Consider the following 141,839-nt stretch of genomic DNA (forward strand, 5'->3'; position numbering starts at 1 on the left):
GAGGAGGAGGAGGAAGTGGAGAAAGGAGGGAGCCCCATCAGAAAAAAAACCTCCCCAACTTGGGGACTACAAAGCCCATCTTCCGCACCCTACAATTGTCCATCCCAGGATGACCCCCCCTCCTTCCCGCAAGGAAGTGGAGGAGGAGGAAGAGGAGAAAGGAGGGAGCCCCATCAGAAAAAAAACCTTCCCAACTCGGGGACCACAAAGCCCATCTTGCACGCAATGCCGAGCGTGGGAAAGCGGAGAAACTTGGAAAAGTGGGGGGACCTCCCCCAAGCCGGGCTGGGGGTCTTCATGGGTGGGGGCGATTGAGCGCCCTAAACCCCCCTCCCCACGAGGACGAAGAGAAGGGAGGGAGCCCCATCAGAGAAATCTCCCCCACTCGGGGACCACAAAGCCCATCTTCCGCGCCCTACAATTGCCCATCTCAGGACGACCCCCCCTCCTCCCCGCGAGGAAGAGGAGGAGGAGGAAGAGGAGAAAGGAGGGAGCCCCATCAGAAAAAAACCCTCCCCAACTCAGGGACCACAAAGCCCATCTGCCACGGCCCTGCCCCCCCACCCCCCCAAAAGGATGCAGCGGGCGGTTCGGGGACACACCCCAGCCAGGGTGCCGCGGCCCGCAAGGTGCGGTCCCGCATCAGGACCAGGAGGGGGAACTCACCTGGGTTGGAGTGGCAGGCGGAGGGGTCGGGGATGATGGGCTCTTGGGAGACCCTCCTGGGCTCGGCTTGGTCCTCCTCTAGGTCCGCTTGGTCCTCTGGAGACACCCCCCCTCCCCAAAATATAAAAGCCCAGCCCAGCAACCGCTCGGCCCGCAACCCTGCTCAGCTGTCCCGCGCGTCTCTCCTCCTGCTGGTCCAAAGGATGCTCTGAGCCTCGGTTGGGTCTTCTCTCCCCCACCCCCTCCCCATTATTCCCCCTCTAGGCCCCGCCCCCAACCCCAGGCTCCTCCCCCTCGCCAGACTCCGCAGTGTACTGGGCGGGAGGGAGGAGGGGGGGAGGAGGAGAGAGGGAGGGGGAAAGAGGAGGGAGGGAGGGAGGGGAGAGTCTCCCCCATCCTTCCTCCCCCAATCCTGGGAGCCCACCGGGAGCCCCCAAGGATGGATGGGTACCACTCCGGGCAGGATGCTTCCTGCACGGGAGATGCAGGCGACGGGGAAGGGGGGGAAGCGCGAGGGGGGCTTGGGGATGCTGGGGGTGGGGGGGTGGGGGAGTCTCCAAGCGGGGTCTCCGCGACGCCCCGAACCCCCCCAAACTCTGCCAGGGAGGGAGGCTGGTTGGTAGAGTAAGCCAGAGATGGTTTCTCGGCTTTGCCCTTCAAGGTTTCTGCATTCCTTTCTTTCTTTCTTTTTTTCCTTCCCTCCTTTCGCCCTCTCCTCTTCCTTTCCTTCCTACCTCACTTACTTGCTCTCTCCCTCCCCCTTTTTCTTTCTTTCTTTCTTTCTTTCTTTTCTTTCTTTCCTTCCCTCCTTCCTTCCTCTTGTGTTCTTTTATTTCCTTCGTCCTTCCTTCCTTCCTCTCTCCCTTCCTCTCTCCTTCCTTCCTCTTCTGGTCCTTTATTTCCTTCTTCCCTTCTTCCCTTCTTCCTTCCTTCTTTCCTCTCTCCCTCCTTCCTCCCTCTTCTGTTCCTTTATTTCCTTCTTCCTTCCTTCCTTCTTTCCTCTCTCCTCCCACCCTCCCTCCCTTCCCTTCTTCCTTCCTCTTATCTTTCTTTCTTTCTTTTCTTTCTTTCTTTCTTTCCCCCCTCCCTCCCTCCTTCCTTCCTCTTGCGTTCCTTTATTTCCTTCTTCCCTCCTTCTTCCCTTCTTCCTTCTTTCCTCTCTCCTTCCTTCCTTCCTTCCCTCCTTCTTCCCTCTTCTGTTCCTTTATTTCCTTCTTCCTTCCTTCCTTTCCTCTCTCCTCCCACCTTCCCTCCCTTCCCTTCTTCCTTCCTCTTATCTTTCTTTCTTTCTTTCCTTCCTTCCTTCCCTCCCGCCTTCCTTTCTCTCTTTCTTTCCTTCCTTCCCTCCTTCCTTTATTTCCTTCTTCCCTCCTTTCTTCCTTCTTCCCTCCCTTCCTTCCCTTCTTCCTTCCTCTTCTGTTCCTTCCTTTCCTTCCTACCTCAGTTACTCTCCCTCCCTTCTTTTCTTTCTTTCTTTCTTTCCTTCCCACCCTCCTTCCTGCCTCTTCTGTTCCTTCATTTCCTTCTTCCCTCCTTCCTTCTTTCCTTCCTCTCCCCCTTCCTCTCTCCTTCCTTCCTTCCTTCCTTCCTTCCTTCCTTCCTTCCTTCCTTCCTTCCTTCCTTCCTTCCCTTCCTTCCTATTCTGTTACTTTATTTCCTTCCTTCCTTCCTTCTTTCCTTCCTTCCTTCCCTGCTGATTGGAGTCAGCATTGGCTTCACAATACTAGAGAAGTCTTGAAAATAATACTTAAATAAAATAAAAAATACTTAAATATTTTTAAATATTTAAATACTTTAAAAATACTTGAAGAGAGTTTCAGTCTGGGGGGACCCAAAACCTTTTTGCCCCTGCCAAAAAAGTTTTCCAAAGGGGACTTTTAAACTCACCTGGATGGATATAATTCGTCCTGTTGACAAATCCCGAGGACCACCCTCTGGATTTTGGGGCCACCCCAGCAAATATTTCCTCAATCACCTGCAACTTTTAAGACCGGCGGACTTCAACTCCCAGAATCCCCTAGCCCAGGGGTCTGCCACCTTAAATACTCAAAAGAGCCATTTGGACCCGTTTCCCACAGAAAAGAAAACACCGGGAGCCACAAAACCTGGCTGGGCCTGGCCAGCTCAATGTCACTCACTTCCACCAGTCACATGACTCCCCCCAGCCATGCCAGCTGGTCATTAGGGCAGAGAACCAGTTGTTAAAAAACACCGGGAACCACAAAATACTTTTGACATCTCTCTCTCCCTCCCTCCCTCCCTCCCTCCCTCTCTCTCTGTATCTCTCTCTGTCTCTGTCTCTCCCCCTCTCTCTGTATCTCTCTCTCTCCCTCTCTCTGTATCTCTCTATGTCTCTCTCTCTCTCTCCCCCTCTGTATCTCTCTGTCTCTCTCTCTCTCCCTCTCTCTCTCTGTATCTCTCTATGTCTCCCTCTCTCTCCCTCTCTCTCTCTGTATCTCTCTATGTCTCTTTCTCTCTCCCTCTCTCTCTGTATCTGTCTCTCTCTCTCCCTCTCTCTCTGTATCTATGTCTCTCTCTCTCCCCCTCTCTGTATCTATGTCTCTTTCTCTCTCCCTCTCGCTCTCTGTATCTCTGTCTCTCTCTCCCTCTCTCTCTGTATCTATGTCTCTCTCTCTCTCCCCCTCTCTGTATCTATGTCTCTTTCTCTCTCCCTCTCGCTCTCTGTATCTCTCTGTCTCTCTCTCCCTCTCTCTGTATCTCTCTCTGTCTCTCTCTCTCCCTCTCTCTCTGTATCTATGTCTCTTTCTCTCTCCCGCTCTCTCTGTATCTCTCTGTCTCTCTCTCTCCCTCTCTGTATCTGTCTCTCTCCCTCTCTCTCTCTGTATCTATGTCTCTCTCTCCCTCTCTCTGTATCTCTCTATGTCTTTCTCTCTCCCTCTCTCTCTGTATCTCTCTGTCTTTCTCTCTCTCCCGCTCTCTCTGTATCTCTGTCTCTCTCTTTCCCCCCTCTGTATCTATGTCTCTCTCTCTTCCTCTCTCTCTGTATCTCTCTATGTCTCTCTCTCTCTCCCCCTCTGTATCTCTCTATGTCTCTCTCTCCCTCTCTCTGTATCTATGTCTCTCTCCCGCTCTCTGTATCGCTCTATGTCTCTCTCTCTCTCTTTCCCCCTCTCTGTATCTCTCTATGTCTCTCTCTCTCTCCCTCTCTCTGTATCTATGTCTTTTTCTCTCTCCCTCTCTCTGTATCTCTCTATGTCTCTCTCTCTCTCCCCCTCTCTCTGTATCTCTCTATGTCTCTCTCTCTCTCCCTCTCTCTGTATCTCTCTATGTCTCTCTCTCTCTCCCCCTCTCTCTGTATCTCTCTGTCTCTGTCCTGGCCGCTTCTCCATCCCCCGCCGTCACCCTTACCTTCTCAGGCCAGGCGAGGAGTGACTGGGAGGGGAGGGCCAGCCCGTGGTGGGATCATCTGACAGGGAGCCACAGCAGAGGGCCCAAAGAGCCGCATACAGCTCCGGAGCCACAGGTTGCTGACCCCTGCCCTAGCCGGCCAGTAAGCAGAATGGGTAAATTTGCACTGGAGGAATTCCAACGCTTTACAGATTCTAGCTGAATTTGGGCTCCTTTTTTTTTTATTTTTTTTTTTAAATATGCTTCTCCTGGGACCAGCCAGATATTTTAATATTCCGCCCTATTTTGCAGGTCAGCCCAGCTCTATTAATCTCTCTTAATCCCATTTATCCAAATATGATCCGTTCATTCAAAGGCTGGCGAGCATCCTTTTTTTTTTTTCTGGCATCCTCCTCAATTCCCAGATCCCACAAAATGAGGGACTGAAAATTCTCGTGGGAATTTTCCGCTTGAAAAAAAAAATGCACACGCGGCACGGGAGAATGGCTGGAAGCCGCGACATTTTTTTTCTCTCTCTCCTGGTTTTATTTCTATTTTGGGAGGAGCCGGATTCGCGCATTCCTCACGCGTGCAAATTTCTCCTCATGCAAATTCTGGGAATCTTATTCCTCATTTATTCTCGGAATTACATCGGGAGTCCTCGACTTACGGCCACAAGGGAGCCCAAAATGCAGGTTGCTAAGCGGGGACACGTGTTACGCGAGTTTTGCCCCGTTTTACGACCTTCCCTGCCTCAGTTGCTAAGCGAATGCCTGCCAATAGTTCAGTGAGTCATACGGTTGTTAAGTGAATCTGGCCTTCCTCGTGGACTTTGCTTGTCAGAAGATCGCAAAACGGGATCACGTGACCCTGGGATGCTTCAACCGTCGTAAATAGGAGCCAGTGGCCAAGCGCCTGATCACGTGGCCATGAGGATGCTACAACGGTCGTTAAGTGTGAACAATGGTCATAAGTCACTTTTTTCCAGTGCTGTTGTACGGTAGCTTCGAACGGTCACTAAATGGACTGTTGTTAAATCAAGGATTACCTGTATTCCCAGCCTATTGAAGGATCATAGGAATCGTATTCTTAATCTATCAGGGATCCTGGAAATAGTATCCCTAGCCCACTGAGGGATCTGGGAATCCTGTTCCTAACCTACTGAGGGATCTGGGAATTGTACCTCTAACCCACTGAGGGATTTGGGAATCTTATTCCTAACCCATTGAGGGATCTGGGAATCTTATCCCTAACTCACTGAGGGATCCATGTTCCTAACCTACTGAGGGATCTGAAAATCGTGTTCCTAACCTACTGAGGGATCTGGAAATCGTGTTCCTAACCTGAGGGATCTGGGAATCGTATCCCTAACCCACTGAGGGATCTGGGAATCTTATCCCTAACTCACTGAGGGATCTGGGAATCATATCCCTAACCCACTGAGGGATCCATGCTCCTAACCTACTGAGGGATCTGAAAATCGTGTTCCTAACCTACTGAGGGATCTGGGAATCGTATCCCTAACCCACTGAGGGATCTGGGAATCCTGTTCCTAACCTACTGAGGGATCTGGGAATCTTATCCCTAACCCACGGAGGGATCTGGGAATCGTATGCCTAAACCCACTGAGGGATCTGGGAATCCTGTTCCTAAGCTACTGAGGGATCTGGAAATTGTGTTCCTAACCTACTGAGGGATTTGGGAATCGTATCCCTAAACCACTGAGGGATTTGGGAATCGTATCCCTAATCCACTGAGGGATCTGGGAATCGTATCCCTAATCCACTGAGGGATCTGGAAATCGTGTTCCTAACCCATTGAAAGATCCGAGAAATGACTTTCTAGCCTACTGAGGGAATCTGGGGACCGTATTCCCAACCTACCAGGGAATCCATTGGATTCCCACCCCATCCAGAGCCGTAAGCCACAGCTGCAGAGGGGGAAAAAAAGCTGATTTTTTTTTCCGCGAGGACACGCTTGGCATCTTGCCCCCCTCTCTGCCTTAGGGCGTCCCTGGTGGGGGGGGCCTGGCGTGGGCATGGGACAGCTGCCTCTACGCAGGCTGGCATCCCACTGGCGCGCGCCACACGGGGCCCGGCCTGCCATTTCACGCCGAGCAGCTGCCAGAGGCCTCTTTTGAAAAGGGCGGATCGTCTCCCGCGGCTCAAATTATGGCCTTCCTAGCCGGTCTTTATCTGGCTAAAGGATGCCCCTCCCGGCATTGCCATCAGCCGGAGGAGGGGGAGGAATCGAATGCAGGGCCTGAAGGGAGGAGGAGGGGGGGGGCGTTTGGCACGGGCTGCTGGTTTTGGGGGCGGACATCTTCCGCTTGTACATCCAGTCCCATTTCTGTTCGGGAGGCGAAGCGGAGAATCTTCCAGAAAGCTTTTGTCTCCGCAACTGTTTTCAATGACTGAGCTCAGGCAGGTTTTTGGTCAGGAGAGACTATTTCTGAGCATGTGCAGAGGGCTTTTCCTTCCCCGGCGAGGGACTGCAACTCTCCCTCATGTCGGCTCAGGATTGCCAACGTTGAAAATTTTTTTTCCTCCCCCAACTTTTATTTCATCATCATCATCATGTTCCATATTCCACGAATAAATACAGGCTTATAAACAGCTCGTTTAGTGACAACGGCACTGTTAAAAGTGACGCGAGGGCCGTTTTTCACACTTAACGACCGTTGCAGCATTCCCCGTGGTCACGGGATCAAAATTCAGACGCTGGGCCGCCGACTCGTATTTATGATGGTTGCCTTCGCCCAGGCCGAGTCATCCGATTCCCCTTTTGTTGATCTTACAAACAAGCGAAGTCAATGGGGAAGACAGATTCACTCAGCGACCATGTTCCTAACTTAACCACTGTGGTGATTGACTTAACAACTGTGGCAAGGAAGGTCGAAAGAAGGAAGGAAGGAAGGAAGGAAGGAAGGAGAGAGAGAGATAAGGCAGGAAAGATGGGGAAGGAAGGAAAGAAGGGAGAAAGGGAGGGAGGCAGGGAAGAAGGAGATGGGAGGGAGGGAAAGAGGGAAGGGAGGGAGGAGAGAAAGAAGGAAAAGGGAAGAAGTGGAGGGAGGGAAAGAGGGAGGGAAGAAAGGAAAAGGAAGGAAGGAAGGAGATGTGAGGGAGAGAGGGAAGGAAGGAAGGAAAGGGAGGGAGGAAGGGAGGAAGAAGGGGAGGGAGAGAGTAAGTGAGGTAGGAAGGAAAGGAAAGGAAGAAAGGAGGGGGGAAGGAAGGAAAGAAAGGAAGGAAGGAGATGGGTGTAGGGAGGAAGGAAGGAGATGGGAGGGAGAGAGGGAAGGAAGGAAGGGAGGGAGGAAAGGGAGGGAGGAAGGAAGGAAGGAAGAAGGGGAGGGAGAGAGTAAGTGAGGTAGGAAGGAAAGGAAGAGGAAGAAAGGAGGGAGGGAAGAAAAGGAAGGAAGGAAGGAGATGGGTGTAGGGAGGAAGGAAGGAGATGTGAGGGAGAGAGGGAAGGAAGGAAGGAAAGGAAGGGAGGAAGGAAGGAAGAAGGGGAGGGAGAGAGTAAGTGAGGTAGGAAGGAAAGGAAGAGGAAGAAAGGAGGGAGGGAAGAAAGGGAAGGAAGGAAGGAAGGAGATGGGTGTAGGGAGGAAGGAAGGAGATGTGAGGGAGAGAGGGAAGGAAGGAAGGGAGGGAGGAAAGGGAGGAAGGAAGGAAGGAAGAAGGGGAGGGAGAGAGTAAGTGAGGTAGGAAGGAAAGGAAGAGGAAGAAAGAAGGGAAGGAAGGAAGGAAGGAAAGAAAGGAAAGAAGGAGATGGGTGTAGGGAGGAAAGAAGGAGATGAGAGGGAGGGAAGGAAGGAAGGAAAGGAAGGAAAGGAAACAAGCTTGAAGGGCAAACGAGTTAAGGTGCCGGAAAGCAGAGATTTGAGAGAGAAGAAAACAAGAATGGGAAAAGCCAGAATAAAATTCTCAACTTGATGGTCTCAGCCAGATCTTTCTGCAGCACCACTGCTGCCATCTGCTGGCTAACTAGGAATATCACAGATCCGTTTATCCATTTCTCCCTTCCTTCCAGGTCATGGAGCCTGGAAACCCACTCATCCCCCCCCATCTCTCCCTCTCTCTCTCCCTCTCTCTCCCTCTCTCTCTCTCTCTCTCACACACACACACAAACAAACATTTTTCATCTTTTTTCCTTGATGAAGTGTCCACCATCTGAAAGCTTCCTTCTCAATCCAGATGAAAAAAAAAGGAGTTTTGCAAGATATTGATCTGGATGTATCGAAGTTGAAAGTCGTTAAGTGAGTTTTCCCTCATTTTATGGCCTTTCTTGCCAGACTTCCTTCCTTCATTCCTTCCCTCCATTTTCTTCCCTATTTTTTTCTTCTTTCCCTCCCCTCCCTCCATTTTCTTCCCTTTCTTTTCCTTCCTTCCTTCCCTCCCACTCCTCCTCTTCCTTCCTTCCTTCCCTCCATTTTCTTCCCTTTTTCTTCTTTCCCTTCCTTTCTTCCTTCCCTCCCCTCCCTCCATTTTCTTCTTTTTTTTCTTTTCTTCCTTCCCTCTCCTCCCCTTCCTTCCTTCCTCCCTTCCCTCCACTTTCTTCCCTTTCTTTTCTCTTTCCCTTTCTTCCTTCTCTCCTGCCTCCATTTTCTTCCCTTTTTCTTTTTTTCCTTCCCTCTCCTCCCTTTCCTTCCTTCCCTCCACTTTCTTCCCTTTCTTTTCTTTCCCTTTCTTCCTTCCTCCCCTGCCTCCCTTTTCTTCCCTTTCTTTTCCTTTCTTCCTTCCCTCCCACTCCTCCTCTTCCTTCCTTCCCTCCATTTTCTTCCCTTTCTTTTCTCTCTTTCCCTTTCTTCCTCCCTCCCCTTTCTCCATTTTCTTCCCTTTTTTCTTCTTTCCTTCCTTCTCTCTCCTCCCCTTCCTTCCTTCCTTCCTCTTCCCTCCATTTTCTTTCCTTTCTTTTCTCTCTTTCCCTTTCTTCCTCCCTTCCCTTTCTCCATTTTCTTCCCTTTTTTCTTCTTTCCTTCCTTCTCTCTCCTCCCCTTCCTTCCTTCCTCTTCCCTCCACTTTCTTCCCTTTCTTTTCTTTTTCCCTTTCTTCCTTCCTCCCCTGCCTCCATTTTCTTCCCTTTCTTTTCCTTTCTTCCTTCCCTCCCACTCCTTCTCTTCCTCCCTTCCCTCCACTTTCTTCCCTTTCTTTTCCTTCTTACCCTTTCTTCCTTCCCTCCATTTTCTTCCCTTTCTTTTCCTTTCCGTTCCTTCCTTCCTTCCTTCCCCATCTTTCCTTTCTCCCTTCCCTATCTCTCTCCTTCCTTCTTTCCTTCCTTCCACCTTTTCTGGCCACAAGTTGTTAAGTGAATCACCACCATGGTTAAGCTAGGAACACGGTTGTTAAGTGAACCTGTCTTCCCCCGTTGACTTTGCTTCTCCGAAGGTCGCAAAAGGGGATCACGTAACACCCCACCCCCCGGGACACTGAAACCGTCATAAATACGAGTCAGTCGCCAAGTGGCTGAATTTTGATCCCGTGACTGTCGGGATTTTTACAATGGTCATTAAGCGTGTAAAACGGTCCTACGTCACTTTTTTCCAGGGTTTCCGTTGTAACTTCGAACTTCGTCCCCAAATGCATGGGCGTAAGTCGAGGACTATCTGTATCGCTCTACGACCTCTGAGTCAGGTGGGAATCGCCCCAAAAATGCGAGGGCCGAAGGTCGTATTTTCCTAGGAGAAAACAGCCCAGGACTCAAGGTATTTTTTTTTTAAACGTCCATATATAATTTATTACGGTTCTCTTTTCTTTTATACAAGCTGAAAATAAACGGCGGAGGGACCAAGGATGGCGGGTGGGGGTGAGGTGGGGGGGACAGGTTTGAAATTCGGGACCACCAGGATGGGGGGGGGGACACAGGATGGGGGGGGAGAAGGAAATCGGGGTCCAGAAAAAAGAGATTCGGGGAAGCGGGCGGACTAAGAGAAGGGGGGGCTTGTCCATCCGTCCGTCCCCCCCCCTCGGGACAGGTGGGAAGGGAGAATATTTTGTGGTTTTGTTGTTTTTATCGGGGGGTGGGATGAGATTTCCCCCCCCGCCCCCCCCAGGCATGAAAGGGGGTGGGCTTTTGACCAAAAACGTCAAGAGAAGAAAGAGGCACAAATGGAAGGAAGGAACAAATGAAAGAATTCCATTTTTTGGAGCCCGGACACCTCTATATTTTGGGGGGGAGGGGCAGCTTGGAGGAGACCCTCCCCAAGGTTTGCCCCTCCCCCTCGGTCTTCCTGCCAGACGGTGGGAAGTTTTCGGAGATTCGTCTCGATATCAAACCCCCCCCCCGGGAAGGAGTCTCTCTCGGTCACTCTGCCCCAGTTCTGGGACCTCCTGCGGGAAAGAAAAGACGATCAAAGGAGAGAAATATCGGAGCGATCCCCCCCACCTTGGGGGTCTCCCCCCCGAAGGTCATCTATACCTACCCCCATGCCGGTCTGCTGGAAAGAGATGAGGAGGAGGAGGAGGAAGAGCGGGGCGAGATTTCCAGCCAGGCGGGTCGAGTAGAGGGGGAGGAGGAGGTGGGTCAGGCAGAGGGAAATCACTGGCACCTGGGGGGGAAATTGAGGCAGGGGAGAAAAGGAGAGAGAGATGGAGTTAACCGGGGGACGGGGGGGGGGAAACCGGGTTCGAGGGGAGGGTCACGACACCGAAAAGCTCGCCTCTTCAATCGCTGTGGGATTCCCCGCGTGAGCCGGTGGCTTCCCTGGTGAGCCTCATCTTTCCGACTTCCCGGGGAATAAGTGATACAAAGTTTTACGAAATTTTCGCCAAGTTTCACGGAGATTCACAAATATTCGCAATATACGTAGGCGTACCGGCAGTCCTCGACCTACGACCACAATGGAGCTCCAAATTTTCGAGACAGTGGAGTGAACGTGGCTCAGTTGACGACCTTGCTTAGCACGCTCGTTAAGTGAATCACTGCCGTTCAGTTGATAACTTGGTTATTAAGCGAATCTGGCTTAATAAGTCACAAACTGGAATCAGCACACCAACCGTCATAAATATATGCCAGTGGCCAAGCGGCCGGATTTTGGTCATGTGACCCTGGGGATGCTGCAACGGACGTTAAGTGTGAACAGAGGTCATCGGTCCCTTTTTTTCCAGTGTTGTTGTAATATCGAATGGTCACTAAACGAATGGCTATAAGTCGAGGACTACCTATACAAACAAAAGCATGCACCGAGGGCTTTTCCCTTCACCAAGCAAACCAGTACCGCTCATCCCAGTTCAACCCAGTTTGTTTCCTACAAAAAGCTTTTGTCAGGTGCCAATAGTCACACCCAATGCGAAGGTTCAATTTAACTGCTTCATTGCTGAAAGTCCATGCGCAGGAATCTTCCCCACTAACCATGAAGTTCATTTGCGGCTACGTAGAGATTCTAGGCCAGTGATGGCTAACCTTTTTGCCATCGCATGCCAGGAGGGGGGGGGGGGGCGGGGGAGGGTCACTTGCGCATGTGCCCACACGCATGCGTGCGCAACCCTCTCCCCCGTCCCGCTCCTGGCACATGATGGACTGGTAGGCCCGTTTTTTCTTTCTTACCTGGTTCCAGATCCTCTCTGTGTATCTGGGAAGGGCGAAAACAGCCTTTCCCACTCCCTTGGAGGCCCTAAGGAGGCTGAAAGGGCCCATTTCCCAACTCGCGGTGGGACAGGAAGTGACATTTTTTGCTGTCCCCAGCCTCCAGAACCTCTCTAGGAGTCTCTAGGAGCCTCTCTAGGAGTCTCTGGAGGCTGGGGACAGGAAGAAACGTCACTTCCTGTCCCACCGGGAGTCGGGAAATGGGCCCTTTCGGCCTCCGTAGGGCCTCCAAGGGAGTGGGAAAGGCTGTTTTCGCCCTTCCCAGATACACAGAGAGGATCTGGAGCCAGGTAAGAAAGAAAAACGGGCCTTCCCCACCCCGCCCCCAGGCCCTCCAGAGGCAGGAAACAGCCTGTTTCCCTACTTCTGGTGGGCCCAGAAGGCCCGAAAATTAGCTGGCCGGCGCGCGCATGCACCCTAGAGCTGAGCTGGCATGCCCACTACTATGGCTCCGCGTGCCATCTGTGGCACGCGTGCCATAGGTTCGCCATCACAGTTCTAGGCTAATTCCTCTTTTGACTCCGCCCCCGGTTTTCTGTCACTCCTTCCCTACAGCTTCGCTGCTCCTCGCTCCGAATGTTTCCCCCCCCCACACACTTTCTGGATCCCACGAGCGTGGGAATGCCAACCCTACCTTACCTCCAGATCCCAGGTTCCGTCCCCGATCAGACTCCAGCTTGTCGCAGGACTGTGCCCTCCGTGTTCTCTTTGGTTTGAGAGGCGCCGTCTTCCGTCCCACCTCGGGTTCCCCTGGAATGGAAAGAGGAGCATCAGAGAGTCCTGAGCCCCAGAGAGAACTTGTTGGTTAAGGTGACCCTCTCTGGGATGTGGGGAAAAAAAAACACAAACAATTCCAGGGGCCACTAGAGGGCAGCAGAGCATTCATAATTTTTCCTTTGTAGCTCTTTGCTGCCTCCTGCTGGAAAAGGTTTAAATAATTGTTTAATAAATAATATGGGTAGTCCTCGACTTACAAGTTTGTTTAGTGATCGTTTGAAGTTACAACGGCTCTGAAAAATGTGACTTATGTCCATTTTTCACAGTTATGATCTTTGCAGCACCCTCATGATCATGTGATCAAAATTAAGATGCTTGGCAAATGACTCGTATTTATGATGGTTGCAGTGTCCCGGAGTCATGTGATCCTCTTATGTGACCTTCTCACAAGCAAAGTCCATGGGGAAGCCAGATTCACTTAACAACCTTGTTACTCCCTTATCAACTGCCGTGATTCACTTAACAAGTGTAGCAAGACAGGTCGTAAAATGGGGCAAAACTCACTTAACAAATGTTTCACTTCACGGCAGAAATTTGGGGCTCAATTGTGGTCGTAAGTTGAGGACTGTCAGTATTGTATCTCTCCATCTCTCTCTCTCCTATACGGGTATCCTCGACTTGCAACAATTTGTCTAGTGACCATTCAAATTTACAACATCACTGAAACAAAGTCCTTATGACAATTCTTCACACTTGCAACCATTGTCGTGTCCCTGTGTTCACGCGAACAAAATTTGAATGCTTGGCAATCGGCTTGTCTTTATGACGGATTCCGTATCCCCGGGGTCACGTGATTGTCTTTTGCGACCTTCTGGCAAGCAAAATCAACGGGGGAAGCCCGATTCACCTAACAACCATCTTACTAACCTAACAAGCGCAGTGACTCGCTTAACAACTGTGGCGAGAACAGTCATAAAAATGGGGCCCAGCTCACTTAACAACAGTCTCGCTTAGCAAGTGGAAATTTCGTAAGTCGAGGGCTAACTGTACCACAGAGAAAATGCTATTATTCCAACTCCTGCCTTTTGGAATTCTTCTATCGGTTAATCCAGGATCTTAGTCATATAAATCGAGACCTTGTCTTTAAGACCTCGGCGTCTCTTCACCTTCGTTTTCCTGCTCCTTGGGTCTACGCCGGGGTTGAGCGACGGGAGGGAAGGTGCAGGAATCTTCTAGAATGACTCCGCTTCCTTCTTCGTTGCTGCGACTTCTCTCTGGTTGGCTGGGGGTCTTCCGGCCCCTGGGGAGGGCAACCGGCTTGGGAGGACGTGGCGTGGAAGAGAGATCCCTGAATTGCTGAGAAGTGAAAGTGGAAGATATGGATATATGAAAGGACGGGAAAAAAAATAGAAATTTCTCAGCCGTTTGGCAAAAAAAAGCTTCCGGACTACTGGACTACAATTCCCAGAAAACCTAGCCAGCAATGCCGGGAATAGTAGTTTTCAACCTCCAGAGCAAGGTCTTTTAACCTTGGCAACTTGAGGACTTCAACTCCCAGAATCCCCAAGCCCACCATAAACCATTCATTTAGTGATTGCTCGAAGTGATGACGGCACTGGAAAAAAGCAAGTTATGACCTGTTCCTCACACTTCCAACCATCATCCCTGTGGTCGCACGTTCAAAATTTGGGTGCTTGGTTAACCAGCTTGTATTTATGACCGTCGTAGAACCTTGGGGTCATGTGATTGCCATTTGTGACCTCCCCAAGTGGCAAAGGCAATAAGGGAAGCTGGATTCGCTTAATGACCGCATGAGTCACCTACTGGGATGATTCACTGAACAACTATGGCGGAAAAGTACAGGTAGTCCTCGACTTACGATCACAATTGAGCCCCAAATTTCTGTTAAGCGAAAACATTTGTTGAGCAGGTTTTGCTCCATTTTATGACCTTCCTCGCCACAGTTGTTAAGTCAATCACCGCAGTTGATAAGTTGGTAACCCAATTGTTAAGTGAATCTGGCTTTCCCCGTTGACGTTGTGCGTCCGAAGCTCGCAAAAAGGGATCACGTGAACCCCTCCCTCGGGACACTGTGACCGTCATAAATACGAGTCAGTGGCCCAGTGTCTGAATTTTGATCACAAATTTTGAATTTTGAATTGAATTGAAATTTGAATTTTGAATGGTCATTAAAATGAACTGTTGTACGGCAAGGATTACAGTACCTGTAGTAAAATTGGGCATGACTGTCTTAAAAACCGACTTGCTTAGTTAGCAATGGTTGTTCCATTCTCAATTGTGGTCCTTCACGCCAATGGTGGGATTCTACCAGTTTAACAACCGGTTTGGCGATGGCGTGCTTTGCGTGCAATCGCACCAGATGCACAGTACGCGTGCGTGCGCAATTGAACGAAAAATCACCTTCCGCGTTAGTGCTAGGGAATTAGAACAAATGAGGGGCGGCAATCCGCTCTGCAGCGCTAATCAGCTGCGAAGATATAGGTAAATAAAGCGCAGGGGCGGGTGGGCAGGCCCAGCTGATTATCGGAGGGAACCAGTTCGCTCCCAGCTGATTGTCAGAGGGAACCAGTTCGCTCCCAGCTGATTGTCGGAGGGAACCGGTTTGCTCCCAGCTGATTGTCGGAGGGAACCAGTTCGCTCCCAGCTGATTGTCGGAGGGAACCGGTTTGCTCCCAGCTGATTGTCGGAGGGAACCAGTTTGCTCCCAGCTGATTGTCGGAGGGAACCGGTTTGCTCCCAGCTGATTGTCGGAGGGAACCAGTTCGCTCCCAGCTGATTGTCGGAGGGAACCGGTTTGCTCCCAGCTGATTGTCGGAGGGAACCAGTTTGCTCCCAGCTGATTGTCGGAGGGAACCGGTTTGCTCCCAGCTGATTGTCGGAGGGAACCAGTTTGCTCCCAGCTGATTGTCGGAGGGAACCGGTTTGCTCCCAGCTGATTGTCGGAGGGAACCAGTTCGCTCCCAGCTGATTATTGGAGTGAACCTGTTTGTTCCCAGCTGATCGTTAGAGCAAACAGGTTTGCTCCCAGCTGATCATTGGAGCAAACCGGTTCACTCCCAGCTGATTGTCAGAGCGAACCGGTTGGCCTGAACTGGTCTGAACTGGTAGAATCCCACCCCTGCTTCACACCCCTCAAGCCCCGAGCCCCAAGATAATTCTCTCCAGCCCCTTGAATTCAAAAATACCTGTTGCTTTGCACCGGCTGGTGTCGTCAGTCGGTCCTTCTCGGAATTTGGTGTGCCCATCATGCCCCTCTCGTCAGCCCCCATCTGCTTTTCTTCAAGGGGGTGGTCTCTCAGGGGGTCTTTGCCCCCACATTCCCGGGTTGAGCTCTCTTCAGCTGCAGATTTGGGAGAAGACAAACAAAGAATCCATTAGCTACCAAGAATTCATTCAACTAATTTGGACTACAGATAGTCCTTGACTTACGACCGTTCGAGGTGACGACGGTACTGAAGAAAGCAGTTTAGGATCCTGTTGCACACCTATGGCCGTTGCAGCATCCCCAGAGTCAGGTGATTTGCATTCGGATGCTTGACCACCGACTCGTCTTTACGACGGTGGCATAGTTCATGTTGTGACCTAGGCTTACTGAGTCATTACAATACACAATTAGTCCCAGACAAACCTATTTTATTGTAACAGCTGAGAATTACGTTCATTCCCAGCTGAGACCCAATTAGTTGCAAAACAAGTCCTTTGGGATGATCACCAGCCTTTATCTTCTTTGACACCCTGCCAAAGGCCTTACTTGGCAAAGCCCCATGAAGTTCAGAACAAACAAGAGATGCCGACTGGAAACAGAGTTAGCAACTGCAAAAGGCCAAAACGCCTTTGTTTCTCTTTTAAGCCTTATGAGAGGGGCCAATCATCTCCTGGCCTTACTCCTGAGTCGTCCCTTTTGCTTTAGCTGCTCTTGCCTTCTGGCAGCTCTGCGCATGCGTGCACTAGGAACAGGCTCCCCCTGTTCCTCTGCCTCTCTGCTGTCCGACTCTGTGGGCTCCGGAGTCCGTGCATCACTCCCAGACAGCCCTGGGCCCCATCTCTGCCTCCGACGTAGAGCCCTCATCCGAGCCTTCCCCAGGCTCCAGGACTGGCCCATGGTCCTCCCCAGCCTCCTCACTGTCCGACTCAGCTGCCAGCTCCGCAGGCTGCTGGCGGACCACAACAGTTCAGGAGTCATTTGGCAACCTTCCGACAAGCCAAATCAATGGGGAAGCCAGATTCACTTAACGACCCTGTTACTCCTTTAACAACAGTAGTGATTCACTTCAGAAAGGTGGCGAGAAAAGTTTGTAAAACGGCACAGATACGCTTCACATTTTTCCCCCCGCTTAGCAACATCGATTTTGGGCTCAGTTGTGGTCGTTAAGTAGAGGACTACCTGTAATTCTGCAGATAGTCCTCGACTTAAGATTGTTCATTTAATGACCGTTCAAAGATACAACGGCACCGGAAAAAAGGATTTATGACAATTTTCGCACTTATGATTGTTGCATCATCCTCGTGGTCATGTAGTAAAAATTCTTATCCTTGGCAACTGACTCGTATTTATGACGGTTGCAGGGTCCCAGGGTGACGTGATCCCCTTTTGCAAGCCCCAAATTTTATGTTGTAAAACAAGACAGGTGTTAAGTGACTTTTGTCTCATTTTACAACTTTTCTTGCTGCAGTTGTTAAGTGAATCACTGCAGTTGCTAAGTTAGTAACATGGTTATTAAGTGAATCGGACTTCCCTGTTGACTTGGCTTGTCAGCAGGAGCCCGGGGCACCGCAACCGTCATAAATACGAGTCAGTTGCCAAATGTCCAAATTTTAATCACGCGACCCAATGGTCGTAAGTGTGAAAAACGGTCATACGTCCCTTTTTCCAGTGCTGTTGCAACTTCGAACGGTCACTAAATGAACGGTCGTAAGCCAAGGACTGTCTATAGTATGCTCTGAATACGGGTAGTCCTTGACATATGACCACAATCGAGCCCAACATTTCTGCTGTTAAGCGAGACAGTTGTGAGGTGAGTTTTGCCCCATTTTACAACCTTTCTTGCCACAGTTGTTAAGTGAATCGCTGCCGTTGTTAAATTAGGAACAACATGAATCCGGCTTCCGCCTTGATTTTGCTTGTCAGAAGGTTGCAAAAGGGGATTACGGGATCCCGGGACGGTGCGACCGTCATAAATACAAGTCAGTTGCCAAGCATCTGAATTTCATCACCTGACAGCGGGGATGCTTCAAAGGTGTTAACCAGCGATGGTATTCAGCCAGTTCGGAATGGTTTGGGAGAACCGGTAGTAGAAATCACAAGTTATAACTGTTTAAAATGGTCGTAAGTCACTTTTTTCAGTGCCATTGTAACTTCGAACGGTCACTAAATGAACTGCTGTAAGTCGAGGACTACCTGCGATGTAGGTCCGCACGATGCAACCCGAGATCTCCCACCATTTTGAGCTGTGCAACTCCTTTGAAAGGGAGAAATCATCCTTGCTGGATAATTAAAGCAGCCGCATCATTTACCAGATTTCCCGCCCCCCTAAACTTATCCAGGGGGTGGGATTCAAAAATTTTAGCAAGGGGGTCTCTGCCCAGTTGCTGGGTGGGCGTGGCATAGTCAGCCTCCTGTACCACGGCGGGACGGGGGGCGTTCCTCGAGCCTCTGTTTGTGTTGGCAGGGGGGCAGAGGTCGACCTCGAGGCGCCTCGCTTGGGGGGATGCCGCAAGGGTCGGTCCTCTCGCCCCTTCTGTTCAACATTTATGTGAAGCCGCTGGGTGAGATCATCCGTGGTTTTGGGGGTGAGGGTACATCAGCTGTACATCTCCACCCCAGGCCACCCCAATGATGCCCTTGACGTGATGTCCCGCTGCCTGGAGGCCGTACGGGTCTGGATGGGTAGAAATAGGCTCCGACTCAACCCTTCCAAGACCGAGTGGCTGTGGCTACCCGCGTCCCGGTATAGTCAGCTGACGCCATCGCTGTCTATAGGGGGTGAATCTCTACCCCCCGCCCTCAGAGAGGGCTCGCAATCTGGGTGTCCTCCTGGACGCACGGCTGTCTTTAGAAGAGCGTATGACGGCCGTGGCCAGGGGGGCTTTTTATCAGGTTTGCCTGATTCGCCAGTTGCGTCCCTTTCTGGACCGGGACACCTTGCGCACAGTCACTCACGCCCTTGTTACCTCCCGGCTGGACTACTGTAATGCTCTCTACATGGGGCTCCCCCTGAAGAGCACTTGGAGGCTCCAACTGGTCCAGAATGCGGCCGCGCGGGTAATTATGGGTGTAACCCGTTGCGCCCACGTGACACCCCTCCTGCGCGAGCTGCACTGGCTCCCAGTGGTCTTCCGGGTGCGATTCAAGTGTTGGTTACCACCTTTAAAGCGCTCCATGGCTCAGGACATGGGTACCTTTGAGACCGCCTTCTGCCACCGATAGCCTCCCACCGTCCAGTTCGCTCCCACAGAGAGGGTCTCCTCAGGGTGCCGTCGGCCAAATTATGTCGGCTGGCGACACCCAGGGGGAGGGCCTTCTCTGTGGGAGCCCCTGCCCTTTGGAATGAACTGCCCCCGGACATACGCAAGATCTCTGACCTCCGAGTTTTCCGCTGTGCTCTGACGACCCTGCTCTTCCGACAGGCAGGGCTAGCTTCATAAATTGAGTTTTCAATTTGGAATTCTTCAATTTCTGGGTTTTTTAGTTCATTGGCCTTAAATGTAATACTTTTAACGATTTTTTTAAAATTTAAATTGTGATATTTGTATTGTGTTTTTATCTGGCTGTACACCGCCCCGAGTCCTTTGGGAGAGGGGGGGTATAGAAATAAAATTATCCTTATCCTTATCCTCTGGGAAGGTGATAACGGCCTCCCCAGGCTCCGGAGGCCCTCTGGAGGCGAGCTTCCGGTAGGCCCGTTTTTTGTCCTCCCTGAGCCTCTGCCTGCACTTACCTGCATCCAAAACGGGCCGCGTGGGGACTCCGGGGAGGGGCAGGACCAGCCAGGCGTGGGATTTGGGGGTTCTCCGAACTGCACAGAATCTTAGCTAGGGGTTCTCCCGAACCCCTTTGAACCCCCAGCAGTCCACCCCTGAATTTATCCCATTTCTATAGTACAAGGGTTTTTCAACCTTGGCCATTCGAAGGCCAGTGGACTTCAATTCCCAGCGTTCCCGGCTGGGGAATTCTGGGAGTTGAAGTTCACTGGTCTTAAAATGGCTGAGGTTGAAAAATACCGGTTTAACTGGGCCTCAAGATGTCATTTTGGGCCCAGACTTGCTCAAACGTCAGCCAAAACTTGGCCAATTCTAGGAATGTCTACCCACCGATATCCCAGCTGGCTTCTGCCCGCCGAATGGTGGCAAAGCTTGGCTTGGTGCTCTGCAGGGGAGGGTGAGGCCTCCATCCTCTTTGCCCTGTGTGGATTTAATAACAACAACAAATATCAAACAATATCACAAGCTGTCCTAGAAATCAAGAGACTGGGAGTTCTAGTCCTGCCTTAGGCATGAAAGCCGACTGGGTGACTTTGGCCCAATCAACCAGGAGACTGGGAGTTCTAGTCCTGCCTTAGGCATGAAAGCTGACTGGGTGACTTTGGGCCAATCAACCAGGAGACTGGGAGTTCTAGTCCTGCCTTAGGCATGAAAGCCGGCTGGGTGACTTTGGGCCAATCAACCAGGAGACTGGGAGTTCTAGTCCTGCCTTAGGCATGAAAGGCGGCTGGGTGACTTTGAGCCAATCAACCAGGAGACTGGGAGTTCTAGTCCTGCCTTAGGCATGAAAGCCAGCTGGGTGACTTTGGGCCAATCAACCAGGAGACTGGGAGTTCTAGTCCTACCTTAGGCATGAAAGCCAGCTGGGTGACTTTGGGCCAATTAACCAGGAGACTGGGAGTTCTAGTCCTGCCTTAGGCATGAAAGCCAACTGGGTGACTTTGGGCCAATCACCAGGAGACTGGGAGTTCTAGTCCTGCCTTAGGCATGAAAGCCAACTGGGTGACTTTGGGCCAATTAACCAGGAGACTGGGAGTTCTAGTCCTGCCTTAGTCATGAAAGCCAGCTGGGTGACTTTGGGCCAATCAACCAGGAGACTGGGAGTTCTAGTCCTGCCTTAGGCATGAAAGCCGACTGGGTGACTTTGGGCCAATCAACCAGGAGACTGGGAGTTCTAGTCCTGCCTTAGTCATGAAAGCCAGCTGGGTGACTTTGAGCCAATCAAGCAGGAGACTGGGAGTTCTAGTCCTGCCTTAGGCATGAAAGCCAGCTGGGTGACTTTGGGCCAATCAACCAGGAGACTGGGAGTTCTAGTCCTGCCTTAGGCATGAAAGCCAGCTGGGTGACTTTGGGCCAATTAACCAGGAGACTGGGAGTTCTAGTCCTGCCTTAGTCATGAAAGCCAGCTGGGTGACTTTGAGCCAATCAAGCAGGAGACTGGGAGTTCTAGTCCTGCCTTAGGCATGAAAGCCAGCTGGGTGACTTTGGGCCAATCAAGCAGGAGACTGGGAGTTCTAGTCCTGCCTTAGGCATGAAAGCCAGCTGGGTGACTTTGGGCCAATTAACCAGGAGACTGGGAATTCTAGTCCTGCCTTAGGCATGAAAGCCAACTGGGTGACTTTGGGCCAATTAACCAGGAGACTGGGAGTTCTAGTCCTGCCTTAGGCATGAAAGCCAACTGGGTGACTTTGGGCCAATCAACCAGGAGACTGGGAGTTCTAGTCCTGCCTTAGTCATGAAAGCCAGCTGGGTGACTTTGGGCCAATCACCAGGAGACTGGGAGTTCTAGTCCTGCCTTAGGCATGAAAGCCAACTGGGTGACTTTGGGCCAATTAACCAGGAGACTGGGAGTTCTAGTCCTGCCTTAGGCATGAAAGCCGACTGGGTGACTTTGGGCCAATCAAGCAGGAGACTGGGAGTTCTAGTCCTGCCTTAGGCATGAAAGCCAGCTGGGTGACTTTGGGCCAATCAACCAGGAGACTGGGAGTTCTAGTCCTGCCTTAGTCATGAAAGCCAGCTGGGTGACTTTGGGCCAATCACCAGGAGACTGGGAGTTCTAGTCCTGCCTTAGGCATGAAAACCAGCTGGGTGACTTTGGGCCAATCAACCAGGCGACAGTGAATTCTAGTCCCAAATTAGGCATGAAGTCAAGTGAGTGATTTGGGGCCAATTATCAGGAGATGGTGAGTTCTAGTCTAGTCCTGTTTTAGGCATAAAAGCCCACTGAGCAACTTTGCGCCAATCGCCAGGTGACAAGTGAGTTCTAGTTCCACCTTAGGCATGAAGCCGACTGGGTGATTTGGGGCCAATTATCAGGAGACGGTGAATTCTAATCTAATCCTGTTTCAGGCCTAAAAGTCCGCTGGCTGATGTTGGGCCAATCACCAGGCGACCGTGAGTTCTAGCCCCGCCTTAGCCGTGAAAGTCAGCTGGGTGACGTTAGGCCAATCGCCAGGAGACAGTGAGTTCTGGTCCCGCCTTAGGCACAAAAGCCAGCTGGGTGGCTTTGGTCCAGTCCAGTCCCTCGCTCTCTCTCTAAGTCAACCCACCTCGCAAGGTTGTTGTGGGGAAAACAGGCGCGGGAAAGCGTATTAAGTACATTCGCCACTTGAATTACTCAGAAAGTAAAAAAAAAAGGGAGGACAAATAAATAGAACATTCATTTTAGAAAAGAACCCCTCAGGAGAGCACTTCCTTCTTTTCACATCCCCGATTTTAAGCCGCAGACCCCTTGAAGTCACCTGTGCTTCGAAAAGAGCTTCCTTTGGCCACACGATGCCCCCAGACTCATATTCGTAAGGGGAAGGGGGAGATGTGTGGAAACGAGCTGGGAAGCTTGGATAATTCTGCCTACCTGTGTCATCCGAAGATCGTCTTCTTTGCTGCTCCCGTAAGCTTCCCATCCTCTGCTCCATTTCGACGCTCTACCCAAGGAGGAAAGCTGATGAGTGACGTGCCGCGGACAAGAATAACAGGATCATGGAATGCCACATTCCAAGTGTGGCCTTATCAAGTGGCATTAACACGTCACACGATCTTGATCCTATCCCTCTGTTAATGCAGTTTAGGATTGCTGCAATGGCCCTCCGTGTTTCCCCCCCGTTCCCAGAATCAGACGGACGAGTTACCTCCAGTTTAGCATCCAAACTCCAACCTTTAGCCCGTTCCATTCCCGGCAGCGCTACTCCTTGGACGCGTGACGGCTGTAGCAACTCGGTCCTCCGGGCGTCCGTTGGGGCCCTCTCGGAATCGGGAGTGGAAATCTTGTTTCGGAAGGAAAGGAAATTCAATTCCCTTAGTGTATAACTGTCAGAAAATGTCTCCTTAGTTCTAAGTTGCTTCTCTCCTTGATTAGTTTCCACCCGTTGCTTCCTCTCTTGCCCTCGGGTGCTTTGGAGAATAGGTTGACCCCCTCTTCTTTGGGGCAGCCCCTCAAATATTGGAAGACTGCTATCGTATCACCCCCAATCCTTCTTTTCATCAAAATTGACATAAGCGGTTACCACCTTTAAGCTCCATGGCTTAGGACCTGGTTATTTACGGGACCGCCTACTACCACAAACAGCCTCCCACCGGCCGGTACGCTCTCATAGAGAGGGGCTCCTCTCTATATTAGTGTGCCATATTAATGGGCACACCAGCTCAGCTCTGGGGCGCATGCGCGTGCCGGCCAGCTGATTTTCGGGCCTTCTGGGCCCACCAGAAGTAGGGAAACAGGCTGTTTCCTGCCTCTGGAGGGCCTGGGGGAGTGGGGAAGGCCCGTTTTTTCTTTCTTACCTGGCTCCAGATCCTCTCTGTGCATCTGGGAAGGGCGAAAACAGCCTTTCCCATTCCCTTGAAGGCCCTACGGAGGCTGAAAGGGCCCATTTTCTGACTCCCGGTGGGACAGGAAGTGAAGTTTTTTGCTGTCCCCAGCCTCCAGAGACTCCTAGAGAGGCTCCTAGAGATTCCTAGAGAGGTTCTGGAGGCTGGGGACAGCAAAAAATGTCACTTCCTGTCCCACCGAGAGTTGGGCAATGGGCCCTTTCAGCCTCCGTAGGGCCTCCAAGGGAGTGGGAAAGGCTGTTTTGTCCCTTCCCAGATGCATAGAGAGGATCTGGAACCAGGTAAGAAAGAAAAACGGGCCTACGAGGCCATCATGTGCCAGGAGCGGGGGTGGGTGGGGTTGCGTGTGCATGCATGTGGGCACATGCGCGCGCGACCCTACTCCGCCCTCCCCTCTCCTGGCACGCGATGGCAAAAAGGTTCGCCATCACTGACCTATACTGTACCTGTGCATTTGGTTTTTCTTGCCTAAATGTAGAACATTCCTTTTTTTCACTGTCGAATTTCATTTTTGTTAGATAACACCCAATGTTCAAGTCTGTCAAGATTCTTCGGTATCTTAAGCCTATCTTCCGGAGTGTTGGCCATTCCTGCCTGGGTGTAACCTTCCACGTCCCAACCCTTCCCCCCCCCGGAAGTAAATTTCCTTACCTGTTTGGAACGGCCCGGGAGGCCTCTCACCCCGCTACCGGGCGCTCCCACGACCGCCATTCCTGGAAGGGGCATGGATCCCCCCGTGTTATCCTGGTCCAATTTCCATTCTTTCTCGTGGGCGACCGAGTACATCAGGGGTTTCGGATCCTCCCCACCTAGGGGCGGTGGCGGGGGATTGGGGGGCAGGTCATCGGGATCCCGCTCTCCCTTGATGCTGCGGTATCGGCGAAAATGGAAGAGCCCCTTTTTCCTCTTCCTTTGAAGTGGTGGGAGGGAATCGGACAGGCCCGGCCGTACCCCACAGCTCTCCGAGATCCGTGGATAGCTGCGCGGGAGAGAAACGGCGGAACTAAGATAGCGGGAAGTGGTTGGGGAAGACAGAAGGGAGAGAAATGTTAAGGTGTATATAGGCGGTCCTCGACTTACGACCGCAAACGGAGCCCGACATTTCTAACGCTAAGCGGGACAGGGGTTCAGTGAGTTTTTGCCCCATTTCACGACCTTTCCTGCCACGGTCGTTCAGAGAACGATTGCTGTTGTTAAAGTTAGCTTGCTAAGAGAATCTGGCTCCCCGTTGACGTTGCTTGTTAGAAGGTCGCAAAAAGGGATCACGTTTACAACCGTCGTTAAGTAGGAGTCAATCAGCAAGCATTTGAATTTTGATCACGTGCCCCTGGGGATGCTGCAACGGTCGTTAAGTGTGAAAAGCGGGGATAAGTCACTTTTTTCAGCGACGTCGTCACTCCAAACGGTCGCTAAACGAACTATTTGTAAGTCCGGGACTACTTGCAAACCCTGCATGAGGGATATAGCCAAAGAAAAACCCTGAAGACTAAATTGGAAGCTGCTTTTCTTCCAGGCTGATGTCAGCAAAGACAGAATCGCAGAGTTGCAGGGAACCTTAGAGGTCGTCTAGTCCAACCTCCTGCTCAAAAGCAGGCAACCCCTATGCTACTTCAGACAAATGGTCGCCCAATCTCTTCTTAAAAACCTCCAGTGACGTAGCCTCTACAACTTCTGGTGGCAAGCTGTTCCACTGGTTAATTGTCTTCCCTGTTAGGAAATTCCTCATTAGTTCTAGGTTGCTTCTCTCCTTGATGAGTTTCCATCCAGTGCTTCTTCTCCTGCCTTCTGGTGCTTTGGAGAATAGCTTGACTCCCTCTTCTTTGTGGGCCCCCCCTCAAATACTGGAATACATTTATCATGTCCCCCCCTAGACTTTCTCTTCTGTACTTATCATTATCTTCTTTTAATGACTTCATAATCCCTTGCGGGGTGGAGTCTGGGCAACTGAATGGAGCTGAGTGTTTTAATGGCCAGATGCCCTTCCTGTCACCAGTGCGGAGTTACATTCAGCGGATATATATTCTCAATGTGCGCAGAGAGAGAAATCTCTCTCTCTAGGATCGAACTCACAGCCTCCTGATTGTGAGGCGAGAGCTCCACCTCTAGGCAGGGATGAAATTAAAAAATTTCCCCTACCGGTTCTTGTTGGGGGGAGGTCACGTGACTGGGTGGGCGTGGCCAACTCAACATCACTCACATCGAGGGGCTCCTTACCGGCCCCTCCCCTCCCAGCCTCTCCTTGTCGCGAATGGCAGGAAAATGGGGAGGGGAATATTCCTGCCTACCATCCTTCCCTCAGTCTGTGCTGAGATTGAGGAATGGATGACAGGCAGGAAAATCCCCTTCCCCATTTTCCTGTCTCCATTCCAGCTGCTCCCCCACCCCACCGTCCCACTCCCTCCTGGGGACAACCTTAAAAGGGACAGGCTGCAGCAGGGCGTGGGTGGGGCCAAGGAGCGGTAATTACTACCGGTTCGGCGAACTGATGCCCATAATCCCTAGCGGTTCGCTCGAACCGGTCCGAACCGGTAAGATTTCACCCCTGCTTCTAGGCCACCACACCACTCAATGAATGAACTAACGAACAAACAAATCATTATCTTCTTTTAACGACTCCATAATCCCTTGCGGGGTGGAGTCTGGGCAACTGAATGGAGCTGAGTGTTTACTGCCCGGATGCCCTTCCTGTCGCCAATGCGGAGTTTTATTTAGCAGATATAATTTCATTGTGCCCAGAGAGAGAAATATCTGCCTCTACCTAGGGATTGAAGATCCCTCTCGCCGTTCCTGCGATTGAATCAGGTACCACCTATTCCGTACCTGTACGTTTGGTTTTTCCTTGCCTAATTGAATGACGTCAACCCTGCCCGATGGAGAACCTCCCTCGGCTCACCTGATGGTGTTGCTCAGAACTCTCCGGTTAAAAAATTCTTCGAGACCCTCATCCAGTCTGGGCCCCAACCCGTTCTCCTGTTCTCTGGATTCCAGGGAGCGAAAAATTCGGTTCTGAAAGAGAAGAAAAGCACTTGGATCGGTTAATTCTTCTCATAGACGAGGGATGACAAACTCAATTTCATTGATTTCCTCAGGGTTGTGTTTGAGCTGCTGGGGGGAGGGGCGCGTGGTGTGGCCAGGGTGGGCATGGCCAGCATGATGTCACTTGTGTTGGGGGGGCGCCTGTGGAGGCCCGAGCGCTCTGCCAGCAAAAACAGGCTCTTAAAGCTCTGTTTTCAGCTGTGACGGCCTCCTATAACCCTTTGCCAGAGAAAATGGAGCTCGAGGGGGTGGGGGGAGGGGGCACACGGCCCTTGCGAGGTCTGTTTTTGCTGGCAGAGGCACCATGAGCCGCTCCTTATATCAACTCACAAAGCATCTTTGCCCTGCTCTTGAGTTGTCATAGACAAGGGGAATGGGAAACCGACGAAGCAGTACAGCAGCCAAAGACAGGAGCACATTCCAGACATATCTTTCTCAAGGCTGTCTCCCAGGGTTACCCACAGTGGCTGGAGGGGAATGATGTCTACAACCCACGAAATTGTTCCGTTGGTGAATGTGATTGATGACACACCCTGGGGGGAGGCGGGAAGCAGGGTGATGATTGGGGCCGTGAATTATGTGGGGTCAGAGTTGGCTTCATTTGGGAACTGGCTCGAGGCTCATGATTTAAGTAGGGCATCCGTCGGAACCCTGACAGCAAGCCAACTCTTTCCAGGGCAGCCCTACGATGTAGGTCTAAGCACTCCACTGGCCAGATCCGGCCCCCGGACCTTAAATTTGACAGCCCTGCCATAGATAGAGTGGGGCAGGTGGGTGGGGAGACGGAAATGGAATTAAGAAGAACCTGTAAATAAAAGAGAAGGAAAACAGTTGGATTGAGAAACTGTTCAGGTTGTCCTTGACATATGACCAAAACTGAGCCCCAAATTTCTGCTGCTCAGCGAGACCGTTGTGAAGTGAGTTTTTTGTCCCATTTTACAACCTTTCTTGCCGCCGTTGTTAAGCGAATCACTGGAATTGTTCAGAGGAAAATGGTTGTTAAGTGATTCTTGCTTGTCAGAAGGTCGCAAAAGGGGATCCCGTCACCCCGGGATATGGCGGCCATCATGAATACACGCCGGTCGCCAAGGGTCTGAATTTAAATCACATGATCACGGGGACGCTGCAGTGGTTGTAAGTCTGAGAACCGGTCAGAAGTCACTTTTTTCAGGGCTGTTGTAACTTTGAAGGGTCACTAAACAAACTGTTGTAAGTCGAGGATTACCTGTCATGGTATGTGGAAGATGGGGGAAGAGATCCTTCCTAGGGAACAATCAGATAAGACAGGGGTCCCCAACTGCGGGCGGTGGATCGGCACCGGGTTGCGGCATGCCAAAAACCGGGCCGCGCAAAGAAGCGAAGCCCCATCCGCGGGATACAGGCAACATGTGAAACCACGTCCCCTCCGGTCCACAAAAAAACCCCTCTCCATGTAACTGGTTCCCGGTGCCCCAAAAGTTAAGGATGGCTGAGATAAGGGGAAGCCTAGCCCTGAGCTGTATAACGGACAGAGAACAAAAGCTCAGGAAAGCATCTAAGTTTCTCAGGCTTTAAAAACAACTGTTGTGGCCTGTCGCCCGCTGGCCCCTCCACCGGCTGAATCAGAGGAGGAGGAGGAGGAGGCGTGGGAGTCGGGGTCAGCATCAAGGCAACCTGAGAGCTCCGAGGGGGAAGCGGGAATGGAGCTGTCAGAGAGAGAAAAACAGAGGCGCAGCCTGGGCCGGCCGTCAGCCCTCAGATGGAAAGTCAACAGCCCCCAGGTTTGGAGACGGCTGATGAGGAAGAGGAGGAACAGCTGGGTCCTGTGCCTGACGTGCAGATGAGCAAAAGGCAGAGGAGAGGAGAGCAATGGAAATCTATGGGCCGGTCCTCGGGACGGAATAGTCACCGCTGCTCGCGAAGCCCCACCCTAGCTCTGCGGATAAAAGGCAGGGGGCGGAGAAAATAGGTGTGGCAGACAACTATTCATCTTCCGGACGGACAGACGGACTTGTTAGCCTGCGGTGAGAGCGCAACATTTTATCGGGGCTGCCGGCGCTCCAAATGAAAGGAATCTTTTGAGTTCACGTCAGAGGGTTTGTCGTGTTCGGGGAGCTGTTTCAGAATAGTGACGGTGATCGATTCAAAAAAAAAAAAAAAAGGACCGGGAAAGAGATCTTTTGGACAAGCTACTCACGCTGGAGCGGAACCGAGTCGAGCGAGGCGGCCGGGGTCTGCCGCACGTCCGGTGTTCGAGCCGACTCCCTTCCGTGGGCAGATCGAAAAGCCCGTCGAAGGAGGCACTGTGCGAATAGGAATACGGTGGGTTGCCAACCAGAGAGATCCACCCCAGTGGAGAGTTCAGATTAGCAGCTGTCAAGTCACTGTCCTGCTCCGATCCACCTACAAATGGAGAGACGTCGTTAAGTCATTGCAGTCAAGGCACCCCCATGACCGGATTCGATTTTACGACGGTCGTTCGGGGAATCGCATTGAAAGGATATCCAACAGGCGGTTTTTGTTGGGGTTTTTTTTTGCCCAAAAGAAAACTTTTTGGGATGCGGGCAGCTGCTTTGCCCTCAAAATAAAGCCAGTTTTAAGGTTGAAACCCCTTTTTCATTGCCTGGATAGAGGCAGTCCTCGACTTATGACTGCAATGGAGCCCCCAAGTTTATGTTGCTAAGTGAAACACGTGTTTTTGTCCCGTTTTACGACCTTTCATGCCACCGTTGTTAAGTGAATCACAGTAGTTGTTACACTATTGTTAAGTGAATTTGGCTTTTCCGTTGACTTTGCTTGTCAGGAAGGTCGCAAAAGGGGATCACGTGACCCTGGGACCGTCATAAATATGAACCAGTTGTCGTAAGTGTGAATAAACGGTCCAAAGTCACTGTTTTCAGTGCCATTGTAACTTCGGTCACTAAACAAATGGTCGTAAGTCGAGGACTACCTGTATGGATTTAAGAACAGTGGCTGGGAAACTCGTTGTTGCACTCACTAATAAAGGCAGAAGCGGGCCGGATCCTGCGGCAGTTCTTCTGTCTTTTGATAGCCATGGTGTCCTGCAGGAGAGAACATAGAATAACAGAATCGGAAGGGACCTTAGAGGTCTTCTAGTCCAGCCCACTGCTTGAGCAGGGGATCCTATACCATTTCAGACAAATGGTTATCCAACATCTTCTTAAAAACTTCCAGTGTTGGAGCATTCACAACTTCTGGTGGCAAGTTGTTCCACTGGTTAATTGTTTTAACCGTCAGGAAATTTCTCCTTAGTTCTAAGTTGCTTCTCCCCTTGATTAGTTTCTACCCGTTGCTTCTCGTCCTGCCCTCAGGTGCTTTCAGGGGTGAAATGCTACTGGTTCGGACCGGTTTGGGCGTACCGGTAAGAAAAAAATGCTACCAGTTCGGGCAAACCAGTATTTCCGATGATCAGCTGGGCGAAGATCAGCTGCGAAGCACGATTTCGATTAGCTAGAATCGTCGGATTTTCTGCTTTCTAGCTAATCTAAACTGCGTGGCACAGCGGATTCCCCTCCCCCCACTGGTCTACTTACCTTTGCAGACTCAGAAGGCTTCAAAATGTTCCTTTTTTAGGTGTGGGGGTGGGTGCGGCGTGGCCTCCCCCCGTGGCCTGTTTTCACTCCCAGAAGGCTGCAGGGAGGCCTCGTAGGCCCAAAACGGGGTGCAGGGGGGGAGATGGCGTGTCCCCCCACGCGGCCCATTTTTGCTCCCAGGGGGGTGCAGGAGGCCGAGTGCTGCCTGTCACACTTCATGGCCACGCCCACCATGGCCACGCCCACCATGGCCACGCCCACCCAGCCTGTCATTAGGACAGAGAACCGGTTGTTAAAATTATTAGAATCCCACCACTGCATGGTGGTGACCAAAACTGAATGCATTACTCAACACGTGGTCTTAGTAAGACATTATAAAGTGATATTAACACGTCACGTGATCATGATTCTATCCCTCTGTTAATGTAGCCTAGGTGTCAGCACTTCAAGCTGCATTTACTCTAGTGCTGACATAAGAAGGAGAAGCGGAGGCATCTGGAAAGAAACGTTTGACTTTTCACCAACTTATTTTCCCTGGAGATAATATCCCCTAGGAGATGGGATGGGAGGGGGGAAATTCCTTTGAGCTGGAGCAGTAGATTAGGGGTAGAGTGACTTGGAAGATGGGCAATGAGTGCAGGGGAGTGGGGAACGGAAAGGGAGGGTTTTGGGTCTGGAAGTCAGTGTTGGCTGCGATGGAGTCGGAGTTAGAATGTCGTTTTTCATCAAAGACTTTGTTTGAAATGCAATTTATTTGAGACCACCTCCAAACCTGACACTAGGATTGTGTTGGCTTTTTTAGCTGCCGCCGCACGCCACTCTCCCCTATTTAAACAACTGTTCATTTTAAATAGGAGCCAACGGAGAGCTAATGTCGGTCCCACCGTCACTCAAAATCTACACAAGGCAGGACTTGCTAAAATGAGGGTCTTCGCCGGAATCAGCCTGGGACCACTTACGATGTTGGAATCGAGTTCGTGATCGGTGAAATCTTTCGGGGCCTGGAGTTGGGGTTTCCCCAGATGTTCGGGAAGGATGAGGTTGTCCTGACTCTCCGAAAGCCGGTGGAGATGGGTTATGTGCTGGGCCTGGGGTTGGAAACAGGTAAGGGACGGAAGACGAAAGCGGTTAGCTTCGATCCTAGGTAGAGGCAGATATTCCTCTCTCTGGGCACAATGGGAATTTATCTGCTCAACAAAACTCAGGATCGGCAACAAGAAGGGCATCCGGCCAGTAAAAAACACTCTGCTGGCTCCATTCAGTTGCCCAGACTCCACTCCGTAAGGGATTATGAGGTCATTAAATGAAGAAGATGATGATGAGTACTTGTTGGTTAAGGTGACCCTCTCTGGGTTGTAAAAAATTTTTTTTTAAAAAATATTCCAGTGGCCACTAGAGGGCAGCAGAGCATTCATATTTTTTCTTCGGTAGCTCTTTGCTGTCTCCTGCTGGAAAAGGTTTAAATAAGCATTTAATAAATAATACAACATAGTCCTCGACTTTTGTTTGGTGACCATTTGAAGTGACAACCGAAAAAAAAAAGTGACTTGTGACCGCATTTCGCACTTATGACCGTGGCAGCATCCTTGCGGTTATGTAATTTACGTTCGGATGATTGAAAAACTGGTTCGCACTTATGACGCTCGCAGCGTCCACCTTTTGCGACCTTCTGACAAGCAAAGTCAATGGGGAAGCCCGATTCGCTTAACAACCGTGTTACTTACCAAACAACGGCAGTGCTTCACTTAACAACTGTGTGAAGGAAGGTCGTAAAACGGGGCAAAACAAATTTCTTTAACAACACACATTTTGGGCTCCATTGTGGTCGTTAAGTACAGGTAGTCCTTGAGTTACAACCATAATGGAGCCCAAAACTGGCTGCTAAGTGAAACATTTGTGAAGCGAATCTGCCCCATTTTACAACTTTTCTTGCCACCGTTAAGTGAAATCATTGTGGTTGTTAAGTTAGTCACACGGTTACTAAGTGAATCTGGATTCCCCGTTGTCAGAAGGTTGCAAAAGGGGAATCACATGACCCTGGGACACTGCGACCGTCGTAAATACGAGCCAATGGCCAAGCGCCTCAATTTGGATCACATGTCCACAGAGGTGCTACAACGGTCGTTAAGTGTGAAAACTGGTTATAAGTGTCTTTTTTTTCAGCGCCGTTGTAACTTCGAACGGTCACTCCACAAAGGGTTGTATGTCGAGGCCTACCTGCATCGAGGGGTTCAACTGCCAATACTAGGACTTCCGGATGTCTCCCATCCAATTTACCAGCCAAGTCCAACCCTGCTTAGCTTCCCAGTCCAAACAAAGTCAACTGGGTGTTCTGATCAGCTGAGATACCAGGCTGCAAATCGGAATGAAATTATGACATGGAAAGAAGGGATGTGAGTCATTGGGACACCCTAGAGATCATCCTTACTTACCAGGTTCTTGTGAGCGTAATACAACTCTTCCAGAAGTTCCTCCACAATGGTGTTGGTGAGATACGTCACGACCGAGAGTTTCACCTCGCTAGTGGAGAATCCAGGTTGAAGAACATCAGAAGATGAATAACAAAATAACACAACCACAGAGTTGGAAGTGGCATGTGTAGCCATATCGGTGGACACGCGAGCTCAGCTCCGGCCAGTTGATTTTCGGGCCTTCTGGGCCCACCAGAAGTAGGGAAACAGGCTATTTCCTGCCTCTGGAGGGCCTCGGGGGTGGTGGGGAAGGCCCATTTTTCTCTCTGCCATCACTGTCCTGTGCCATTCTGGACAAATGGCTGTCCAATCTCTTCTTAAAAAGGAGGAGGAGTGAGAGAGGAACAGGAGGTGGGACCGGAAGTTGGCAAACGGGCCGTTTCCGCCCTCCTGAGGGCCTCCGGGGTGGGTGGGTGGGTGGGTAAGGCCGTTTTTGCCCTCCCCCGACTCCTAGAAAGGCTCTGGAGCCTGGGGAGAGCATAAAACGGGACTTCCAGTCCCACCGGAAGTTGGCAAATGGGCCGTTTCCACCCTCCTGAGGGCCTCCAGGCCGGGCGGGTGGGGAAGGCCGTTTTTGCCCTCCCCAGACTCCTAGAAAGGCTCTGGAGCCTGGGGAGAGCATAAAACGGGACTTCCGGTCCCACCGGAAGTTGGCAAATGGGCCGTTTCCGGCTTCCAGAGGGCCTCCATGGGGGGTGGGGAAGGCCGTTTTTGCCCTCCCCAGACTCCTAGAAAGGCTCTGGAGCCTGGGGAGAGCATAAAACAGGCCCACAGGGCCATCGTGGGCCAGGAGCGGGGGGAACGGGGTGGTTTGCGCGCACATGTGCAGGGGTGGGGCGCATAGAATTATGGGTGTGGGCACATGCACGCGCGACCCCACCCCACCCCCGTGCTTCCCCCGCTCTGGCACGCGATGGCAAAAAGGTTAGCCATCACTGCCCTACGCCATTCTGGACAAATGGCTCTCCAATCTCTTTGTCAGCACGTCAAGATGCATGCCCTCGTCACCTCTCGTCTGGACTATTGTAATGCTCTCTACATGGGGCTCCCCTTGAGGTGCACCCGGAGGCCCCAACTGGCGCAGAGTGCGGCCGCGCGGGTGGTTATGGGAGCAACATGGAGCTCCCATGTAACACCTCTCCTGCGCGAGCTGCACTGGCTCCCGGTGGTCTTCCGGGTGCGCTTCAAGGTTCTGGTTACCACCTTTAAAGCGCTCCATGGCTTGGGACCTGGTTACTTACGGGACCGCCTACTACCATCAATAGCTTCCCACCGACCAGTACGCTCCCACAGAGAGGGGCTCCTCCAGGTGCCGTCGGCCAAACAATGTCGGCTGTCGGCCCCTAGGGGGAGAGCCTTCTCTGTGGGGGCACCGACGATCTGGAATGAGCTCCCCCCAGAGATACGGAGGATTCCGGATCTGCGCACCTTCCGCCGCGAGTTGAAGACGCTTTTATTTCATCAAGCTGGCCTCGCCTAAATCTTCTCCCTTTTAAATGTAAATTCTAAATTTTAATGGATTTTAAAATATGGGTATTTTTAAATGGATATTAATTCAGCCAAATTTATTTAATCCGTTTTATTCGATTTTAAATTTTGTATATTTATGTGTTTTACTTCATGGCTGTGCACCGCCCTGAGTCCTTCGGGAGTAGGGCGGTATAGAAATTCAATAAAATAAATAAATAAATAAATAAATAAATAAAATAATTTATCCTAGTGCTGACATGAGAAGGAGAACGCAAGTGTCTGCCACGGGACGGTTGCCTTTCACCTACTTATTTCCTCTGGAGATAATGTCCCCTAGGAGATGGATGGGAGGGGGGAAATTCTTTGAATTGGAGCAGTAGATTAGGGGTGAATGATTGGGAAGATGGCCAATGAATGCAGAGGAGCGGGGGAAGGAAGAGGAGGGATTTTGGGCCAGCACGGCAGTGCTGGCTGCATGGAGTCAGTGAAAAAGTTGCCGTGCTAAATAAAATGGAAGCTTGTTTCAAAAAAGACTTTGTTTGAGACGCAATTTATTTGAAGACGGCCTGAAAACCTGACGCTCTTCTTAAAAAGGAGGAGTGAGAGAGGAACAGGAAGAGGAGGAGGAGGAAGAAAGGAGGAGGAGGGGGGAAAAAGAAGGGAAGGAGGAAGAGGAGGAGGAGGGGAAGGGGAAGGGAAAGGAGGAGGAAGAGAAGGGGGAAGTAGAAAGTGAAGGGAAGGAAGAGGAGGAGGAATAACAGAATAACCAAGTTGGAAGGGACCTTAGAGGTCTTCTAGTCCAACCCCCTGCTCAAGCAGGAGATCCCATACCATTCCAGACAAATGGTTATCCAATCTCTTCTTAAAAAACTCCCCTGATGGAGCACCCATAACTTCTGAATGAAGGAAGGTCCCAGACTCCAGAACTGGCCCACATTCCTCCCCATCTTCCTCATCGTCCGAGTCTGCTGCCAGTGGAGCTGGCAACTGGCGGGCCACAATAGGGGCTGCTTCCTTGGCTTGGGAGGAAAATGGGGAGGGCCTTTCAGGATTGGGATGGTTTGTAGGCAGGGAGGTCATCCTGCCCCCGAGAGGCTAAGTAGTGAACGTGAGAGACAGAGCTCAGGCGACGAGCAAGGACTATCCCCTCCTGATCCCCGATCATGGAGAGTAGAGAGAAGGTGGGAACTGAGCAGGCTACTCGGGAGGAGAGCGCCCCGCCCCTCTTCACAAGGCACACCTGGGGACGGAGCCTTAAGGAGACACTGTGGGGAGAGGCATTTTGTCAGGAACAAATGCTGAATTCCTGGAATGTTGATTTCGGACGTTTGAACTTTCCTGGATTCCTGGCGTTCTTGCTGGATTTCTGAATTACTTGCCGTGATCCTTTGCTTCCTGGACTCTTTGACTTGCCCTGCTGGATTTCTTGCTTTGCAGCTGTTGTGCTCACAGCGTTGGGCTGGACTATTTGTCAGCCAAAGGCTGCTTGAGGTATATGCGTGTATGTGTCATCACTTTGCTCTGGGACTTGCCAAAAACGTGGAACGTTTGGAGAAATTTGGAGCAATAAAGGGACGGTTTGAACTGCCAACTGCTTGTGTTATCTCTGTGTCGTGCCCCGGGCCATCACAATAACCTTGATCTGGAACTCACCTCCACCACTGAGACAAGCCCTCCCTACACCACCCCCCTTTTTCAAAATATCTACACCCCAATTCTTACTTGAGTTTGTTCTGAATATCCTGGCCAGCCTGTTCCAGCAGAGCGCCTCGGATAAAGTTTCGGGGAACGGTGATATGTTCCGAAACAGCTGCCAACATCTTGTGATGTTCTTCAGCGGCCTGGACGGCGTGCGGACACAACTCCTGGGTTAGAGCCACCATGGATTCCAAGATCATCTGGCAGAGAGAGGAAAACCAGGAATCAGGGGTTATCCAAAGAGGGCGAGCTGCAGGGGTGAAATGCTCCCGGTTCGGATTGGATCACCCGATCCGGTAGTGATGGCAGCGGGTGATTCGGAGAACCAGTAGCAAAAATTCCTGTGCCCCCCCCATGCCCAGCTAAGCCGCACGATCATCAGAGGCTTTTTTTTTTTTACTTTTAAAAGCATTTTTTCTACAGCCTCTTCCGACGAAAAAAATGCTTTTAAAAGTAAAAAAAAAAAAGCCTCTGATGATCGCGCAGCTCAGCTGGGATCGTCAGAGGCTTTTCAAAGCATTTTTTTCTGCAACCTTTTGGCTGAAGAGATGGTAAAAAAAATGCTTTGAAAAGCCTCTGACGATCCCAGCTGAGTTGCCTGATCGTCAGAGAGGCTTTTCAAAGCATTTTTTAAAAAGCCTTTCTGACGATCCCAGCTGAGTTGCCTGATTGGCAGAGAGGCATTTTTTAAAAAGCCTCTCTGACGATCCCAGCTGAGTTGCCTGATCGGCAGAGAGGCTTTTCAAAGCATTTTTTAAAAAGCCTCTCTGACGATCCCAGCTGAGTTGCCTGATTGGCAGAGAGGCATTTTTTAAAAAGCCTCTCTGACGATCCCAGCTGAGTTGCCTGATCGGCAGAGAGGCTTTTCAAAGCATTTTTTAAAAAGCCTCTCTGACGATCCCAGCTGAGTTGCCTGATCGGCAGAGGCATTTTTTAAAAAACCTCTCTGATGATCCCAGCTGAGTTGCCTGATCGGCAGAGAGGCTTTTCAAAGCATTTTTTAAAAAGCCTCTCTGACGATCCCAGCTGAGTTGCCTGATCGGCAGAGAGGCATTTTTTAAAAAAACTTCTCTGACGATCCCAGCTGAGTTGCATGATCGGCAGAGAGGCTTTTCAAAGCATTTTTTAAAAAGCCTCTCTGACGATCCCAGCTGAGTTGCCTGATCGGCAGAGGGGCATTTTTTAAAAAGCCTCTCTGCCGATCCCAGCTGAGTTGCCTGATCAGCAGAGAGGCTTTTCAAAGCATTTTTTAAAAAGCCTCTCCGACGATCCCAGCTGAGTTGCCTGATCGGCAGAGAGGCATTTTTTAAAAAGCCTCTCTGACGATCCCAGCTGAGTTGCCTGATCAGCAGAGGCTTTTCAAAGCATTAGAAAAAATGCTTTGAAAAGTTTTAAAAAAAAAAAATTGGCCACGCTCACCCAGTCACATTACCCACCACCACCAAGCCACGCCCACAGAACCGGTAGTAACAAATTTTACATTTCACCCCTGGCGAGCTGATCAATCAAGATGGTCATCTTGAGTTCTTCACAACCACCAAAGGCACCCTCGTCTCGGACACTCAGATTCCCAAGACCTACGACCTGGGACGTCCCATCGGGAGGATTTGCCACCGTCAATAGCGTGAACGTGTGAAAGGTGATTGTGATGTTTTCTTCACCTGCAGTTCTTTGTCGACCGCTTTCGCCACTTCGTTGGCCATGGACTCCAGGCGGTGCCGCACGGGCCCATCGCTGGCCAACAGGTGCCCAAGTTCATACAGGCTGGGAAAGAGCTGTAGGAAGGAAATGATGAAGAACCTCAACCTTAGCATCTTTAAAAGAAGGGTGAACCTCAACTCCAAGAAGTCCCCAGCCAGCTCTTAAATTTCAACTTTTTAAACTTGGGGTTCACCCTTCTTAAACTTGAAGTTCACCCTTCTTAAACTTGAACCCCACCCCTCTTAAACGAACTCCACAAATTTGAAGTCCATCCTTCTTAAACGTGGTCCATCCTTCTTAAACCTGAACTCCACAAATTTGAAGTCCATCCCTCTTAAATTTCATCCACCCTTCTTAAACTTGGGGTTCACCCTTCTTAAACTTGAGCACCACAAATTTGAGGTCCATCCTTCTTAAACTTGAAGTCCACCCTTCTTAAACTTGAACTCCACAAATTTGATGTCCATCCTTCTTAAATTTGGTCCATCCTTCTTAAACTTGAACTCCACAAATTTGAAGTCCATCCTTCTTAAACTTGAAGTCCACCCTTCTTAAACTTGAACTCCATAAATTTGAGGTCCATCCTTCTTAAACTTGAAGTCCATCCTTCTTAAATTTGGTCCATCCTTCTTAAACTTGAAGTCCACCCTTCTTAAACTTGAACTCCACAAATTTGAAGTCCATCTTTCTTAAACTTGAAGTCCATCCTTCTTAAACTTGAACTCCACAAATTTGAAGTCCATCCTTCTTAAACTTGAAGTCCACCCTTCTTAAACTTGAACTCCACAAATTTGAAGTCCATCCTTCTTAAACTTGAAGTCCATCCTTCTTAAACTTGGTCCAGCCTTCTTAAACTTGAAGTCCACCCTTCTTAAACTTGAACTCCACAATTGTGAAGTCCATTCCTCTTAAACTTTGTCCATCCTTCTTAAACTTGGTCCATCCTTCTTAAACTTGGTCCATCCTTCTTAAACCTGAACTCCACAAATTTGAAGTCCATCCCTCTTAAACTTCATCCACCCTTCTTAAACTTGGGGTTCACCCTTCTTAAACTTGAACTCCATAAATTTGAGGTCCATCCTTCTTAAACTTGAAGTCCATCCTTCTTAAATTTGGTCCATCCTTCTTAAACTTGAAGTCCACCCTTCTTAAACTTGAACTCCATAAATTTGAAGTCCATCCTTCTTAAACTTGAAGTCCATCCTTCTTAAACTTGGTCCAGCCTTCTTAAACTTGAAGTCCACCCTTCTTAAACTTGAACTCCACAATTGTGAAGTCCATTCCTCTTAAACTTTGTCCATCCTTCTTAAACTTTGTCCATCCTTCTTAAACTTGGTCCATCCTTCTTAAACTTGGTCCATCCTTCTTAAACCTGAACTCCACAAATTTGAAGTCCATCCCTCTTAAACTTCATCCACCCTTCTTAAACTTGGGGTTCACCCTTCTTAAACTTGAGCACCACAAATTTGAGGTCCATCCTTCTTAAACTTGAAGTCCACCCTTCTTAAACTTGGTCCATCCTTCTTAAACTTGGTCCATCCTTCTTAAACTTGAAGTGTATCTTTCTTAACATTGGTCTATCCTTCTTAAACTTGAATTCCACAAATTTGAAGTCCATCCTTCTTAAACTTAGTTCATCCTTCTTAAACTTGGTCCATCCTTCATAAATTGGAACTCTATCCTTCTTAAACTTGAAGTCTACCCTTCTTAAACTTGGTCCACCCTTCTTAAAATTATAGTCTACTTTTCTTAAACTTGAAGTCTACCCTTCTTAAAGTTGTTGAGGTAGAGAATCGCCCCTTGAAAAGGGGCCTCGGAGGTCATCTAATCTGACCCTCTATTCAAGGGGGAGACCCTAGGCTATTTTGGACAAAACGGCTGTCCAATCTCTTCTTTAAAACGGTCGTAGGTGCAAGGACCAGGTTTAAGTCATTTTTTTCCCCCAGTGCCGTTGTGACTTTGAACGGTCACTAAACGAGCGGTTGTGAAGTTGTAAGTTGAGGACTATCCATGTCAGCGGTAGTTCCTTACCGCTCTTGAATTCTTGGCTTCTTTCATCAACTTCCGGGCATACAGGACTTCCTCCTGGACAGAATCAGCTGAGCACGTTCTCAAGACCCGTAATTCCTCCTGAACTCGCACACAAAGCCGGCTCATCATCTAAAGGGGGGTGGGGGGGCAGGAGAGGAGAATGTTAATTCAGACTGCCCCCCCTTGACCTGAAAACCCTCCAATGTGCCTCAGAGGTGGGATTCGCTTACCTTCCCTACCGGTTCGCAAATGTGAGCTCTGTGTAGTGCTCGTGCATTACATCTGGGTGGGAGAACGGAGCCTCCCACAGTCGCTGCTACCGGTTCGCTCAATCCGGAGCGAACCGGCTGAATCCCACCTCTGATGTGCCTCTCCCCACGAGCCCATCAGAGACCCTGGAGGCATTTCAGGTCACCCCCAAATCCCACCCAGTCTTGCGGGTGTCCCCCTTGGTCACGTCGGCAAGCCCCCTCCCTTCCTCCCGGACGTTAAGGATGGACGGGAGAAGGACGTCCAGGGAGATGGGAACGTTTACTTGCTCGGCGCTATGGGTGACGATTCCTTGGTGGAGGCGGAAAGCTTGGTCCTGGGAGATCTTGGAAGAGTGGTTGTTCCGCAGGAGACACCACTGGATCTGAAGAGGGCGAGAAGATGGAGATAGCGGTGAAGACAGAACAGCTGAATTGCAGAAGGGATGAAAAAATGGAGATAGTGGTGAAGACAGAACAGCTGAATTGCAGAAGGGATGAAAAAATGGAGATAGTGGTGAAGACAGAACAGCTGAATTGCAGAAGGGACAAGAAGACAGAGATAGCGGTGAAGTCAGAACAGCTGAATTGCAGAAGGGACAAGAAGACAGAGATAACAGTGAAGACAGAACAGCTGAATTGCAGAAGAGATGAAAAATGGAGGTATCGGTGAAGACAGAACAGCTGAATTGCAGAAGGGATGAAAAAATGGAGGTATCGGTGAAGACAGAACAGCTGAATTGCAGAAGAGATGAAAAAATGGAGATAGCGGTGAAGACAGAACAGCTGAATTGCAGAAGGGACAAGAAGACAGAGATAATGGTGAAGACAGAACAGCTGAATTGCAGAAGGGATGAAAAAATGGAGATACTAGTGAAGACAGAACAGCTGAATTGTAGAAGGGATGAAAAAATGGAGATACTGGTGAAGACAGAACAGCTGAATTGCAGAAGGGACGAGAAGACGGAGATAGCTGTGAAGACAGAACATGTTCTGACCTAGGCTTCCCAAGAGCATGAAGCAAACTCCTTGTCCCAACAAAAAACAACCTTTTTATTAAGTTACTGTGAATTCCTCTCATTCACATCCAGCAAAGTCTTTCAAGGGAGAATTTACAGTCACAGACCTTATCTGGCTTGGAGAGCTGCCAGGCCACGAACTGGAGGCCTCCTGCAAACTCCACTCCCCTTTCGCTCCTCTTTATTCCCTATGGAAGGGGCCATTCACCGTCCACCTGTGGCTTTACTCCTGAGTTGACCCTTGTTCTTTAGCTGTTCCCTTCTCCTGGCAGCTCTACGCATGCTCACACTGGGAACAGGCTCCAGCTATTCTTCTGCCCCACTGATGTCCGACTCCGAAGGCAGCTGATAACTCGGATGGCCCTGGCCCCTCTCTGCCTCCAACGCAGAGCATTCATCAGAGCCTTCCCCAGACTCCAGGACTGGCCCATGTTCCTCCCCAACCTCCTCACTGTCTGAGTCTGCCACCAGCTCTGGCAGGCCACAACAGAACAACTAAATTGCAGAAGGGACGAAAAAAGACTGTACTTCGGACATTAACATGATTGAGCGGGTTCAGAGGTATTTCACGTGAAGAGTCCTCCACTTCTTTACTCACAACAGAATCTCTTATGCCACCAGGCTTAAAATTTTGGGCTTGGACAATCTGGAACTGCGCCGCCTACGGTCCGATCTAAGCATAATACATAAAATTGCCTGCTACAACATCTTGCCTGTCAAAGGACTTCTTCAGTTTTAACCGCAATAGTACACGGGCGAACGATCGATACAAACTCAAGGTAAATCCCTCCAAACTCGACTGCGGAAAATACGACTTCAGCAACAGAGTCTCTTCTTAAAAGCCTCCTTCTCGTGGCAAGTCGTTCCACTGGTTAATTAATTAATTAAGTAATAATACCAGATCGCTGGGACGGGGGGGGGGCTCACCTTTTGCCAAACCTCGTCCGTCCGGTCGGGGGCATTGCGGTACGCCGTGTTGATGTCGCTCATGGGCAACGCCATAAACTTGAGTGTGTAGTTGCTGAAGAAGAAGACAATTTGGAAAAAAAACCCCTGTTTTTAATCAGGCCCGAGCGACATGCGAGGTGTCAATGGCGTACAGCTAATCCTGGATTTATGACCATAATGAAGTCCAACATTTCCTAATTTTTGCTAAGCGAGACAGTTGTTAATAGCAATAGCACTTAGACTTATATACCGCTTCACGGTGCTTTTACAGCCCTCTCTAAGAGGTTTACAGAGTCTGCCTTATGGCCCCACAACGATCTGGGTCTTCATTTTACCCACCTCGGAAGGACGGAAGGCTGAGTCAACCTTGAGCCGGTCAGGATCGAACTGCTGGCAGAGCGGCAGAATTCGCCTGCAATACGATATTCTAACCACTGTGCCACCATGGCCCTTCCTTCCTTCCTTCCTCTCTCTCTCCTTCTCTCCTTTCCTTCCTTCTTTCCTTCTCCTCCATTTTCCTTCTTTCCTTCCACCCACCCTCCCTCCAGCCCTCCGTCTTCCTTCCTTCCTTCCTTCCCCTCCCTCCCTCTCTCATCCTTCCTTCCTTCCTCCCTCCCTCCATCTTCCTTTTGTCCTACCTTCCTATCCTCTGTCTCCTTCCTTCCTTCCCTCCCTCCATCTTCCTTCCAACTTCCACCATCTTCTTTCCCCTCCCTCCCTCCATCTTCCTCCCTCCCTTCTCTCCATCCCTCTTTCTTCTTCTCTTCCTCCCTCCCTCTTTCCTTCCTTCTTTCCTTCCCCCTCTTCTCCTTCCCCTCCTCTCCTCCTCCATATCTTCTCTTCCTCCATCCCTTCCTCTTCTATTCCTTCTCCTCCTCCTCCATCTCCTTTCTTCTCTATCCCTTCTTCTTCTTTTCCTCCTTCTTCTTCTCCATCTATTGCTATTTCTCTTCTCCTTCTCCATCCCTCTCCATCTCCATCTTCTTCTCCACCTCCTCTGTCCTAGTCCTATTAGACCTCTCGGCGGCTTTTGATACCATCGACCATGGTATCATGCTGCAGCGGTTGAGGGGGTTAGGAATAGGGGGCACCGTTTTGCGGTGGTTCTCCTCCTTCCTCTCCGACCGCTCGCAGTTTGTGTTGGCAGGGGGACAGAGGTCGACCTCGAGGCATCTCGCATGGGGAGTGTCGCAAGGGTCGGTCCTCTCGCCTCTCCTGTTCAACATTTATGTGAAGCCGCTGGGTGAGATCATCCGTGGTTTCGGGGTGAAGTGTCATCTGTACGCTGACGATACTCAGCTGTACATCTCCACCCCAGACCACCCCAACGATGCCCTTGATGTGATGTCCCGCTGCCTGGAGGCCGTGCGGGCCTGGATGGGGAGGAACAGGCTCAGACTCAACCCCTCCAAGACCGAGTGGCTGTGGCTTCCGGCGCCCCGATATAGTCAGCAAGTGCCATCGCTGACTATTGGGGGTGAATCTTTGCCCCCCACAGAGAGGGCTCGCAATCTGGGTGTCCTCCTGGACGCACGGCTGTCTTTAGAAGAGCACATGACGGCCGTGGCCAGGGGGGCCTTTTATCAGGTTCGCCTGATTCGCCAGTTGCAGCCCTTTCTGGATCGGGACGCCTTGCGCACGGTCACTCACGCCCTTGTCACCTCCCGGTTGGACTATTGTAATGCTCTCTACATGGGGCTCCCCTTGAAGAGCACTCGGAGGCTCCAACTGGTCCAGAATGCGGCCGCGCGGGTGGTTATGGGTGCAACACGTTGCGCCCACGTGACACCCCTCCTGCGCGAGCTGCACTGGCTCCCAGTGGTCTTCCGGGTGCGATTCAAGGTGTTGGTTACCACCTTTAAAGCGCTCCATGGCATAGGACCCGGGTACCTTCGAGACCGACTTCTGCCACCAATAGCCTCCCACCGACCAGTCCGCTCCCACAGAGAGGGTCTCCTCCGGGTGCCATCAGCCAAGTTATGTCGGCTGGCGACACCCAGGGGGAGGGCCTTCTCTGTGGGAGCTCCAGCCCTGTGGAATGAACTGCCCCCCGAAATACGAAAGATTTCCAACCTCCGGGTGTTTTGCTGCGCTCTGAAGACCCTGTTGTTCCGCCAGGCAGGGCTATTAACATAACGTTTTAAATTGGGGTATTTTAAATTTCTGGGATTTTAATTGGAGCCTAATTATTTAATGATTTTAAATTTTAAATTGTTGTTGTGTTTTTTGTGTTTTTAAATAGGCTGTACACCGCCCTGAGTCCTTCGGGAGAAGGGCGGTATAGAAATAAAATTATTATTATTATTATTATTATTATTCTCCTCCTCTCTGTCTTCCTCTCTGCCCAGCTGAACTACGGGTCCTTCCCAACTGATGTTTTAAGAAGGACTCCGGCACCCTCATCCAGAGAAGGTTCATCCTTCTCTTTTCAGATGGACATCCCTGCTCACTCACTTCTCCAAGGCCCTGGCGATGTCCTGGAAGCCTTGGGCAGTGGTCCCATTCCTGTCCCAGGAAATGCTTCTAAAAAAGAGGAAGACAGTCGAGTTTAGAGTGAGTTTTCTCCCCGTGGATGCATCCGTTGAGTCTTCTCATAGCCAGACTCCATCTTGGAAGCTTCTGCTGCCGTCAGACGTGTCCTTTAGGCAGAGATGGGATTCTCATAATTTACCTCCCAGTTTGCCCAGCACTGAAAATGTGGGCCCGGCCTTTCGCGCACGCCCTTTGCTCACACGCATGCCTTCTGTGTATGCGCCGGGCCTCAAATATGTGCCTAAATAGGACAGCATAGACCTGGGGTTTCCGCAACCGGTTCGCCTGAACCGATCCGAACCGGCTGATTACCACCTCTGCCTTCAGGCCTACTTACCTGAGTGTGCTGTTGATCTGCAGAGCTTTGGACAACATCTTGGCGCCGAGATCTTCCATGTTGTTCCCACTCAGGTCCACTTTGGTCAAGCAAGTGTTGCTCCCTAGAGCGTTGATCAGGATGCTACAACGGGTTTTCAGACGGGAATCGGCCACTGAGAAGGACTGTAAGGACTTTGTTGTGGGGGGTGGAGGGGAGAGAGAGAAGGAGGAGAGAAAGGGGAGAGGGGCTGAGCAGCCATTTTGAATCCCCTAAAAAAAAATCAGCTTCTACCCCTTTCTCGTCGCCCCAGAACCACCTTCAACTTAACACTTAAATTGGTTTTAAACAGTTCGGGGTTTTAAATTTGTCGGAGCCAAAACTATTTAATTTGATTTGATTCTACTTTTAAATTTTGTATGGATGTGTTTTTATTGTCTGGCTGTACACCGCCCTGAGTCCTTCGGGAGTAGGGCGGTATAGAAATCGAAATAATAAATAAATAAATAAAATAAATAAACACATTTTGCTAGGAACAACTCATAAGCCCTGTGGTGCGGTGGCCTAGAGGTGGAGCTCTTGCCTCACAATCAGGAGGCTGTGAGTTCGATCCTAAGTAGAGGCTAATATTTCTCTCTCTGGGAACAATGAGAATATATATCTGCTGAACAAAACTCCGCACTGGCAAAAGGAAGGGCATCCGGCCAGTAAAACACTCAGCTCCATTCAGTTGTGCAGACTCTACCCCGCAAGGGATTACAAGGTCATTAATGCATTGTAAGCCGCCCTGAGTCTCCGGAGAAGGGCGGCATATAAATCAAATTAAAAAAAAAATGAAAAACAACTCAAAAGCCCTGTAAATAATATTAATAATAATTCTAGTGAATTATGTTTTGCACCGGCCAAGAACTTACACACTCTTCTTCTTGGATAAATTGCACTAACTTCTGGAGAATTTCTTCCAGGGTCCTGAGGTAAAAAGATTAAAAATGGCTCCTGTCAACATTACATCGTCCTCAATATCCCCATCCTTTTCTCCTCCTCGAAACTAGGAAGGAATTGCACTCATTACAAGGCTGTCCTCAACTTAGGACCACAATTGAAACCCGACGTTTCTGTGGCTAAGTGGGAGCCTACGGGGGGTGGTGGGGGTGGGGAAGGCCGTTTTTGCCCTCCCCAGACTCCTAGAAAGGCTCTGGAGGCTGAGGAGAGCAAAAAACGGGCCTACTGTGCCATTGCGTGTCAGGAGAGGGGGTCGCGGGGGGGGTGTCGTACATACATGCGCGGGGACAGGACACATAGAATTATGGGTGTGGGCACCCCCCCCCACTCCTGGCATGCCATGGCAAAAAGGTTAGCCACCACTGGTTTAAGCATTTCTCCCAGTACAAACTTATGCTGGCGATTCTCCCCAATTCCTGCCCATGTCCCAATCTCCTTATCAAAGATGTCTTCCTGTTTAGCCAATTGATTGATTGTTCTTCCTTTATCGGCTGGTTTGTCAGTCCCATTTTTTTGCTCCAGTCCTTGATTTATTTGTCGATGTCGCCACTTCGCCTGTTCTTTTCTTCTTTGAGCTTTTGCTTCATTTGCTGGTTTTTCCGATCCCTCTGTTTTTTTTCCCCCTGTTCGTAGTCAATTTGCTGGTTTAAGTAGTCCATTTCATCCAGCGGTGGGTTTCACATTTTGTTACTACCGGTTCACCGTGCGCGGGCATGCTCTGTTTGTGCACGGACACCCCCGGTTCACGCACGGGCCCCGTTTACGCGCAGTCCTGCCTTCCGCGCATGCGCCCGGCCTCAAATACGTGCCTAAATAGGACGGCATAGAGCCGGGGCAGTGGGGTGGACCCATCTGCGATTTCCACAACCGGTTTGCCTGAACCAGTCCGAACCGGCTGAATCCCACCTCTGATTTCATCCAATCTTTCTATCCTTTCTACCAATTCCTGGGCCGTTTGGTCTTTATTCGTTGTTCTTTGCAGAATATTTTCCGTTTTCTCCTCTATACCATCCATTGATATTTTTATATTTTGGAACAATGAGGTCATCATTAGATTGTGGTCCAACCCGAAAAACTCTTAGCCTCACTGGGTGCAGGAAAATGGCGCCTGTTTCCCCGCAAACACTCACCGGGATTTGACGTTGAAATTCTTTCCGAGCCAGAGATGTTTCAAAGATTTGTTCTTACTCAACGCCGGAAGCAAAGTGATCAAATCTGCATCGAAGCCTGTTGGGATGAGAAAACAGTAATCGATCGTGTTTATATCCTTGTACAGGTAATCCTCGTCTTATGAACAGTTCACTTAGTGACTGCTCGAAGTTACAATAATGGCATTGAAAAAATTCACAGGGCCATTTTTCACACTTAGCACCGTGATAGCATGCCCCGTGGTCATGTGATCCAAATTCAGTTGCTTGGCAACAACTCATATTTATGACGGTCGCAGATGGAGTCATCTGATCAGTTTTTGCGACCTGACAAGCCAAGTCGATGGGGAAAGCCAGATTCACTTAACAACCGTGTTACTTATTTAAGAACTGCAGTGATTCACTTAACAACCGTGTTACTCATTTAAAAACTGCAGTGATTCACTTAACAACCGTGATAAAAAAGGTTGTAACTAACTTCACAACTGTGGTGATTCACTTAACAACCAGGGCAAAAAATGTCGTAAAAAGGGGGCAAATTCATTTAACAAATGTTTCACTTAGCAACATAAATGTTGCGCTCTGTTGTGGACATAACTCAAGGACGACCTGTCGTTTATTTCTATTTCCAAGTAGTCCCCGATGTACGACCACAACGGAGCCCCACATTTCTGTTGTTTTTACGACCTTTCTTGCCACGGATGTTAAGAGAATTGTTGCAATTGTTAACTTAGCAACATGGTTGTTAAGAGAATCTGGCTTCAGTTCACGACGGTGGCAAGAGAGATCGTAAAACGGGTCAAAACTCACTTCACAACTGTCTCGCTTAGTCACAGAAACCTGGGGCTCGGTTACGGTCATAAATTGAGGGCTACCGGGCATGAACTTGCCAATTCGGAATGTGGTTGTTAAGTCAGGGACTTCCAGCAATTTCCCTGCATATGGCAAAGTGTTGGACCAGACAAAGCCACGATTCTCCGATTCTACCTTTGCATCCAAACCGGATTTTTGAGACTCACCGTTATCCGAAATATCGAGACCGCTCAGGGCGTTTATTCCAGGCATCTGTTCTTGAAGGACTTGAGCTCCCGGAGAACGGAGCTAACATAGAAAGGCAAAAAGAAATTGGTATTTATTTAGAATAGAATAGAATAGAACAGAACAGAACAGAATTAGAATACAATATAATAGAATTAGAATAGAATAGAATAAGAATAGAATAGATTTAGATTTAGAATACAATATAATAGAATTAGAATAGAATAGAATAGAATAGAATAGAATAGAATAGAATAGAATAGAATAGAACAGAACAGAATTAGAATACAATATAATAGAATTAGAATAGAATAGAACAGAACAGATTTAGAATAGAATAGAATACAATACAATACAATATAATAGAATTAGAATAGAATAGAATAGAATAGAATAGAATAGAATAGAATAGATTTAGATTTAGAATACAACATAATAGAATTAAAATAGAATAGAATAAGAATAGATTTAGATTTAGAATACAATATAATAGAATTAGAATAGAATAGAATAGAATAGAATTAGAATAGAATAGAATTAGAATAGAATAGATTTAGATTTAGAATACAATATAATAGAATTAGAATAGAATAGAATAGAATAGAATTAGAATAGAATAGATTTAGATTTAGAATACAATATAATAGAATTAGAATAGAATAAGAATAGAATAGGTTTAGATTTAGATTTAGAACAGAATGGAATGGAATGGAATGGAATGGAATGGAATGGAATAGAATAGAATAGAATAGAATAGAATAGAATAGAATAGAATAGAATAGAATAGAATAGAATAATAACTTTATTGCCACTTTGAATGTACACTAATCGGCATACACGAAAATGAAATTTCATTGCAGACAGCTCTCAAAGGGTCACCGCCTCCGATATACACGACACGAACATGACAAAATATATAAATAAATACAAAATTATGTGTATATATACCCCCGTCTATTCTATGACACAGAGAAACATCACACAGCCTAGTTCGGAGGTCTACATGCACAGAGCGAGGAAAAAACGATTCTTGTGAGTTTACCGGACGGATGGCCTAGGGAACAAAGCTGTTACAGAATGAGTAGTCATACGGTGAATGAATACATTTTATTTATTTATTTATGATTACCACACTTCACTTAGTGACCGTTCACAGTTACAACGGTAGTGAAAAAAAGTGACTTATGGTTGTTTTTCCTACTTATGTCCATCGCAGCATCCCCGTGGCTACATGATTTACATCTGGATGCTTGACAACTGCTTCACATTTATGACGATTGCAGTGTCCCGGGATCCCCCGATTCTCTTTTGCGAACTTCTGACCAGCCAAGTCCCTGGGGCATCCAGATTCACTTAACAACCGGGTTCCTAACTTAAGAACCGTAACAATTCACTTAACTGTCAGCACTTCAAACTACATTCATTCTAGGGCTGACATAAGGAGGAGAAGACGGGGCAGCTGGCAAGAGGACGCTTGACTTTTCACCTCCTTATTTTCCCTGAAGATAATATCCCCTAGGAGATGGGTTGGGAGGGGGGACATTCCTGGGAGCTGAAGTAGTAGATATGGGGAGATTGATTTGGAAGATGGCCAATGAGACGCAGAGAATTGGGGAACGGAAAGGGAAGGTTTGGGGTCAGGAAGTCAAGTGTTGGCTTCGACATAATCGGGGACAGATTGTCGTGCTTAATAAATGAAAGATTTCATCAAAGACCATCTGTTTGGAAATGCAATTTATATGAGACAACATCGAAACCTGACATTAACCAACGTGGCAAGACCAGAAAAGTGGGTAAAATGGGATAAACTCACTTCACAAATGTTTCACTTAGCGACATAAATTTTGGGCTCACTTGTGGCCGTAATCCAAGGACCAGCAGTATAAAGTTTAAACTTTATGTAAAGTTTGAGTATGGAAGTTCTCAGAGTCTCCTGCTTAGGCGGGGGGTTGTAGCTGGATACCGTGCTTCGCTACAAAACTATGTGATCGGTCTTGATAAATTGACAGTTAAAGCTTGAATTAATGAGTAGTTACGATCAGCCTCTCCCCTTCTCTCCCTCAGGCTTGCCCCACAGAAGTCTCTCCTGTCCTATCCTCCTTCTCTCTCTCAGGCTGGCCCCACTGATCCTCTCCTCTCCCCTTCTCTCCCTCAGGCTTGCCCCACAGAAGTCTCTCCTGTCCTATCCTCCTTCTCTCTCTCAGGCTGGCCCCACTGATCCTCTCCTCTCCCCTTCTCTCCCTCAGGCTTGCCCCACAGAAGTCTCTCCTGTCCTATCCCCTTCTCTCCCTTTCAGGTGGGGAGGGGGAGTAAAATGTCTAAACTCCCAGCCCGCAGGCCGGATGAGTCACACCCTGGCCACGCCCATGCCCAAGTGGCAGTTGGAACAGAGTTCTTTTCAGGTCGGGAGGGGGAGTAGAACGTCTAACTCCTTAGCATCAGACCGTAAATATAAGAAATACTAATGATCTGATGGTCATTTCGAAAAATCCTTTCTTAGCAAGCACCTAGAAGCCAAGAGGAACATACGTGCCAAATTTCAAGTTTGTAGGCTTTACGGTTCTGGAGATTTCGTGATGATGCGCGAGTGGTATTTTGCATATATATAGAGAGATTTCATCCCCATATCCCGATTTTACCTCACATCCGCTCAAATCCAGGTGCAGGTCACTGAGGTGGGTATTGGCAGACAAACCTTGCATAAGAGACCTGCGTGAAGGGTGAAAACACGGATTATTGCTTTTCAATGTTTTGGCATGTATATTTTCCCTAGTCTCTTAAGCCTTTAAAGAGGGAAGTTTAATTTAATTTAACAGGGTGGCCGATCAAACCACCAAATGTTTATAAACAAAATGAAGTTAAAAGACTAAACCACAAAAAAATGTACAAAGTCAGGAATGGGGTGAAATTGTTATCCCGTTAGTGCCTCTGTTGTCCCAACAAACACTCACAACACACGTGCAAATAACATGTATTTGAGAGACAGTTTGGTCTAGTGGTTAAGGTACCACTCTAGAAAGCAGGAGATGTGAATTCTAGTTCCACCTTAGGTATGAAAGCCAGCTGTGTGACTTTGGGCCAATCACCAGGAGACGGTGAGTTCTAGTCCTGCCTTAGGTATGAAATGTGACTGGGTGACTTTGGACCAATCACCAGAGACGGTGAGTTCTAGTCCTGCCTTAGGTATGAAATATGGCTGGGTCACTTTGAGCCAATCACTAGGAGATGGTGAGTTCTAGTCCCACCTAAGGTACAAAAGCCAGCTGGGTGACTTTAGGGCAATCACCAGGAGACAGTGAGTTCTAGTCCCGCCTTAGACACGAAAGCCGGATGGGTGATTTTGGCCCAATCACCAGGTGACTGTGAGTTCTAGTCCTGCCTTAGGTATGAAATATAGCTGGGTCACTTTGGGCCAATCACCAGGTGACTGTGAGTTCTAGTCCTGCCTAGGTATGAAATGTGACTGGGTGACTTTGGGCCAATCACCAGGAGACAGTGAGTTCTAGTCCTGCCTTAGGTATGAAATATGGCTGGGTGACTTCGTACGAATCACCAAGTGACTGTGAGTTCTAGTCCCACCTTAGACACAAAAGCCAGATGGGTGATTTTGGCCCAATCATCAGGTGACTGTGAGTTCTAGTCCTGCCTTAGGTATGAAATATAGCTGGGTCACTTTGGGCCAATCACCAGGAGAGGGTGAGTTCTAGTCTCGCCTTACGCGTGGAAGCCAACTGGCTAACTTTGGACCAGTCCCCCCCTCCCTCTCTCTCTCAACCCACCCACCTCGCAGGGTCGTGGGCTCCTTTTTGTGACTCGACACCGCCCCCCCCAGTGAAATTCCACAGAAGACAATCATACCCCCGGTTTTGTAACATGCGCAGCCCAACGTGGGGCCCCGAGACCGTGCTTGAGACTCACCGCAAGGCTTCTACGGGGACCCTGATGCCGGATAGGTTCACATAGTTGAGTGAGTAGGCACTGCAGAAAAACTGCTTCAGAGAGGGTGGGAATTCTTTTCCCTTCCTGGCCGGGGGCGGTGATGGTGAGTGGGGGGGGGGAAGAGAGGATTCCTCTTATTTCTTAGCCAGAAAAAGACACACGCATCCCTCCGCTCTCCCTTTGCAGGTGTTAAAAACAATATTATCCTTACCGGTGGGAAAAGGTGTTTCGCGAAAGATTGAGGTAGCAGAGACGAGGGCAGCAGCCGTGCAGCAACGCACTAAAAAGCTACAAAAAAAAAAAAAAAAGCCGCAGAATTGTTTGGCTTTGGGACACGACCACCACATGTGGTAGTATGTCCCTTTTTGTGCTTTGCATTTCCAGCAGAGTGAAGATGTATTGGGGAACATTTTGGAGATCCGTGCCGGTGGGAGATGCCATCTTTAAAACATCTTGTAGATATTTTCTTTGTACGGTACTGATAGTATCAGTTTGCTGTTAATTTTCCATAGTTTTTCCCATTTGTTTAGTTCTATAGGGTATCCGAAATTCATCGCCCACGTAATCATATTTTCCTTGACTATCTCCTCCTCTAATTTATATGCCAGTAAGAAGTTATAGATTTTTGTTATTAGTTTCTCAAAAAATGCTTTGAAAAGCCTCTGCCGATCAGGCAACACAGCTGGGATCGTCAGAGGCTTTTCAAAGCATTTTGTTTTACCACCTCTTTGGCCGAAGAGGTTGCAGAAAAAAAATGCTTTGAAAAGCCTCTCTGACGATCCCAGCTGAGCCGCGCGATCTTCAGAGGCTTTTTAAATTTTTTTTTTACTTTTAAAAGCATTTTTTTGGCAGAAGAGGTTGTAGAAAAAATGCTTTTAAAAGTAAAAAAAAAAAGCCTCTGATGATCGTGCGGCTCAGCTGGGCATGGTGGAGGGGGGGGGGGCGCAGGGATTTTTGCTACCGGTTCTCCGAACCACCCGCCGCCGTTGCTACCAGATCAGGCGATCCGGTCTGAACCGGGAGCATTTCACCTCTGCCAGGATACCATCCAAAGTTGGCAACCCGCAATGCCATAGGTCAGAGAGGGGTGTCAAACTCGATTTCATTGAGGGCCGCATCAGGGTTGTGTTTGACCTCAGGGGTGGAAGGCGTGGCCGGGGGGGGGGTCGTGGCCAGCTCGACGTCATTCGTGTCGGAGAGGCGCCTGTGGCGGCCCGAGCACTCTGCCAGCAAAAACGGGCTCCCGAGCTCCGTTTCCAGCCGCCACGGCCTCCTGCAACCTTCCGCTAGTGAAAATGGAGTTTGGGGGGGGCGCGTGTGTTCCCTCCCACCCGTGCCCCATTTACTGCTGTGACGGCCTCCTGCAGCCCTCTGGGAGCTCCGTTTTCGCCGGTCCGAGCGCTTTGCCAGCGAAAACGGTTTTCAGCTGGAACGGCCTCCTGCAACTCTCTGTCAGCGAAAATAGAGTTTGGGGAGGGCTGCTCCATTTTCACTGGCAGAGGCACCACGGGCTGGTTCTTCGCTGTTTCCAGGGTAGCTCCGCGGGCTAGATCTAAACATCCTGCGCGCCGGATCCGGCCCCCTCCCCCCCTTGAGTTGGACACCTCTGCCATAGCTACACCGTAGTCTGCGGTCCCTAACTTTTCTGGCTTGGCAGATTGTTCTGTGTGAGTGGCAGGCGCCTGTCAGCTCCATTTGACCAAGAACGGAGCTGCCAGCATGCGCAGCTGGTGAAGCCCGATTCCGAATGGTTCACGGCCCGGTAAAGGGCCGGGGGCCCTGGGGATTGGGGATCCCTGCCGTAGCCAGCCTGTCCCCATATCCGTTCGCTGAAATCCTTACTGCGTCTACAGCACAATCCGTGGAGGATACGTCCAGGTGAATCAGTGCATTAGGCTGTGCCAGGAATGAGTAGAAACTCTGTAAGGAGACCAAGATGGAAAGGCGTAAACAAACCAGTTTATGCAGGTAGACATAGAACAGTTCATTTAGTGTCCTTTCAACGTTACAACGGCAAAAAAGTGAATTATGATTGTTTTTCACACTTACGACCGTTGCAGGATCCGTCCCTTCCCGGTTAAAATTCAGACGCTTGGCACCTGTCTCATATTTATGACGGTTGCCGTGTCCCCACTGTCACAGTGCTCAGGGAAACGTTTGGGAAGTGAATTTTGCTTCATTTTACGACGGGTTTTTTTGCCACCGTGGTGGAGTGAACCCCTGCCGTTTTTTAAGTGAGCAAAACGGTTGTTAAGTGAATCTGGCTCCCCCCCCCACGATTGACTTGGCTTGTCAGAAGGTCGCAAAAGGGGATCGTGCGACCCAAGGACGCTGCGACCGTCGTAAGTATGAATCGATTGGCAAGCGTCTGAATTTTGATCCCGTGATGGCGAGAAGGCTGGGATGCTGGTCGTAAGTGTGAGAACAAGTCATGGTACTTTTTTTTCAGTGCCGTTGTAACTTTGAACCGTCCCTTAACGAATGGTTGTAAGTCGAGGACTCTTTGTACTTGTACCGTTGTTGTTCTTGTTTTTTTTACTTGTCTAATTTTGGGTTTTCCCCTGTTGGAACATTCCAGATTCTGGAGATATGAGGAGATTATAATGTTGTGTCTCCCTCCGTCCAAAGTTGGAATTTACATCCAGAAAGAGATTTTTCTGGACAATGGTGTGATCTGGCTCCGATTGCAGCTGGATGACAGAATCACAGAGGTGAAAGTCCAATTCCTTAGTTCAGAAACCTTTTACCATTTCAGACAAATGGTTGTCCGATCTCTTCTCAAAAAGGAGGAGGAGGAAGAGAAGGAAGAAAGGAGGAGAAGGAAGAAGAAAAGAGGAGGAGGAGCAGGAAGAAAGGAGGAGGAGGAAGAAAGGAGGAGGAGGAGGAAGAGGAGGGGAAAGAGGAGGAGAGAAAGAAGAAAGGAGGAGGAGGAAGAGAAGGAAGAAAGGAGGAGAGAAAGAAGAAAGGAGGAGGAGGAAGAGAAGGAAGAAAGGAGGAGAGAAAGAAGAAAGGAGGAGGAGGAAGAGAAGGAAGAAAGGAGGAGAAGGAAGAAGAAAAGAGGAGGAGGAAGAAAGGAGGAGGAGGAGGAGGAGGAAGAGGAGGGGAAAGAGGAGGAGAGAAAGAAGAAAAGAGGAGGAGGAAGAGAAGGAAGAAAGGAGAAGGAAGAAGAAAAGAGGAGGAGGAGGAGGAAGAAAGGAGGAGGAGGAGGAAGAAAGGAGGAGGAGGAGGAGGAAGAGGAAGGGAAAGAGGAGGAAAAAAAGAAGAAAGGAGGAGGAGGAAGATAAGGAAGAAAGGAGGATAAGGAAGAAGAAAAGAGGAGGAGGAGGAGGAAGAAGAAAGGAGGAGGAGGAGGAAGAGGAGGGGGGAAAGGAGGAGCAAGAAGAAGAAAGGAGGAGGAGGAAGAGAAGGAAGAAAGGAGGAGAAGGAAGAAGAAAGGAGGAGGAGGAGAAGGAAGAAAGGAGGAGGAAGAGGAGGGGAAAGAGGAGGAGCAAGAAGAAGAAAGGAGGAGGGGAAAGAGAAGGAAGAAAGGAGGAGGAAGAAAGGAGGAGGAGGAGGAAGTGGAGGGGAAAGTGGAGGGGAAAGAGGAGGAGCAAGAAGAAGAAAAGAGGAGAAGAAAGAAGAAAGGAGAAGAAAGAAGAAAGGAGGAGGAAGAGAAGGAAGAAAGGAGGAGAAGGAAGAAGAAAAGAGGAGGAGGAGGAAGAAAGGAGGAGGAGGAGGAAGAGGAGGGGAAAGAGGAGGAGCAAGAAGAAGAAAGGAGGAGAAGAAAGAAGAAAGGAGGAGGAGGAAGAGAAGGAAGAAAGGAGAAGGAAGAAGAAAGGAGGAGGAGGAAGAAGAAAGGAGAAGAGAAGGAAGAAAGGAGAAGAAGGAAGAAGAAAGAAGAAAGGAGGAGGAGGAGGACGTGGAGGGGAAGAGGAGGGGAAGAGGAGGAGGAATAAGAGAGTTGGAAGGGACCTTGGAGGTCTTCTAGTCCAACCCGCTGCACAGGCAGGAAGCCCTCTACCATTTCAGACCAAGGGATGAGATGCCAATCACTCACGTTTGCCTCGTCAGTGCCCAGAAGGCCGGGATTTTTGCTTAAATCAAGATGGCGGAGAGAACTGGTGAAGGCTGGGTTGGCACTGAAGGTCTGGCACAAAACGGCAAGTCCTGAGCAAAAGGAAGCAGAGAACAATTTTGGGGTCTCGAGCGTTCAAAGCCCACCTCCCCAATTGGGATGGGAAGACTTCCATTCCCAGAATTCCCTGCAAATGGCTAGGCTGACTGAGGAATCCTGGGAGTTGAAGTCCAGGAGACATTCTGGGAAACGGAGGCCTCACTATCTGGAGGAGGCCCAGTTAGCCTGAAGTAGTATTTCTCAGCCTTGGCGGCTTGACGATGTGTGGACTTCAACTCCCAGAAATCCCTGGCCAACATGGGAATTCTGGGAGTTGAAATTTACCTGTCATCAATTTACCTAGGTTGAGAAATACTGGTCTGGAGTAGAAGATTGGTTGAATTCCCCAATCTGCCAGGAAACCATGTTTGATCCATTTATATTTGGTGCCTTTATTCCGATTTTAACTGTTAGCCACTTAGAGTCATCCAAATATAAATGTATAAATAAAAGTAGTGAATTAATTCCTTTCTTCCTTCTTTCTTCCTTTTTTTCCTTCTCTACTTCTTTCCTTACTTTCTTCTCATTCCCATCTCCTTCCTTCCTTCCTTCCCTCTTTTCCTTTTTTCTTCTTTCCCTCCTTCCTCCATCCCTTCCTTCCTTCCTTTCCTCCACCCCATTCACTTATTCATTCTTCTGTTTCTTCTTTTCTTTGTTCCTTCCTCTTCTCTTCCTTTCCTTCCTTCTCTACTTCTTTCCTTACTTTCTTCTCATTCCCATCTCCTTCCTTCCTTCACTCCCTCTTTTCCTTTTTTCTTCTTTCCTTCCTTCCTCCGTCCCTTCCTTCCTTCCTTTTCCTTCCTTCATCCCATTCCTTTATTCATTCATTCTTCTTTGTTCCTTCTCTTCCTTTCCTTCCTTCTCTACTTCTTTCCTTCCTTTCTTCTTCCTTTCCTCCCTCCCTTCCTCTTTTCCTTCTTTCCCTTCCTCCCTCTTCCTTCCTTTGTTCCTTCTTCCTTCCATTGTTCCTTCTTCTCTTCCTTTCTTTCCTTCTTTCCTTCCTTTCTTCTCATTCCCATCTCTTTCCATCCCTCCCTCCCTCCCTTCTTCTTTTCCTTTTTTCCTTTTCTTTCCCTCCTTCTTCCATCCCTCCTTCCTCCTTCCTTCCTTCTTTCCTTTTTTTTCTTCCCTCCCTCTTTCTCAGCTACTTGGAGTGAAGGATGAAAGATCCTTCAGTAAAGCAAAGCCAACCCCAGATCCCTCGTCCATCTCCTCCTCCCTCCTCCAGCCCACTTCCTTTGCCCCAACCGTTGGAATCGGACAACTCGTTGCAGTCAACTTGCCACGAGACCGCTCGGCTGCGGGACAGTTCAACAATTCCATTTCAATTGTTGAAAACGATCCAAAAAAATGTTTTTAATGTTTGTGTTTGCATTTCATCCCTCCTTTGCCATCCTTTCTTTCATCATTCTATTCCCCTATTCCTTCGTTGTTGGGGTAACTCTTGTCCTGCAGCGAGTTGTCCCGTTGGCCACGGCCAAGTTGTTCTGTGGCTAGTTGTCATAATAGACACACACACACACACAGTGGTGGGATTCAAATAATTTAACAACCGATTCTCTGCCCTAATGACCATCTGAGTAGGCGTGGCTTGGTGGTCATGTGACCAGGTGGGCGTGGCCAACTCAACGTCACTCACGTCGATGGGCGTTTCGCCTAGCTGTTACAATGTAATAAGGGTTAACCAGAGAGGCAGTTTCTGTAAGCAGGGCAATAAATATCAGGCTAGAAACACCGCCAGAATGTTTCCTTTCTGCCTTCCTTACAGGATTAGCCCTGTAAAGTGGGAAAAAAAATAAGATTTCTTCCAATAACCGGTTCTCCGAACTGCTTAACCGGTTCTCCTGAATAGGTGCGAACCGGTTGAATCCCACCACTGCACACACACATACGCACTCCCCCCAACGGTGCCCGGGGTACCTTTAGCAGTGATGCCGGTCTTGGAAAGGCAGAGTTTGCTAAGGCCTTTGGGGAAACACAGGAGCTGCTGACTCAGGGCACCCAGGCCTGTGCAGAGGGAGAGAGAAGAAAGAGGTCAGGGTCTCCTTCCCCCCCCAAGCACCCCCTCATTTCAAAGCAAGCTTAGATCATCCCATAGATCGTCTTCTGCAGAGTCCAGTGTTTGTGGACATTGCTGGATCCCCTCTCTTCAACCCCCCTGCCCTCCAGATGTGGTGGGATCCAAACTGTCAGGACCCCTAACTCCAGCCACATCAGAAGCGGTGGGTTTCACATTTTGTTACTACCGGTTTGCCGTGCGCATGAATGCTCGCTTCACACATGTGCGCGCCCAGTTCATGCGGGCGCCTGCCTTCCGCGCATGCGCCCGGCCTTCCACGCATGCATCCGGCCTCAAAAACATGCCTAAATAGGACGGCATAGAGCCAGGGCAGTTGGGCAGGACCTGCGATTACTGCAACCAGTTCTCCCGAACCGGTCCGAACCGGCTGAATACCACCTCTTGACGTCAGGATCCTGGGAGCTGAAGCCCTTCTTTCCAACTTGTGGGGTGGGGGTGGGGGCGAACTCTGTCAATCACCTTTGTCCTCCAGCGGGTTGTGCGAGAGCGTCAGGATGTGGAGGGCGGTATTGGGGTTTTCCGGCAAAACGTTGGCGAGTTTTATGGCAAAATCCCTGCGGCCAAAGAGAAGGAGAGCGGATCAGGCGGGGAAATCCTTACCAGAGAAGCGCTTGTGAAGGGATAAAGATGAAGGGATAAGAATGGAGGAAGGAGGCGAGAAATTAGCTCCCCAGCAGCAGCAGCGTCAACCTTTGCAAGTCAGTCAATGGGAATGTCAAAGTCGGGACGAGGCTTACGTTTTTAACCCTGCGTTGTCCAGCACCAATTCCTCCAGGTGATGGGACTTGCTCACCGTGTGCAAAATCTGCTCGGCTACCTCGGAGCCCTGAAAAGGGAAAAGAAAGGGGGAAGGAGAGAAGGAGACAGGAGGAGGACTTGAGCCGGCAGACTCTTTATCCATCTGTCCATCCATCCATCATCTACTCATCCATCCATTCATTCTTCCCACCCACCCACCACCTACGCACCCATCCATTTTGCATCCATCCCTTCATCCTTGCATCCATCCATCCATCCACCTATCCGTCCATCCAAACCAACATCCATCTACCCATCCATCCTTCATTTACTCATCCATCCATTCTTCCTATCCATCCATCTATTTTTCCATCCATCCATCCATCCATCCATCCATCCTTTCATCCATCCCAGACAGATCTATCCGTCTGTCCATCCATTCCACTATCCATCCATCCATTTTTCTATTCATCCCTTCATTCATCCTTGCATCCATCCCTCACCCATCTATCCATCCATCATCTACTCATCCATCCATCCATTCTTCTCACCCATCCATTTTCCATCCATCCATTCATCTATCCTTGTATCCAACCGTCCGTCCGTCCATCCATCCATTCATACTTTCCTCTATCCATCCATCCATCCACCCATCATCTACTCATCCATCCATTCATTCTTCCCATCCACCCATCTATCCATTTTCCATCTATCCCTTCATTTATTCTTGCATCCATCCATCTATCCACCCCCTCACCCATCTAGCCATCCATCCATCATCTACTCATCCATCCATCCATCATCTACTCATCTGTTCATCCATCCATTCTTCTCATCCATCTATCTATCATCTACTCATCCGTCCATCCATTCTTCTCCCGCATCCATTTTCCATCCATCCCTTCATCTATCCTTGTATCCATCCATCCATCCTTCTCATCCATCCATCTATCCATCCATCATCTACTCATGCATCCATCCATTCTTCTCACGCATCCATTTTCCATCCACCCCTTCATCTATCCTTGTATCCATCCATCCATCTATTCATAATTTCCTCTATCCACCCGTCCGTCCGTCCGTTCACCCACCCATCCACCCATCATCTACTCATCCATCCATCCATTCTTCCCACCCATCCATCTATCCATTTTCCATCTATCCCTTGATTCATCCTTGCATCCATCCATCCATCTATCCACGCAACCACCCCTCACCCTTCTAGCAATCCATCCACCTATCCACCATCCATCTATCCATCCATTCTTCCCACTCTTCCATCTTGAAAGTCGAGGACTATCTGTAGTGGACAGAAGGTGACCCCAGATAAGAAAGGACTCAAGAACAGTGGAAGGAATCTACCAGTCGCAAATCCTTGCAGTAAAGTTTGGTAAACCACTGGTTGTAAGCCAAAGCTGCCACAATCAAAGCGAGGTCTCTGGGACGAGAAGAAAAAGAAGGAAAAAAAATTTAGAAGAAAGAAAAACCGGCAATACTTCGTCTCAAAAAGTTGTCCTCTGCTTTTAAAACTCACCCTTGAATTCCAGAGCAGTGTTTCTTGACCTTAATCCCTTGAAGCCGCGTGGACTTCAACTCCCAGAATTCCCCAGCCAAAATGGTGCCTGGGGAATTCTGGGAGTTGAAGTCCACGCAACCTAGAGGTTGAAAAACACTGTCCTAGAGCATTGGGAGTCCCTGAGGGGAAAAAAATAAAATAAAAGGAGAACGGAAGAAGGGACTGAAGGAGGACAGATCCTCGGTTAATTTATGACACTACAACTCCCATGTTCTTTGGCGGGAAGGGACAGCTGCCATCTTGTATTCCCCCAATTGATAATTTTCCAGTTTTAGAAACCATCCTCCCCCTCAGAAAGGAAGTGCTTTCAAATTCTGTATTTTATCTGAGATGACCAGCAAATCACCACTTTGGAGATCTCCATAATAGATTAAGATTAAGATTAAGATTAAGATTAAGATTAAGTAACCCCTTCCTTCTTTCATTCAAAAAAAGAATAATTCTCTTCTACTCTTGAGGTTTCACTCAAGGATAACAAATATGAAGAACGGTTGCAGGAACTGGGCATGTCTAGTTTGATGAAAAGAAGGACCAGGAGAGACATGATAGCAGTCTTCCAGTATCTCAGGGGCTGCCCCAAAGAAGAGGGAGTCAAGCTATTCTCCAAAGCACCTGAGGGCAGGACAAAAAGCGATGGGTGGAAACTAATCAAGGAGAGAAGCAACTTAGAACTGAGGAGAAACTTCCTAACAGTGAGGACAATTAACCAGTGGAACTGTTTGCCACCAGAAGTTGTAAATGCTCCAACACTGGAAGTTTTTAAGAAGATGTTGGATAACCATTTATCTGAAGTGGTGTAGGGTTTCCTGCCTAAGCAGGGAGTTGGACTAGAAGACCTCCAAGGTCCCTTCCAATTCTGTTATTCTATCCTATTCTAATTGTGGGCACCAGGCTCGGCAACCGTTGGAAGGACTGGGAAGAAGAGGAGACCATCAATCCAGGAGGACACGGGGTTGAGAAGGTAGGGGAGACCCCTGACTGGTGGAGGGCTCCAAAGGTGGCTTCTCACCGACTTTCCAAGTGAGAGAAATCCAACAGGTTGAACTCCCGGTTGTCTTCGGAATGATAAATCGTGTCCACATCCTGGAAGTGGTTGAAGGGCCAGAGAGAAGAAAACATTCAATTATTTTTTACAATTTCCACGGATTCCTCCCAAGACCTCCAGCAGCTCCTTAAGTACCCCTGTTCTTCCCATCTTCTCCTCTCCCCCGTTGTCATGGCCTGTGGGAAGGACCTTGGGAGTTGGAGGGAAGCTGCAGAGTATGGAATGGATAGATAAGAGGCTGCTGAGCCCTCAGAAGAAATGGGACTGGAGGAACATTCTGGGAGAGGGAGAGGGGAGGTGATGGAGAGGGAAGGAGATGGAGAAGTAAAGAGATGGAGAGGGAGGAAGGAAGGCAGGCAGGCAGGAAAGAAAGAGAGAGGGGAGGGAAGAGAAAAGGGAAGGGAGAGAGAGGGAAGGAGAGGGGGGAAGGAAGGAGGGGGAGGGAGAGGAAGGGAGGAAGGAAGGAAAGGAGAGGAGAGGGAAAGGGAGGGAAAGGGAAAGGGAGAGGAAGGAAGGAGAGGGGAGGGGCAAGAGAGAGGGAAGGAGAGGGAGGAAGGAGGGAGGGAGAGAAGGAGGGGAACGGGGGGGGGGAGGAGAGGAGAGGGAGAGAGAGAGAGAAGGAGAGGGAGAGAAAGGAAGGAAGGGGAAGGGAGGGGAGGAGGAGGAAGGAAGGAACAAAGGAAGGAAAAAGAAGGGAGGGGAGAGGAGAGGGCGAGAGAGAGAAGGAGAAGGGAGGGGGAGAGGGGAGGAGAGGGATAGGGGGAGAGAGAGGGAAGGAAGGGGAGGAGAGGAAAAGGAGGATGGAACAAAGGAAGGAAGGAGAAGGGAGGGGAGAGGGGAGGAGAGGGCGAGAGAGGGAAGGAGAGGGAGATGAAGGAAGGGAGGGAGGGAGGGAGCAAAGAAGTTATTTTCGATGAAGAAAACAAGCCACCCCTCCCTCTTCTTGGCTAGTCAACTCACCCACTGAACTTCTTCCCGGCAAGACTGTCCATTGTAATCGCAAAGGGCTGCATACGTTTCCGAGAAACCTCCTGAAGACGAGGCAAAAAAAAAAAAAAAAGAGTTATATTCCCTCTCAACTACCTTCCTGGCAAAGCTTGAAAAGCTGAGGATCCGACCTGAACTTGCAACCTGACCTTACAAGAGTTCCTCTTTCATTCTTTAACCCGAACCTGGCATCTGGACCAGGGGTGTCAAACGCGATCAGGGTTGTGTTTGACCTCAGGGGGGCCAAAGGGGTGGGCATGGCAGAGGTGGGCGTTGCCAGGGTGGGCATGGCCAGCTTGACGTCCCGCAGTGCCTCTGCCAGCGGAAACAGAGCCCGGGAGGGCCGCGTGTAGCCCTCCCGGGCTCCGTTTTTGGCTGCGACGTCCTCCTGCAGCCCTCCCGGGCTCCGTTTTTGGCTGCGACGTCCTCCTGCAGCCCTCCCAGGCTCCGTTTTTGGCTGCGACGTCCTCCTGCAGCCCTCCCGAGCTCTGTTTTCACTGGCAGAGTCACTGCAGACCGGTCCCTTGCCGTTTCCAGATTTCCAATATTCTTACCACCGGTTCGCCCCGTGCACGCACGCTCATTTCGCACACCTTCTGCGCGTGCACTTTGCTCGCTCGCTTGACTTCCGCGCACGTGCCCGGCCTCGAAAAAGTGCCTAAAAAGGATGTCATAGAGTTGCCGCGATCTTGGCTACCGGTTTGCCTGAACTGGTACGAACCGGCTGAATACCACCTCTGCTCACGGGCCAGATCTAAGTACCCCCGTGGACCAGATCCGGCCCGCGGGCCTTGAGTTTAACACCCCTGATCTAGACAATCTAGCGCAAGGGTCTGCAACCTTAAACACTCAAAAGAGCCATTTGGATCCATTTCCCACAGAAAAGAAAACACCGGGAGCCACAAAACCTGGGTGGGCGTGGCCAACTCCACATCACTCACTTCCACCAGTCACATGACCCCCCCCCCCCAGCCACACTTACCCAGCCGGTCAGTAAGGCAGAGAACCAGTTGTTTAAAAACACCGGGAATCACAAAACTCTTTGGACATCTCCCTCTCTCTCCCTCTCCCCTCCCTCTCTGTATCTCTCTGTATCTCTCTGTATCTCTCTCTCTCTGTCTCTGCTGTGGCCGCTTCTCCATCCCCCGCCGTCACCCTTACCTTCTCAGGCTAGGCGAGGAATGACTGGGAGGGGAGGGCGAGGTGTTTCAGGAAGACCACTTGGGCGACAGACATCTCGCTGAGGATCCTTACAAACGGCTTCTTCCAAATTCTGCTTCAAGCACGGCTAGAGAGCCTTCATTTCGGAGTAGGTTTATAATGTTTATATTTATAATCTTTAGCCTAAACCAGTGATGGCTAACCTTTTTGCCAACGCGTGCCAGGAGAGGGGGGGGCGGGGGAGGGTCGCCCACGCACGTGCCCATGCGCATGCGTGCGCAACCCCCTCCCCCCCTCGCTCCTGGCCTGGTAGGCCCGTTTTTCTTTCTTACCTGGCTCCAGATCCTCTCTGTGTATCTGGGAAGGGCGAAAACAGCCTTTCCCACTCCCTTGGAGGCCCTACAGAGGCTGAAAGGGCCCATTTCCCAACTCTCGGTGGGACAGGAAGTGACATTTTTTGCTGTCCCCAGCCTCCAGAACCTCTCTAGTAGTCTCTAGGAGCCTCTCTAGGAGTCTCTGGAGGCTGGGGACAGGAAAAAACGTCATTTCCTGTCCCACCGGGAGCCGGGAAATGGGCCCTTTCAGCCTCCGTAGGGCCTCCAAGGGAGTGGGAAAGGCTATTTTCGCCCTTCCCAGATACACAGAGAGGATCTGGAGCCAGGTAAGAAAGAAAAATGGGCCTTCCCCACCCCGCCCCCAGGCCCTCCAGAGGAAGGAAACAGTCTGTTTCCCTACTTCTGGTGGGCCCAGAAGGCCCGAAGATCAGCTGGCCGGCACGCACATGCGCCCCAGAGTTGAGCTGGTGTGCCCACTAATATGGCTCCGCGTGCCACTTGTGGCACGCGTGCCATAGGTTCGCCATCACGGGCCTAAACATTATCAAACGTTTAGAACGAGCCACAAAACAACTAGCAAACCATAATGTTTAAAATGGATTTTTCTGCGTTCGGCTTCCTTGAAATGAAATCTCAGCCTCTCTAGGCAATATACCTTTGATAGCCAAGAACTGGGGCTGGTGGGGGAAGGAGATGACAGAAATCTGATTTATACGCTTCTAAAGCCTCAGTGGCTACAAGCGCTTAAAAGCAGAATTACGCAGCTAAGTGGACATCGCCGTATCCAGCAAAGCAATTTGTAAGCTTTTTATAAGAACGCTTCCGGGATTCAGGTCAGTGGGCTAAGTGGAAAATATACCATAACTGTAATTAAAATTTCATACAAATTTGCTTCGCAGGAAGATAGCAGTGCCCGAAACTCTCTGGAGTACAAGGATGCGGGGCTGAGAACCCAAGCCAGACTCCGCGCGTCGATCGCCGTCTCTCACCGCAAATGCTGTGAATGGTGGAATTGGAACTTTCCGAATTGGGGGAGACGTCCCGGGAAGTCTCCGGCGTTTCCACGTTCCCGTGACGGATCAGGCAGCTGGAATGGAGTAAGGTGGGGGAGGGAAAAAAAAGGAATTTATATATCAGGACCGCCCCGAGTCTGAATTTTGATCTCATGATCAAGGGGACGTTGCAACGGGCGTAAGTCCGGAAAATGGTCGTAAATCACTCTTTTCAGTGCCGTCGTAATTTTGAACAGGTCATTAAATGAACTGTTGTAACCTGAGGACTAGCTGTTTCAGCAAAAAAAAAAGCCCCACCAGGCATTTTTTGATCATTTTCCCAGCATTCTTGCTGTTTTTGCTTACTCACACGGAAGCCGGGTTCGGGAAAATTTTGGCTAAAGCGGAGTTGACATGTCTAGTCATTTGTCCGGCACTTTCTGGAGTTGGAAATTTTAGGTTATAGTTGGCTTTCTCCGTTTCCACCAAGATCTGAAAGAAGGAAGGAAGGAAGGAAGGAAGGAAGGAAGGAAGGAGAGAGGGAAACAAGCAAGGAAGGAGGGAGGGAGGGAGGGAGGGAAGGAAGGAAGGAAGAAAGGAAGGAAAGAAGGAAGGAGGGAAGGAAGGAGGGAGGGAAAGAAGCAAGGAAGGAAGGAGGGAGGGAGGGAGGGAGGAAGGAAGAAAGGAGGGAGGGAGGGAAGGAGGGAGGGAAGAAAGGGAAAGAAGGAAGGAGAGAGGGAAGGAAGGGGGGAGGGAAGAAGAGAGGGAGGGAGAGAAGGAAGGACGGAAAGAAGCAAGGAAGGAAGGAGGGAGGAAGGAAGGAAGGAAGAAAGGAGGGAGGAAGGGAAGGAGGGAGGGAAGGAAGGAAGGAAGGAGGGAGGGAAGGAAGGAAGGGAAAGAAGGAGGGAGGGAAGGAAGGAGGGAAGGAAGGAGGGAAGGAAGGAGGGAAGTAATGAAGGAAGGAGGGAGGGAAGGAAGGAGGGAAAGAAGGAAGGTAGGAAGGAAGGAGAGAGGGAGGGAGAGAAGGAAGGAGGGAAAGAAGCAAGGACGGAAGGAGGGAGAGAGGGAGGAAGGAAGAAAGGAGGGAGGGAGGAAGGGAAGGAGGGAGGGAAGGAAGGAAGGAAGGAGGGAGGGAAGGAGGGAGGTATTGAAGGAAGGAGGGAGGGAGGGAGGGAAGGAAGGAGGGAAAGAAGGAAGGTAGGAAGGAAGGAAGGAGAGAGGGAAGAAGAGAAGGAAGAAGAGAAAGAAGCAAGGAAGGAGGGAGGGAGGAAGGAAGGAAGAAAGGAGGGAGGGAGGGAAGGAGCGAGGGAAGGAAGGAGGGAAGGAAGGAAGGGAAAGAGGGAAGGAAGGAAGGAGGGAAGGAAGGAGAGAGGGAGGGAGGGAGGGAGAGAAGGAAGGAGGGAAGGAAGGAAGGAAAGAAACTTTGTAAAGATCGATCCTTAAGCCAATAAATAAAACTATTTTTTTTAAAAGCGAAATGAGCGGTTCCTTACCTGGTTGTGATTCAATGGGTTTAATGCTCGGATCTCCAAGACGTTGAACGAGCTTTCGGGCTGCCCAAGAGAAGGAAGAAATTTAGTTTGGATTTCTATAGGTATAAAAACATACGTTTCATTCCCATCGAATGCCATTTCAGGGATTCTATTCTATTCCTCTTCTATTCTACATTTCTATTTTATTTCTATTTCTATATCCTCCCCTCCCCTCCCCTCCCCTCCCTTACCCTTCCCCCCCTTACCCTCCCCTCCCCTCCAGGGGTGGGTTCTAAATTTTTTTACTACCGGTTCTGTGGGCGTGGCTTATTTTGCGGGTGTGGCTTGGAGGTCATGTGACTAGGTGGGCGTGGCTAGCTGGTCAGAGTCATTTCTGGAAGGTCCTCGCACTTACGACCCAACTCATTTGTTTGCTTTTAACACTGATCAGCTGTAGGACGGCCCTTTGAAGCCCCCTCGGCAAGAGTTTAAACAGTTTTTTTCCCTCTAGTCATCAGCTGCGACTCAGGAGGCAGCAATAGATTGGGGGTGGGGCCAAATAAAAGGTAAGAATAACGTGGGGGGGGTGGGGGGGTGGGAGGGCGGGGGGGAGAACCGGTTCGGTGATGTCATATCATCATCGCTACCGGCTCGGCCGAACCAGACCGAACCGGGAGGAACCCACCACTGCTCCCTTCCCTTACCCTAGCCTACCCTACCCTACCTTATCCTCAGGGGTGAGATTCCAAAATTTTAGCAACCAGTTCTCTGCCCAGTTGCTGGGTGGGCCTGGCCATGGTGGGCATGGCCTACTCAGCCTCCTGCACCATGGCCAGGGAGGTGTTTTCACCCTCCCCAGGCTCCGGAGGCTTTTCTCGAGCCTCCAGGAGAGCGAAAACGGCCTCCCCTGGGCTCCGGAGGCGGGAAACGGGCCCATTTCCAGACTTCTGGGAGGCCCTTTTTTTGCCCTCCCAGAGCCTCCACGTGGGCCCTGCAGTTACCTGGCATCCAAAACAGGCTGGGTGGAGACTCCTGGGAGGGGCAGGGCGGAGCGGGGCCAGCCAGTCCTTGCAACTACCAGTTCGGTGAACCAGATGTAAAATTACCATCCGATGCACCCAAACCAGTCCGAACCAGGCAGGGATTCAGCCAGGGCCTTCAGAACCTCCAAAAGCTCCCTTAAGTGAAGAGGATGAAGAGGAGGAGCCCCTTCTCGATCCACGGGTGTGCAGAGCTTCCAAAAGGCAGGAGTGGCTCCTCAGGAGGGAGGTCTCCTCGAGAGTAAGGCTTGGGGCTAATTGGCCACTCCCTTAACCTATTTAAGGAGGAATGCTGACTGAAGCAATTTGCAGGGAACAACTTCGTTCACATACCTTTGTGTCTGGTCTTGCTTATCTTATCAGCTCCCTGCAAATTGCTTCTGGGCATTCTGCCAACCACAGTAAGCTTTCAGTATTATTCTTTGAATAATAGAAATGAAATGAACAGCATTTAACCCCCTTCCCTTTAGATCAATGTTCCTCATCAAACTTTAAGATGTGTGTGGACTTCAACTCCCAGAATTCCCAGTTTTGGTGACTTTGGGATTTCTGGGAGTTGAAGTCCAGCCATCTTAAATTTGTTGAGGTTGCGATACGCCGTCTTAAATTAACCTGTTTTCTCCTTTGTTCCACTCACCTTGGCAGGCATCTTAATTCCAAACAGATAAATACGCCAGGTGGTAAGAACCTGTCAAGAAAAATAATAATAATAATAATAACAATAATAATAAAGCAGAAGAAAGCTAAAATTGGTGGATTTCACAGCACAAATTGGCTGCAATCGGAGACACGCGACGTGACTTTTTTTCCATCCTGCATTCTCAAATTGTGGGTTTTTTGTTTTTTTTTTATTTGTTGGTCCATGCTCCCTGCCCCCAAGGTCACCACGGCTGGGGATAATGAGTATTGTCGGCCTTATTGGAAGACACCCAATCAGCCACACTTGCCGGGCGTACAAATTCCTCTGCACACTGTGATGCTTTGGAAAGGAATATTGGAAGGCAGAACTGAGAAAGGCATTTGTGAGTCTGTTGTTGTGTGTGAGCGAGAGAGAGAGAAAAAAAAGACAAATTGACTAATTAGGAAGTCAGAGGGGGGAGCGAGTGTGAGCCATTAAAAGATCTCGCGCAAGGAAAACAAGAAAGGATGAGGCGTCTTTGCCCATTTGCAAGGGAGAAGAGGTGAATTATTGATGGCTTAAGATTTCTCGCTTAGCAACGGGGGGTTGGGAGGCACCGAGGAGGCTCTGGAGATAATATACAACCGGCACAATTGCTCCCTAGCCGTGGTTGAAAAAAAAAAGATCCATCAGGAGTCTGGTGGCAGCTTTTACGACTCATCCTTTTTATTAAAAAAAGCCGAAGCTTTCCAGCGCATCCGAGAAAGCGATCGGAGCTTATGAAATATGCTTTTTTCATAAAATGAGCGGGTTGGAAAAGACATTACCGGACTCCTGAATTATTATTTTTTTTGGCGACCGCAGAGTTACCCCGTTCTTCTCCCTTCTTAAGCACAGGTGGCAAACTCAAGGCCCACGGGCTGGATCCGGCTCGCAGGGTGCTTAGATCTGGCCCGCAGAGCCACCTTGGAAACAGTGAAGGTGTCTCTGCCAGTGAAAATTGAGCTCGGGGGTTACTCTGTTTTCGGCCATGATGGCCTCCTGCAACCCTCTGCCGACAAAAATGGAGCTCTGGGGGGGGGGGGCTCCATTTGCGCTGGAGGAGGGCTGCAGGAGACCGTCACAGCCGAAAACGGAGGTCATGAGGCCCATGCGCGGCCTCCCCGAGCTCCGTTTTCGCTGGCAGAGGGCTGCAAGAGACCATCACAGTGAAAACAGAGCTCGTGAGGCCCATGCACGGCCTCCCCGAGCTCCGTTTTCGCTGGCAGAGGGCTGCAAGAGACCATCACAGTGAAAACAGAGCTCGTGAGGCCCATGCGTGGCCTCCCCGAGCTCCGTTTTCGCTGACAGAGAGTTGCAGGAGGCTGTCACAGGCAAAACAGAGCTTGTGAGGCCCATGCACGGCCTCCCCGAGCTCCGGCCTCCTGCAGAGGACTGCAGGAGGCCGTCACAGCTGAAAACGGAACTCCAGAGCCCTATTCTTCGGCAGAGCGCTCGTGCCACAGGCACCCCTGATACGAGTGACCACGCCCACCCTGGCCAAACTGGCTATGCCCACCCTCACAACGCCACCCCGAGGTCAAGCACAACCCTGATGCGGCCCTCAATGAAATCGAGTTTGAAGGGGGAAGGTCCTCCCAGTGGATTCTGGGAAAGCAGGAGAAGGGGGAAGTTTCTCCAGGGGATTCTGGGAAGGGAGGAGGATGGAAAAGGTCCTCCCAGGGGATTCTGGGAACTCAGGAGGAGGGGAAAGGTCCTCCCAGGTGATTCTGGGAAGGGAGGAGGACGAGGAAGGTCCTCCCAGAGAATTCTGGGAAGGCAGGAGAAGACGGAAGGTTCTCCCAGGGGATTCTGGGAAGGCAGGAGAAATGTGAAGATTCTCCCAGGAGATTCTGGGAAGGCAGAAGAAATGGGAAGATCCTCCCAGGGGATTCTGGGAAGGCAGAAGAAATGGGAAAATTCTCCTGGGGATTCTGGGAAAGGAGGAAAAGGGGGAGATCCTCCCAGAGGATTCTGGGAAGGGAGAAGAAAGGAGAAGCTCCTCCCATCTCCTCTTTTCCCAGAGGATTCTGGGAAGAGCACAGATGATTGTACAGTGAACCCAACGAGGACATGGCGCTGGTCCACAAGGTAGCAACGAGTATGTTTGGACACATCCCTCCCACCATCGGGTGCCCCCTTGCCACCCTCTCTCCGGCGTCTGCCACATCCCCAGAAAATCTCACCAGCACCCGGTCTTCATTTTTCTTGGGTTTGGTTTCAAGCTTCACCCTCACCAGGAGATGGATGGCAGGCCGGTTAAGAACCTTCCGGATGCTTTCTGCGAAGGAGAATTGGAGAATTAGGATGGGAAGGAAGGACTTCCTCGACCAACCACCTCAGTAGATTTGGGATCGGCTTCCAAGGAAAAACAGGCCCGCTGGTTTGTTCCCCCCATCTGCCATTCCCAGATTAAAAATGCCACGGATACCAGAATAATAGAATCGGAAGGGACCTCGGAGGTCTTCTAGTCCAACCCAACGGTCATAAGTCTCTTTTTTCAGTGCCGTTGTAACTTTGAACCATCACTAAACCAACTATTTCAAGTCAAGGATTGTTGTACACCTGGAACTTGATTATATTACTAATATTATTGTATTGTATTATATTGTATTGTATTATATTGTAGTATTGTATTTTATTGTGTTATTGTTTTGTATTGTATTGTATTATATTGTATTATTGTATTATTGTATTGTATTGTATTATTGTTTTGTATTGTATTGTATTATTGTTTTGTTTTGTATTATATTATATTGTATTGTATTATTGTATTATATTGTATTATTGTATTACTGTATTGTATTATATTATTGTTTTGTATTGTGTTGTATTATATTGTATTATATTACTGTATTATATTGTATTATTGTATAGCACTATTGTATAGTATTATTGTATTGTATTATTGTATTGTAGTGTGTTGTGTTGTATTATTATATTGTATTGTATTATTGTATTGTGTTATTGTATTGTATTGTGTTGTATTATATTGTATTGTATTATTGTATTATATTGTATTATTGTATAGTATTATTGCATTATTGTATTGTATTATATTATATTGTGTTGTAGTGTATTGTATTGTATTGTATTATTGTATTGTATTATTCTATTCTATTGTATTATTGTTTTGTATTGTGTTGTATTATATTGTATTGTATTGTATTATATTGTATAATTGTATAGTATTATTGTGTAGTATTATTGCATTATTGCATTGTATTGTAGTGTGTTGTATTGTATTGTATTTTTGTATTGTATTGTATTATTGTACTGTATTTTGAATTGAAATTTTTTATATATAAACAATGCTGTACTTCAATGGTTAGATGGCCTAGAAGACGTTGATATTCGAACATAGATTTTCTTTGACATTTATATTTTATTGTGTTTACTAACCTAGGTGAAATGTTAAGCTATATTGCTTGTCCACATATTGTACATCATATACTAAATAAATGATAACAATAACAGGCTTCGATGGCATCAACTGACCCACTGTCTCCCTCTGGACACCTCTTAGCTTCAGTCCAATGAAGTTGTTCTCCATTTTCACCCCTCGGGCCAAACGGAACCCACCAACATCCCGAGCTTCGCGTGTGCCGAGTGCGAGGCAACGAAGCGCGGGGCAGTGGACCGCGACATTTGAGATGACAGTCGCGGTCAAGAAGATGGATTGGTCCTGACAGGCCAGGCAGAGGCAGCCCAGGAGGAGGAGAAGGAAGCTTCGGAGCTTACCAAAGTTGCTCGACCAAATGCTATCCGAGAACGGATCGTGGACAATAACTGTCTCAAGTAATTGAGCCAAGTTTGACACTGGGGCAGAGGGGGGGGGGAATAGAGGCAGATCAAATAGAGGCAGATCAAAATGGAGGCTGAACGCTGCTAACCCTTTAAATACTTAAATATTTAAATTTATATTATATTATATTCGAGGCACCTTATTTGTGGGGTGCCGCAAGGGTCAGTCCTCTCACCCCTTCTGTTCAACATTTATGTAAAGCCGCTAGGTGAGATCATCTGTGGTTTCGGGGTGAGTGTTCATCAGTATGCTGATGACACACAGCTATACATCTCCACCCCGGACCACCCCAATGATGCCCTTAATGTGATGTCCCGTTGCCTGGAGGCCGTGCGTACCTGGATGGGGAGAAACAAGCTCAGACTCAACCCCTCCAAGACCGAGTGGCTGTGGCTTCCGGCGTCCCGGTATAGTCAGCTGGTACCATCACTGACAATTGGGGATGAGATCTTGCTCACCACAGAGAGGGCCCGCAACTTGGGTGTCCTCCTGGATTCACGGCTATCTTTAGAAGATCATTTGACGGCCGTGGCCAGGGGTGCCTTTTATCAGGTTCGCCTGCTCCACCAGTTGCGTCCCTTTCTGGATCAGGATGCCTTGCGCACGATCACTCACACCCTAGTTACCTCCCGTATGGACTACTGTAATGCTCTCTACATGGGGCTCCCCTTGAAAAGCAGCCGGGGGTTCCAACTGGTCCAGAACGTAGCCGCGCGGGTGATTATGGGCGCAGCTTATGCCCATGTAACACCTCTCTTACGTGAGCTGCACTGGCTCCCGGTGGTCTTCCGGGTGCGATTCAAGGTGTTAGTTATCACCTTTAAAGCGCTCCATGGCTTAGGACCTGGGTACCTACGAGACCGTCTTTTGCCACTAATAGCCTCCCACCGGCCAGTTCGTTCTCACAGGGAGGGACTACTCAGGGTACCGTCAGTCAAATTATGCCGACTGGCGACTCCCAGGGGGAGGGCCTTCTCTGTGACGGCTCCAACTCTTTGGAATGAACTGCCCCCGGAGATACGGAATATCCCCGACCTTTGTGCTTTCCGCCGTGCCCTCAAGACCCTGATGTTCCAACAGGCGGGGCTAAACATGTGAATGATTTTTAAAATGTTATCTAATTCTGGGTTTTTATTTAATCGGACCAAACTATGTAATAATTTTAATTAGCAATTTTATGAAGTTTGTGTGTCTATATTTTTATCTTGGATGTACACCGCCCTGAGTCCTACGGGAGAAAGGCGGTATAGAAATGTAATTAATAAAATAAATAAAATAAAAAATATTTATATTTAAAATTTATATTTCGCTGATAAAGAAATAAAGGGAGACTAGTATAGATCTATTTCAAGCCTTTTAGCTCTCATCAGCTAGCCATGCCCGTACCTGGATTCTAACTTGGGCTGCCTGCATGTTAGGCAGTTGTATTAACCTCTGAGCCACAAGTTCTCCTCCCTTTATCAGCTTGAGCCAGGGGAGAGATTAAGTGTTTTTCTATCGAGGCATCTGGTCCACCCCAACATGTGGGAGGGAGCATACTGCATCCCTTTCGCCTTTCAGCTCCAATCTAGGAGCCCTTTATTCCAAACCACTTTATTCCAAATTTATATTTCGCTGATAAAGAAATAAAGGGAGACTTGTATAGATCTATTTCAAGCTATTTAGCTCTCATCAGCTAGCCATACCCTTACTTGGATTCGAACTTGGGCTGCCTGCATGTTAGGCAGTCTCCTTTTATTTCTTTATCAGCGAAACATAAATTTGGTATTTCATAAGTGTGAAAAATGGTCCTGGCACTTTTTTCAAACTTTGAATGAGCGCTAAACAAACATGTCATAAGTCGAGGACGGCCTGTATTATGCCTCGCTCGCCAAAGTTTGTTCCTCCTGATGATTTGCTCCTGAATACAAGTGATCCCCAACTTACGACCATTCATTTAGCGATTATTCAAAGGTACGACAGCACTGAAAAAAAAGTGATTTTTAGATCGATCCTCACACTTATGACCCTGGGCCACATTTATGTTGCTTGCAGAATCCCGAGGTCACGTGGTCTCCGTTTATTACTTTCCCAGCTGGCTTCTGATACAGAAAGTCAATGGGGGGAGCCAGCAGGGAAGATTGCAAGTTACGGTCATGTGATGTCTCACTTAACAATGAAATTTTCAGGTTCTTATTTTGGTCGTAAATCGAGGACTATTGCAAATTCCCATCAGTCCTTTGTTCAAATCCCTAATAAGCAAGATTTCTGGTTTAGTACCTTTATTTACAAAAACACAGGTCGTTCTCCACTTACAATACTTCATTTAGTGACGGTTCAAAGTTACGACAGAACTGAAAAAGTGACTTATGACCATTTTTCACAGTTACGACTGGGTAGCATCCCCACAATCGTGTGGTCAAAATTCCGATGCTGACGGTCGCAGTGTCCCGGGGTTACGTGATCCACTTTTGCGACCGTCTGACGAGCCAAGTCGATGGGGAAGCCAGATTCGCTTAACAAACCGCGTCGCTAACTTAACAACTGTAGTACTCGTCTTAACAAACTGTGGCAAGAAAGGTGGTAAAAATGGAGCAAACCTCATTTAACAAATGTTTCGCTCAGCAACATAAATTTCGGGCTGAGCTGTGGTCATAAGTCGGGGATTCCCTGTAACAGTCAACCATCATTTAAATCATGATTTTGCTTGCATTTATTGGTGTTTGCAAACCACGATACCCAGTTTATGCAGCATTGTAACCAGGGGTGGGCTTCAAAAATTTTAGCAAGGGGTTTTCTGCCCGATTGCTGGGTGGGCGTGGTCTAGTCGGGCTCCTGCACCACGGCAGGGGAGGTATTTTTGCCCTCCCCGGGCTCCAGAGGCTTTTCTTGAGCCTCCGGGAGGGCAAAAACGGCCTCCCCAGTCTCCAGAGGCCCTTTGGAGGCCGGAAACGGGCCCAATCTTCCAGTAGGCCCATTTTCCGCCCTCCCGAGCCTCGGTGCTCGCCCTGCGCTTACCTGCATCCAAAACAGGCCGCATGGGGACTCCTGGGAGGGGAGGGGCAGGATGGACGGGGCCAGCCAGGAGTGGGATTTGGAGGTTCTCCGAACTGCACAGAATCGTAGCTAGAGGTTCTCCCGAACCCTTGCGAACCCCCATCAGCCCACCCCTGATCGTACCCCAAAATTTAATTATATATGTTACAGATTAGGGCAGTGTTTTTCAAACTTGGCAACTTTGTGGGACTTCAACTCCCAGAATTCCCCAAACCGCCTAGGGCACGGGTGGGCAATTGTGGCTCTTTTACAACCTGTGGACTTCAACTCCCAGAATTCCTGAGACAGCTTGAAATCCACCCATCTTTAAAGTTGCCAAATTAGACGCAACACTGGGTTCGAATAATGCATGAATATAGCTAAGCATCATTATCTTTTCATTTTGAATGCGACCAAAAGAACAAATTAATCACTTGTAATAATTTATTAATTATTTAAATTAACCCATTCCATTATTAATTAATGATTCTGGGAGTTGAAATCCACCGATAATACAGCAGTGACTCTACCCTCGTATTTAACTGCTTTAAATACAACCTTTCATTTAAATTTAAATCAAATATAGTTTATTTTGGGCCCGCCACATTCCCTTTTTCAAAATGTTTGAACTTTCGCCGGGCTGCATTATTTTCAAAACAAGATTTATTTATTTTTATTTTCATTTCAGGCCTATATTTTTTCTCTCTCTCTCTTTTCTCTTAGCTCCTGCCTGTCACTTCCTTTCGCTTGTTATTTCTCAAGCCGTTTTTCCTGTGCTTGCATAACGTTGCTTAACCTGAAAGAAAATTGCAGGTTTGATCTCGATGGAAGGGTATTTTGGACAAAAGGGGAACGCAAGCCAACATCAGTTAAAACGAAAAATCACTGGAGGCAATTCCTTGTGATTCAGCTATTGAAACCCAGTTTTCTTTGCCCTATTTTTCTGTCTCCGAGAAAAAGGGATGCAAAGGGAGTTAAATCCAATATGGTAACATTTCATGATGGGACAGAAAAAAAGATAGAAAATTTATTTATTTATTTGTTTCCATTTCTATACCGCCCTTCTCCAATAGGACTCAGGGCGGTGAACAGCCAAAGTAAAAAAACAGAGCATACAAAATTTAAAAAACAGTATTAAAATAATTAAATATTTTGGCCGTAAATTAAAACAACCCAATTTAAAATCAATTTAAAATTTAACTCAAAACTTCAGCCCAAAATTGACATCTGGGGGAAAAAATCATGGAATTCAGAAGAGAAAAGGCATTTGACAGGATTGAGAGGGTTGCTCAGAGATCGGATTCATTTACCTTGCCTACCAGTTCCCAAATGTGAGCGCCTCCTCTGCGCGAGCACATGGCCTTTCGCGCATGCGCCGTGCTTGGCAATGACATCCGGGCGGGTGGGCACAGCCTCCCACAGTCGCCGCTATTGGTGGCGAACCAGCTGAATCCCACCTCTGAGGTTGCTGTACAGGTAATGTTCGTCTTACAACTACAATTGAGCGCCAAATTTACGCTGTTCAGTGAAACATTTGTCGGGTGAGTTTTGCTCACGGCCTTCCTTGGCATAGTTAGGTAAAGGGTTCCCCTCGCACATATGTGCTAGTCGTTCCCGACTCTAGGGGGCGGTGATCATTTCCGTTTCAAAGCCGAAGAGCCAGCGCTGTCCGAAGACGTCTCCGTGGTCGTGTGGCCGGCATGACTCAACTCCAAAGGCGCACGGAACGCTGTTCCCTTCCCACCAAAGGTGGTCCCTATTTTTCTACTTGCATTTTTTACCTGCTTTCGAACTGCTAGGTTGGCAGAAGCTGGGACAAGGAACGGGAGCTCACCCCGTTATACGACATGAGGGATTCGAACCGCTGAACTGCCGACCCTTTCGATCGACAAAGCTCAGCGTCTTAGCCACTGAGCTACCGCGTCCCTCAGTTGTTAAATGAATCACTGCAAATGTTAAGTTAGTGACCTGGCTTCCCCCGTAGACTTTGCTTGTCAAAAGGTCGCAAAAGGGGATCGCGTGACTCCAGGGCACTGCGACCATCATAAATATGAGTGAATTGCCAGGCATCCAAATTTTGATTATCCTATTCCATTCCATTCCATTCCATTCCATATTTTCCATTCTATTCCATTCCATATTTTCCATTCCATTCCATTCCATTCCATTCCATTCCATTCCATTCCATTATTCTATTCTGTTCTGTTGTTCTGTTGTTCTATTCCATTCCATTTTTCTACTCCACTCCACTCCATTATTCTATTCCTGTGATGGCGAACCTATAGCACGTGTGCCACAGGTGGCACGTAGAGCCATATCTATGGGCATGTGAGCTCAGGTCCGGGTCTTCCGGTCCCACCGGAAGTCGGCAAATGGGCTGTTTCCAGCCTCCGGAGAGCCTCCAGCGGGGTGGGGAAGTCCGTTTCCGCCCTCCCCAGGCTCCAGAGGCTTTGTAGGAGCCTGGGGAGGGCGAAAAAACGGGCCTACCGGGCCCACCGGGCCATCATGTGCCAAAAGCGGGGGGAATGTGTGGCGGCAGGGCGCATAGAATTATGGGTGTGGGTACGCACACGTGCAACCCCCCCACTCCCTCCGCTTTTGGGATGCGATGGCAAAAAGGTTAGCCATCGCTATTGTATTCTATACTCTACTCTACTTCGCTCCACTCCACTCCATTTTTCTATTCCATTCCATTCCATATATTTTATTTTATTCTATTCCATTCCATTCCATTCCATTCCCCTCCATTATTCTATTCTATTCCATTCCATTCCATATATTTCATTCCATTCCATTCTATTCCACTCCACTCCATTATTCTATTCTATTCCATTCCATTCTATTCCACTCCATATATTTTACTCTATTCCATTCCACTCCACTCCACTCCATTATTCTATTCTATTCCATTCCATTCCATATATTCCATTCCATTCCATTCCATTCCATATATTTTATTCCATTCCATTCCACTCCACTCCATTATTCCATTCCATTCTATTCCATTCCATTCTATTCCACTCCATATATTTTATTCCATTCCATTCCATTCCATTCCATTCCATTCCATTCCATTCCATTCCATTTATTCCACACCATTCCATTCCATTCCGCTCCATTCCACTCCACTCCATTTTTCTATTCCATTCCATTCCATTCCATTCCATTCCATTCTATATATTTTATTCCATTCCATTCCATTCCATTCCATTCCATTCCATTCCATTCCATTCCATTCCATATATTTTATTCTATTCCATTCCATTCCATTTCATTCCACTCCATTATTCTACTCTACTCTATTCTGCTCCATCCCATCCCATCCCATTCCTGAAGATGGCTTCATTTCTCTTACGATCAGATCCAGAAAAGCAGAAATCAATTCTACCTTTAAACATTTCCATGTCAGTTGCCTTTCCCTGTTATAGCTCAAAAAAACAAAAACAAAAAAACCCCATTACAGGTAGTCCTTGATTTACAACGATTCATTTAATGACCGTTCAAGATTACGACAGCATTGAAAAATGAGACTTAGGCCTGTTTTTCACACTGACGACCGTTGCAGAGTCCCCAACGTCACACAATCAAATTTCAGATGCTTGGCAACTTGTTCCTACTTATGACCGTTGCAGTGGCCCGGGGTCACGTGATCCCGTTCTGCGACCTTCTGACCAGCAAAGTCAACAGGGGAAGCCTAAGGCGGGACTAGAACTCACCGACTCCTGGTGATTGGCCCAAAGTCACTCAACTGGCTTTTGTGATTAAGGCGGGACTAGAACTCACCGCCTCCTGGTGATTGGCCCAAAGTCACTCAACTGGCTTTTGTGCTTAAGGCGGGACTAGAACTCACCGACTCCTGGTGATTGGCCGAGAGTCATTCAACTGGCATTTATGCTTAAGGCGGGACTAGAACTCATCAACTCCTGGTGATTGGTCCAAAGTCATTCAACTGGCTTTTGTGCTTAAGGCGGGACAAGAATTCACAGTCTCTTAGTGATTGGCCCAGAGTCACTCAACTGGCTTTTGTACTTAAGGCGGGACTAGAACTCACTGACTCCTGGTGATTGGCCCAGAGTCACTCAACTGGCATTTGTGCTTAAGGCGGGACTAGAACTCACCGACTCCTGGTGATTGGCCCAGAGTCACTCAACTGGCTTTTGTGCTTAAGGTGGGACTAGAACTCACCGACTCCTGGTGATTGGCCCAAAGTCACTCAACTGGCATTTGTGCTTAAGGCGGGACTAGAACTCACCGACTCCTGGTGATTGGTCCAAAGTCATTCAACTGGCTTTTGTGCTTAAGGCGGGACTAGAACTCACCGACTCCTGGTGATTGGCCGAGAGTCACTCAACTGGCATTTATGCTTAAGGCAGGACTAGAACTCACCGACTCCTGGTGATTGGTCCAAAGTCATTCAACTGGCTTTTGTGCTTAAGGCGGGACAAGAACTCACCACCTCCTGGTGATTGGCCGAGAGTCACTCAACTGGCTTTTGTGCTTAAGGCGGGACTAGAACTCACTGCCTCCTGGTGATTGGCCCAAAGTCACTCAACTGGCTTTTGTGCTTAAGGCGGGACTAGAACTCACCGACTCCTGGTGATTGGCCAAGAGTCACTCAACTGGCATTTATGCTTAAGGTGGGACTAGAACTCACAGTCTCCCGGTCATTGGCCCAAAATCATCCAATCGATTTCATGAGAGTAGGGGGGGCAGTCTTTCTTTCTCTCTCTCACCCCCAGCCTACCTTACAGGGTGGTTGTGATTGGGCAAACAGGTGAAGGAAGGAATATTAGGCCAGATAGATCTTCCCTAGGGCTCAAATCGTGAAAGCAAAAGGAATATTAGAAAGAAAAAAGAATAGATACGGTCTTAGCGTTCATATTTCGTGTTAAGCCCTAACATAGCTCGCTTTGGTTTAGTGTAAACGAAGCCCAAACCCAGCATTTGTGGCTTGTAATCTACGATTTATGGCTTAGCGTGCTTTGGAAACTTTCGAAATGTTGGTTTTAGGCAAAAAGCCAGAGTTAAAAAGCTAAAGAAACAGATTCAGTGGGACACATAAGCCACAGTTTATCTGTCCCATTGAGGCTTAGTTTCTTTAATCCTGGTTTACTGCTTAAACCATCATTTCCCAAGTTGTCTTTCCCCCTTCCTCCTTTTTTCAGTGTTTTGCTGTCACTGCACACATCACGGCGCAAAAGAGTCTAAAACAGACAGAGGCAAGTCTCCCTCCAGACAAATTCGGTGCCCGCTGACCATTAACCCATCTATGTCATTTTCTTGGCAACAATAGAAACATGATTTCGAGAGCGGCTAATGGTACCCGGTCCTGTGCAACGAGGAAAATAACCCAGTTTTTTTTTTAAAAAAGGCCGTTTTAGAATTTTTCCAACCACAAATACTGGGGATTCGGGGGCCCTCCGCTTAGAGATTAAAATCCTTCTCCTTATTGTTCTAATAATTTAATACACTTCGTTGTGGATACTTAATTTTTTTTTAAGCATTTACCGCCCGTCGTACCGTATCAGCAATTCTGCTCACCGATATTATTTAGAACAGGAAAATAAAAAGAGCCTTGGTAGTACGGTGGTCTAAAGCACCCTGTTATTAACACCAGCTGCCTGCAATTATTGCAGGTTCGAATCTCACCAGGCTCAAGGTTGACTCAGCCTTCCATCCTTTCTAAGGTAGGTAAATTGAGGACCCAGTTTGTGGGGGCAATAAGCTGACTTTGTATAAATATACAAAAGGATGAAGGAAGGCTATTGCTTAGCGCATTGTAAGCCGCCCTGAGTCTCCGGAGAAGGGCGGCATATAAATCAAATTAAAAAAAAAACAAAAAAAAAACAGAGTCACAGAATCACAGAGTGGGAAGCGACCTTAAAGACCTTAAAGGACAATGAAATTCAATGTAGAGAAAAGTCACGCCTAACACTTAGGCAAGAAAAACCCACATACAAACTGGGTGAAACCAGGTTTAATAGCAGTAACCGTGAAGAGGGATCTTGGAGTCTTCGTTGACAACCAGCTAAATATGAGCCAGACATGATGCCCTTTCCGTGATGTCCCACTGCCTGGAAGCGGTGTGCGGGTTTGGATGGGGAGGAACAGGCTTAGACTCAACCCTTCCAAGACTGAGTGGCTGTGGATGCCGGCATCCCGGGATCTGGAGGTTCCATCTTTAATGATCGGGGGAGAAATCCTTGCTCCCTCCGATAGGGTCCGCAACTTGGGTGTCCTCCTGGATTCTCGGCTGTCCTTAGATGATCATCTGACGGCCGTAACCAGGGGGGCCTTCGCACAGGTCTGTCTTGTGCGCCAGTTGCGCCCTTTCCTAGACCGGGATGCCCTCGCCACGGTCACTCACGCCCTCGTTACCTCAAGGTTGGACTACTGTAACACCCTCTACATGGGGCTGCCCTTGGGATGTGTCCGGAGGCTTCAGCTAGTCCAGAATGCAGCCGCGCGGGTAGTTACGGGGGCGTCTAGATACTCCCGTGTAACACCTCTCCTGCGTGAGCTGCACTGGCTACCGGTGGCACTCCGGATACGTTTCAAGGTGCTGGTGCTCACCTATAAAGCCCTTCATGGCTTAGGCCCGGGGTACTTGCAGGACCATCTCCAGCCGTTCTCCCATCGTCCTGTGCGCTCTCACAGAGTCGGCCTCCTCAGGGTGCCGTCGGCCAAACAATGTCGGCTGGTGACCCCCAGGGGGAGGGCTGGGTTCTCTGTGGGAGCCCCGACCCTCTGGAACGGATTGCCCACTGAGCTCAGGACAGCCCCCGACCTCCTTTCCTTCCGTCGCGAGCTGAAGACGTGGCTCTTCCGCCAATTAAACTGATCCGTTTGGGGGGTACACTGTCATAATTTTAAATCGTTTTTTAATTGGGTTACTGATTTTAATTTGGTATTGTGTTGTGATTTGTATTGAAGCTGTCATTTTGTAAGCCGCCTTGAGTCCCTAGGGAGAAAGGCGGCATATAAATCGCAGTAATAAATAAATAAATAAATGAGCAGCGGCAGCCAAAAAAGCCAATGTAATTCTAAATTGCATTAACAGAGGGATACACTCAAGATCAAGTGAGGTACTAATACCACTCTACAAAGCTTTAGTAAGGCTGCACCTAGAGTACTGCATCCAGTTTTGGTCACCACACTATAAAAAAGATGTTGAGACTCTAGAAAGAGTGCAGAGAAGAGCAACCAGGATGATTAAGGGACTGAAGGCTAAAACATACGACGAACGGTTGCAGGAACTAGGCATGGCTGGTCTAGTGAAGAGAAGGACCAGGGGAGACATGAGAGCAGTCTTCCAATATTTGAGGGGCTGCCCCAGAGAGGAGGAAGATGGTCAAGCTATTTTCCAAGGCACCTGAAGGCCAGACAAGGAATAATGGATGGAAGCTGATCAAGGAGAGATTCAACCTGGAAATAAGGAGAAATTTTCTGACAGTGAACAGAAGTCGCCTTCGGAAGTTGTGGGAGCTTCATCCCTGGAGGCTTTCAAGAAGAGACTGGGCTGCCACCTGTCAGAAACGGTGTAAGGTCTCCTGCTTGGGCGGGGGGTTGGACTAGATGACCTACAAGGTCCCTTCCGACTCTCTTAATCTGAGAGTCCAGACCCTTTCAGGCAAACGGCTGTCCAATCTCTTCTGGAAATCCTCCCGTTATGGAGCGCCCACAACTTCTGGTGGCAAGCTGTTCCACTGAGGAATTGTTGCCACCGTTACGAAATTTCTCCCTTAATTCCAGCTTGCTTCTCGCCTCGACGACTTCCCATCCGTTGTTTCTTCTCCTGCTCTTCGGATGCTTTGGAGAATAGATTGACTCCCCTTCATCTTTGTGGCAGGCTTTGAGATCTCCTGCTTGGTGGGGGGTGGGGGGGAGGGGGTTGGACTAGATGACCTACAAGGTCCCTTCCAACTCTTTTGTTATTCTTTTCAGAACCGGATGCAGTCTTCCAAACATGGCCTCACCGGCATGATATGCCCCGTGAACAAAAGACAGGAAGGGGAAATACACACACACACACACACACACACACACACACACACACACACACACACATTATATGTAGGTCTTTGGTTATTTGGGTTTTCTCCCGCGTAAAATTGGAAGTGTCTTGGCGACGTTTCGACGAAGTCTCATTCGTCATCTTCAGGCTGGTGTTTTCGGCTTCGTGCTTCTAGGGGCAATGTGTGATCGCAGCTGTTTCTTCTTTTTAACCTTTAAGTTAAACCTTCCTTTAAGTTAAAAGGAAAAAACATCTGCGATCACACATTGCCCCTAGAACAGTGATGGCTAACCTTTTTGTCATCGCGTGCCAAAAGCAGGGGGAGCGCAGGGGGTTGTGCACATACGTGCCCACACCCATAATTCAATGCGCCCCATCCCCCCGAACTCCCCCTGCTTTTAGCACATGATGGCCTGGTGGACCCGGTAGGCCCGTTTTTCACTCTCCCCAGTCTCTAGAGTCTTTCTAGGAGCCTGGGGAGGGCAAAAACAGCCATCCCTACCCCCTCTGGAGGCCCTCCGGAGGCCAGAAACAGTCTGTTTCCCGACTTCCGGTGGGCTTAGAAGGCCCGAAAATTAGCTGGCCAGTGCGCGCATGCATGCCGGACCTGAGCTAGGGCAACGCTCGCGTGCCCACCAATATAGCTCCGCGTGCCACCTGTGGCACGCGTGCCATAGGTTCGCCATCACGGCCCTAGAAGCACAAAGCCGAAAACAACAGCCTGAAGATGACGAATGAGACTTCGTCGAAACGTCGCCAAGACACTTCCAATTTTACGCAGGAGAAAACCCAAATAACCAAAGACCTACATACAAACACCCGCGAAAACCTCAGAAAACATATATATATATATATATATATACTGTATATATGTATATATTGTATATTCACTGAACTATGGCTGAATAAAGATCTTGATTTACGTAGGAATAAACCTGGCTGAGAGAAAAATACACATAAAGGCCTATGAAAAGAGAACAAAATAAATATTTTACCTTTACAGGGAGGAGACATGAGATGAGGGTGTGGCTAACTGAAGAAGACAAATTAGTCAGAAATAGATCTATCTTAGTCTCCCTTAAGTCTCACAACAGACAGCAAAATGCTGGTTTGATGTCTGATAAAGCCTAGAAACTAATGAATGGGATTTCACTGAACTATGGCTGAATAAATATCTTGATTTACGTAGGAATAAACCTGGCTGAGAGAAAAATACACATAAAGGCCTACGAAAAGAGAACAAAATAAATATACTACATATATATATAGTAAAGAAAGAAGCAGACATCCTGCGAACTCCGGAACTTAAAATTTTTAAATTTTAAAAGAATTAAAATTTTATTTTACTAAGCTTTCGTCAGCCATCTGCTGACATCGTCAGAGTATTAAACTACCATTACAGAACTCGTATTTTTATAATAGTTTGTAATATATATATATATATATTACAAACTATTCTAAAAATACGAGTTCCAGGTATATTAGTAAAAAAACGAAGCAGATATACTGCGAACTCCGGAACTTAAGATTTTAACATTTTAAAAGAATTAAAATTTTATTTTACTAAGCTTTCGTCGGCCATCTGCTGACATCTTCTATATAGATATAAAATATATATATTTTATTAATATATATATACATATATATACATATCTCCTTTCCTTAGAAAAATGGAAAGCTGGGATGGCTGCATTCGCAGAAGATTCAAGACGAGGGAAGGGAAGTCTTGTTCGCGCAATGCATAATTTATGCCTTGTGGCCACCCGCTACAGAGATCAATTGCAGACTTAAATGGCTTGAAAAAGTAATGAAAGAGAGAGAGAGAAAAAAAACAAGGGAGGGAAAACAAAAGGCAGGGATTCTGGAAGCATCAGGTAGAAGAGGTTTAAAAAAAACGCCTAACGATGGTTAACACGGAAATGGACCCATTCTCCATGAATTTGCACACTCCCGTTTTTAAAAGCTATCAGAAGTTTGCGCCCGGCGCCCTGTCTGGTAAAAATTTCCCTCGCTAAGCCAGACCGTCAGCAGTGAAATCTAAAATTTGTTACTACTGGTTCTGTGGGCGTGACTTGGTGGGAGGGGGGGTGATGTGACTTGGTGGGCGTGGCCAATTTTTTTTTAACTTTTTAAAACTATTTTTTCTACCTCTTCGGCGAAGAGGTTGTAAAAAAACGTTTTCAAAAGGCTCTGATGATCCCAGCTGAGTTGCCTGATCGTCAGAGGCTTTTTTTGTTTTAAAAGCCTCTGCCGATCAGGCAACTCAGCAGGGATCGTCAGAGGCATTTAAAAGAAAAAAAAGCCTCTGCTGATTAGGCAACTTAGCTGGGATCGTCAGAGGCATTTAAAAGGAAAAAAAGCCTCTGACGATCAGGCAACTCAGCAGGGATCGTCAGAGGCATTTAAAAGAAAAAAAGCCTCTGCTGATTAGGCAACTCAGCAGGGATCCTCAGAGGCATTTAAAAGAAAAAAAAGCCTCTGCCGATCAGGCAACTCAGCTGGGATCATCAGAGGCATTTAAAAGAAAAAAAAAGCCTCTGCCGATCAGGCAACTCAGCAGGGATCGTCAGAGGCATTTAAAAGGAAAAAAAGCCTCTGATGATCAGGCAACTCAGCAGGGATCGTCAGAGGCTTTTAAAAGCATTTTTTCTACAACCTCTTCGCCGAATCTCTTCTGAAAAGGTTGTAGAAAAAAATGCTTTTAAAAGCCTTTGACGCTCCCAGCTGAACCGTGCGATCATCAGAGGCTTTAGTTTTTTACTTTTAAAAGCATTTTTTCGGCCGAAGAGATTGTAGAAAATGCTTTTAAAAATTTTTTAAAAAGAGCCTCTGATGATTGCGCGGCTCAGCTGGGCATTGGGGAGGGGGCAGGGATTTTTGCTACTGGTTCTCCGAACCACCCGCCTCCATCGCTACCGGATCGGGCAATCCAGTCTGAACCGGGAGCATTTTACCCCTGCAGACCGTTGTTCAGGGAGTTTTGCCTCAGTTAGGTAAAGATTAACAGAGTGGGAAGGCACCTTGGAGGTCATCCAGTCCAACCCTCGCCCCCCCCCAAGCAGGAGACCTGACACCGTTTCTGACAGACGGCAGCCCAGTCTCTTCTTGAAAGCCTCCAGGGATGAAGCTCCCACAACTTCCGAAGGCGACTTCTGTTCCATGGGTTGATGGTTCTCACCAGGGTGGATAAAAATCAATGATTTTTTTTTTTAAAATCGGATTATTTATTTATTTATTTTTTAAATCAGATTTTTTTTTATTTTTATTGAATTTATTTTAATAAAAATCTTTTGAGGTAAAAATCTATCGCAAGATAGTTTTCTATTTAAGATACATAAACAATTTAGTTTATTCAGCATGAAATGGAGCTTAGTTATGTAGCACGAGGCTGTATATTCTGCAACCCTGGGACTATCAGGGAGTCAACAGCGGGTCAAAGGAGTAGCAGAGATGACAGTTGCTCTTTAAAAATTATGACTGAAATCGAGTTGATTTAAATCAAGCCTTTTTACTAGTGATTTAAATCATGATTTAAATCATGATTTAAATCGACTCGATTTAAATCAAATCCAGCCTGGTTCTCACCGTCAGGAAATTCCTCCTCATTTCCAGGTTGAATCTCTCCTTGTTCAGTTTCCATCCATGATTCCTTGTCTGGCCTTCAGGTGCCTTGGAAAATAGGTTGATCCTCCTCCTGTCTGGGGCAGCCCCTCAAATATTGGAAGACGGTTATCATGTCTCCCCTGGTCCTTCTCTTCACTAGACTAGCCAGGCCCAGTTCCTGGAACCGTTCGTCGTATGTTTTAGCCTCCGGTCCCTTAATCATCCTGGTTGCTCTTCTCTGCACTCTTTCTAGAGTCTCAACATCTTTTTTTATAGTGTGGTGACCAAAACTGGATGCAGTACTCTAGGTGTGGTCTTACTAAGGCTTTGTAGAGTGGTGTTAGTACCTCCCTTGATCTTGACTGTATCCCTCTGTTAATGCAATTTAGGATTGCACTGGCTTTTTTGGCTGCTGCCTCACATGGTTGGCTCATATTATTATTATTATTATTATTATTATTATTATTATTATTATTATTAACAACAACAACAACAACAACAAAACAACAACAACAACAACAACAACAATAATAATAATAATAATAATAATAATAATAATAATAATAATAATAATAATAATAATAATAAAATTTATATACCGCCCTACTCCCGAAGGACTCAGGGCGGTGAACAGCCAAGATAAAATACACATAATACAAATGTTAAAAACCATTTAAAATATATTAAATACCATGGCCCGAAAACAAATTTAAAAACACCCCAATTTATAAGACAAATTTAAAATTTAAAACAATTTAAAAAGAGGTTAGGCCAGGCCAGCCTGCTGGAAAAGGAAAGTTTTAACCATATTTAACTGGTTGTCCATTAAGATTCCAAGGTCCCTCTTCACGGTTACTGCGATTAAACCTGGTTTCACCCAATCTATATGTCTACTTTTGGTTTTTTTCTTGCCTAAGTGTAAGAAAGACTTTACTTTCTCCACATTGAATTTCGTTTTTGTTAAGAGAGGGCCCAGGGTTCGAGTCTGTTGAGATCCACCTGGATCTTGAGCCTATCATCTAGGCCCGTGATGGCGAACCTATGGCCCGCGAGCCGAAAGTGGCATGCAGAGCCGTCTTTCCTGGCATGGCAGCCATCGCCTGTTGCTCTTCCGGTTTCTAGTGCATGTATGTGCACCGGCTAGGAAGGAAGGGAGGGAGGGAGGGAATGGCAGGAAGGAAGGAAAAGAGGGAGGGAGGGAATGAAAGGAAGGAAGGAAAAGAGGGAGGGAATGGAAGGAAGGAAGGAAAAGAGAGAGGAAGAGAATGGAAGGAAGGGAGAGAGGGAGGAAGCAAAGAAAAGAGGGAGAGAGAGGGAGGGAATGGAAGGAAGGAAGGAAAAGAGAGAGGGAGAGAATGGAAGGAAGGGAGAGAGGGAGGAAGGAAGGAGAAAAGGGAGAAAGGGAGGGAGGGAATGGAAGGAAGGGAGGAAAAGAAGGAGGGAGGGAGGAAGGAAAAGAGGGAGGGAGGGAATGGAAGGAAGGGAGGGAGGGAGGAAGGAAGGAAAAGAGGGAGGGAGGGAATGGAAGGAAGGAAAAGAGGGAGGGAATGGAAGGAAGGGAGGGAGGGAGGAAAAGAGGGAGGGAATGGAAGGAAGGGAGGAAAAGAGGGAGTGAGGGAGGAAGGAAAAGAGGGAGGGAGGGAATGGAAGGAAGGGAGGGAGGAAGGAAGAAAAAGAGGGAGGGAGGGAATGGAAGGAAGGGAGGGAGGGAGGAAGGAAGGAAAAGAGGGAGAGAGGGAGGGAGGGAATGGAAGGAAAAGAGGGAGGGAATGGAAGGAAGGGAGGGAGGGAGAAAAAGAGGGAGAGAGGGAGGGAATGGAAGGAAGGAAGGAGAAGAGGGAGGGAGGGAATGGAAGGAAGGGAGGGAGGAAGGAAAGAAAAGAGGGAGAGAGAGGGAGGGAATGGAAGGAAGGAAGGAAAAGAGGGAGGGAGGGAATGGAAGGAAGGGAGAGAGGGAGAAAAAGAGGGAGAGAGGGAGGAATGGAAGGAAGGAAGGAGAAGAGGGAGGGAGGGAATGGAAGGAAGGGAGGGAGGAAGGAAAGAAAAGAGGGAGAGAGAGGGAGGGAATGGAAGGAAGGAAGGAAAAGAGGGAGGGAGGGAATGGAAGGAAGGGAGAGAGGGAGAAAGGAAGGAGAAAAGGGAGAAAGGGAGGGAGGGAATGGAAGGAAGGGAGGGAAAGAGGGAGAGAAGGAGGGAGGGAATGGAAGGAAGGGAGGAAAAAAGGGAGAGAGAGAGGGAGGGAATGAGAGGGAGGGAGGGAATGGGAGGGAGGGAGGAAGGGAGGAAAAAAGGGGGAGGGAGGGAATGGAAGGGAGGAAGGGAGGAAAAGAAGGAGAGAGAGGGAGGGAATGGAAGGAAGTAAAAGAGGGAGGGAGGGAGGGAATGGAAGAGAGGAAAGGAGGGAGAGAATGGAAGGAAGGAAAAGCGGGAAGGAGGGAGAGAGGGAGAGAGGGAGGGAGCGGGAGGGGAGGATGGGAACGGAAGGAAGATCTCCCAATTGTGGTGGTGAAGTCAAGGACTCCCTGTATTATGGCAAGGCTGGCGGTAGGTCACAGCTCCCCGTTTACCACCTTTGACTCTGCAATTTCCTCTCTGCAGGGTGGCTCTACCACTTCCTCTCCTCCCCTGAGACACCCCAAACGGCCTCGCTAGCCCCACCCTTCGAAGGGAAGTGCGGGACTTCCTTTTTTTGCACGCTTTCGTGGGTGTGCATGTGTTTCTGGCAGACAAACAAGGGACAGAAAATAACACAATAACAGCGAGTCGGAAGGGACCTCGGAGGTCTTCTAGTCCAACCCTCTGCTCAAGCAGGAGATCCTACTACACCGTTTCAGACAAATAGAGTTATCCGATCTCTTCTTAAAAACCTCCACCTACAACTTCCGGCGGGCCAATCGTTCCGCTGAGGAATTGTCCTCAATTGTTAAGAAATTTCTCCTCAGTTCTAGGTTGCTTCTCTCCTTGATAAGTTTCCATCTGTTGCTTCTTGTCCTGCCCTCAGGGGCTTTGGAGAATAGGTGGACCCCGTCTTCTTTGGGGCAGCCCCTCAAATATTGGAAGACTGCTAAAGCAGGGGGAGCGTAGGGGGGTTACGCCCACACCCATAATTCAGTGCGCCCCGCCCCCGTGCATGCGTGCGCGACACCTCTGCGCTCCCCCCCCCGCTTATGGCACGCGATGACACGGTGGGCCCAGTAGGCCCGTTTTTTCGCCCTCCCCAGGCACCAGAGGCTTTCTTGGAGCCTGGGGAGGGCGAAAACAGTTTTCCCCATCCCCCCTGAGGCCGGAAACGGCCCGTTTGCCGACTTCCAGTGGGACTGGAGGGCCCGTTTTTTCACCCTCCCCAGGCGCCAGAGGCTTTCTTGGAGCCTGGGGAGGGCGAAAACAGCCTTCCCCACTCCCCCTGGAGGCCAGAAACGGCCTGTTTGCCAACTTCCGGTGGGACTGGAAGGCCCATTTTTCGCCCTCCCCAGGCGCCAGAGGCTTTCTTGGAGCTTAGGGAGGGCGAAAACAGCCTTCCCCACCTCCCCAGAAGCCCTCCGGAAGCCGGAAATAGCTTGTTTCCCGACTTCTGGTGGCCCCGGAAGGCCCAAAAATCAGCTGGCCGGCGCGCACATGCGCTCGCGTGCCCACCGATATGGCTCCGTGTTCCACAGGTGGCATGCGTGCCATAGGTTCGCCATCACGGTTCTAGAGTCTCAGCATTTTTTTTAATATATCGTGCCAACCAAAACTGGATGCAATGTTCCAAGCGTGGCCGTACCCAGGCCTTATCGAGTGCTATTAACACCGCCTGTGATCTTGATTCACGTGTGTGTGTGTGTGTGTGTGTGTGTGTGTGTGTGTGTAAGGGAGAGGAAAATCAACCTGAAAGTACATCAGGTAGCAACGGGCTGGCGTGTGATCAAAGGAAGCCTCTCTGCCCACCTCCCTCCCTGTTTCTATTAACACCCTGGATGGCATTCCTGCTGGCTGCCGAAGTTAACCAGGACAATGGAGCCTCTAAGCATGTACAGAGAGCTGCTTTGCTTTTTTGGTAGGGCTGAACACTGAAAGAAAGATTTGTAGGCAGGACGCAGCACTCTTTAAACCGAACTGTGGACTAACCTGCCAAGGAAGATGCCAGGGAAAAAGAGAGAAGGCGAAGGACAGTACATTGGCACATATGAACACACATGTGTGTGTGTGGGGAGGTGATTTTAATTTTCCCTGTTATTTTTTTTTTTTTTATGCAACTATCTAGAATAGCATTTCTCAAGCTTGTGGCTACTTGAAGAAGGTGGACTTCAACTCCCAGAATTCCCCAGGCAGCATGGAGGCTACCAACCTCAGCCGCTTACGATGGGTGGACTTCAACTCCCAGAATTCCCCAGCCAACCTCAGCCACTTAAGATGGGTGGACTTCAACTCCCAGAATTCCCCAGGCAGCATGGAGGTTAGCCACCTCAGCCGCTTAAGATGGGTGGACTTCAACTCCCAGAATTCCCCAGCCAGCATGGAGATTAGCCACCTCAGCCACTTAAGATGGGTGGACTTCAACTCCCAGAATTCCCCAGCCAGCATGGAGATTAGCCACCTCAGCCACTTAAGATGGGTGGACTTCAACTCCCAGAATTCCCTAGCCAACCTCAGCCACTTAAGATGGGTGGACTTCAACTCCCAGAATTCCCCAGCCAACCTCAGCCGCTTAAGATGGGTGGACCTCAACTCCCAGAATTCCCCAGCCGGCATGGAGATTAGCCACCTCAGCCACTTAAGATGGGTGGACTTCAACTCCCAGAATGCCCTAGCCAACCTCAGCCACTTAAGATGGGTGGACTTCAACTCCCAGAATTCCCCAGCCGGCATGGAGATTAGCCACCTCAGCCGCTTAAAATGGGTGGACTTCAACTCCCAGAATGCCCTAGCCAACCTCAGCCACTTAAGATGGGTGGACTTCAACTCCCAGAATTCCCCAGCCGGCATGGAGATTAGCCACCTCAGCCACTTAAGATGGGTGGACTTCAACTCCCAGAATTCCCCAGCCGGCATGGAGATTAGCCACCTCAGCCGCTTAAGATGGGTGGACTTCAACTCCCAGAATTCCCCAGACGGCATGGAGATTAGCCACCTCAGCCGTTTAAGATGGGTGGACTTCAACTCCCAGAATTCCCCAGCCGGCATGGAGATTAGCCACCTCAGCCGCTTAAGATGGGTGGACTTCAACTCCCAGAATTCCCCAGCCGGCATGGAGATTAGCCACCTCAGCCGCTTAAGATGGGTGGACTTCAACTCCCAGAATTCCCCAGACGGCATGGAGATTAGCCACCTCAGTCGCTTAAAATGGGTGGACTTCAACTCCCAGAATTCCCCAGCCGGCATGGAGATTAGCCACCTCAGTCGCTTAAGATGGGTGGACTTCGACTCCCAGAATTCCCCAGCCGGCATGGAGATTAGCTGCCTCAGTCACTTATAATGGGTGGACTTCAACTCCCAGAATTCCCCAGCCGGCATGGAGATTAGCCACCTCAGCCGCTTAAGATGGGTGGACTTCAACTCCCAGAATTCCCCAGGCAGCATGGGAGATAGCAACCTCAGCCGCTTAAGATGGGTGGACTTCGACTCCCAGAATTCCCCAGGCAGCATGGAGATTAGCCACCTCAGTTGCTTAAAATGGGTGGACTTCAACTCCCAGAATTCCCCAGCCGGCATGGAGATTAGCCACCTCAGCCGCTTAAGATGGGTGGACTTCAACTCCCAGAATTCCCCAGGCAGCATGGAGGCTACCAACCTCTGCTGATTAAAATGGCTCCCCATCTTAAGCGACTGAGTTGGCAGCTTCTATGCTGCCTGGGGAATTCTGGGAGTCGAAGTCCACCCATCTTCATGTGTCCCACAAGCTTCAGAAACATCCATCTAGAACCTACAAGGATTCTCTCCCGCCCCACACCCTTTATAAGATTAGAAACTGTGGCAGACGCCAACAAACCAGCCCAGCTGGGAATTATGGATCCTGTTATTCCATACCAAGGTGGAGCATCCCACCTCTTCCGTCTTGAATACCTAAGCAGTGTAGGCCAATATATATTTGGCACACAGACATTTCTCTCTGCAAAAAAGGATCTAACGAAACCCCTGAGAGACCCAACCTCAGACTGCCCCCACCATCATCCACAGCCGAACCAAGAAGGAACCAAACCTGAGAAAAATCCAGGAACATCCTCACCAGACCTGCCTCCCTCACCCCACCCCACAAACGGGGTCTTTAACCCTAATCCTCTGCCTCCAATGGAAGCCACCACCCCTCGCTGAGGGTCTTAACTTGCAAAATCCTGAGTTATTTCCACAACAAAGTCCTAAAGCTAAACACGGTTTGGCCAAAACATGGTCAGGTGAGGCTCGGTTAGCTGGTGAGGCCAATATCCCTCCCGTATTGTGTGAATGCAATGAACAGCCTGGATGCCTAGAACGGGTGAATTAAGCACCCTGGACAGTGGGAGGGGGGAGAAAAAAAACAGGAATAAATTGGGAATTTCTTCCTAGGAAAAAAAAAAGTGGGGGATTTTTTTGGGAAGTGGGGAAGGGGGTTTTGAAGTGTGCAGAAAGAAAAATTTGGGGGCATTTTGGGGTTTGATTGATTGATGGAATGGATCCGCCATCCATCAGGTAGCAAAAGGATTCTCTTTTATGGTGATTGATCTGGGCGGCAAAAATCGTGCCTCATCCTGCTTCCCCCCCCCCCATTGGAGCGAAGGAGTCGAGGGTCCCTTGATTTGGGGTGGGGTGGGGGGCAAAGAGGCATATTTGTGATTTTTATTTTTTTTAAAAAAGGCCTTTATTTACCCCCTCACAGATGGAGAGAGAGAGAGGGAGAGAGAGAGAGGGAGAGAGAGAGAGAGAGAGAGAGAGAGAGAGAGAGAGAGAGAGAGAGAGAGAGAGAGAGAGAGAGGGAGGAAATGGTGCTACTAGTCCTTATGATTTTCAGGAATTCAAGACCAGGGTTTCCGGATGCGGGGAATGGGGGGTGGGGGTTGCCCTCCTGTGATGGCCAAGGGACAGACATGTGGGATTTGGGCAGGAGGAAACACACAGAACCAAAAGTGAAAGGGACCCCCCACTCAAGATAGGGGGAGTGGGTGGGTGGGTGGGAAACAAGCCCTACCCCCCCTCTCGTGGGCGAAGAGGGGAGGGCGGGGATGGGGCAGGAGGGAAGCCAGGCAGTGTGGGGGGGGGGGTGATGGGTGTGGGGGAAGAAGGGGGGAAGGAAGGGAAGGGAAGATAAGGAAGGAAGGATGGAAAGAAGGAAGGATGGATGGAGAGAAAGAAGGAAGGAAGGAAGGAAGGGAGGATGGATGGATGGATGGATGGAAAGAAAGAAGGAAGGAAGGATGGAAAGAAGGAAGGAAGGGAGGGAGGATGGATCGAAAGAAGGAAGGAAGGAAGGAAGGAAGGATGGAAAGAAGGAAGGACGGAAAGAAAGAAGGAAGGAAGGAAGGGAGGATGGATGGAAAGAAAGAAGGAAGGAAGGAAGGAAGGAAGGAAGGAAGGAAGGAAGGGAGGGAGGATCGATGGAAAGAAAGAAGGAAGGAAGGAAGGGAGGATCGATGGAAAGAAGGAAGGAAGGAAGGATGGAAAGAAGGAAGGACGGAAAGAAAGAAGGAAGGAAGGGAGGGAGGATGGATGGAAAGAAAGAAGGAAGGAAGGATGGAAAGAAAGAAGGAAGGGAGGGAGGATGGATGGAAAGAAAGAAGGAAGGAAGGATGGAAAGAAGGAAGGAAGGAAGGATGGAAAGAAGGAAAGAAGGACCAGTATCCCCCCCACCCTCATTCCTGCTTGCAGAGGAGGGGGGGGGTCTCCCTTAACAGGGTCTTTTCTTTGGGGTGGATGAGCTGGGGGGGGTCTTCCTTTGCCCAAGACAATCCGCACCTTGCTTTTGGGGGGGGGGGGTCGATGCAACGAGCGAGGCAGAGCTGCTGCGGGCACGGGGATGCCCCCCTCGCCCCCTCCCTCCCCCTTCTCTCCCCCCCCACCCACCCCACCCTTGGAATAGGTGGGGAGGGGGTCCCCCGCCTACCTTGCAGCTCGCGACCAACCTCCCACCCGGCGCGGGCCATCTCAGCTGCGGCAGGAGCCGGCACATGCCTGGGCTGCTGGGGCGGCGGTGGGAGCCACGGAGGCTGCGCATTCGCCTTCTCTGTCTCTCCCCCCCCCTCTCTCTCCCCCCCCCCACTTCTCCCCCTCCCCTCCTTCCTCCACGGGCACCGGTTGCTGGGGTGGAGGCGAGCAGACGACCCTCTCCCCACCCAGACTTTCCCTCCCCCCTTCTTCCCCACATCACTCCTCTCCAGGGTCTTCTCTTGAATTACCTCCCCCTCCCCAATTAGGAAGGGGGAAGCCCCCCCACTTGTAGAAAGCACTGCCCCCCCCAAGGGGAAGGGGGGAGCGCTCTGGGACCCCCACCCCCCCAGCTGACCCCCACTCTCTCCCCCCCCACTCTTCCCACTTGCCCCTGGAGGTGTTTTGAGCAAGGGCAGAGATTACAAAAGGGGGGGGCTCCTTTCTCACCCCCCCACTTGAGAGACACAGGCTTAGATTTGGGGGACCCCTCTTGTCCCCAAGGGGAGGGGGCTTTCCAGGATGCCCCCCCTCCTGTCACTTTCCCTGGGAGGTTTGAACATGGGCAGAGATTACAAAGTGGGAGTCCTTTCTCACCCATGCCCACCCCCCCCCCCACTCGAGAGACACAGTCTTAGATTTGGGGGACCCCTCTTGTCCCCAAGGGGAAGGGGCTTTCCAGGATGCCCCCCCCACCCTCCTGTCACTTTCCCTGGGAGGTTTGAACAAGGGCAGAGATTACAAAAGGGGGGGGTCCTTTCTCACCCGTGCCTACCCCTCCCCACTCCAGAGACACAGTCTTAGATTTGGGGGACCCCTCTTGTCCCCAAGGGGAAGGGGCTTTCCAGGACGCCCCCCCACCCTCCTGTCACTTTCCCTGGGGAGAGTCAAATCTAGGTTTGAACAAGGGCAGAGATTGCAAAAGGGGGGGGCTCCTTTCTCACCCGTGCCCCCCCCACTCGAGAGACACAGTCTTAGATTTGGGGGACCCCTCTTGTCCCCAAGGGGAGGGGGCTTTCCAGGATGTCCCCCACCCTCCTGTCACTTTCCCTGGGAGGTTTGAACAAGGGCAGAGATTACAAAAGGGGAGGGGGTCCTTTCTCACCCGTGCCCCCCCCACTCGAGAGACACAGTCTTAGATTTGGGGGATGCCTCTTGTCCCCAAGGGGAGGGGGCTTTCCAGGACGCCCCCCACCCTCCTGTCACTTTCCCTGGGAGGTTTGAACAAGGGCAGAGATTACAAAAGGGGGGGTCCTTTCTCACCCGTGCCTACCCCTCCCCACTCCAGAGACAGAGTCTTAGATTTGGGGGACCCCTCTTGTCCCCAAGGAGAAGGGGCTTTCCAGGACGCCCCCCCACCCTCCTGTCACTTTCCCTGGGAGGTTTGAACAAGGGCAGAGATTACAAAAGGGGGGGTCCTTTCTCGCCCGTGCCCCCCCCCACTCGAGAGACACAATCTTAGATTTGGGGGACCCCTCTTGTCCCCAAGGGGAGGGGGCTTTCCAGGACACCCCCCACCCTCCTGTCACTTTCCCTGAGGAGAGTCAAATCTAGGTTTGAGTAAGGGCAGAGATTGCAAAGGTGGGGGGGGGGGTCCTTTCTCACCCCTGCCCTGATGAGAGACACGGGCTTAGATTTTGGGGGGGGGACCCCTTCTCATTTATCCTGCAGACCCTTCCCACCTCCCCAAAATTGGCTCTCAAGGAGGCCAGAATTGCCCCGGGCCGGCACGCCTCCGAGCGAATTCTCTTCTAAGATGGAAAAGCAAACCATGGTTGCTTAAGAGGCGAATCGCTCCATTCCTCTGGCATCTAATTTCTCCTCAGACAAATGACACAAGCTGGCTTAACAGGCCTGGGAATCTCAGTTTGTCGGGTCAACAGGTGGATTTTCCCCCCAAGATCTGCGTGCTAAAATGAGCCAGGCCTGTTGGGCGCCCTTGACGGGCCGCGATGTAAATCCATCGGCCCGAAAATAAATCGAATTGCACTAAGATGGAGGGTGCAAAGTGCTGCCCTTCATTTAAATATATATATATATATATATGATTAAAATGACTTGCTCTTGCGTTTCGGCCATAAATGATATGAATGCGTTTTAATGTTTTTAATGTTTTTAATTTTTAAATGTTTTTTTTTTAAAGTTTTTATTGAATATAAATATTAAAAAAGACATACGTAACATATATACAACAAACATTTATACAACATATACACAAAAAGAGTATAATTTCTTCTTAAGCATTTTTTCAGAGTGACATTCTACAATTCTACTTACGATATATTCCTTCACCTCTCCTTAATCTAATAACATTTTTTATTATATATATATATAATAAAAGACACTTCTAATTTTACGTGGGAGAAGACCCGAATAACCAAAGACCTACATACAAACACCATATATATATATATATTTAAATCGGTAATATTTCCCCCTATATTTTTTGTATATTTCTGATTTTTAACCAATTATAACAATTATTCCATATTTTATAATAATCTGATTCTTCTCTTTCTTGTAATTCTTTGGTTAACCTATCCATTTCAGCGCACTCTAAAATTTTTCCTATTATTTCTGTTTCACTTGGTATTTTTTCTTGCTTCCAATTTTTTGCGTAAGTTATTCTTGCAGCAGTTAATATGTGAATTGTGAGATATTTGATAATAAATATCAAATAATTGCAAATAAATTCTGGTCTAACATCAAAAAATGGTTGGAACAAATTTTTAAATGTTTTTTATTAGGATTTTAAATGTATTGTGAGCCGCCCTGAGTCTTCAGAGAGGGGCGGCATATAAATTGAATTAAATTGAAATTGAATACTTGCAGATCAAAATGATCAAAATCATCCTGATATGATTAAAAACGACTGGCACAAATCAAAATCATTCTTTCTGGGGGCTCGGAAAGAGTCAACGGAAGAGGCTGGCTTTAAAAAAAGAAAAAAGGAACATAAAGCCATATCACAAGAAACCAACAAACCAACAATGATGGTTTAACCAGGGATCTCGTACCTCCACTGCCAGCTTGGCAGCCAAACCAAGATTTCACCACCTCAGACATTTTAAAATGTGTGGACTTCCAACTCCCAGAATTTCCCCAGCCTCAAAGTTTTAGGAAAAGTGAAATTGATCACGTCCTTATTAGAAAAATCAAAAGAAATTCTTATTAAATTCTTAATTAGACGGATAAAACCAATTCTTATTAGACGATCAAACAAATTCGACAATTGTCATCAGCATGTCGGTGACTGGCGTTTGAGTAGTTTTCGGAGTGGGTTAATACACGTCCTCGACTTATGACTACAATTGAGCAAAAAAAAAAAAAATTCCATTGCTAAGCGAGAGTTTCGTCCCATTTTACGACCTTCCTTTCTTGTCACCGTTGTTAAGTGAGTCACTGCAGTCGTTAAGTTAGTCACACGGTTTGTTAAGGGAATCTGGCTTCCTCATGGACTGTGCTTGTCCGAAGGGCGCAAAAGGAGATCACATGACACACACACACACACATCGGGACGTTGCGACAGTCATAAATACGAGTCAAGCTGCCGAGCGTCCGAATTTTGATTCCGTGACCGCGAGGATGCTGCGACGGTCGTTAAGTGTGAAAAACACTTTTTTTTTGCAGCGCCCTTGTTAACTCTGAACAGTCACTAAGCGAGCGGTTGTAAGTCGAGGACTAGCTGTAAAGAGGAAAGAAACACAGGAGAATGGTGGATTGGCTAAGACGCTGAGCTTGTCGCTCAGAAAGGTCAGCAGTTCAGCGGTTCGAATCCCTCGTACAGGTCTCCTGCGTGAAAAGGGGGTTGGACTAGATGATCTCCAAGGTCCCAACTCTGTTACTGTTACTATATTATGTTAGCCCAATATTGCTGGTCGTTTCATTTTTTAAAAATCCATTTATTTCTTTATTTTTGCCAGACACCGAACAGACTTTGGTTCGATATTGCAAAAGTGAAGAAGAGCCAATAGAAAACTAGAAATAAAAGAGAAGCAGCTTGGAAAAAGGGGCCCAATCCACTTTCTCGTTGCTGCTTCCCCAAATTGCTCCAAACAATTTCCTGGTTACCAGCAAACTTTTTAAATAGAAGATAAATTTCCCTTTTTTTAAAAAACAAAAACAAAAGTCAGACTCGGAAAACGATGCAATAAAGGTTAGAAAGTTGGACGTTAAAAATACTTCTGAATGATACAGTTAGTCCTCGACTTAATGACCGCAACGGCATTGAAAAAAGGGACTTAGAACCATTTTTCACACTTACGACTGTTTAGATTCGAACGCTTGACCAGGGAGTCAGATTTATGACGGTTGCGGTGTCCTGGGGTCGTGCGACCTTCGGACAAGCAATGTTCAATGGGAGGGAGCCAGACTCGCTTAACAACCGTGTGACTTGTAATTTTAATGACTGCAGTGATTCACTTAACAACGGCGGCAAGGAAAGTCGTAAAACGGGGCAAAGCTCACTTAACAAAGTTCTTGCTTAGCGCTAAAGATTTAACAGATTAGCCGAGTTGGAAGGGACCTTGCAGGTCATTTAGTCCAACCCCCTGCCGGAGCAGGAGACCCTACATCTGCCCCTACCTAGGATCGAACTCACAACCTCCTGATTGTGAGGCAAAAGCTCCACTTCTAGGCCACCGGGTCTGTAACGTAAGATAAACTTGGGGATCCATTGTGGTCGTAAGTGTGAGGATTAACTGTAATAATGTCCAAGGAGGCTGAAACATCCATCGGCCAGAGAGGTTTTAATCTGGATTGGTGTGCAGAGATGGAAGGGGTGGATTGGATGACCTCGATGGATCCCTTTTGGGATTCTACAGTTCCATGGCAGTTTTGGAAACACTGAGCTTGTCGATCAGAAAGGTCGGCAGTTCGGCGGTTCGAATCTCTAGTACAGGACTCCTGTGTGAGCAGGGGGCTGGACTAGATGACCTCCAAGGTCCCTTTGTTACTGTTTACTGTTTTACTTTATCTCACTCTTTTTCACCCCCTCCTGGAGTGTTTATAGAGGGGAACTAAAACCAGTTTTCCAACCCGTTTATAACCACATCGATTTAAAAATAAAAATTTACCTCATAAACCGAAACCGAACGTGCCAATTTTGGAGGAAGATTATAAAATAAGGTGGTTTTTTTTTTTTTAAAACGGTTTCATTGAAGGGCCCTAGGATTGAAGAGACTTTTAATCTAAAACTTGGATTTGCAAGTCCATTGTGGATTTAAAAAAAAAAAAATTAAAAAAAAACTCTGCACATGCTCAGGGAACGGTGGCTTTTCTGGAAACCTCAAAAGCCAGAAATGTGGCAGGAAGGGACGAATAACAGTAGAATCGGTAAGAGGGAGAGAGTCCGGATTGCTACAGCTTGTTTTTTTTTCCTCCTCCGTTTGTGTGGTGTGTATGTGTGTGTGTGCGTTTTGTGTTTTTTTGTGCGTTGTCGTTTCGGTCTGCCTCATTTTGGGCTTGACTTCCTGTTGTTGGGGCTCGGTTGCCTCTTTTCTTGCCCAACCACTTCCTTTCCATCTGTAAGTGAATTCTGGGCTTCTGAAGAGAGACCCTTTTTTAAAAGTCCTCGGCTTACGACCACAACTGAGCCCAAAATGTCTGTCGCTAAGGAAGACACGGCCTCATTTTACCAGGTTTCTGGCCACTGTTGTTAAGTGAGTTGCTGCAGTTAAACTACTAACATGGTTCCTTCTTCCTGTCTTTTCCTTCCTTCCATTTTTTTCTTTCTTCCTGCTTTCCACCTCTCCTTTCTTCCTCCCTCCTTCCATTTTTTTCTTTTGTTCATTTCTTATTTTTTTTCTTCCTTCCTTTTGACCGTTTTCCTTTCTTCTTCCTTTTTTTTTCCTTCTTCCTTTCAATCTTCCTCTTTTCTTGCTTCCTTCTTTCTACCCTTTTCCTTCCTTCCTTCCATTTTTATCACCTTCTTTCTTTCTACATCACTTTTATTTCTTTCCTCCCTCCCATTTCCTGTTCTTCTCTTCCATTTTTCTTTTATTTCTTCCTTCCTTCTACCTCACTTTCCTTCCTCCCTCTTCCTTTCTTCTATTTTCCTTTTTTGTTCTTCCTTTCTACCTCTTTTTCCTTCCTTCCTTCCTCCCTCTCCCTTGCTTCCATTTTTCCTTTCTTTCTTCCTTCTATTTTTCCTTGCTTTTCTTCCTTTTTACATCTCCTTCCTTCCTTCTATTTTTCATTTCTTCCTTTCTACCTCTCCTTCTTTTTCCTTCCTTCCTTCCTCCCTCTTCCTTGCTTCCATTTTTCCTTTCTTCCTTCCTTCCATTTTTCCTTGCTTTTCTTCCTTTCTATGTCTCCTTCCTTCCTTCTATTTTTCATTTCTTCCTTTCTACCTCTCCTTCCTTCCTTCCTCCCTCTTCCTTCCTTCTATTTTTCCTTCCTTCCTTCCTTCCTTCCTTTCCTTCCTTCAATTCTTTCTCTTTCCTTTCTTCTTTTTACCTTTCTTTTCTTTTATCACCTTCTTTCTTTCTACACCACTTTTCTTTATTTCCTCCCTCCCTCCCATTTCCTTTGTTCTTTTTTCTTCCATTTTTCTTTTATTTCTTCCTTCCTTCTACTTCACTTTCCTTCCTCCCTCTCTTCTTCCTTTCTTCTATTTTCCTTTTTTGTTCTTCCTTTCTACCTTTCCTTCTTTTTCCTTCCTTCCATTTTTTTCTTTCATTCTTCCTTCCTCCCTCCCTTCCATTTTTCTTTCCTTCCTTCCTTCCTCTTTCTTTCTTTCTCTTTTTTTCTCTCTCTCTCCTTTCCTTCCTTCCTTCCTTCTTTCCTCCCTCTTTCTTTCCTTCTATTTTTCCTTCCTTCCTTCCATTTTTCCTTCTCTCCCTCCCTCCCTTCGCCATTCAATCCTCATTCCTTCTCTTCCCTCCACCAAGAAGGCTGCCCAGCCTCATATAGAGACGAATATATTCCCCCTCCCCTCTCAAGCTTCCTGGGGCAGCGCAGGAAAACCCGAGCAAGAACTCCCTCAGGGAGGCGACAGGCCACCTCCTCCCTCCTCCGAGACTCCGCCCCCTCCTCCTCCTCTCCCCCCGCCCCCCAACACCACTCCGCCAGCAGCCTCCCTCCCAGGGCGGTGTCGAGATCGCGCGCTCGAGGAACTCTCGCGGTGCTTGACCGCCTGCCTCCCTCCCTCCCTCTGCAAGGCGCAGCCCTGGCCTCGCCCGCCCGAGGGCGCTCGCTACCCCCCTCCTCCTCGCTCTGCCCCCGCCCCCGCCCCTCCCACTTTCACTCCCCAGATTCGGGTTTGCATTGCAGGCGGAGCTGCGCGGGATCCAAAGGTCCCCATGCAAAGAGCGCTGCTCTCCGCCGGCCGCCTTGCTTGGAGCCGCTTTGCGAGGATGAGCAGCACCTCAGCCGGCCGCTCCCTGGCCGAGAAGGTGGCCCTGGTGACGGCCTCCACCGAAGGGTAAGCAAGGGAGGGGGAAAGAAACTGCCAAACTTTGGGAGACTGCAACTCCCAGAATGCACCGGGCTCGGGTCGCCTGCGACCACCCGACCCCCCCTTCTAAGGGCATGCTGGGAATTGTGGTTCTCTCTCCCCCTCAAACACACATAGGATCTGCAGGAGGCCAGGAGGGGAACTTTTTGGGCGCCCAAATGGAAGAGAAGAGAATGGCCGGATTTTGGAAAGAGGAAGGAAGGGAGGAAAGCACTTTGCACTCGCTCAGAGGCACTCTTGCCAGCCTTACCAGCCCCTCCCGCTTGAAATTAAACCTTGGGGTGCACTTTTGAAGGAGAGATGAGGAGCCACTTCTTGGGGTTCTGCTGAAGATGTGACTTTTTGTGTTCTTCCTTCCTTCCTTCCTTCCTTCCTTCCTTCCTTCCTTCCTTCCCTCCCTCCCTCCCTCCCTCCCTCCCTCCCTCCTTTCTTACTCCTTCCATCCTCTTCCTTCCTTCTTCCTTCCTTCCTCTCTTCTTCTTCTCCTTCCTTCCCTCCCTCCATTCTTCCTTTCCTTCTTTGCTCCTTCCTTCCTCCTTTCTTTCTTCCTCTCCTCTTATTTGCTCCTTCTCCTTCCTTCCCTCCCTCCATTCATCCTTTCCTTCTTTGTTCCTTCTTTCCCTCCTTTCTTTCTTCCTTCTTCTCTTCTCTGCTCCTTCTCCTTCCCTCCCTCCCTCCATACTTCCTTTCCTTCTTTGCTCCTTCCTTCCTTCCTCTCCTCGTATTTGCTCCTTCTCCTTCCCTCCCTCCCTCCCTCCCTCCCTCCATTCATCCTTTCCTTCTTTGCTCCTTCCTTCCTTCCCTCCTTTCTTTCTTCCTTCTTCTCTTCTCTGCTCCTTTTCCTTTCTTCCCTCCTTCCCTCTCTCCTTCCCTCACTCCTTCCTCCCTTCTCTCTCCCCTCCTTTCTTTGTTTCCCCTCCTTTTCCTTCTTTTCTTCCCTCCCTCCTTTCTCCCATTCTTCCTTTCCTTCTTTGCTCCTTTCTTCCTTCTTACTTCCTCTATTCTGTTTGCCCTTCCTTCCCTCCCTCCCTCCCTTCTCTTTTTCTTTCTTTCTCTCTTTCTTTTCCTTCCTTCCTTCCTGTTTGTATCCCACCTTTATTATTTTACAAGTAACTTAAGGCAGCGAGTTTCTTTCCAGTTTCTTTCCTGGATCAAGGCTGCAGTTACCGGCCAACTTAACGAATTCCCGTTGCTGTAAGCTTTTGCAACAACCTGTTTTGTGACCTGATTCAACGGAATTAGTTTCAGCTCAGATCCCCTCCTTTCTGCCTTTCTCCCACTTCGGGCTACGATTTTGAAATGATTTCAAAATCACGATTTCAAAATCACGATTTCACTCGGCTGTAGCTTTCGACACTAGTCAGGTGTGTTAAATTGTGGATCCGGCTGATCTGGGTTGGAAACAGCTGATGTAATTTCAAACCTTGAACTGAAGGTCTATACCATATACAGGCAGTCCTCACTTAACAACTGTCATAACTTCCATGGTTGTTAAGTGAGGACTCCCTGTATACTGTACAGGTAGTCCTTGACATACAACAGTCGAGGACTACCTGTACAGTTTTTCACATTTAAGACAGATCCACTTAACGGCCATCTGACGAACTTAACAGCCGCAGTGATTCACTTAACAACCGTGTGGCAAAGAAGGTCGTAAAACGAGGCGAAGCTCGCTTAACAAGCGTCTCACTTAGCGATGTAGGGCTCCATGGTGGTCGTAAGTCGAGGACGGCCTATATCGTTTACCCTTGGTGTAGACAAGCAAGGTTCCCTTAGTAACCGTGTAACTGACTTAACAACTCGAGCGATTCACTTAACGACGGTGACAAGAAAGGTTGCAAAAGGAGGCAAAACTCACTTCGCAACTGTCTTGCTCAGCGACGGAAAGTTTGGGCTCCGTTATGGTCGTACGCCGAGGACTATCCGTACCTGTTTTATCTGCAGAATGGCACCAAGAATTGCACGGAAAAGCCGGATACATCCTATTACAGGTTGTCCTTGACTTATGACCACAGTCGAGCCCAAAATTCCTGTCGTTTGTGAGGCAAATTTCACCTTATTTTACGACTTTTCTTGCCACCGTTGTTAACTGAATCCCTGCCGTTGTTAAGTTAGTAACAAGGTCGTTAAGTGAAGCTGGCTATCCAATTGTCGGAAGGTCGCAAAAGGGGATCACGTGACCCCCCCAACCCCGGGGATACTGCGACCGTCATAAATATGAATCAGTTGCCAACCGTCTGAATTTTAATCTTGTGGCCATGGAGATACTGCAACGGTCGTAAAGTGTGAAAAATGGCCGTAGGTCACTTTTTTCAGTGCTGTGGTAACTTCGAATGGTCACTAAGTGAATCGCTGCAGTTCTTAAATTTTGAGACAGTCGTTAAGTGAATCCGAGCTTCCCCCTTGACTTGGGCCTCGTGAGAAGTTCACCAAAGGGGGAGCACGGGACACTGCGAACCCTCGTAAATATGAGTCAGTCACCAAGCGTCCGAAATTTGGATGGCGTGACCACGAGTGCGACGGTCGCAAGTGTGGAAAACGCTCCGAAGTCGCTTTCTTCAGCGTCCTGGTAACTTTGAACGGTCACTAAATGAACGGTTGTAAGTCCAGGTCATCCTGTATTACGTTTCTGTCTCGGCAGAATTGGCTTAGCCATCGCACGCCGGCTGGCACAAGACGGGGCACACGTGCTGGTGAGTAGCCGGAAGCAGGCCAACGTGGACCGGGCGGTGGCCGAATTGCAGGCCGAGAATCTCAGCGTGTCAGGATTGGTGTGCCACGTGGGGAAGGCAGAAGACAGACGGCGCCTAATGGATGTGGTAAGCGCCCCCTCCTCCATGGTGTATCTTGCCCCATTGTTTCACTACCGGCAGTCCTTGACTTACGACCGCAATCGAGCCCAGCATTTCTGTCACTAAGTGAGACAGTTCAGCGAATTTCGCCCCGTTCTGCCACTTTTCTACCCACCGTCGTTAAGCGAATCACCGCCGTTCTTAAGTTAGCCACGCGGTTGTTAAGCAAATCCGGCTTCCCCATTGACCTGGCTCGTCAGAAGATCGCAAAAAGGAGATCGTGTGACCTCCGGACACTGCGACTGTCATAAGTACAGTACGAACCACTTGCCAAGCGTCGGAATTTTGATCCCGACAACGGTGGTTAAGCGTGAAAAACGGTCATAAGTCATTTTTTTCAGTGCCGTTGTAACTTCGAACCGTCACTAAATCATCATCGTCTTTCAACGACCCCATCATCCCTTGCGGGGTGGAATCTGGGCAACTGAATGGAGCTAGCAGAGTGTTTTTTAAATGGCCAGATGCCTTTCCTGTTGCCAGTGCGGAGTTTTGTTCAGCAGATATATTCTCAGTCTGCCCAGAGAGAGAAATAGCTGCCTCTATTTAGGATTGAATTCACAGCCTCCTGATGCAAAGAGAACATCTCCACTGAACTACATGAAATCTTCGGTCTTTGTTGGAGGGAAGGTGGAGTACCACAGGACATGAAGGATGCAAATATCTGTATTTACAAGAATGAAGGTGACGGGTGACTGTAACAACTCGTGACATCTCTCTTCTTAGTGTCTTCTTCTACAACCTGCTTGCCCGTGTCGTACTGAAGAGGCTCCAGGTGCTATCTAGAATCACAGTGCGGATTTCGAGCTGACAGGTCCACTACTGACATGGTATTTTCCCTTAGATAGTTGCAGGAGAAATGCAGGGAACAAAGACAGCCACTTTTCGTAGCCTTCATAGATCTCACGAAGGCTTTTGACTTGGTTATTTATTTATTTATTTATTTATTTATTTATTTATTTATTTATTTATATAAATTTATATACCGCCCTTCTCCCGAAGGACTCAGGGCGGTGGACAGCCGGAATTAAGATACATATAATATAAAAGTTAAACACAACTAAAATAAATTAAATCGATCGGCCTCCCAATTTAAAACCCCACATCTATACAATTTAAAAAAAAAACTAACCCATAAGACTTTTTAGGCTAGGCCGGCTTGGTGGAATAAAAACGTCTTCAGGGCCTTACGGAAAGTACGGAGGTCCGGGATCAGTCGTATTCCGGGAGGGAGCTCATTCCAGAGGGCGAGTGCCCCCACAGAGGAGGCTCTCCCCCTGGGGGCCGCCGGCCGACATTGCTTGACCGACGGCACCCTGAGGAGGCCCTCTCTGTGAGAGTGTATTGGCCTCACGGTGGCAGAAGGCGGTCTCGTAAATACCCGGGCCCTAAGCCATGGAGCGCTTTAAAGGTGAGAACTAATACCTTGAAGTGCACCCGGAAGACCACTGGGAGCCAGTGCGGCTCGCGCAGGAGAGGTGTTACATGGGAGCGCCAAGTTGCTCCCATAATCGCCCACGCGGCCGCGTTCTGGACCAATTGGAGCCTCCGGGTGTTCCTCAATGGGAGCCCCATGTAGAGAGCGTTACAGTAGTCCAGGCGAGAAGTGACTAGGGCATGCGTGTTAGCAGGGACGGCCTTTATAAAATTCTCCTCAAGATTGGATGTCCACCTCAGCTCCTCAACATCATCAGGTCCTTTCATGAGGAAATGAAGGGCACTGTTGTTTTTGATGGCTTAACTTCAGATTCCTTTGATATTCAAAGTAGAGTCTTTGTCTTTGTCTTTTGTCTTTTATTAGATTTATCTACCGCCCTACTCCCGAAGGACTCAGGGCGGTGAACAGGCACAAAATAAAATACATAAATACAAAAGTTGAAAAATATAATTAAAACCAGATTAAATAATTTAGCCCAAGACAATTAAAAAATCCCAATAATTTAAAACAAATTAAAATTTCAATGTAAAAGAATTTTAAAACAGGGGAGAAAATTAGGCCAGGCCGGCTTGCTGGAATAGAAGAATCTTAAGAGCACGGCGGAAAGTGCGTAGATCCGGGATCCTCCGTATCTATGGGGGGAGCTCGTTCCAGATAGTGGGTGCCCCCACAGAGAAGCCCCACCCCCTGGGGGCCGCCAGTCGACATGGTTTAGCTGACGGCACCCGGAGGAGCCCCTCTCTATGAGAGCGTACCGGCTGGTGGGAGGCTGCTTGTGGTAGTAGGCGGTCCCGTAAATAACCAGGTCCTAAGCCATGGAGCACTCTAAAGGTGGTAACCAGAACCTTGAAGCGTACCCGGAAGACCACCGGGAGCCAGTGCAGCTCGCGCAGGAGAGGTGTCACATGGGAGTGCCATGTTGATCCCATAACCACCCGCGCGGCCACACTCTGCACCAGTTGGAGCCTCCGGGTGCTCCTCAAGGGGAGCCCCATGTAGAGAGCGGCCAACTTTATTTGGGATCTTTTTTGCTGTCATGCTGAAACATGCTTTTGGAACTGCGACAGTGGGTATTTACCTCAGGACCAGATCAGACGGAAAACTCTTTAATCTCTCTAGATTGAGAGCAAAGTCTAAAGTCCAGCTGAAATGCTTACGGGATTTCCGCTTGGCTGATGATGCTGCCGTCACTGCTCACTCACTCTGCTGAAGACTTTCAACAACTTATGGACAGTTTTAGCAAGGCCTGCCAAGACTTTGGACTAACAATCAGCCTGAAAAAAAAACACAAATAATAGGTCAGGACGTGGAATCACCTCCTTGTATTACAATCTTTGCACAAGAACTGGAGGTCGTCCATGGCTTTGTGTACCTCGGCTCAACTATCTCTGACACTCTCTCTTTAGATACTGAGTTGAATAAACGTATTGGTATTTATTTATTTATTTATTTTATTTATCAAATTTCTATACCGCCCTACTCCCGAAGGACTCAGGGTGGTGAACAGCCAAAATAAAATACAGATAATACAAACATTAAAAACCCATTAAAATTATTACATTTTTTGACCAAACCAAATTTAAAACACCCAATTTATAACAAATTAAACGATTTAAAATTTAAAAGGGAGAGTTAGGCCAGGCCAGCCTGCTGAAATAAAAATGTTTTGAGAGCACGACGAAACGTGCGCAGATCCGGGATCCTCCGTATCTCCGGGGGGAGCTCGTTCCAGATGGTAGGTGCCCCCACAGAGAAGGCTCTCCCCCTGTGGACCGCCAGTCGACACTGTTTGGCCGACGGCACCCTGAGAAGCCCCTCTCTATGGGAGCGTACTGGTCGGTGAGAGGCTATTGGTAGCAGAAGGCGGTCTCGTAAGTACCCCGGTCCGATGCCATGGAGTGCTCTAAAAGTGGTAACCAAAACCTTGAAACCTTGAAGCGCGCCCGGAAGACCGCCGGGAGCCAGTGCAGCTCGCACAGGAGGGGGGTCACATGGGAGCGCCACGCCGCTCCCATAACCACCCGCGCGACCGCATTCTGGACCAGCTGGAGCCTCCGGGTGCTCCTCAAGGGGGCACCACACATGGTAAAGTGGCCACCACATTTTCCAGACTTACAAAGAGAGTCTGGCTTAATAAGAAGCTGACAGAACATACAAAGATCCAGGTCTACAGAGCCTGCATCCTGAGTGCACTCTTGTACTGCAGTGAGTCTTGGACCCTCTACGCACGTCAGGAGAGAAAATTGAACACCTGTCATATGCGCTGTCTCCGACGAATTCTTGGCGTTCACCTGGCAGGACAAAGTCCCAAATAGCGCAGTCTTGGAACGTGCCGGAATTTCTAGCATGTCTACACTATTAAAACAGCGACATCTACGCTGGCTGGGGCATGTCGTGAGAACAGCTGATGGTCGGATTCCGAAAGTTCTCCTGTATGGAGAATTAGTGCAGAGAAAACACCTCAGAGGGAGACCACAGCTGCGATATAAGGATATCTGCAAGAGGGGGACGGACATTAACAACTGGGAACCCTTGACCTCTGATCGTTCAGCTTGGAGGCGAAAGACGCAGCATGGCCTTCTCCAATTCGAAGAGACGCTTGTTCGGCAGGCCGAGGCAAAGAGGGAGTCCCGGAACCAGTGAAATCTGGAGGCTGGGCAGGGGACCGAATGTACCACCTTCAGTGTGGAAGGGATTGCCACTCTCGAATTGGCCTTTTTAGTCACAGTAGATGCTGTTTTAGGACCTCTTTCCAGAGCACGATACCATAGTCCCGTGATGGCGAACCTATGGCACGCATGCCACAGGTGGCACACAGAGCCATATCGGTGGGCACGCGAGCTCAGCTGCATGCCAGCCAGCTGATTTTCGGGCCTTCTGGGCCCACCGGAAGTAGAGAAACAGGCTGTTTCCTGCCTCTGGAGGGCCTGGGAGTAGGTGGGGAAGGCCTGTTTTTTGCTCTCCCCAGGCTCCAGAGGCTTTCTAGGAGCCTGGGGAGGGCAAAAACAGCCTCCCCTCCCCCAGAGGGCTTCCGGTAAGCTGTTTTGGCCCTACCCAGGCTCCTAGAAAAATGGGCCTACCGTGCCATCGTGTGCCAAAAGCCGGGGGGGGGGGTTCGTATGTGCGCGGGTGGGGCGCATAAATAATGGGTGTGGGCACGTGCACGCGACCCCCGCCTTTGGCACGCTATGGCAAAAAGGTTAGCCATCACTGCCATAGTCTCTTGAGACTGAAGGATGCCAAGGGGCCTAGGATCGAACTCACAGCCTCCTGATTGTGAGGCGAGAGGGCTCCGCCTCTAGGCCACCGCACCACTCCTTCGAATGGTCACTAAATGAATGGTTATAAATCGAGGACTCCCTGGAAGAGATGAACTAAGTTTCCGGGTGTTCGTTTTCAAACTTTTCGGAATTGATTCTCACGATGGGGGAGTGAAAATGGACTCGGCCCCCTGAGAGCTCTGGAATTTCTTCCAAAATTCGGGATTTTCCAAGGGAATCCTGTTGCAGCTTTACCGAAGCACCTTTCGTTTGTGCTGTGTGTGTGTGTTTGTCTGTTTTTGTGGTGGAAAAACCAGAGGCTGGGTTGATATTTTCCCTCAGGCGAGTTTCTTGCAATCAAAATTCTCTGCCATTGTGGTTTCTACGGTGCAAGGCTCAACTTGCCACAGAGAGAGAGAACTGGGAATCCTTTTTCCCAGTTTGCGTTCCCAACTGGGCCAGGATGGGGTAAAAAAAACATTTTTCCAAAAGGGAAAAAAAAAAATCTATATTTTCTCCGATTTTCAGGACTTTTTCACTCCTCCTCGGCAGTTTGAAGATCCTAAAATTTAAATTTTGCTTCTTTTTCAGAAAGGGCTGGCTGGTTTCACCATTCGCATATCTTACAGGTAGTCCTCGACTTGCGACCACAATGGAGGCCCAAATTTCTGTCGCTGAGCGAGACATTTTGTGAAGTGAATTGTACCCCGTTTTACGACTTCTCTTGCCACCGTTCTTAACTGAACCCCTGCAAGCTTTTTAAGTTAGTTTACAAGGTTGTTAAACGAATCTGGCTACCCGCATTGTCGGAAGGTCACAAAAAGTGACCCAGGGACCGGAGGGGGGGGGGAAATGCTACTGGTTCGGGGCGGTTCTCCCAAACCAGTAGTGAAGATGCTACTGGTTCGCCCAAACCAGTAGTAAAAAAAATGCTTTAAAAAGTTTAAAAAAGAAGTTCTGAGGATCGCGCGGCAAAGCTGATCGTCTGAATTTTTTTTTTTTACTTCTTTAAAGCATTTTTTTTTACTACCCGTTTGGGCAATAGGTAGTAAAAATATGCTTTAAAAAAGGTAAAATAAAGTTTCTAAAAATCAGCTGTGACAGCAGCTGCGGGATCCTCTGAACTTTTTTTTTTTACTTTTTAAAGCATTTTTTTACTACCTATTTGGGGGGGAGGTGTCCATTTTTGCTCCCAGGAGGCTTCCCTGAGGCCTGCTAGGCCAAAAATGGGGGATGGGGGGTGGAAAGAAAGAGAAAGAAAGAAAGAAAGAAGAAAAAAAGGAAGGAAGGAAGGAAGGAAGGAAGGAAGGAAGGAAGGAAGGAAGGAAGGAAAAGAGAGAAAAAGGAAAGAGAAAGAAAGAGGGAGGGAGGGGAGAAAAAAAAAGAAAGGGAGGGAAGGAAGGAAAAGAAAGAAAGGAAAGAGAAAGAAAGGGAGGGAGGGGAGAAAGAAAGAGAAAAAAAAGAAAGGGAGGGAAGGAGGGAAGGAAGGAAGGAAGAGAAAAAGAAAGGAAAGAAAGAAAGAGAAAGAAAGAAAGAAAGAAAGAAAAGAAAGAGGGAGGGATGGAAGGAAGGAAGGAAGAGAAAGAAAGAAAGGAAAGAGAGAGAGAAAGGGAGGGGAGAAAGAAAGAAAGAAAAAGAAAGGGAGGGAAGGAAGGAAAAAGGAGAGGAAGGACCACAAACCCGGCACTAGATGCAGCTTCAGAGGATTCCTTGAAAGAGCACAGCAATCCAGGGTTGGAAGGGACCTCGAGGTCATCTAGTCCAACCCCGTGCTCCAGCAGGACATTGTTAAAGTGAGTTTCTGTCTTTTGAAACAACCCCCCCGTCACATAACTACATAGACACGCCCACCCAGTCCAATGACCCCCCACCAAGCCACGCCCACAGAACCGTAGGAAAAAAATTTAGATTTCACCACTGCCCGGGACACTACGACCGTCATAACTATGAATCAGTTGCCAAGCGTCTGAATTTTAAATCACGTGGCCATGGGGATGCTGCAAACGGTCAGAAGTGTGAAAAACGGTGCCAGGTCACTTTTTTCCATGCCGGGGTCACTTCGAACGGTCACTAAGCGAATTGTCGTCGTAAGTGGAGGACCGCCGGTCGCTATTTTGTGTCACGGGAAGCGAATGGGATCGAGTTGCATTTTATATTGCCTTTGTTTTATTTAAACAGTTGCAAAAGGAGATTGAATTTGTTTTTCAACCCTGGCAACTTGAGGTGAGGACTTCAACTCCCAGAATTCCCCAGTCAGCAAAGCAAAGCTGCCTAGGGAATTCTGGGAGTTGAAGTCCAGCCCTCTTAAAAAGTCCTCAAAATTGAAAAAAATCGGGTTAACTTCTTAAACGACGGTGTTTAATTCTCTTTTTTTCCGCAGGCCGTCGAGCGCTACGGGGGAATTGATATTTTGGTCAGCAACGCAGCCGTGAACCCGTTTTTCGGAAGTATGTTGGACGCCTCGGAGGAAGTCTGGGACAAGGTGAGACATTTTGCAGATGGGGACAGAGGAGAAAATGATGGGCTTTGTAGTCCCGAAAGGTGCACCCTTGCAGGGAGCTTAGCGTGGCCAACATGTCGGAGGAACGTCGGTCAAACCCGCTGGTAAGGCCAAACATCTGCAAAAACGGATTGGGAAAACGGGGCTAAAATATTGCTTTCCCGCTTTATGGCTGATCCTCACTTAACGATGGTTTGCTTAGCGGCCGTTTGAAATTAGGACAGATCCCCCTCCAAAACTAGTTACAGTGGTTCGCTTAGCGACCGTTTGAAATTAGGACAGATCCCCTAGTTCAGTGGTGGCTAACTTTTTTCCCGTCGCGGGCCAAAAGTGGGGAGAGCACAGGAGGATTGCGTGCGAGAGTGCCCACACCCATAATTCAATGTCCCCATGCAGGCGCGCACGACCCCTCCACACTCCCACTTTTGGCACACAACGGCAAAAATGTTACCAGTGGGCCTGGTAGGCCCGTTTTTTGCCCTCCCCAGGCGCTAGAGGCTTTCTTGGAGCCTGGGGAGGGCAAAAACAGCCTTCCCCACTCCCCCCCGGAGGCCGGAAATGGCCCCTTTGCTGACTTCCGGTGGGACTGGAAGGGCCGTTTTTCACCCTCCCCAGGCGCAAGAGGCTTCCTCAGAGCCTGGGGAGGGCAAAAACGGCCTCCCCCCCCCAGGCCCTCTGGAGGCCGGAAATGACATGTTTCCTGACTTCCGGTGGGCCCGAAAGGCCCAAAAATCAGCCGGCTGGCACACGTGTGCACACTGGAGCTGAACTGATATAGCTCCACGTGTCACCTGTGACACGCGTGCCATAGGTTCGCCATCACATCCCTAGTTACTATCTGGTTCCAGGACTCTAACATCAGCACAAAAATACACACAAACACACACACACACACACATAGAGAGAGAGAGAGCACAAACGCACACAATATATACAAACACGCCAGATTTACGTTTCACGTTTGAGGTCGGTGACGGCGTGACTCGAGCCCAGGACAGTGAGTTATTGTGAGTTTCCAGTCTTTTTCCGGCCGGTTTTTCTCCAAAATGGACACGCTGTTGCTCGTTTTACGACGGCCGTGTCCGCTTTTATGATGAAGGGGAGCAGGGCGTATGGTTTTCGACCGCGGGGATGACTTTGCAACGGCCACGGGGAAAAAAATGGTGATTAAAATCGGGTCGGCAGAATCGCTTGGGTGTCTCGTCTTACGGCCGTAAGGACAGCCGACCGAGATTCCTGGACGCGTTAACGGTCATAAGTCCAGGTCATACCTGTTATTTGTTTCAGATATTGGATATCAACATAAAGGCAACAGCGTTGCTAGCCAATCTGGTGGTCCCTCATATGCAGAAAAGGGGGTGAGTATGTCATGGCAACGTTAATATTTTGGGGTCCTTTTTCCTCTTTCATTGACGTGTAGGCAGTCCTCGACTTACGTTCCAAGCTACAAGGGCACTGTGAAAAAAGGTGACTTCTTTTTTCACCCTTAACGACCGTTGCAGCATCCCCATGGTTACGTGGTGATCAAAATCCGGACGCTTGGCAACTTTGAGTCACATTTATGACGCCTGCAGTGTCCCGGGGGCTCACGTGCTCCCCTTTTGCCAAGCCAAGCCAAAGTCGATTCGTTTAACGACTGCATTACCCATGTAACCACAGCGGCGAGTCGCTTAATCGGGGCAAGAAAGGTCGTAAAATGGGGCCTAACTCACTTAACGACGGTCATGCTGAGCGGTGGAAATTGTGGTCGTAAGTCGAGGTCTACCTGTACCGTCTTTCAGTTTAAAGCAGGAGGTAAATTCCCTCAGTCCAATGTATAATTTATATATTCTAGTTAACGTTTGGGCTGGAAAATTGTTAGATTATTATTTCTTTCTCGTTCTTTTCTTTTTTTTCCTTCTTGCCTATTTTCTGATCAGCTTTGACTACCGGTATTTCTTCTTCTTTTTCTATTCTTTCTCCTGACAAGCATTTCAAGTTTCTAGTCCTCGTTGTGAATTTCTCCAGCCCTTTGAAAGCTGCTCTATAAAAAGATGACTCTTGATTCCGATAAATCTCTGGCTTTGTGAAGGAGAGGGGGTTCTTTTTCAAGGGAGGTAGAATTTGCACTCGGAGCCTGCTGCATTCATGAGAAACGCAACAAATTTTCGGTCTTCGTGGCCGGAATATTATATTCTATAATATGTAATATTTTGAGATACCCATGATCTCAAAAAAAATGGAAGTTATTTTCTTGCTTCAGAATGTTATTTCATTTCACATTTAGATTCTTAAAAGCTTCTTTCAGTAGATTAGGGAGATCCTAATTATTATTTTATTTTTTTATTTTTTACAAACATATCGAAGTGTGAACAGTGTGGTACCTATGTCATACATTTTAGTACAAATAAAATAGTATGAATCATCTCTGTTTCATTTAACAAGCTGATACAATCCTTGTAATAATACCCATATTTTTATTCAGTTATAACCTTTCATTATTTAATCATTCAATATTTCGATGTGTCATTTCCATGCCAATCACCTTGTTCTAAGTATCCTACCTTTTAATACAAATAGAACATTATTAATCATATTTATTACTTTTAACACGCTTATGATAATTCTAATAATAGTACAAACACTTGTGCTAAATTGAAATCTTCCATTATTTGTTTGTTGAATCCTAATTATTCTTCACAGCAATCCTCTGAGGTATTGTTGTAATCCGCTGGCGGTCTGCGGAGCTGGCAGCAGAGTCGGGCAGTGAGGAGATTGGGGAGGAACGTGGGCCAGTCCTGGAGTCTGGGGAAGGCTCGGACGAGGGCTCTACGTCAGAGGCAGAGAGGGGGCCAGGGCCATCGGGTAGTTATGTGCTGCCTCCGGAGCCTCCAGAATCCGACATAAGCGAGGCAGAAGAACAGTGTGAGCCCGTTCCCAGTGTGCGCATGCGCAGAGCTGCCATAAGGCAAGAACAATTAAGGAAAAAAAGGGCGACTCAGGAGTAAGGCTTGGAGATGATTGGCCCCTCTCATAAGACATAAAAAAGGAAGCAATTAGTTCATATAGTCCATTCAAGCTCTGAGAAGTCCGTTTGCCTCTGTGACAATTAGGTTTCTGGCAGCATTTCAAGGGACATAAAGGTGGGTGTTTATCAACATTACCCCGAAAGACTGTGTCAACTCGAGCAGACATCTGTCGGAATCTTCACAGACTGTTGGTGTATCGTTACGGGCTGTGAATGACCGTAATTCACAGCCGCCTCAATAAAAGAGGTTTTTTGGGGACTAAGACTGGGATTTATGCTTTCTCAGGAAGCCTTGGTCAGAAAAGATAGGTTGGGGGAGAAATAGTGATTGTTTCCAGGGGAATTAGAGGAATACGAGAGAGGAAGAAAAAAAAGGGGGGGGAGAAATCTGCCTCTCTCAATCCCCTGCTTTGTTCCAGAAGTGGCTCCATCGTCATCGTGGCGTCCGTTGCTGGATATATGCCGTTTCCAGTGAGTGAAGCAGATAATTTTCTCTCTCTTTTGCGTCTTTCGGGCCGTCTCTCAAAATGGAATAAATGAATTAGATGTCTTTCTCCTTGAACCTGAATAAGGAGCCAGCCGCGTTAACGCAGCGGCGAAAAAAGGCGAATGCAGTTGTTGGCTGCGTCTAGGACACGGGTGTCAAACTTCATTTCGTTGAGGTCCGCATCAGGGTTGTGTTTGACCTCGGGGGGAGGGGGCTGGGGGGCCATGGCCGGGGTGGGTGCAGCCATCTCCACATCATTCGATGAGGCTGTTTTCAGTCACGATGGCCTCCGGCAGTTCCTTTGCTAGTGAAACTGGAAGTAGGGACGCCGCACTCCATTTCTGCTGGCAGAGGGCTGCAGGAGGCCGCCGTGGCCAAAAAACGAGCTCCATTTTTGCACCACGGGCCGGTCCACTGTTTCCAGGCGGCCCCACGGGCCAGATCTAAGCGGATTTGGGCCCACGGGCCTTGAGTTTGACACCCCTGATCTAGGAAGTTGGTTTTCCAAATTAGGAGAAATCAATTATTCCCCTTTATTCTGTCCTGGGTCTCCCAGTTCAAGTGGGAGGATTCAGATTTATTTATTTATTTAGCGTCTGGCTGGTCACACACAATATTAAAACACTTCATTTTTACAGGTTAAAAGGATTAAAACAATTAGAAAAAGAGCAGTAAGAAAACCTAAGAGGAAAACAGAAATAACATTTCAGAGTTTAGTGTCGAGTTTGGAGATCCAGTCAGTAGCTGTCGTTGTTATGCGGAGGAAGTCCCTAGAATCTCCTGGATACCTTCTGTTAGAGCATTCCCTCACTATATGTTGGATAGTCTGTCGAGGGCCCCCGCCATCGCATTGTGCTGAAGGTGTCTTTCCCCATTTATACAAGGAGTCGGCACACACCCCATGAGTCGTTCTAATTCTGTTATATGTCACCCATATATGTCGGGGTAGGTTAAATCCTGGAGGTATGCTATTAGGATTAATATGCTCAAAGATATCTTGGGAGGAATATCTACTCCACACTTCCATCCACTTTTGTGTGGTGTTCTGATGATCGGCCAGCAGCTTAAGCACTGTCAAGAGTGGTGGATTTCTTGATTTTAATCGGCATCTTAAGAGATCAGGAATGTAGCCATGAACGGGTAGAGAGGAATTCAACAGGATCTTACTATACTCCCGAATGAGAGCTTCTTGTCGTCGTAAGTGCAGGGGAAGTATGTGACTAAGAACTGGTAACCAGTAACTAGGTGTAGATTTTATGCACCCAGGATAAATAGATGAGAGAGAGATGGATGGATGGATGGCATAGCTGGCATAGAGAGAGAGATAGTAGATGGATAGATAAATAGGTGATAGAGATTATTATTATTATTATTATTATTATTATTATTATTATTATTATTATTATTATTATTATTTATTGAATTTGTATACCGCCCTACTCCTGAAGGACTCAGGGCGGTGAACAGCCAGATAAAATACATATAATACAAATGTTAAAAAAGCATTAAAATACAATTAAATAATTGGCCCGGAAAATGAAATTTAAAACACCCCAAATTCATAAAACAAATTTAAAATTGAAGAATTTTAAAATTTTAAAAAGTTTAAAAGATAGATTAGATAGATAGATAGATAGATAGATAAGATAGATAGATAGATAGATAGATAGATAGATAGATAGATAGATAGATAGATAGATAGATAGATGATGGATGATAGATGATAGGTAGGTAGGTAGGTAGATGATGGATAGATGGAGTAGATGGCATAGAGAAATGGATGGATGGATGGATAGACAGATGGCATAGAGAGAGATAGTGGATGGATGGATGGATGGATAGATAGATAGGTAGATAGATGACAGATAAATAGATGATGGATGGATGATAGATTAGATGGATAGATAGACAGATGGCATAGATAGATGCATAGATGGCATAGAGATAGTAGATGGATAGATAAATAGATGATGGATGGATGATAAATGATGGATGTATAATAGATAGATGATGGATGGATGATAGATGGATAGATAGATAGATAGATAGATAGATAGATAGATAGATGATAGATGGCATAGATAGATGGCATAGAGATAGTAGATGGATAGATAAATAGATGAGAGAGATGGATGGATGGATGGCATAGCTGGCATAGAGAGAGAGATAGTAGATCGATAGATAAATAGGTGATAGAGAGATTAGATAGATAGATAGATAGATAGATAGATAGATAGATAATAGATAGATGGCATAGAGAGAGAGATGTATAGATAAATAGATGATAGAGATAGATAAATATAGACGCAGAAAGATACAGATGGATATAAATAAGATAGATTGGTAGACATAATTACATAGAGAGATACATGTATAGATGGATATAAATAGAGATAGAGATGGATGGATATAAATAGATAAGATAGTAACAATAGATACAGAATTAGAGATAGACAGACACAGATAAACATAGAGGGATAGATGGATGATAGACACAGATATAGTGGATGGGTGGATAGATGGATGGAGAGAGAGACAGACAGACAAACAGATAGATAAGATAGAGAGAAATAGCATTAGCTTCTTGCCCCCCGACAATCTGGGTCCTCATTTTACCCACCTCGGAAGGATGGAAGGCTGAGTCAACCTTGAGCCTGGTGAGATTCGAACTGCCAAATTGCAGGTAGCCGGCAGTCAGCGGAAGTAGCCCGGAAGTAGGCTCTTCAAGGTACCCCTAATTCTGCTTCCTTCGCCCCTTCTCTCCTAGAGCCTCGGGCCTTACAACGTCAGCAAGACGGCCCTCCTGGGCTTGACCCGCAACCTGGCCAACGAACTGGCCCCTCACAACATCCGTGTCAACTGTCTGGCGCCCGGCCTCATCCGCACGAAATTCAGCTCGCCCGTGAGTATCTTTAAGGCAGGAAAGAGATTATTAGAGCAAGTGATTTTTTTTTTCATCTTTAAGATGGGTGGACTTCAACTCCCAGAATTCCTCAAGACTCTGGGCTGGGGAATTCTGGGAGTTGAAGTCCACCCATCTGAAAAATTGGCAAGGTTTTCTGGGAGTTGAAGTCCACCCATCTTAAAAAGTGGCAAGGCTTTCTGGGAGTTGAAGTCCACCCATCTTAAAAATTGGCAAGGCTTTCTGGGAGTCGAAGTCCACCCATCTTAAAAATTGGCAAGGCTTTCTGGGAGTCGAAGTCCATCCATCTTAAAAAGTGGCAAGGCTTTCTGGGAGTCAAAGTCCACCCATCTTAAAAATTGGCAAGGCTTTCTGGGAGTCGAAGTCCACCCATCTTGAAAAAGTGGCAAGGCTTTCTGGGAGTCGAAGTCTTGCCCATCTTAAAAATTGGCAAGGCTTTCTGGGAGTTGAAGTCCACCCATCTTAAAAAGTGGCAAGGCTTTCTGGGAGTCGAAGTCCAACCATCTTAAAAAGTGGCAAAGCTTTCTGGGAGTCGAAGTCCACCCATCTTGAAAAAGTTGAGGACAGCCTGTAATTGCAAACAGTGGGGCTCTCCATACCCCAAAAATCAAAAGGAGGACATCAAATCATTTTTACCGCTGTTGTATCTCTCTAGTTTTGGCAGGATGAAAACACAGAACGCCGAATACTGGAAACCTTGCGGATAAAGAGGTAATTTGGGATAAATCAAAGTTTTGCATTAAAATCAGGACTCGGTGGTCTGATTCTAACTTCAGCTGTTCCTTTTACAATTAAATTATATTTTTAATTTTCTTCTTTATTGTTATATTTTTAAGTAAATTAGAATGGCATTTGACTTAACTTTATGATTATATTTATATTATTAATGCCATTAGAATTTTCCTAACGGTACTGATATTTATAATTGATTTACGATTTAATTTTAGCTGATACTTATAATTATGTTGATATTTCTAAGTTTCATTTAACTTAAATTCATAATGATATTAATGCTTTATAACGGCATAATTTCATTAAACTTCACGTTGATAATTATATTCGTATTGATAACTGCATTATAATTTAACATTTATCATCATCTTCATATTTACGGTGACATAATTTAATTTAAATAATTTCTAATTATTTTGATCCTTATAATTAATATATGTTAATTTAATATCACACTATATATATATATCATCCATAGTTCTCAATTTATGACCACAATTGAGCCCAAAATTTATGTTTCTAAGGGAGACATTTGTTAAGTAGGTTTTGCCCCAAGTTACGGCTTTTCTTGCCAGGGTTGTTAAGTGAATCTGGCTTCCCCATTGACTGCTTCCCAGAAAGTCGTAAAAGGGGATCATGTGACCCCTGGGACACTGCAACCGTCATAAGTATGAATCAGTTGCCAAGCATCTGAATTTCAATCGCCTGCCCATGGGGATGCAGCAACAATTGTAAGTGTGTAAAAAGGTCATAAGCGAGTTTTCAGTGATGCAACTTTGAACATCATTGTTCGCTGCTAATGAACTGTTGTAAGTCAAGGACTATATATCTATACGTATATATAAATTTAGGTAGGTAGGTAGGTAGGTAGGATAAATAGATAGATAGATAGATAGATAGATAGATAGATAGATAGATAGATAGATAGAGATATAAGTTAGCAAGATATAGATAGATAGATAGATAGATAGATAGATAGATAGATAGATAGATAGATATAAGATAGATAGATATAAGATAGATAGATACATATAAGATAGATAGATATAGATAGATATTAGATAGATATAGATAGATAGATATAAGATAGATAGATATAAGATAGATAGATATAAGATAGATAGATACATATAAGATAGATAGATATAAGATAGATATAGATAGATATTAGATAGATATAGATAGATAGATATAAGATAGATAGATAGATATAAGATAGATGTAAGATAGATAGATATATAAGATAGATAGATAGATAGATAGATAGATAGATAGATAGATAGATAATCCATCATCCATATCCATCCATCATCTATCTTTCTATCTCCAACCATCATCTATCTATCCAACATCCATCCATCATCTTTTTATCCATCATCCATCCACCCATCATCTTTATCCATCATTCATCCATCCATCCATATCCATCCATCATCTGTCTGTCTGTCTATCTATCTATTATCCATTCATCATCCATCATCCATCTATCCATCATCTATCTCTCTTTCTCTCTTATCTCCAACCATCATCTATCTATCTATCATCCATCCATCATCTTTTTATCCATCGTCCATCCATCCATCATCTATCTTTCTATCTCCAACCATCATCTATCTAGATAGATAGAAAAAGAGATAGATGATGGATGGATATGGATGGATGGATGATGGATAATAGATGATGGAAGGATGATGGATAGATGAATGGATGGATGAGGGATAGATAGATGATGGTTGGAGATAGAGAAAAAGAGTTAGATGATGGATGGATATGGATGGATGGATGGATAGATAGACAGACAGACAGACAGATAGATGATGGATGGATGGATGGACGATGGATAAAAAGATGATGGATGGATGATAGATAGATAGATGATGGTTGGAGATAAGAGAGAAAGAGAGATAGATGATGGATAGATGGATGATGGATGATGAATGGATGATAGATAGACAGACAGACAAATGATGGATGGATATGGATGGATGGATGGATGATGGATAAAGATGATGGATGGATGATAGAGAGATAGATGATGGATGGATCTGGATGGATGGATGAGGGATAAATAGATGATGGATGGATGATGGCTGGATAGACAGACAGATAGATGATGGATGGATGGATGGATGATGGATAAAAAGATGATGGATGGATGATAGATGGTGGATGGATCTGGATGGATGGATGATGGATAAATGGATGATAGATAGATAGATGATGGAGATAAAAAGATAGATGATGGATGGATATGGATGGATGGATGATGGATAAATAGATGATGGATGGATGGATGACGGATGGATGATAGATGGTGGATGGATATGGATGGATGGATGATGGATAGGGATAGAACGAGAGATAGATGATGGATGGATGGATGATGGATAAATAGATGGATGGATAGATAGATAGAAAGAATTGCTCTTCTGTTTGCAGAAAAAGATTGTGCCCTTTCCTGCAGCCATTTGGCCTGGTCTTCCCTGTCCCACCCCATGACCTGATCCACAACTGCACATCCCTTGCTTAAAAACACTCCCAAAATCGGCCTTCAGACAGGATTTCCTGACCAAATCACCTATACGGGACCAGTCCAGAATGATAACCATGGAATCTGGGCCCCATACCCACACCCCTTCCTAACCTGGCATCATGCTCCACCTTCTGGATCAATGCAGTAAATCTCTGGTTGGTTTGTCATCAAAGCCATTGCTTATTTTAATTATGGGTTTATTGATTTCCAATTATGACGCTGCCGGACTCCAGAGTAATTCTGGCGGCACCAAACGGTTAGCTTGACAAGCCGTCGTTAAGTCCGAGTCTCAAACGTTTGCTTAGGACTTTTGTCAAAATGCAGTAAGAGGAGAAAGGCCGGAAAAAAACCAGGCAGAAGATGGAGAAGCTGAAGGAGATATTTCTTGGAGAAAGCTGAAGGAGATATTTCTCTTCATTTTCCCACCCCAGCCCGCTGAAGCTTACAAGAAAGAGATAACACACAGGTCCAAAGATGTAGTCTTCAAACCACATCTCACTAACCTGTGGATTTCAAGAGATTGAAGGAAATATGCTCCTCTAACATGCAAGGAACATGAAGATGATGGATGGCCTTCAAGAAATCTGCCCTCCAGGAGATTGAAGGAACCCCTGAAGGACAGGTTTCTTGAAGACCATCCACCTTGGACTCCATGTGACCTGCAAGTTAGAGCAGATCCCTCCAAATGGTTTCTTGAAGACCATCCACCTCTTAGACTCCATGTGATCTGCAAGTTGGAGCAGATACCTCCAAATATTGCAAGGGGGTCAGCTGCAGAAGGCCTCATGTCTTCTTGTAGACATCTGGTTGATCAATAGATGCAACCTTCTGAGCTTTTGAGCGATCCACCAAGATAGTTCTTGGTTTGATGTTCTCCAGGCCTACATCCCTAAGCTTCCGCAAACTATGTTTCTGGATGAAGACAACAGATCCAATCTTCAGGTGCCCTAAAGGTCCTCTGACCACTAACCAGGTCCCCCTCCTCTCCCCCAGGATCGGAGTCCCATCAGACTGTTCGGGCATCGTCTCTTTCCTTTGCTCCGCCGATGCCGACTACATCACCGGAGAGACGGTGGTGGTGGCTGGTGGCGCCCCAGCCCGTCTTTGACCAGGAGATCGTGGTGCCTTCCGTGGTTCAGCTATGATGACGGATGAGATAACCGCACAACGGGGACCTCAGAAAAATAAGATGTGGGGGTGATTGGGGGGGGTCGTGTCCCAGCTGGGATGGTGGTTGGGTCAGCTTCAAAGAGAGAGAGAGAGGTCAACTTTCTTGAGAAGAAGTGAAAAAAATGGACCTCCTCCTAACCAGGTTTATGTGTATGTGTGTGTGTGTGTGTGTGTGTGTGTGTGTCCTGTGGGATTTTAGGTGAGGTTGAAGGGAGTCCTTTGCACACGTGCGTGCAAGGAGACACCTCCCCCTGCGCAAGCTCGCTCCGAGCCCATGTTGAGTGAAAGATGGCTAGTTTGATCCTGGTTTGTTTTAAACTTTGTACCTCTTGGAGGTTGGGGAGGGGATATTGAGGGCGATATGGGGGGGGGGAGGGAAGGGGCTTCCCTAATGCTTCTTGGGAAATTAGGGGAGGGTCTTCTGTGGTGGTTGGGGGGGGAGAAACTCATCTTGGATGGGCTCCAAGATGAGGGAGAACAGCCCGAATCTTGGGGGTACACAAATCGCTGGTACTCACCCCTGCCCTGCTTCGGTGCCTTCTGTGTAATAATGAAAATAAACACATCTTTGGAATCACACCCTTTTGTTGTGTCTTTTTTTCGGGGAGGAGGGGGGGAATGCGTGGGAAGGGGACCCCCAAAGCCCCCTCCCCTCTTTTAAAGGGGTTCTACCAGACAGAAAAACCCAACCCACGGCCACCTCTCCCCCTCTCCTGTTTCCGGATCTGATGCCAACACCCCCCTTTTTGCATTTGAGGAGTGGGGGGCTGGTTGGCATACCCCAGGGAGACCCCCTCCCCATTTTCCCACCCCCCCAAGGGACTTTCCCCCTGGCAGCCCCCTCCCCTCAAGAATAATTCCTATCCTCTCTTTTTATTTCCACCCTGATTTTTTTTTCTTTCTCTCTCTCTCTCTCTCTCTCTCCATCTTCCTTTCGGATTCGATCTGCCTTTTGGTGGGGGGGGCCCCGGCGGCAGGAGAACGACCCCCCCCCTCAATTCCTCCCGGTCCCCCCCCCCTCCTCCTTCCCAGCCAGTTGCCTTCCTTCCTAAAACCCCTTCCCATTTATTGAGTCTGGGGTGGGATGGAAGGAGGAAAAAACGGTCCAGCTGGGTGCTTTTTATTATTATTATTATTATTATTATTTTGACAAAAAAATAAAATGAAATAAATCTGCCGTGGGGGTAAGGGGGGGTGGGCACGGATCAGGGCTTCTCCCCACCCCCCACCCCCCACCCCAAATAGATCCTCTCTGCTTAGCGCCTTTGGTGGGCTTGACAAGGATGGTGAGAGCTAAAAAGGACTCTCCATCCTTCTCTCTCTCCATCCTTCTCTCTCTCTCTCCATCCTTCTCTCTCTCTCTCTTTCCAGCCATCCCTCTCTTTCCCAACTCCCCCTTCCCCTTTCCCTCCCCCTTCCCCCCCCCAGCTGTGTCCCGTGCTTTTTCCTCCGCCCGGTCCCTCCATCATCAGCTATTCGTCTGCCTCTTCGCCTCATCCCTTCTTTTATTTTTTTTTCTTTATTTTTTTTCCTCTTTCCCCCCACCCATTCCACGTTTTTGGAGCTCTTTTTTCTTTTTCCCCCTCCATCCATCCAGGACTCCCCACCTCCCCTCCCTCTCCTGCTTTTTTTTTCCATGGGGGCTGTCTTTTGCCCCCCACCAGCGGTATTGGTATTCCCAGCGGAGATCCCCCTCCATCGATCTACTGGCTCTCGCATTGGGTGTGTCTCTGAAAGCGCATCTGTGCGTTTTCCAGAAGATCTGGCGAGTGGTTTTTTCTCCCTCCCTCCCTCTCCCTCTCTCTCTCTCTCTCTTTTTTTTTTTCCCTTCTTCCCTTCTTCACCTTTCAGACTGTTTCGTAGGAATCCACTCCTGGTAAGTGTGTGTGTTTGGGGGGAATTATTCTGGGATATTCTCCGGGGCGACAGAAGAGCTGTTGCTTTAGGCTTTTCCTGCATGCGGCGGTCGTTAAATGAAACCCAACCTATCTATCTATCTATCTATCTATCTATCTATCTATCTATCTATCTATCTCTCTCATCTATCTAATCTATCTATTCCGCCCATCAAATGCACCGTGCAGATCTGGGTTGATTTGCAAGATTTTGCCAAGCGTGTTTTTCTTTTGAGTGATGATTGTGGCTTGTTTCACGCTTCAAGAGATGGGCAATCTGGGGTTTATAGTGAGCTCCTGGTAAAGGTTGTCCCCTTTTGCTGGGGAATGTGGGGCACGTTTGATGTGTAGGGCGGGCTCTGCAGCTGACACCAATTTCTGCTTTGGGCGTGTAAAAAATAAAAAGTGAGCCTGGCACAACAGCGGGAGAAGGGTGGCACACAGAGACTGGTTCCCCTATCTCCACCCTGCCTGGTGGTTATTATTATTATTATTATTATTATTATTATTATTATTATTATTATTATTATTGTATATAATATATTGCACATGCAATATATATATATATATATATATATATATATATATATATATATATATATATATATATATATATATATATATATTGCATGTGTGCAATATATATATATATATAGCATGTGTGCAATATATATATATATAGCATGTGTGCAATATATATATATATATATTGCATGTGGACAGGTCTGGATTTTGTGTGCAATTGTGTTTGTGTGTGTTTGTGTAGCCTTCTGCTGACTGAGCATGAATTCCTGCTCTCTCTTTCTTTCTCTCTCTCTTTTTTTTTTTTTTTTTGCAGCTTGTATGTGGGTTGGGGGAGCCCTGATTTTTTTGTGTGTGTTGTGTGTGTGTGTGTGTTTTTTTTAAACACCCGTTTCGAGCGCCTGGATACATGTGTGTGTCTTCAGGCGCATGTGTGATCTTCCTCGGGTGATGTCAACCTGCCTTGTGCGGTGGACACGGCTTCGACGGCGGTGCTTGTTTACAAAAGTGCCTCTTGTGTGTGTGTGTGTGTGTGTGTGTGTGTGTGTGTGTGTACAGGAGTGTGTGTCTGGGGGGGGTTGTTGCACATCTGTCTCCCTTAGGAGGCACCGCTTGTGAGTTGTTTTCGGTCTTGGCTCCGTGGACAAACAGAGGTGAATCTTATTTGCTTCCTCTGATTCTTTGCTTCTTAATTTCTCTCTCTCTCTCTCTGTCTCTTTCTCTCTCTCTCTCTCTCTCTCTCCCCCTCCCTCGCTCTCTCCATTTTTTTGCAACATGCATGGATTATAATATTAGTTCTATTAGTAGCCATCATGATATTTTAGTATTTCTCAGCCTTGGCAACTTTAAGAACTGTGGACTTCAAATCCCAGAATTCTCTCTCTCTCTTCTTTCTTTCTTTCTTTCTTTCTTTCTTTCTTTCTTTCTTTCTTTCTTTCTTTCTTTCTTTCTTTCTTTCTTTCTTTCTTTCCTCCTTCCTTTCTCCCTCCGTCTCTCACTCTTTCCACTCTTTTTGTAACATGCATGGATTATAATTTTAGTTCTATTAGTAGCCATCATGGTATTTTAGTGTTTCTGTTTTAGTGTTTCTGTTTAGTGTTTTGGCAACTTTAAGAACTGTGGACTTCAAATCCCAGAATTCTCTCTCTCTCTCTCTTCTTTCTTTCTTTCTTTCTTTCTTTCTTTCTTTCTTTCTTTCTTTCTTTCTTTCTTTCTTTCTTTCTTTCCTTTTTCTTTCTTTCTTTTCTCCTTCCTTCCTTCCTTCCTTCCTTCCTTCCTTCCTTCCTTCCTTCCTTCCTCCGTCTCTCGCTCTTTCCACTCTTTTTGTAACATGCGTGGATTATAATTTTAGTTTTATTAGTAGCCATCATGGTATTTTAGTGTTTCTGTTTTAGTGTTTCTGTTTAGTGTTTTGGCAACTTTAAGAACTGTGGACTTCAAATCCCAGAATTCTCTCTCTCTCTCTCTTCTTTCTTTCTTTCTTTCTTTCTTTCTTTCTTTCTTTCTTTCTTTCTTTCTTTCTTTCTTTCTTTTCTCCTTCCTTCCTTCCTTCCTTCCTTCCTTCCTTCCTTCCTTCCTTCCTTCCTCCGTCTCTCGCTCTTTCCACTCTTTTTGTAACATGCGTGGATTATAATTTTAGTTTTATTAGTAGCCATCATGGTATTTTAGAGTTTCTTAGCCTTGGCAACTTTAAGATCTGTGGACTTCAAATCCCAGAATTCTCTGTCTGTCTGTCTGTCTGTCTGTCTGTCTGTCTGTCTGTCTCTTTCTTTTTTTCTTTCTTTCTCTTTCTTCTTATTTTTTTTCTTGCTTTTATTTCTTCCTTCCTTCCTTCCTCCCTCCATCTCTCGCTCTTTCCATTCTTTTTGTAACATGCGTGGATTATAATTTTAGTTCTATTAGTAGCCATCATGGTATTTTAATGTTTCTTAGCCTTGGCAACCTTAAGAACTGTGGTCTTAAAATCCCAGAATTCATTCATTCATTTATTCTTTTCTTTTTCTTCCTTCCTTCCTTTCTTCCTTTCTTCCTTCCTTCCTTCCTTCCTTCCTTCCTTTTTCTTTTCTTGCCTTTATTCCTTCCTTCCTTCCTTCTTATCTCTCTCCCTCTCTCCCTCTCTCCCTCCCTCTCCCTTCTAATCCACTGTTTTTGCAACATACATAGTTTATAATCTTAGTTGTATTAGCCATCATGATATTTTAGTGTTTCTCAGCCTTGCTAACTTTTAAGAACTGTGGACTTTTAAGATCCCAAAATTCATGCATTCATTTTCTTTCTTTCTTTCTTTCTTTCTTTCTTTCTTTCTTTCTTTCTTTCTTTCTTTCTTTCTTTCTTTCTTTCTTTCTTTCTTTCCTTCCTTCCTTCCTTCCTTCCTTCCTTCCTTCCTTTCTTCCTTCCTTTCTTCTTTCTTTCCTTCCTTCCTTCCTTCCTTCCTTCCTTCCTTCCTTCTTTCTTTCTTTCTTTCTTTCTTTCTTTCTCTCTCTCTCTCTCTCTCTTTCTTCCTCCCTCCCTCCCTCTCTCCACTGTTCTTGCAATGCTCAATTGAGTATGTGCCTAATCTCTTATGTCTCTTGATACAGGTTGTTCTCGACAGTTTGTACCACCTGGTGTTCCTCCTCGCCAACCCTCCTGCCTCTCCACCGCTCGGAAGAGGTTGACCGATTGTGGGGGATGGTCTAGATTGCTTCTGATGGGCCCTAGGGAGGAAAACCCCAGGATCCGCTTTTCTGTCTGATGCCACAGTGGTTTTTGTGGATCCTGAATTCCAGAATCTCCCTTCAGCGATGGCCTCCTAAGACCGAGAAGACCTCAGCAAGTCTAATTGAGGACTCTGAAAGTCCCTCAGCCACCATGAATGGAATATCACCATGCCTTCATGGCCACCTGCAGTTGGGGATCCACCGTCTGGTTGTCTTCTGCCCATAAGTCCCCACTGATCAACCCAGACCATCCTAGACTTCTCAACCAAAGAATTCAGGCCTACACATTTGTCTATCCTGAACTTGTGACATGGAAAGCGGTCCCCAAATGTTTGTCTCCTGCTGCTGAAGAAGCGAGAAGACTCACCACCATGAAGTTCTTCTAGGAACTTAGCATGTTTGGTCCTCGCCAGAGAAAGATCAACTGGCTGTCCCTCGGCTCTACAAAGCCCTTAGATTGTCTGTGGCGCCACCGGATTCCTCGACGGATCTTGGAAAATCCATATCTTCTGATATTCCAGGGCTCCAACTCGATCTCCAATTCTCTGGACCTCCAACTAGACAACACAGAGCCTTGAGGAACATCTACAGATAACTCCTGGACCATTGCTTTGTTTGTAGTTGGAAGACTTTTTTGGGTGGGGGAGGGGTGTTTCTTATATACTAGGAAGAGCAGTGAATGAATCTGTGCTCGGAAGATTCCACAGGCTCGTGTGCCCAGACGGATTTTATTCACGCCCATTTTTTGCACTTTTACGCCCCCGACTTTTTTTCTAAACTTTTAATATAATCGCCGCCGCATGTTCATTAACGCTAAATGTCGGGCTCACCCTACCGCTAGTTTCTTCCTGCTTCAGGACCTTGGAGGCTGCCGAGAAGCCACCTGATTCCTCCTCGGTGCTCCCGGGAGTTGATGAAAACCAACGAAAGCCAAACAAGACGGCATTAGCAAAATTGGAATTTGCAAGTTCAGCCGAATCGGAGGCGGCCGGCCAGAGAAGGGAAGAACGGCTTGCCAGATCGATGTCTGGCTGTCCAGAGGGAGCCATGGAGGACTGAAGCCGGTCTGGGGTGGAGCATAGCCATGTAGAAACGATTTCGACGGGCCGGAGAAATGCACACGGGGACTCGGAGGTAACTGCAGCCCGACTGGCCGGGGAGAAACATTACATGAATGTCCAACGGAGGCAGATTTGAGTTTGATGATGGAGGCTGTTATGTGGGTGACTGGGAAGAAGGCCGGGCACATGGCTACGGGGTGTGCACAGGCCCGGGCGCCCAGGGGGAGTACAGCGGGCGTTGGAGTCGCGGCTTTGAGTCTCTGGGCGTCTACACTTGGCCCAGCGGGAATACCTACCAGGGCTTCTGGAGTCAAGGCAAGCGCAGCGGCCTGGGCGCGGAACGGAAGAGCAAATGGAGTTACAAGGGGGAGTGGTGCCACGGGCTGAAGGGCCACTTGGGCATCTGGGAAAGCCACTCGGGAGTCGTCTACGAAGGCATGTGGCGCGAAGGTCTTCAGGATGGCTACGGGATGGAGACCTATGCGGATGGAGGTGAGTCAGGAGGACAGGTCAAGAAGGGGGGGTTGGGGGCTGGGCCGTTGTTTCTTCTTGGTCTGGGCGGGGGGGGGGGTCCCGATGTCATATCTGTCTTCTGATTGTCCACTTGGCCCAAGACGTCGTGTCCCTGTCCAGTCCTCCTCCATAAGTCTGTTGAGGGGAAATTGGAGCAGAGCCTGGGTCTGCAACCTTAAACACTCAAAGAGCCATTTGGACCCGTTTCCCACAGAAAAGAAAACACCGGGAGCCACAAAACCTGGGTGGGCGTGGCCAACTCGACGTCACTCACTTCCACCAGTCACATGACCACCCCCCAGCCACACCTACCCAGCCAGTCATTAGGGCAGAGAACCAGTTGTTAAAAAACACCGGGAACCACAAAATCCTTTTGACATCCCTCTCTCTCCCTCCCTCTTTCCCCACCTCTCTCTCTGTATCTCTCTATGTCTCTCTCTTCTCCTCCTCCTCTCTCTCTATCTCTCTGTCTCTGCTCCGGCCACTTCTCCATCATCCGCCGTCGCCTTTACCTTCTCAGACCAGGCAAGGAGTGACTGGGAGGGGAGGGTGATGGGCAGGGCCAGCCAGTGGTGGGATCACTCGACAGGGAGCCACAGCAGAGGGCCCAAAGAGCCGCATGCGGCTCCGGAGGCGCAGGTTGCTGACACCTGGCCTGGTTCTTTCCACCTTGCCACACACATTTCATATACCATTGCTTCATCCCTTCATCTAGATCAGGGGTATCAAAATTCAAGGTGCATGGGCCGGATCTGGGCCCATGGGGTGCTTAGATCTGGCTTGTGGGGCCACCCTGGAATAAGTTGAAATACTGGCCCACGGTGCCTCTGCCAGTGAAAATGGAGCCCAGGAGGGCTGCGTGCTCGATTTTTGCTGGCAGAGCGCTGCAGGAGGCCATCGCAGCCGAAAACGGAACGAGTGACGTCAAGCTGGCCACGCTCACCCTGGCCATGCCCACCTGGCCCCCCGAGGTCAAACATAACCCTGATGTGGCCCTCAATGAAATCGAGTTTGACACCCCTGGTCTAGATGTTCCTCTAGCGTACCACCTTATAGGACCGTGATGGCGAAACTATGGCACGCGTGCCACAAGTGGCACGCAGAGCCATATCGGTAGGCACGCGAGCATTGCCCTAGCTTAGGTCCAGCGTGCCTGCGCGTACTGGCCAGCTGATTTTCAGGCCTTCTGGGCCCACCAGAAATTGGGAAACAGGCTGTTTCTGGCCTCCGGAGGGCTGTTTTTGCCCTCCCCAGGCTCCTAGAAAGGCTCTGGAGCCTGAGGAGGGCGAAAAAACGGGCCTACCGGGCCCACCATGCCATCACATGCCAAAAGCGGGGGGAGTTGGGGGGATGGGGCGCATTGAATTATGGGTGTGGGTAAGCACACGCACGGCCCCCTGCGCTCCTCCCGTTTTTGGCACATGATGGCAAAAAGATTAGCCATCATTGTTATAGGACATCCATGTGTCCTAAGTCTAGGAGATGTCCCGCCAGGTGCCGAAGTACCACCAGTGGTACACGTATCACAGATTGAAGAGCACTGTCCTAAGATATGGTGGCGATGGTTGTGGCGGTAGTGGTGGCTGATGATGCGGTCCATAGAAAGTTGGCTAGTTTTCTCCGTATACTTTTCATTCCCCCTTGCTCCATTTCCTCATCCAGATGTTCCTCTACCACACCATCTGTGTGCCCTAAGGCAATGGTGGAGGTGACGGCGGTAATGGGGTTTAGCGGTGATGACGGCGATGTGGTCCCTAGAAAGTTGGTCAGATTTCTTCATACACTTTTCGTACCTCGTTGCTTCGTCTCTTCATCTAGATGTTCCTCTAGGACACCATCTGTGTGTCGTAAGATACCAGTGGTGAGGATGAGGATGATGGTTCAGAAGTGGTATTCAGCCGGTTCGTACCGGTTTGGGAGAACCGGTAGCACCCACCCCGGCATAATGCCATTGTCAGGTTTCGAAGTCGTCTCAAATAAATTGCATTTCAAACAAAGTCTTTGAAGAAAACCCCCATTTATTCAGCATGACATTCAAAGTCCGACTCATCGTAGCCAACACTGACTTCCAGACCCAAAACCCTCCCTTTCCGATCCCCACTCCCCTGCACTCATTGGTCATCTTCCAAGTCAATCTACCCCTATCTACTGCTCCAACTCAAAGGAATTTCCCCCCTCCCATCCCATCTCCTAGGGGATATTATCTCCAGGGAAAATAAGTAGGTGAAAAGTCAAACGTCCCTTTCCAGACGCCTCCGCTCCTCCTTCTTATGTCAGCACTAGAGTAAAGGCAGCTTGAAGTGCTGACAGCCGTCCTATTTAGTCACATATTTGATGCCGGACACATGTGCGGAAGGCTGGGCGTATGTGCAGAAGGAGCGCGTGAAGAAGCAAGCGTGTGCGCAGGGCGAACCAGTGGTACGAAAATGTGAAACCAACCCTCAGGTGTGATGGTGATGGTTGTGGTGGGTGAGAGTGTTGCGGTCCATAGAAGGTTGGTCAGATTTCTCCGTATACTTTTCATTCCTTCATCTAGAGGTTCCTCTAGATTGAACACCATCTATCTGTCCTCAAGATAATGGGCGGAGGTGACGATGGTGAGGGTACTGTAGTTCTTCTTTCCACCTCTCTCTCACACTTTGTGTACACCGTTTCTTCGTTTCTTCATGTAGATGTTCTTCTAGAACACCGTCTGTGCGTCCTAAGATAACGGTGGAGGTAATTGTGATGATAGAAAGTCCATAGAAAGTTGGCCAGATTTTTCCGTATACTTTTCCTTCGCCCTTGCTCCATTCCTTCATCTAGAGGTTCCTCTCGAACACCATCTCTCTGTCCTAAGATACTGGTGGAGCTGATGGTGTGGTGATGATCGTGATGTGGTCCATAGAAAGTTGGTCAGATGTCTTCATACACTTTTCGTACACTGTGGCTTCACCTCTTCATCTAGATGTCCCTCTACCACACCATCCATGTGTTCCAAGATGGTGGTAGAGGTGAGGGTGGTTAAGGGTGATGCAGACCATAGAAAGTTGGTCAGATGTCTCCATATATTTTTCACTCCTTCAACAGGAGGTTCCTCTAGAACAGGGGTCTCCAACCTTGGCAACTTTAAGACTTGTGGACTTCAAGTCCCAGAATTCCTCTGGGAGTTGAAGTCCACAAAGTTGCCAAGGTTGGAGTCCCCTGCTCTAGAACACTATCTCTCTGTCCTAAGATAATGAGTGGAGATGGTTGTGGTGGTGTTGGAGGGGGTGAGGATGATGATGGCAATGGTGGTGACAGTTCTTTCCACCTCTCTCTCTCTCACACACACTGTTCACAAACAGTTGCTTTGTTCTTCATCTAGATGTTCCTCTAGAAACACCATCTGTGTGTCTCAAGATAATGGGTGGAAGTGATGGTGGTGATGATGATAGTGGTAGTGTTGTGGCCCGTCAGCAGCCTGTGCAGCTAGTAGCTGATTCCGACAGCGAGGAGGCTGGTATGGTGCTGCGTCAGCAGCCTGTGCAGCTGGCACTAGAGGCAGACAATGAGGAGCCTGGAGAAGATGTGGTGCCAGAGGCGGGGATTCAGCCAGGGCCTTCAGAACCTCCAGAAGCTCCCTTAAGTGAAGAGGAAGAAGAGGAGGAGCCTCATCTCGATGCACGGGCACGGAGAGCTGCCAAAAGGCAGGAGTGGCTCTTCAGGAGGAGGTCTCCTCGAGAGTAAGGCTTGGGGTTAATTGGCCACTCCCTTAGCCTATTTAAGGAAGGACGCCGACTGAGGCAATTTGCAGAAAACAACTTAGTTCACTCTCCTTCGCGTCTTGATCTTAGTTCTCTTATCAGCTTCCTGCAAATTGCTTCTGGGCTTTCTGCCAACCATAGTAAGATTACGATTATTTATTCTTTGGATTCTTGTAGGCTGTTAAGAAAGTTAATTAACAGCCTTTGTTTGAAAAAGACTGATTTAATTTAGTAAACTAAGGTTTGTACAGACTTTGTGTGTGCTGCGTTCTTTGGGGGTCCGTAGCTGGGGCAGAACAGGTAGTGATGGTTGTGGTGGGTGATAGTGATGCGGTCCATAGAAAGTTGGTCAGATGCCTTCATACACTTTTCGTACACTATTGCTTCATCTCTTCATCTAGATGGTCCTCTACCACTCCATCCATGTGTTCCAAGATAGTGGTGGAGATGGTTGTGGGAATGATGGAGGGGGTGAGGATGGTGATGGTGATGACGATGGCAATGGAGGTGACGGTTCTTCCCCTCGCTCTCTCCCACACTGTTCATATACCGTTGCTTTGTCTTCGTCTTTATCTTCGTCTAGATCAGTGATGGCTAACCGTTTTGCTGTCGCGTGCCAAAAGTGGGGGAAGTGTGTGTGTGGGGGGGGTCATGGGCGTGCGTGCCCACATTCGTAATTCAATGCGCTCCGCTCTCCCGCGCATGTGCATGTGACTCCCCCACGCTCCCCCCTGCTTTTGGCACACGATGGCATGGTGGGCCCAGTAGGCCCATTTTTTTTGCCCTCCCCAGGCTCCAGAGGCTTTCTTGGAGCCTGGGGAGGGTGAAAACGGCCTTCCCTACCCCACTGGAGGCCCTCTGGAGACCAGAAACGGCCCATTTCCTGACTTCCAGTGGGACCGGAAGATCCATTTTTCACCCTCCCCAGGCACCAGAGGCTTTCTAGGAGCCTGGGGAGGGCAAAAACTGCCTTCCCCACCTCCCCCCCAGAGGCCCACCTCTCTCACACACTGTGTTCCTACACCATTGCTTTGTATCTTCCTCTAGAACACCATCTGTGTGTCTGAAGATAATGGGTGGAGGTGGAGGTGGTATGGGCGGCCCATAAATAGCCGATCCAATTTCATCACAGAGTTTCAAACTCAACTGGGCCACAAAATGTCGCAAGTTTTCACACACACATTGCACACCTGCTTCAAGCAAAACCCTAACCCCTTTAAACCCAGGCATAACCAACTAATCTCGGGAGTCCTTGAAAGACCAACAGGAGGCAACCCCAACACGAATTAAGTCCCATCCGTCCCGACATTTAACCGTCCTTGTTTTCAAAAATGAAACCCTCGGGTGTTCTGGAGAAGACGTCACTTGCATAGCTCCTTGACCCTCTGACCCACGACTTTTCTCCATGGTCTCCAACACAAAAATCTGGAGTTCCTGATCCAGTTTCCACACACCAAGACGGTTCTTCCTCCTTGGTAGGTCTGAGAAGGCCTGAGTGGTCCTCTCCAGCTGGACCAGTATGTCGGACATCTCTTGTCCAAGAAACGTGGAATGTCCTTCGCCATCCTAAATTGACCTCATCTTTTCCTTCATTGCAGGTACTTACCAAGGCCAGTGGCAGTCTGGCAAGCGTCATGGATATGGAGTACGCCAGAGTGTCCCGTATCGTCAAGCCACCCTGGTGCGCTCCCCACACCGGACCTCCCTGGAGTCTCTCCACAGTGAGGCCGATCACAATGCCCCTGTGGTACCGCTGCCTCCTCCTTCGCTGCCTCCTCCGCCACTCCCTGGGGACAGCCCCGCCTCAGGATCCAGGGGTGGCTTTGTCTTAGCTTTCCCTGGAGATCCAGACTTCCCCAAGGGGACCAAGAAGAAGAGCGGAGGGTTCTTCCGGCGTTCCTTGCTCCTGAGCGGGCTAAGAGTGCGGAGAGCCGAGTCTAAAGCCTCTCTGGGCAGCAAGCGAGGGTCCCTCAAGAGTGAGGCAGGGGTCAGTTCAGCGGGAAGCGAGGCCACCACTCTCAGCTATGCTGAGACCGAACCTCCTGAGCTGCCTTCAACTCTGACCATTGAAGGTTCTTCCACCGAGGTCTACGCGGGAGAATGGCGGGCCGACCGGCGCAGTGGCTACGGGGTGAGTCGACGCTCCAATGGGCTGCGGTACGAGGGCGAGTGGCTGGGGAACCGCCGACACGGGTATGGGCGCACCACCTATCCCGACGGTTCCAAAGAAGAAGGGAAGTACAAGCTCAACCGGTTGGTGAGCGGCAAGGTGAAGAACCTCATCCCGCTTCGACGGAGCAAAGTTAAAGAGAAAGTGGACCGAGCAGTGGAGGTGGCCCGGAGAGCGGTCAGCATGGCTCGTCAGAAGCAAGAATTAGCCATCGCCAGGTAAGAAGGGTAACTGGAGCTGGTGGGTGGGGAAGAGGACAGAAACCAGCATGTTCCTACAACCCTCTCATTGATGGTTTCACTCAACGGTTGACACGGGAGAAGGTTGACTTGTCTTGAAGGAGTCTTCAAAATATGGGTGGAGAATGATTGAATCGATGAGGTGTCCTCACTGAAATCGGTGAACATCAGAAGATGTTCTTCCATGGTCTACACCAGCGGTCTCCAACCAGCTTTGCTGGCTGAGGAATTCTGGGAGTTGAAGTCCACAAGTCTTAAAGTTGCCAAGGTTGGAGACCCCTGGTCTATACCATAGATGTCCGAACTTGGTAACCTGAAGACTTGTGGCCTTCAACTTGAAGACTTGTGGCCTTCAACTCCCAGAATTCCAGCTAGCCCAGCTAGCCGCAGTTGGCTGGCTGGGGAATTCTGGGAGTTGAAGTCCCCAAGTCTTAAAGTTGCCAAGGTTGGAGACCCCTGGTCTACACCACAGATGTCCGAACATGGCAACCTTGAAGATTTGCAGCCTTCAACTTGAAGACTTGCGGCCTTCAACTTGAAGACTTGCGGCCTTCAACTTGAAGACTTGCGGCCTTCAACTTGAAGACTTGCGGCCTTCAACTCCCAGAATTCCCCAGTTAGCTGCGGCTGGCTGGGGAATTCTGGGAGTTGAAGTCCCCAAGTCTTAAAGTTGCCACAGTTGGACACCCTCGGTTCTAGAACTAAAATGAGCTTCGTCTGAGGGACAACATTTCTAACAAACCCATTTTACGCCAAGGCTTTTGTGAGTTTTATTCCCAGCTTCTGCCTCGGCGTAAAATGGGTTCCCTGAAAACATGTTCCTAGATTTATTCTGATTTTTTAAAAATATTTTTTAATAAAGAGGAAACCGGCTTTACAGATGGTCAAGAGGAGAATTTCTCCCCCTAGCAGGAGCCATTTTAAAAAGAGACAGAACAAAAAAAATCTCTATCTGGTATTTTTTTTTTTTTTTGAGAGTCCCACACAGACTTTAGCGTGTAAAAAAATCCATCATGATCAGGACTCCCGGGTGGAAAATTCATTATAAAAAGAATTTGGGACTGGTGGGAAGGGATGAAAAAGCTTCTTGTTGTTGTTGTGGTATGTGTTGTTGTGGTTGTGTGCATTAGGTGTGTAGACTTTGGCTCCAGCCCTCAAAATAAAGGGAGATAAGACGAATGGATGCAATTTTCTAAGGCTATCTAGCCATCCTTTTTTTTTTTCCTTCTGTTTTTTTCCATCTGCATTTTCTTTCTTTTTCATCCTTCTGTTGCTCTGCCTCTGTTTTCCTCAGCCACCAAATCCTCTTTTTCCTTTCTTTTTTTTTCTAGTTTTCCTTTCTTTTTAAAATATTCCCTTTTATAGCCCTTTTCTAGCTGTTTTCTTTTCACATCCCTTCCTGCTCCCTAACCAGGCCTCCCTCCCTCTCTTTCTCTCTCTTTTTCTCTTTCTCCCTCTCTCTTTCTCCCTCTTTCTCTCTCTCTTTCTCCCTCTTTCTCCCTCTTTCTCTTTTTCTCTTTCGCTTTCTCCCTCTTTCTCTTTCTCCCTCTCTCTTTCTCTCTTTCTCCCTCTTTCTCCCTCTTTCTCTCTTTTTCTTTTTCTCTTTCTCCCTCTTTCTCTTTCTCTCTTTCTCCCTTTCTCTCCCTCTCTTTCTCCCTCTTTCTCTCTTGTTCTCTTTCTTCCTCTCTTTCTCCCTCTTTCTCTCTCTTTCTCCCTCTTTCTCTCTCTCTTTCTCCCTCTTTCTCTCTTTCTCTTTTTCTCTTTCTCCCTCTTTCTCTTTCTCTCTTTCTCCCTCTCTCTTTCTCTTTCTCCCTCTTCCTCTCTCTTTGTCTCTTTCTCCCTCTTTGTCTTTCTCTCTTGTTCTCTTTCTCCCTCTTTCTTTCTCTTTCTCTCTCCCTCTCTCTCTTTCTCCCTTTCTCCCCCTCTCTCATTCTCTTTCCCCCTCTTTCTCCCTCCCTCTCTTTCTTTCTCCTCTTTCTCTCTCTCTCTCTTTCTCAGTATTAAACTGTAGGTGAGTCCATCTGTGTGTGTATGTGCCCTAGCGCGCACGCGTATTTCTGTTTGTGTGTCTGTGTGTGAGTGAGTGTGTAAAAAGGCCGGTTTCTGGTGTAGGCTGCCCGGTCACCTAGGTAACAGGAGGACGGGCGAGGCGATTGGCTGACTGCTGCCATGGCAACAGCCGCAGCATCCTACGGGCAGGGACTGGGGAGGGAGGGGAGGGAGCGAGGCGGAGCCGTCCAGGGAGAGAAGAGACAGGAATGGGGCTGATCAAGAAATGTTGTCATGTCACACACACACACACACACACACACACGCAAACACATGAGAGAGGGGAGAAGAGCGGAGAGGCATGGAAACAAGAGAAGCAGACAGTGAAGAGGAGGAGCTGTGTGCATAAACAAACTAGGATGCAAGTTGCGTGGGTGAAGGCAAACCAGGTGTTACGGGGGTTGATATGTGTATAGGGGGGGGTGTGAATTGCAAGGAGGCAAGCAGACTTTTTAGGTGGGGGGGTTGGGGGTTGCATCCAAGCAGAGCCCCCCCATTGCATCTTTCTTTTCGGATTCCAAAGCGAATTTTGTAATCTACAGGTAGTCCTCGACTTACGATCGCGATTGAGCCTGGCAGTTCTGTTGTTAAGCAAGACATTGGTTAAGTGACCTTTGCCCCGTTAAGCGAATCCCTGCAAGTTGATCAGTTCGTCACCCGGTTGTTAAGTGAATCTGGCTTTCCCCCATGGATTTTGCTTGTCAGAAGGTCGTAAAAAGGAGATCGCGTGACACCCCCCCCGGGGCACTGAGACCGTCGAAAATATGAGTCAGTTGTGCCAGGCATTTGAATTTTGATCAGGGGGGAATGCCGCAAAGGTTGTAACTGTGAACAACAGTCATACGTCCCTTTTTTCAGTGCCGTTGTAACGTTGAACGGTCACTAAATGAACTGTTGTAAGTTGAGGACTACCTGTATTGGGGTTAGGCCAGTGGTGGGTTTCACATATTCTTACCACTGGTTTGTCGGGCATCCGCCTTCCACACATGCGCCGGCCTCAAAAATGTGGCTAAATGGACGGCAGTTGCCGCTACCAATTCGCTCGAATTGGTACGAACCGGCTGAATACTACCTCTGGGTTAGGCGATACTTAAAATGGCATGTCTATGGAGATCCTCAACCATCCAGGTCAGGGTTATCTCAAAGGTGTTTTTTTTTCCTGAAAGGCAACTGGAGTTTTTTTCTTTTTCCTTGAAGAGGTTTCACTTCTCATCTTAGAGAAGCTTCTTCTGTTCTGATTGAATGGTGGAAGGAAGGAAGGATTTATTCAGGTCCTCCTCGACTTACAACAGTTCATTTACAACAGCACTGAGTAAAAGTGACTTGGGACCGCTTTTCACACCTATTGCCGTTGTAACCCAGGGTCACGATAAACATTCTGATAACCATTGGCAATTGACTCATACTTATGACGGTTGCAGTGTCCTGGGGGGGTGTCACATGATCCCCCTTTGTGACCTTCCCACAAGCAAAGTCGATGGGGAAAGCCAGATTCACTTAACAACCGGGTTCCTGACTTAACGATGGCAGTGAGTCACTTAAGAACCGTGGCAAGAAAGTTAATAAAATGGAGCAAAACTCATCAGTTAGCAATATAAATTTTGGGCTTGGCTGTGGTCGTAATTTCGAGGACTAGCTGTAGCAATACGAAAAAGGTGTTAGATACGCAGAGGTTAATCATTCACGCACCTCTCTCCTCCTGTTGTGGCCCGCCAGCAGAGCTGGCAGCAGTGTCAGACAATGAGGAGGTTGGGGAGGAACGTGGGCCAGTCCTGGAGTCTGGGGAAGGCTCGGATGAGGGCTCTGAGTCAGAGGCAGAGGGGGGCCAAGGCCATCTGATAGTTCTTCGCTGCCTCTGGAGTCTCCGGAGTCTGACATCAGCGAGGCAGAAGAACAGCGTGAGCCTCTTCCCAGTGCGTGCATGCGCAGAGCTGCCAGAAGACAGGAACAATTAAGAAAACAGGATCAACTTGGGAGTAAGGCTTGGAGATGATTGGACTCTCCCATGAGACATAAAAGAGAAGTGAACGGGACGTGAGCTTTTGCAGGAAGCAATTAGTTCATCTGGTCGGGAAAAGCTCTGGAAAAGCTCTGTTTGACTCTGTGCTAAGTTTGGCCTTGCCCTGTGTTCGGCAATTAGTTCTCTGGCAGCATTCCAAGAGAGATAAGGTGGGTGTTTAGAAACACTCCCCTGAAAGACTGTTTGAGAAGCCTTTCAGACTGGGAATGACAATAATTCACAACCGTTTGAATTAAAGAGGTTTGCCGGGACTTAAGTTTGTGCTGTTTACTTTAGAAGGAAGCCTGGGTCACAACGCCTCCTTGTAAAAAAGGGGGTGGGGGAGCGGAGAAATATAGCAAGAACACAATGTAATAAAACGAAATATTCGCAATGTTAGAGAATATTTCAATAATTAAAGTTGTAAGTTGCTAAAACGGCCGGATCGGGTTAAAGAGAACGAGTTGGCAGAGGCTGAAACGCTAAGAAAAACAAGGTTTCCCAATTTTGGGACTGGTAGTCCTCAAATTACGACCAAAACCTACAGTTCACAATTTCCGTTGCTAAGCGAGACAGCCGTCCAGTGAGTTTTCCCCCATTTTACCTTCCTTGCCACGGATGTTAAGTGAATCCGGCTTCCCAATGGACTTTGCTCGTCAGATGGTCGCTAAAGGGGATCACGTGACACACACACATACGCCTGGGACACCACAACCGTCATAAATATGAGTCGATTGAGCAGCGTCTCAATTTTGATCGTATCACCATGGGGAGGCTGCCACAGTCGTAAGTGTGAAAAACGGCCGTAAGTCACTTTTTTCTCAGTGCCGTTTTAATTTTGAATGGTCGTTAAATGAATTTTCGTAAGTCGGTAATGTTCTGCACAAACGGCTATCCAATCTCTTCTTAAAAACCTCCAGCATTGGAACACCTACAACTTCTGGTGGCAAGTAGTTCCACTGGTTAATTGTTAATTTTTTAAAAAATATTCCCTTTTATAGCCCTTTTTTAGCTGTTTTCTTTTCACATCCCTTCCTGCTCCCTAACCAGGCCTCCCTCTCTCTCTTTTTTTTTCTCTTTCTCCCTCTTTCTCTCTCTCTCTTTCTCCCTCTTTCTCCTTCTCCCTCTTTCTCCCTCTTTCCCTCTCTCTTTCTCCCTCTTTCTCTTTCTCCCTATCTTTCTCGTTCTCTCTCTCCCCCCTCTCTTTCTCCCCCTCTTTCTTTCTCCTCTCTCTCTCTCTTTCTCTCTCTCTCTCTCTCTCTCTTTCTCACTATAGAACTGTCTCTTTCTCTCTCTTTCTCCCTTTCTTTTTCCCTCTTTCTCCCTCTTTCTCTCTCTCTTTCTCCCTTTTTCTCTCTCTTTCTCTTTTTCTTTCTCCCTCTTTCTCTTTCTCCCTCTTTCACTCGTTCTCTCTTCCCCCCTCTCTTTCTCCCTTTCTCTCTCTCCTTTTCTTTCTCCCTCTCTCTCTTTTTCTCCCTCTCTCTTTCTCTCTCCCTGTTTCTCCCCCCTCTTTCTTTCTCCCCTTTCTCTCTCTCTTTCTCTCTTTCTTTCTCTCTCTTTCTCACTATAGAACTGTCTCTTTCTCTTTCTTTTTCTTTCTCCCTCTTTCTTTCTCTCTTTCTCCCTCTTTCTCTCTCGTTCTCTCTCCCCCCTCTCTTTCTCCCTTTCTCTCTCTTTCTCCTTTTCTTTCTCCCTCTCTCTCTTTCTCTCTCCCTCTCTTTCTCCCCCCTCTCTTTTTCTCTCCTCTTTCTCTCTCTCTCTCTTTCTCAGTATAAAACAGTAGATGAGTCCATCTGTGTGTTGCTATCCCAAACGACTCGGTCTTCTTTTTAACATATAATAAATGTGATTTGATGCATCACTCCAAAAAGAGCTTTTTCCCATTCGTGGTCATCCTTAAACAAGGGGTTTGTCAGCACTTCAACCTACATTTACTCTAGTGCTGACATAAGAAGGAGAAGAGGGGACAGCTGGCAAGAGGACGCTTGACTTCTCACCTACTTATTTTCCCTGAAGATAATATCCCCTAGGAGATGAGATGGGAGGGGGGGACATTCCTGGGAGCTGAAATAGTAGATATGGGGAGAGCGATTTGGAAGATGGCCAATGAGACGCAGAGAATTGGGGAACGGAAAGGGAAGGTTTGGGGGTCAGGAAGTCAGTGTTGGCTACGCCACGATCGGGGACAGATTGTCATGCTTAATAAAATGACAGATTTCGTCAAAGACTATTTGTTTGGAAATGCAATTTATTTTATTTGAGATGACATCGAAACCTGACAGGGTTAACTTTTAAAACGTTTTGGGGTGGAGAGGAAAAGAGAGAATGGAGAGCTCCAATGAGCAACTTATTTGTAGCACCAAAATGTGGTGAATCACAAATTTATTGCTGGTGTGTTTGCATGTATGTAAGAGAGCGGGAGAAAGAGATTTAAGACTTTTGATTTTAATGCATTTAGCTTAAAAAAAGATAGACAGGTAGTTCTTGACTTGCAACAGTTCATTTAGTGACGGCTCACAGTTGCAACAGCACCGAAATAAACAATTTATGACAGTTTTCACGCTTACGACTGTTA

General features: G+C 48.2%; 3 protein-coding genes across 3 annotated transcripts; 2 read left to right on the forward strand and 1 right to left on the reverse strand.

Annotated features, from left to right (window-relative positions):
- Positions 1-10,314: 10,314 nt before the first annotated feature.
- On the reverse strand, positions 10,315-74,330 carry CARMIL3 (capping protein regulator and myosin 1 linker 3). Its single transcript, XM_070954533.1, has 41 exons — positions 74,309-74,330; positions 69,693-69,787; positions 67,486-67,536; positions 65,830-65,889; positions 64,707-64,828; positions 64,334-64,431; positions 61,822-61,892; positions 60,826-60,899; positions 59,603-59,678; positions 58,240-58,328; positions 57,962-58,056; positions 57,343-57,429; positions 55,306-55,415; positions 53,112-53,189; positions 51,481-51,557; positions 51,249-51,353; positions 49,970-50,039; positions 47,312-47,393; positions 46,275-46,371; positions 45,057-45,111; positions 44,164-44,336; positions 43,749-43,817; positions 41,274-41,367; positions 39,615-39,713; positions 39,080-39,208; positions 37,009-37,122; positions 35,372-35,547; positions 32,141-32,228; positions 30,668-30,796; positions 29,153-29,216; positions 28,352-28,557; positions 26,033-26,145; positions 23,791-24,142; positions 22,443-22,577; positions 22,169-22,238; positions 19,645-19,734; positions 15,519-15,673; positions 13,479-13,668; positions 12,235-12,375; positions 10,433-10,558; positions 10,315-10,340 (listed from the first exon to the last, which is right to left on the reverse strand). The coding sequence occupies exons 1-41, from the start codon at positions 74,328-74,330 to the stop codon at positions 10,315-10,317; spliced, it is 4,353 nt and encodes a 1,450-aa protein (XP_070810634.1).
- A 26,958-nt stretch (positions 74,331-101,288) lies between these two features.
- Positions 101,289-122,747, forward strand: LOC139324277 (dehydrogenase/reductase SDR family member 4-like). Its single transcript, XM_070953997.1, has 8 exons — positions 101,289-101,460; positions 104,135-104,312; positions 111,421-111,522; positions 112,828-112,898; positions 114,967-115,018; positions 117,802-117,936; positions 118,613-118,668; positions 122,216-122,747. The coding sequence occupies exons 1-8, from the start codon at positions 101,339-101,341 to the stop codon at positions 122,328-122,330; spliced, it is 831 nt and encodes a 276-aa protein (XP_070810098.1). The 5' UTR covers positions 101,289-101,338; the 3' UTR covers positions 122,331-122,747.
- Positions 122,748-128,682: 5,935 nt separating this feature from the next.
- Positions 128,683-135,199, forward strand: JPH4 (junctophilin 4). The gene is made up of 2 exons (XM_070954347.1): positions 128,683-129,061; positions 134,406-135,199. Exons 1-2 carry the CDS (start codon positions 128,683-128,685, stop codon positions 135,197-135,199), a joined length of 1,173 nt encoding a protein of 390 aa, XP_070810448.1.
- The last annotated feature ends 6,640 nt before the right edge of the window (positions 135,200-141,839 follow it).

The sequence above is a fragment of the Pituophis catenifer genome, unplaced genomic scaffold (assembly GCF_029215685.1).
Source record: "Pituophis catenifer annectens isolate HBS135680 unplaced genomic scaffold, rPitCat1.0.hap2 SCAF_15, whole genome shotgun sequence".
NCBI classification, from domain to species: Eukaryota; Metazoa; Chordata; class Lepidosauria; order Squamata; family Colubridae; genus Pituophis; species Pituophis catenifer.

Coding starts and splice junctions, on each gene's coding strand:
- CARMIL3 (XM_070954533.1), bottom strand. CDS start 74,330: ATGCGGCCTGTTTTGGATGCAG. Junction 60,900..61,821: donor GCCGGGAAGAAGTTCAGTGG/GTGAGTTGACTA, acceptor AACCACTTCCAG/GATGTGGACACGATTTATCA. Junction 39,209..39,614: donor TCACCCATAGCGCCGAGCAA/GTAAACGTTCCC, acceptor ACCCCCCTTTAG/ATGATGAGCCGGCTTTGTGT.
- LOC139324277 (XM_070953997.1), top strand. CDS start 101,339: ATGCAAAGAGCGCTGCTCTCCGCCGGCCGCCTTGCTTGGAGCCGCTTT. Junction 115,019..117,801: donor CTGGATATATGCCGTTTCCA/GTGAGTGAAGCA, acceptor CTTCTCTCCTAG/AGCCTCGGGCCTTACAACGT. Junction 118,669..122,215: donor GAAACCTTGCGGATAAAGAG/GTAATTTGGGAT, acceptor CCTCTCCCCCAG/GATCGGAGTCCCATCAGACT.
- JPH4 (XM_070954347.1), top strand. CDS start 128,683: ATGTCCAACGGAGGCAGATTTGAGTTTGATGATGGAGGCTGTTATGTG. Junction 129,062..134,405: donor GGAGACCTATGCGGATGGAG/GTGAGTCAGGAG, acceptor CCTTCATTGCAG/GTACTTACCAAGGCCAGTGG.